Source organism: Phocoena phocoena, chromosome 8, assembly GCF_963924675.1.
Source record: "Phocoena phocoena chromosome 8, mPhoPho1.1, whole genome shotgun sequence".
Taxonomy (NCBI): Eukaryota; Metazoa; Chordata; class Mammalia; order Artiodactyla; family Phocoenidae; genus Phocoena; species Phocoena phocoena.
Window position 1 is genome coordinate 84,576,995 of NC_089226.1, and position 141,043 is coordinate 84,718,037.

The 141,043-nt window shown below is 38.6% G+C and overlaps 2 protein-coding genes and 2 pseudogenes across 5 annotated transcripts; 2 read left to right on the forward strand and 2 right to left on the reverse strand.

Moving 5' to 3' along the window:
* Nucleotides 1-257: 257 nt before the first annotated feature.
* Nucleotides 258-500, reverse strand: LOC136127556 (copper transport protein ATOX1 pseudogene; annotated as a pseudogene).
* Nucleotides 501-4,618: 4,118 nt separating this feature from the next.
* Nucleotides 4,619-83,718, forward strand: QSER1 (glutamine and serine rich 1). Of its 4 annotated transcripts, XM_065881996.1 has the most exons (13): nt 4,619-4,806; nt 39,870-39,982; nt 40,379-40,540; nt 43,957-47,655; nt 64,683-65,005; nt 65,945-66,061; nt 66,657-66,790; nt 68,159-68,376; nt 73,500-73,637; nt 76,121-76,218; nt 79,824-79,976; nt 81,221-81,316; nt 82,555-83,718. In XM_065881996.1, exons 1-13 carry the CDS (start codon nt 4,619-4,621, stop codon nt 82,693-82,695), a joined length of 5,580 nt encoding a protein of 1,859 aa, XP_065738068.1. In that variant the 3' UTR covers nt 82,696-83,718. The 4 variants fall into 4 exon arrangements, with proteins under 4 accessions (XP_065738068.1, XP_065738070.1, XP_065738069.1 ...); XM_065881998.1 differs by lacking the exon at nt 79,824-79,976 and having other exon boundaries at nt 82,555-82,695; XM_065881997.1 differs by lacking the exon at nt 73,500-73,637 and having other exon boundaries at nt 82,555-82,695.
* LOC136127326 (large ribosomal subunit protein eL20 pseudogene) lies at nt 25,819-26,335 on the reverse strand (annotated as a pseudogene).
* Nucleotides 83,719-121,619: 37,901 nt separating the features above from the next.
* DEPDC7 (DEP domain containing 7) lies at nt 121,620-137,774 on the forward strand. Its single transcript, XM_065882328.1, has 9 exons — nt 121,620-121,735; nt 129,173-129,563; nt 131,163-131,290; nt 132,103-132,292; nt 135,196-135,407; nt 136,484-136,626; nt 136,804-136,929; nt 137,037-137,115; nt 137,436-137,774. Exons 1-9 carry the CDS (start codon nt 121,663-121,665, stop codon nt 137,627-137,629), a joined length of 1,536 nt encoding a protein of 511 aa, XP_065738400.1. The 5' UTR covers nt 121,620-121,662; the 3' UTR covers nt 137,630-137,774.
* Nucleotides 137,775-141,043: the final 3,269 nt, after the last annotated feature.

Consider the following 141,043-nt stretch of genomic DNA (forward strand, 5'->3'; position numbering starts at 1 on the left):
ATAAACCATGCAAAGCACAGGACCTAGCACATATGTATTTGATACATACTGGTTATTCTTGCCCACCCACCTCCCCCAGCAAAAGCAGCTGGACTTTATTGCAGGGAAGCTACAGAGGAGCAGGGCAAGTGAAGGTCTCTGCAGGAACTCCCATCACTGAGCAGGATTGCCAGGTCTTAGATCTGTCTGGAAGGCAGGAGAGGATCAGAGTTGTGTCTATGTTGGTCCATCCTGCAGGCTGGAGGCCCAGGCCCTCACTACTTGGAGCCAGGGTAGGAAACGGCCTTACCTGTTTTCCCCAGGGTCTACAGCAGAGTGTCTACGCTGTGCTCAGAGTTGATGCAGACCTTCTTGTTGGGCAGGTCAATGTCAAACTGAACTCCTCCCAGCTCATTGACAACCTGAGTGACTGCATTAGAGCAGCCTTCACAGGTCATGTCCACAGAGAACTCGTGCTTTGGCATGACTGAGGAAGTGATGGCAGTGGCGTTGGTGATGCCTCCCCCGCTCTACATATTGGTTATTCTGATGAGAAGAGCTATCATCCACAGAGACAGGTGTAAATTTCCTGTAATCTACTCGGGGAGATAAAAGATATCACTCAATGACAGACTTCATCATCAGGCCACACCCCTGTCTTTCCAGCTCATACTTAAACTGTGCTTTATCCCCAGATCTCTTGGTCTCTAGTCATTCAACCTGGCTTCTTCCAGACCCCTATCAGCTAAGCCAGTCACCAGAGTTCAAGAGGTCATCCATATCTGTAGTTAGACCCTTCCTCTACATACAAAATTGATGATCAAGTAAGTTTCTTGAAGTTCTCCTCACTGGGAGGAATGTGGCTCATCACTGTCCTTTCAGTGACACCTGTGGTTTCCAAAGAATCAGGCTTAAATGCAGCTCTTCTGACTCCATTGCTGTCACCCTGGAGGGTATGGTAGGCAAGAGAGAGAGCAGCCAAAGATGACTGGTATGGTCAAGCCTCAGAGAAAATGATAGTGGGACTTACTTCATTTCTGATGTTTTAATTTAATTTCTGATGTTGACCTAAGAGACTGAAATGAGTTCTCTCCTGGCAAAGACAGGGTTTATAGTTCCCCCTCCCAATGCCAGAGGAGAAAGGAAAAATGGAAAATTAAGGCCCCCTCCCTTAACCAACCTACTTCCCACAAAACTTGACCTTCTTGTATCTTTCTAATTAATGGTTGGTCTATTTGTAACATTGGAATATATAGAGTTACTGACTACATTTCTAATCAGTTAACCCTAAACTGCATTTCCCCACAAGCTAATAAACAAGGCTCCTCAGTGGAGATAGAGTTCCATTACTCCCTCCCCCAAGTGATTGCCTCTATCACCTTAAAACAAGCTGAACCCTGGGCTTCAGTTTCATCAACAACAGAATGAGGGTGATGAACTACTCCAAGTTTCCTACCAGTTGAAATACTCAGTGATTTTTTAATGGGATGGAAGGAAGGTTGGGAAATGCGGGGAGAGTGTTCATGGACATTTTCTAAGGCATCACTAACTTCTAGTCAATAAACTCAGAAGGAAGTGAAGATGGGAGTGGGGGAGGAGGAAAGGCTCTTTTAAGTGGAGGGTCTCAATTCATCTTGCAACCAAATTGTCTTTGTTTGTTTGTTTGTTTCTAGAAAGGAGTATGTAAATGATTAAATGGAATTTCTGAATGGGTATTTTAAAAATACTTTTTGTATTTATTCATTCAATAAATATGTATTTAGAGCCTAATATAATGTCAGGAGTAGTGGTAAGTACTGAGGATACAAGGATGAATTAAACACAACTCCTGCCTTTAAGGAACTCATGATCTGTGAGGGAAAGGGGCAAATACACAACGAATTGCAATGCAACAAGATGGTGTTAAATATAATAAATATAATAAGCACCATAGAGTAATTGAAAAGGAAGCAATTGGTTTTGCCTTGGAAAGTTGGGGAAATGTCATGGAAGACATAACAGTTGACCTGGATAAGTTCCGTAGGCAAAGACTGGAATGAACATTTTTACTTAAAACAAGAACAACAAGGCTCATTGTAGACTTTTGAGGCAATCTAGATCAGACTTAAACAGCGTGGTAGGGGATTATATGAAAGAGAACATGAAAAGTTTGCAGTGTTGGGAGTATATTTTCAGTAGGGAAGAAGACATTCTTCAGATAATGCCATCAATTTTACCGAAAAGATTTTATGATGTTATTTTGTAGACATGTTGTAACATTGGAAATATACTTGCATTGACTTAGGATAAACTAGGGAAATTTCACTTAATGGGCAAAGGAACATCATATATGGTGACAGAGTAATATTATTTTTAAAATACTCACTACTTCGCTGTATAGTAGAAACTAACTCAACATTGTAAAACTATAACCCAATAAAAAATAAAAATAAATAAAATTTACTGTTAAATAAATAAAATACTAAAATTTCCCCTTAATATCTTTTCTCTGATTTATGTGACATAAACAAACTACATAATGGTGTGAGGGACTATATAGGTTTTATTGCCACTTGTTTGGTATTGCCTGCATAACTCATTCTCAGTACCAGTTGTGGGTATCAAACTAAGTGCCATAAAACATATCATGCCACTCCACTTCCTACACCTTCCATACAGCCAAAACTTTAGTGCTCACAAAAATACTTATAAATGAATAGTTAGTAGTGAAAAAAATTTTTTTTTGTTTTATTTAGATTACAGATCCCCAGTCTGCAATAAGAAAAGTAAATGTTGTAAGGAAGATTTATGTTACTTCTCTGCAGGATCTCATATTATCTGGCAAATTCCTTCCCCAAAGAAAACCACTTTTCAAAGATATCCTCAGTAAATGCATACTTGGATTAACATAAAATTGGCAAAGTCACTTGTGTCCACACATTTGAATTCATTTGTAAATAACGACTACTCACTTCCTTGCTTCCCCACCCCGGACCAGACTCCAAGCATCACAGGTGCCGAAAGACTTACAAAAAGGAATGAATAGGAACAAAAGGATGTAGGCGCCAGAAGGAAAACAGAATCTCCCAGAACAAAATTAATCTCAGAAGGAATAGCAGATCCAATACCAGGTATTACGGAAGTTTAAACTGCTTTTTAAATGGTGAGATAATGCATCAAATTTATTACTTCTACTATGCCTGTCTGATTTGCTTAACCTTTAAGTCAGGCTTATCTTGAGGGATAGATTTCTCTGCTAAGCACATAAATAGGTGTTAAACCTGTATTGATTTTTTAAGGGTGGTGGTCAATAAACTTTACGGTTTTTTTAAACTTTTACTTTATGCCTTAAGGACCAAATGATGATTTCTATGATCCCGAAGTTTCACTACTCGTGAGTTACTGAAGAAACACAGCTCTGACATACACTAGAAGAACCGCAAATAATCTTTAATTTACCCCCCACAAAACAGCTTGGAGGTCTGACCGGAAATGTCTGGGTAGAGTCCTGCTGAAGTTCCAAGTCTCAAACAAAAAGTCCAACACAACGTGTGCACAGTGAGTTTAAATTTATGGTAATTAAAGTCATCCAGATGGTAGCTGCATTAATCAATGAAGAGGCAGTATTTATCTTGGGACAGACGATTCTGAAACCCAGAATGAGAAAAATCGCCAAGGAGGGGGTGGGGACAGTTAATAAGAGCCCCTGGGAAAAGTCCTTCAACTAGGATTGGAAAATAATACGTTTGAATTGGAATCTTTTTGAATGTAAATCTCCCCTAACAGCAGGAAAAGGGTCCTCTAGCCCACCAAGCTTTGGGCAGGAAGGGAGTAAACGGAACTGTAAAACAGCCCGCTCAGCTGTTTCTGGTTTGGGACGAGGAGCAGAGAAAGGAATCGCGATGTGGGAACTGAGTATTTGTGTCGCTCAAAATAACTCGAAGGGTCAAATAACGAACTCCAGGCAAAGCGCTGACAAGCCTCCCCCTCTGTAGCACCCTGCGCTGGGTTTCCGTTCAACTTCCCCTCCCTCGCGAGGACTAACGGCAGGCGCGGCCCCTTCCCACGCGGGGCGCGGCGAGCGCGGACAGCTCCCCTTGGAGCAGACGAGGGCGGGAAGTCCGCGGCCCGTTGGGCTAGGGCTGGCGGGTGCCCCTCCACGTTCCCGGAGCCGGCTGGGCCGGACAGGCCTCAAGCCTTCTCCGCCCCGGCTGGCCTTCCAGAGGCGGCGGTGGCGGCGGAGGCCTCACGGGCCGCCCGCCTGGCCCGCGAGCCGCGGGCGCGGGGCGCCGAAGGGAGGCGGGGCGAGGCCGCGGGGCGGAGGGGGGCGGGAGGTGCATCCTGGGAAATCCACCAACATGGGGCGCAGCGACCGCCGCCGCTGCCGTGAGTCCCGGCTGCGGATGCCGCCGCTTCTCTGACGCCCAGCTGGGGCCTCGCCGCGCACCGCGGCTCGGGTTTCCCCGACACAAACCGGCCAGCGCGCCCTTCACCCGTCCGCCCGCCGGGGCCATGTGAGGGGGCCAGCTCCCTCCGCCGCCGCCGCCGCCTCCTCCTCCTCCTCTTCCTCCCCCCGCCCCCTCCCTCCCCTCCCGCCCCCCTCTCGCTGCGCCCTAGAGGAGCCCCCGCTGCTGCCCGCCCTCCCTACGCAACCCCCACGATGGACAGGAACTACGCGACCTCCGGCTTCGCCGACCCCCCGCCGCCGCCCGCACCCCCCGCCGCCCCCGCCAACGCCACCGCACAACCCCCCGCCCCCGCCTGGGCCTACGAACCCCGAGCCGCGGCGGCCGCCGCCGCCTCCAGCAGCAGCTGCAGCAGCGGCAGCAGCCCCAGCCTCAAGGCCAGGTAGGGAGGGTGGGCGGCGGGGTCGTGGTGAGCCAGGAAAGGCCAGGGATGCGTTTGGGGCCTTCGCCCCTGTGCAGCCCCGCCCAGGGGTCCGGGCCGGCTGGGAGCCCTCCGCTCGTCTCTTCGCCCTAGCCCTGGCCGGGAGAGACGGCTGAGGACTCCTGTGGGGTGGTCTCGGGGTGGGTGCGGGCGCCCAGTGCGGGACTCGCAGCCAGGGCTGGTCGGGGACCGTGGGTAAAACGGAGGGTTGGGCGGGAGTCGTGGGTCCCCGTCACCTCCGGGGTCCGGGCTCTCACATGGTGAAGTTTGGGTTCGTGGCTGAACTCGGCGATCAGGGAGACTCGGGACTGGTTCTGGGGGTACGAGGGGGGCGCTGAGGGGTTCGGGGCAGTGACATTCCATTGTATTGGAACCGACAATGTGGTCTTGGGGGCCCCGGCGGTGAGTGTGAGGGCGGGGGAGGCGGGAGAGGAAGAGGCGCGGAGCTGCGTCCCTGACATTGGGGGACCCGGGAGGGCTGTGCTGCGGGAGAATCCCGGGGGCGTGGGCCCTAGGAGGGGGCCCGTTGGGGCGCGAACGCTGCGCCGTGGCTGGGTGACATATGTTTGCAGTGGTGGCCAAGATGAAGCTATTTCTCGTATACAGGTTCAAAGTTACTCTTGGGTGTCCTCCTCTTTTAACAACAGCAGGAAGTATGGAATCTCTCTTTGCCTTGGGGTGACTAAAGTTGGGAAGAAATTGGAGGTGAGGGGCGGTCGGTGAAGGCCATAAAGGTTGAAGAACAGAAGCATGCTTCTCCATCTCGGTTTCTGAAGCCCCGGTTCATTATGTAGCGTGGGGTTCAAGAGTTCATCTTTGCTCCAGCATGACCAAGGGAATCTAAAATGTTGACTCTTACTAGATATTTAAGCTCGCGGGAAATGTGTAGTAGTGCCACACTGTGAAACGTGAAACGGTCCATTTGAATGATAACTGGAAGGCGTGGTTTGGTTTGGACCATTCGGGAGCGGGGTGTTTTAAAGACACCTCTGCCGAACAATGAAGAATCTGGTAGGTGCAGCTTCTGATTACAAGGACCAGGGAATCCTGGGTTGCTAATGACTTCATCCTCAGCTACCAACAGGAAGCTTCGTGGTTTTATGATCTCATCAGATTTCTTTATTATTGTCACAACAGAAGTGAACTTTTTTTTTTACTTTATATATTACAGTATTCTAGGTTATCTTCTTTGTTTTTATAAAAGTTCCACGTTCATGATTTGGAAAATATGTGCGAAGAGTAGCTGGTCTTTGTCTTAGATAGTACCTTGGGGTGATTGTGAGAGAATGAGAAAAAATTTGTTCAAGAAAAGGGAAGTATGCTTTCTTAGAAGATTTTAGGTCCTTTGTTTAAAAGAGATGGGGTTAAAAAAATAATGTGATGTGCCAATTTGGAGCTAAATACGTAAATGCTGAGACTTTTCAGAAATAGTCATAACTTTGTATTATGTACAGTTAAGACATTTTAAGGAGTTTTATGAAAAATGTATGGCACTTTTCCCTTTTTTTGTTTTTTTGGTGGTAATTTGACTATCATTTTTTAAGTAGGTTTTGCATCAAATACCATAATTTACAAATTAAAATTACTTTCTCTTCAGGGAACAGCAGTGATAGGTATTTGTGCAGCATATTTTATGTTTTAAATGACAACTGTTTTATTAGGTACATGAAACAAATGCTATCTAGTTATTTCTGTTATTTCTTTTAGCAGAATACTTCTGAGTCAAGAAACTAAAATCTACTTGTCATATTTTCCAAATGTTATTTATCAAAGTAACAAAGAATGACTTCCCAAACACATTTGAAAACAGTAAGTAGATTTATTTGGAACACATAATCTAAAAGGGATTTATTTTCTGTTTATTGGAAATTACTGATTCTTAACTGCTAAGCCCCTCCCCTCTTAAAATATATTTTGGGGGTGGAGTTAGCTAAATTATAGCATAGAAAATGCAGGCTTTCCCCCTCCCCCATCAACTTGCTTTGTTAACATCTTGTGTTAGGATCAGGCCATCTGTACAGGGCTACACACACTTCTTAATTGTACCTCATTTTATTCCTCAAACTGTGATGTCCTCGCTCATTTCAGTTCTATAAAAAATACTGAATCTGAAATATGCCCTTTAAGTATTCTGTGCTTTCAGGAGCCTACTCATATTTTTGTAACATTTAAAAAAGCTGTTTCATAATTTGTGTATCAGTTGAATATTTTTGTTCCCCCTTTTGGCAGTTTTTCTTGAAGGTGGAAATGAATACTAGTTTTGATGACGTAGTATGGATACTTAACCATAAGGAGTTAGCCTCTCACCTTGTTTCCAGTAACCTATTCAGAAGCTAACAGATGGTAATGACATTCAGTTGTTACAGACGTGGGATCTTACATCCTACCTTATGTCTTTACTTGGTCCTGAAATGAAACATTTTCATCAGTTGGTAGGAAACAGCATAGTAAACAATTTTTTGGTATAACAGCTCCATAAGGTATTAGGTATTTCCATTGTTTTAACAATTGAAAAATAAAGCGCTAATGGGAAAACTCAAGCATTTTATTGATACCTTAAATAGAGTGTATAGAGAGATTTCTGAATGTTTCTAAAATAGTGCTTAGTACGTATATGGAAGTTCAGAGATGGGACCTGGTCATATATTGATATATCTCCATTTATTTGGGATCTTCTCAGTTTCAGGGACCAAATGAGCATATCTTTGCCTATCACCATGTGGTTGGAAATACTCTTTATGGGGCTAGTTTAAATACTATAAATACCTCTCCATGCTTTTGGAAATAAGATGATCATCAGAAAGCTACAGACCTGCACCTTTTCTCTCCCTGACATTTGTATCTTGTACAGAACAGGAAGAGACAGACTGTTTCATCATGGTGATGATACATGTTGTGCTTAGTCACACCAGAAAGTGACTAAATGGAAATGTTGTTTTAAAATAGAATTATATTTGTTTTTTGCCTTTTTGACTTGAAACAGCCTTTTTTTTTTTGCCACCATTTTTTAAAATTTCCTAATACATAAGTTCTTTCTGATTATAGTATGAATGCAGTGAGTGTGAGAGGTACCCTTCTGTAAAAGAAAACAATGATTACCTTCTCTAAAAATGGTCAGCTACTATATTGAGGACTTTTTGAGTAAGTTTTAAATCTAACGTTTCCCTCAAGGCTTTTGTAATGAGACCTGTAAGATCACAATTTATAAGGAGTAGAGACAATCCCAAATTTGTGAAAGATTATCAACTTCTGTTGTTCAGAAAGGATTTTCCCATAAAAACAATGTTGTAATAGTAGCTATCATTTACTGACAACTAATTTGTGCTAGCTACTGTTTTAAGTGATAAACACCCACACTAGTTTATTTAATCCTCACAGTAGTCTTTTGAGGTAGGTATTATTTTTACCTTCTCCTTTAAGAATTGGAAACTGAGGCATTGTGACATTAATAAACTTAGACCCACATAGCAAGTAAGTAGTGGAGCTGGGATTTAAACCTGGGCATTGTGGATCTAAAGCCTGCATGTTTCATTACTGTACTGCACTACATCATGGTAAGATAGTCTAATGCTGTAATCTACCTATGTAATGGGCTAATGACCTTTTGTAACTGGCCTGGAAACCTAACCGTCATTAATATCCTTATTTCAGTGTTCTTTATCACCACTGTCCGTTTGTTTTCCTGATTGAAACATGCTTCCTTTCACTTCCATAGCACTGTCTATTGTGGTTTTCCTCCTTCCTGGCCCACTGCTTTTTCCTCTTCTTCACTAGTTCTTACTCTTCTATCTCCACATGTTGTTTCCTTGGGGCTTGGGATTGATAGGATTTCTTGTCCATTCTGTGCTTTCTCCTGAGGATATCACATCCATGCCCGTTACTTTAAATACCATCTCTGGAGATGCCCATATATGTGTCTAAAGCCCAGACCTCTTCTGAGCACCTAATCGCGTATCCATCTACCTCTTTGAGCTTTTACTTGGGTGTATAGCGAGAATCATTAGTGGTGAACTCATACTTTCCCCATCCACCCGACCTCTGCTTGTCTAGTGAGTCCTTTCTCAGTAAGTCGCGCCTCTGTCCACCTAGCTTCTCAGGCCACAACCTGAGAGTTGGGTGTGCTCAGTCACCAAGCCTTGCTATTTTTTTTTATCTCTTAAATATATCTTGAAATTGTCTACTGTCTGTTTCTACTGCTCCACCCTGATCCAAGCCATTATTTTTCACTTGGATAACTAAGTAATCTTAAACCTTTTCTTTCCTTCCTTCAATTCATTGTTTTATTTTTTTATTCTTTATTTTTTTATTGACGTCGAGTTGATTTACAAAGTTGTAGCAATCTCTGCTGTACAGCAAGGTGACTCAGTTCTACACATATATATATATTGGTTTTTAAAATATGAATTGGATATAGTTCCTTGTGCTTTACAGTAGGACCTTATTGTTTATCCATTCTAAATGTAATATTTTTCATCTACCAACCCCAAATTCCCAGTCCCTCCCTCTTCCTCCCCCCCCTTCAATTCACTCTCTTCATAGCATTCAGAGTGAGTTTTAAAAACACAGATCTACCAGTTTGATCGTGTTGCTCCTTTGCTTGAAACCTTTCCATTGCTACTCCTACACCTTAAGGTCAAGTTTTTAAAAATCTGGAATGTGTTGTGTATGGCCCTGCATTTACTGGCCAATGTAAAATTCCTTGGATCATCCTAAATTCCTTTCTACCTTAAAACCCTGATACGTGCTGTTACCTCCACCTAACTAATTCTCACCCCTTCCCTACCTCCCAACCTGACTTCTTAAGGTATTTCCTGTTAGAAACCTCCTGCCTTTCACCCTCGGCCCCCTGTTACTTTGAGCAATGGTATATGTTTACTGTGCTTCCACAAAATTCTTAGAAATATAACTACATACTTATATGCTATTTATGTAATAGATACCTTCCTCTTTAGAATGGAAGTTCTTTGAAGGACACTATCTGTTTTGCCTGCTGCTGTATACCTGATACTTTAGTGTCTGGCACATAATAGGTGCTTAATACATATTTATGACATGAAAGCCAGAACTCTGCTTTAGTGTGGGAATTGAAAGCCCTTCTTTTCCTTGCTGCAGTCTCTAGTACCATTCCCCATCTTCCCCCGCTACCCTGTAGGAGGGACCAGGATGTAGGGTTTAGGGCATTTGTGATTGTCCTTGGTTGGAAGTATGGAGATGTAGGCTGCTGCTTGCTTGCTGCCTTTCCTTGCCATGCTCTCTGGGACAATTTGAGTACTAAAATGTGTATAGCAAAACACAGTCCAGGATTTTTCTTTCATTCATTAAACAAATATTTGAGTGTCCACTATATACAAGGCACTGTTGCCTTTATCAAGTATTATATTTCTTCAGTGAAAGCTTGAGAAATCAAATGGCAAACATTCATTCACTCATTAGAATGTACTGAGCATCTCTGAGTTTCTGTTACTAAGCTAAGTTCTACAGGGTACCATAAAGATGAAAGAGACACTGTCCTGCCTCTGAAAGAACTTGTGATCCAATAGATGGAGTGTAACCTTTAAAAATTGTGAAACAGTATATTATACACCTGTAACATATAGGTGTAATACAATATTGTACATCAACTATACTTCAATTTAAAAAAAACAACAACAAAACTTGTAATCCAGAAGGGTGACAGGATGATATACTTGCTGCCTCTCTACTTGTCTTCTAAATGTTGGAGTGCCCTTCAACAAGTGACACTTGGAGCTCCATCCTTTTTCTTCTCTTTCAACTCACCCTCGGTGAAGTTGCCATATATATTAAAAGATTTTCAAATTTATATCTCTAGATTCATATCTAGGTATCTTCCTGTCATCTCCATTTGGATATTGAATAAGTATTTAAAACATAATATGTCCAAAACATGATTATCACCCTAACCCCCCAACCAAGTCCTCCTTTCATCTTCCCTACCTCAGTAAATAATACTACCGTCTACTTTGTAGCTCATGCCTGAGTTTGGAGCCATCTATGATTCATTTCTCTCCTCCCATATCCAGTCCCTCAGTAAATCCTGTTGGTTTGATCTCCATATATATAATTTCCCACATGGACAATTGCAGTTGCCTCCTTGTTTCTTGCTTTCCTTGTTTCTACTTTAGCCTTTCTAGAGTTTATTAAACGTGCATCAGCCAGAGTTAACATTTCAAAATATAAATCAAATAATGTCATTACCCTCCTAAAACCTCCTAGTGTTACTCAGAGGAAAATACAAAGTCCTTATCATGGCCTACAAGGCCTTGGCTAATTCTCCAACCTCATCATTCCGCTCCCACCACCATCCTTTAGCCACATGGGCCTTATTTCTGTTCCTGAAACATGCTGAGATATTTGTGTCTTAGGAATTTTGCAGTAGTTGTTCTTTTTATCTGAACTTCCTTTACAGGTCTTTGCTTTGCTGCTTCTTCTGGACATTTAGGTCTTCTCCTACATGTTACCTCCTCAGCAAGGCATTCTCTGGCTGCCCTATCTAGAGTAACTTCTCGTCACTGTATTACAGCACAGAGTTTTATTTTCTTCATAGCGTTATCACTCTCTGAAGTAATTTTATAGATTTATATGTATAATTTATCACTACCCTTTCCCCATTACCACTAACCACTACTAATAGAATGCATATTCCATGAGAACAGGAAGCTGTCTTGTTCACATCTGTAGAAGGCAGTTTAGAGAAATGGTTGATGGCATAAGCTCTGAAGTCAGAATTTGGGGGGATTATATTTTGACTCCAACACTTGCAGTATGATCTTAAACAAGTTTCTTAATTTCCCTGTGCCTGAAGTTCCCTGTGTGAAAGGAGGAAGCTTTTTTGAAGATTAAATGAGAACACAGAAAAGTGTTCAGAATGGTGTCTAGCATATAGAATAGCGTATAGACTATTAGCAATATTGGGACTTCCCTGGTGGCGCAGTGGTTAAGAATCCACCTGCCAGTGCAGGGGACATGGGTTTGAGCTCTGGTCCTGGAAGATCCACATGCCGTGGAGCAGCTGAGCCCTCGTGCCACAACTACTGAGCCTGCACTCTAGAGCCCACGAGCCACAACTGCTGAGCCTGCGTGCCACAACTACTGAAGCCTGTGCACCTAGCGCCCGTGCTCCGCAACAAGAGAAGCCACTGCAGTGAGAAGCCCACGCACCGCAACGAAGAGTAGCCCTTGCTCGTTGCAACTAGAGAAAGCCGGCGTGCAGCAATGAAGACCCAATGCAGCCAAAAATTTAAATTAATTAATTAAAAAATAGAATATTAGCGATATTGTCAGCACGTAGAACAATGTCTGGCACGTTGTAAGTGCCTGTTAAGCATTCAGTGAATAAATGAAATAACTATAGTACTAGGCAGAAGATTTGTTTCTTTTTAAGAAGTATGAAAATGTTTGGGGGCTTCGAAGGAAAAATTATAATCGAGTTCAAGGGGATCAAGGAAGCATTTTTCAGGTGTATTGCATACAAACTGATCTGAATTATTGTTAACGTTGAGTAAATGGAATAAAGTATTAGCAGAAAGAGGGAGCTTCCAAGAGCAGGTGTTCCAAAGAGAGAGGAAGTGGAATCTGCTGGACTGGTTAGGGCTGGTTCTTGAACTGGCACAGCATCACTTCTGGCGCAGTCTGCTGGTCAAAGCAGTCCTGGGCCTGGTGAAGAGTTATGGGAGGGAGACTACACAAAGGTGTGTTTCATTGGGGAGGTCACCAGAGTAATACTCTTGAACAGGGTATCAGTACTAGATTTTGGAGGACTTTTGATGACAGGCCATGGAGTTCAGTCTCTACAGCTCAGTAGGGAGCTTTGAAATTCACGTTTTTGAGAAGAATGGTGGTGATGATGACGATGATGATATTAGCAAGAAAAGTGTTTTAATAAGATTAATTTGGCAGTCAAGTACAGAATGGATTAAAATTGGCAGAGGTAGAAAACAGGACACCAAATGAGAGGCAGTTCATCAGACCAGACAGGAGGGAGGTGGTGTGAGGGTTCTCCAGAGAAGCACAGCCAATAGGGGATATATAATATAAATGTGTCTGCTCTCTGCAGCCTTGAAACCAGGGAAGCCTGTGGTGTAATTCAGTCTGAGTTGTAAAGACTTGAGAACCAGGGGAGCTCATGATGTAAATCCTAGTCCAGGGGCAGGAGAAAATGAGATGAGGTGTCGCAGCTCAAACTGTGAGACAGGCAAAAGAGGACAGATTCCTCCAGCCTCTCCATGGATTGGATGATGCTGGCCCACACTGGGGAGGGCAGTCTGTTTTACTGACTTCACTGATTCAAATGCTAACTCATCCAGAAACGCTCTCACAGGCTCTCACAGGCACACCCGGAAACAGTGGTTAATCTGGGCTTCCCATGGCCAATCAAGGTGACACGTAAAATAATCATCACAGAGGGGATAGGAGACTGGTGGTGATACTGGTATAGAAAGGAAGGAATGGATGTGAGAGACATTAAAGATCAAATTGCCTGAGATTGTTGACAAGGGTACAAGTTAAAAAGTAAGAACAAGGGAAATATTGTTGACCTTTTTCTGGTGACTGGAGAATGATGCAGTGAAGAAAAATACCTAAAATGTGCACTCATTTTGGTCAACAGATATTCCATGTACCTCCTCTAGGCATTGGGGATTCGATGGTAATTAAGATAGACAACATCTGTTGTTGTGGAGTTTACTTTCTTGCGGGGAGTGGGAGTCAGAAAGTAGACAAACGAGAAAATTTCCTGCTTGAAGAAGTAGCATTTCCCTGAAATGTGAGGAAAGAGCGCGTGCAGATGTCCTAAGGCTAAAACAAGTCTGGTAATTCCCTTCTCTGACACAATCTAACCCTAGATCAGTGGTTGTCAAATTTAAGAGTCCTTCAGAATCACCCAGAAGGCTTGTTGAAACACAGGTTGCTGGGTCTAACTCCAGAGTTTCTGAATTAGTAGGTCTGAGGCAGAGCCCAATAATTTGCATTTCTAACTAGTTCTTAGGTGATGCTAATGCTGTTTGTCATCTTATCACCCTCTTTTTGCCCTTTTTATGTCTGCTTAAAAATCATCTTTTCATAAAGGTCTTCCCTTACTGCCAAATCTAAGTAGCCCCACCAAGTTTTCTTTTATAACACTTGTATATTCTTTAAAGTATTTGTCCTCAGCTGACAAGACCAGAAAGGCGAATTTAGGGAGTCTGAATAGACATTTGTATAGAGACAACGGTGGAATCTCAGAGGTTAAGGTTTCTGGGAAGGAAGGGTAGAGGGCTGAGACCTGAGCCTTAGCTGTTAGTGATAACTAGCAGATCCTGAATGCCTACCATGTGCCATGCACTGGTCTAATATTACATGCATTATCTCATTTAATTCTCACAACTCTGTGAGATGGGTAGTGTTAGCCAGTTCACAGACAAGTAAACTGAAACCGAGAGCTGTTACATGTTCAAGGTCACTGCTAGTCAGTGGCAGAGGCAGGATTTGAACCCATGAAGTGTGACTTCAGAGACAGTCAGTGTCCTGGCTCTCGGGGAAAACTTTTGGCTGTGGGGATTTAGAATGAAGTAGAATTGGCAGATGAAAAAAGTCAAAGGCATTCGTGATGGGAGACTCCCCCCCCCTCCACCCCCCGGTACGCGGGCCTCTCACCGCTGTGGCCTCTCCTGTCACGGAGCACAGGCTCCAGACGCGCAGGCCCAGTGGCCACGGCCCACAGGCCCAGCCACTTCGTGGCATACGAGATCCTCCCAGACCGGGGCACAAACCCGCGTCCCCCGCATCGGCAGGCGGACTCCCAACCACTGCACCACCAGGGAAGCCCCGTGATGGGAGACTTTTAAGAAGGGTGTTGGGGGGAAAAAAGATGTTGGGTCTCTTGGGTGTTTGTGCTGGAAGGTTGTACTTTCTCAATTTAAAAATTAGAATTATTTTCCCAGAGCATACTTTGACTAAAAGTTTTTGGAGAAAACTGGGGAACATGGGCTTACACCAGTTTGAATGGTTGCCATAAGGTATGGGAGTTTTAGAGATGTTTCCTGAGCACCTCTCATATATTAAACAGTGCTTTGGGAGCTTGGAATACATCAGCGAACAAAACCAAGATCCCTGCCCTGGTGGAATTTAAACTGGGTATGTGGAGTGAGACAGATGATAAATAATAAACATAACTTTGTGAATTATCTAGTATGTTGGTAGGTGACATGAGAAAACACAGGCTTACGAAGAATGGAAGGTGGATGGGGGAGGCGTTGTTGATTTAAATAGCAGGCTAATTGAAATAGTGATATTTGAACAAAGATTTGATGGTGGTAATCTTCAATAAGAGAATTTTTTTTTCCAGTGATTCAAATGAGACTGCAGGTTTTGTTTAGAAACATATTGCCTGCTCTTTTGCTAAACTTGCTTACAAAAAATCTTACTTCTTTGTTAACTGTTTATGCTTTGTTGCTGCTACTGCAGTTTTAAATTTTAGGAACATGCTAGATAACTTGTTACCAGGCTGCTACCAACACACAGTTTCTGAATTTTCACTAGGCGTTTTCCAGCCTGGGCCTTTTTGCAATCAGTTTTTCTTTTTCTTTTTGATCAGTAGTAAGTATTTGTTAATCATCGTGCCAGCTGTGTTAGAAAATGTGTGAAGATATTATGTGAAGAGGTAAATGGGAGGACATGGATCTGGTTTTAGCATATCCACTCATTTTTCTTTCATTTTTTTCTAGAATCATGACCACAGATTCTCCCTTGCCCTCTGTCTCTTTTATCTCTGAGTGAAACAGGCCATTTTCCCATTGTTTCTTGAACAGCAGCGGGAATGCTCTTATCTCCAGGTCTTTGAGCGATTTCCTCTACTAGGACCACTCTTCCCTCTGATTATCTACATGGCTTTCTCGCTCACTGCGTTCAGTTCAAAGTGCCACATTGTTAGAGAGGCCTCTCCTTAGTACCCCTGCCCCCATCAATACCCTGCTTTATCATTGTGTTGCCTAGTACCCTGCTTTAAGTTTCTTCATAGCACTTATCAGTCCTTGATATTAAAAATTTCTTTACTCTTTTTTATTGTTGGTCCCTGTCCATTAACCCTTGGGTGTTTCTTAACAATCCAACTTGAGCTGCTTAGTCCTCCCCTCCCACCTTCCCCCTCCCCAATATATCTGTCACATAATAGTCTTCAATAGATACTGATTTTAATAAAGAATATATTTAATACTAGAGTATATTATGCTTTGACTTAGTATCTAATATTTCAGAGTTTAAATTTGCCCTCCATAAGTTTAAGGTTCTTTAGGGATCCTGACCATGTAGCCTAACCTTTGATGGTAAGCCTGTAGGCATTTATGGGATATAACAACATAAAATAAGGAAATTTTCATATGATTTAATGCCATCATTCTCATTACTGTGTGATCACTGATCTTATTTAAATAACTTGAGACCAGATTTGTCTGACCCAATGAAGCTTGGCAAACGCAAAAATGTGGATAAGCTAAAGTACTTTTGCTTGGATCTGCTTAAATTAGATGGCTTAACATTTTAAAACATATCTCATATTGAGCAGACTGTAAAAATGAATATTGATCTGGTAAAAACAGCTGACACTATCCCCACTTAAACAGACAGTAAACTATTGAAGTCAGAGTTTGATTTGGCTAGAGCCAGAAAAGGTCTAGTGGTATAGTGCCAAAATAAAAGTGAACCATTTGGAAGGATGGGATTAAAGTAGAACTGTGGCTGTACAAAAAACAACTAGAGATGGTCTTTTGCTATTAGTTAATATCTTTGTATTACTTTTTTCATTTTTAACAAGAGCAAGTTTGGGCTGAATATGATCCTCTTTAACTTCCCGGATTTTAATATGGCATAGAAGATGATGGTTCCAAACTTGCTATTAACAGCTAACGTAGTATCAGCTAATTAACATTTATGTATTGTGCACCTTTTTATGGACATTTTAGCATCCTCCTCCTAAAGTATACTTTGGAATGAGTATGTCTGTTATTCACGCTTAACGGACATGTTTATTAAGAAATTTTAAGGTACTTCAGCTTGTAAATTATGGCACTTGAATAACATTTTATGAAATCTTTAACTGTTGTTTCAGAATATATACCTTTTCTCTAATGTTCATTATAATTTCTTCCTCTGCATTAACCTTTGTTGTGGACCAACAACAAATCTAGAACACAAATTAGCCACTTAGAAGTTGATTTTCTCTACTACAAACAACAGCAACATTTTTATTATGGAAAATTTCAAAGCAAACACATTTTAGAGAGACTGGTGTAATGAATCCCTATGTATCCATTAGCCAGCTTTGACAGTTTCAGCACATGGTCAGTCTTGTTTCATATATGTTCCTACCAGCTTTGTCTCCCTATTTTATATTTGCTCTGTTTTATTTCAAAGCAAATTTCATGCCATGTATGTGCCTCTTTCAACCATAGTATGTCTCTGAAAGATAAAGGCTTTAAAATTTTTTTTTGCGGTACGCGGGCCTCTCACTGTTGTGGCCTCTCCCGTTGCAGAGTACAGGCTCCGGACGCGCAGGCTCAGTGGCCATGGCTCACGGGCCTAGCCGCTCTGCAGCATGTGGGATCTTCCCGGAACGGGGCACGAATCCGTGTCCCCTGCATCAGCAGGGGGACTCTCAACCACTGTGCCACCAGGGAAGCCCCAACATGTAGGATATTTTAAGGCAATCTATAAATATTCTACCTGCTTTGGTATCTGAAGTCAATCTTTTTTTAAAATATATATATATAATTTTTAAAAATAAATTTCTTTCTTTATTTTTTGCCTGTGTTGGGTTTTTGTTGCTGGGCGCGGGCTTTCTCTAGTTGGGGCGAGCGGGAGCTGCTCTTTACAGTGTACAGGCTTCTCATTGCAGTGGCTTCTCTTGTTGCAGAGCACCGGCTCTAGAGCACAGGCTCAGTAGTTGTGGCGCACGGGCTTAGTTGCTCAGCGGCATGTGGGATCTTCCTGGACCAGGGTTCAAACCTGTGTTCCCTGCGTTGGCAGGCGGATTCTTAACCACTGTGCCACCAGGGAAGTCCCTGAAGTCAATCTTAAAATAGTATAAATAATACAATTACAATTGTATAAAATACTAGTGGTTTTATTATAAGTCTTTGGTTAATGGGCTTATGGATTTCTGGAAATTTCCTTAGGAAAGCCTTTTGAGCATCTGGAAAATTTCTGATTAATTTTTATTAAAATTTATAGGGAACACCTGAAACTAACAGCATTGTAAATCAACTATACTCCAACAAAAAAAATTTTTTTAAAGTTTATAGGGGATATATAATGGAATATTACTCAGCCATAAAAAGGAATGAAATTAGGTCATTTGTAGAGACGTGGTTGGACCTAGAGAATGTCATACAGAGTGAAGTAAGTCAGAAAGAGAAAAGCAAATATCATATACTAACGCATATTATGTGGAATCTAGAAAAATGGTATAGATGATCTTAGTTGCAAAGCAGAAATAGAGACACAGATGTAGAGAACAAATGTATGGATACCAAGGAGGAAAAGGGTGGGGTGGGAGGAATTGGGAGACTGGAATTGACACATACACATTATTGATACTATGTATAAAATGGACAACTGATGGGGAACATGCTGTATAGCACAGGGAACTCACCTAGTACACTGTGGTAACATAAAAGGGAGGGGATATCTATATGTGTATGGCTGATTCATTTTGTTGTGCAGTGGAGGCTAATACAACATTGTAAATCTAACACAACATTGTAAAGCAACCATACTCCAATAAAAATTAATTTAAAAAAATTTATAGGGAAAGAAGAAAAAGTACAATGAGTATCAAAATGAATATTAAGCTTTGGATTTTGATTCTCCTGAAAATCTTTTTCCTTCCTCTAAAATGTTATTTATTAAGTTCTTATATTAAACCAAAGATGTATAAATGTTTGTCTACAAAACTATTCACAAGTGTGAATTATTGTGATAAGTGTATATCTTTAGAAAGACTTCCTTACTTAATGCCAGAAATCCTAGGCCATGTTAATATTAGTGAAGAAAATTGTGATGACTAAAAATTCAGCTCTACTAGTTTCTCAAACAAGGAAGAAATTTAATTCGGTAAGGGAAAGACTAAGCCACAACAAGATGCATTGAAGAAACTAAACTAAAATATTTCATAGCACCTATACATTTGAATCATGGAAATATGGACTCTATTGTGTATTATAAGAAGTAACCAGCTATGTATTAATTCATTTTCGATAATCCCTTCATAGCCTGAAATGAGAGAGAATTATCCAGGGCCCACGTGACCATTTTTGTCTACCTCTTAAATGAATGTTAATGTCTGGACATTACAGATAGTTAATACATTACTGCAGCAGTTCAAATCACAAAATAATTTGACAGACGTATTTCTTTTAAAAGAAAAGTGTTCTAGAAAAATATTGGAGTTGGGAAAAATTGGACCTGAAATGTTTTCTTTGTTCAATGGAAAGGTCAGTAATACAGGTGATGGCAGAAATAAAAAAGGAAGATGAGATGGAACTTTGGAATTGTGTCCAATCCAGGTCTTGGAGACTCTTGTTATCATGCATATAGCCAAGCATATGCCACATCACCAACACATTTCATTTATTTTCCGACAGAACAACAGACGGAAACTCTGAGTAGCCTTGACTTTGGCATTGTCTTTCTTGGGCATCTGTTACAAATGCCAAAATCTCTCTCTCTTTGTTGTGGATAATGTTTGGAACTGGTAGATTGGTTTTTGAATATGTTCTACTGCTCCACTAGGCAGGAAATACCATACTACTCATTTCACCTTGTTAGTGAAAACAAAAACACCTTCTTTTTAATAAACTTAAATGTATTGTTTACACAAAATGAAGTAGGATTTTTTAATAAAGATCATTAATGATGTATATAAAATTAAAATACATTTACTTATCTCAAGAAATCATACTTGATTTAACAGTAACTTGTTGGTACAAAATACCAGTTGTACCTCCTTTATACGATTATCAGTTGGGGGCCTGCGTGAAACGTAATTTCTCTTAGATGATTCATTTGCAGTTACTTTGGTGAAGGGCTCAGTATTACGGTTGGGAACAGAGTTAAGGGAACCAAAAAGGTATATTGAGACACTGAGTGAGTAGCAGCAGTGTGAAGCCACTTCTGGGCCTGTGAAGGGCCACTTCTGGGCACCAGTTATTGGAGCCCAGAAGGAACTGTAGTTGTGTAGAGATGCAGCATGGCTGGAACCGTGGTTGTGACAGGGAGGGAATGGACAGATAATACTCAGGCTCCTCTCTTCTGCCTTCTGATCTCCTGCAGAACCTACCCCTAATGGCCCCTGAAGCGCCAAGGTGATGCAGTATATAGAAGTTACCTGTGCTGTGAGGTAGTCTTTAACAAAAGAAAAATGAAGGCCCAAAGAAGCTGTAAGTTGCTGAGGTCCCATTAGAGATAGTGATTCCAGGCCATTTGACTCCTCCAGCACTTTTTAAAAATTAACAGCTTTATTGAGATTTAATTTACATACCATAAAATTCTCCTGTATTAAGTGTACAATTCAATAATTTTTAGTATGTTTATGTCACCACAGTGTCACCACAGTCTAATCTTCAAACATTTTCATTCCCCCCGAAAGAAACCTCACTCCCCATTCTCCCTAGGCAACCATTAATCCATTTTCTGTCTCTATAGATTTGCCTTTCCTGGACATTTAATAGAAATGGAATCAAAAAATGTGTTTGACTTCTTTGCCTAAGCATAACGTTTTTGAGGTTTATCCATGTTGTAGCATGTATCAGTACTTATAAATTCTTATAATGGAATAATATTCCATTGTTTAGATATAGCTCATTTGTTTTTCTGTTCACTGGTTGATGGACATTTGGGTTGTTTTCACTGTTTGGCTCTTGTGAATAATGCTGCTGTGAACATTTTCATAAAAGTATTTAAATGAAAACATGTTTCACTTTTCTTGCACACGTACCTAAGAGTAGAATTGTTGGGTCATATGATAATGGTGTTTAACATTTTGAGGAACTGCCAGACTTTTCTAAAGTGACAGTATCATTTTATTTTACATTCCCACCCGCAGTGTATGAGGATTCTAGTTTCTCCACATCCTTGTCAACACTTGTGATTATAGCCTTTTTTTTTTTTTTTTTTTTTTTTTTTTTACTGTAGCCATTAATCTCCTGAAAGGTTCACTATTTTTAACACAGAGTTGTCTCTTCTCACATGATATTCTGCAGTCAGGTTCAAGAGAAGGGAGGTATCTTTTACCATGGACAACTTTATTATTTTCACTGTTTTTTAAACTACAGGACATCACGGTGGAATTACTCAGCAGTTGGTAGCCAAGTTCATTAAGCTCTATATCCCTTAACACTTGCTTTTAAAGCAATTTTTAGTAAAACTTGGAGACTTACATAGTAATACTTGTATGAAAGGGCTCTTATGACAATGAAAGGCTTATTTGAGTTTAAGATTCCCTTTGCTTTTAATTTTAGTTTGGGAACTGAGGGTAAGTTTTGTAGCACATAGCAGCTAGAGTCACCTTTTAAAAATGTATTTAGTCACTCCCTTGGTTAAAAATCCTTCAGTTGTTTTCCATTGCGCATGGAATAGAATCCAGACTCCTTACTGTACCCCCATAGGTTTTTCATGTTTGCCCCTTGCCTACTACTTTACAGGTGAATGGGTCTCTTGCCACTCTCCCCTTCCCTCAGTACACTTGAAGCATGCTAGTCTTCTTTCAGCTGCTCTATATAGCAAGCTTTCCAACCTCAGGCCATGCATAACTCTTTCCTATCCTCTTCCTGTGGTTTGGCACAGGGTTGGCTTAATATCCCCATTCCGTGGAGACTTTCGCTGATTGCTGTGTCTTCCAAAAATCATGTCTCAATCGCTTCTGCCCTCAGCCCCATTTCTCAGGGAGGACACTCTTGGCAATTTCATCCATTTCATGACTTCACAAATAACCCAACTGGTAATGATACCCAATTTTTAATTTCCAGCTCTAAGTGGTAATGTTCACTAGCCCTCCTTTGAGTATTTCCCACTTTATCTCTTATGAACACATTTTAAGAGTTCTCAAATGTCTATAACTATTGCCACTGTTTGGTCCTTATAATTTTTTACCTGGATTTCTGCAGTAGGATCTTGGCCTTCCAACTTTTAGGCTTGCTCTTCTTCACAGTGCTTATCAGATTATCCTTCTAAGAGTCATTCTCTCCTCTTGGTATATGGCAGAATTGCTTTAAGAGCTTTTTCAAAGTGACTTACAGGGTCCCATCTTAGAATTAACTAATAAAGAACTTCTGAAAATGAGAACTGGGAGTGTATAGTTTGAAAAAACCCGCCAGATGATGCTGATGAGCACCTCTGGTTAAAAACCATTCTTTTAAAATACAAATTTAATCATTTAACACTGATTAAAATTCTTTAGAGGCTTTTGATTCCCTTGAAGATAAATGTGATTTTGTCATATAATTTTCTATAATCTGGGTCCTGTCTGACTCATAGCCCCATCCCTAGTACACCCATGCAGAATTACTGAAAGGTCTACTAATGTACCATCTTATTTACATTTCTAGGTCTTTACATATGGTATTATCTTTTCGTGAAATAATCTTCTTTTTCTTCCCTTGAATACTTTCTCCTCTTTCTTTCAGTACTCAGCTGCATTTCCTAGAGGTAAGCCTCTTATACTATGTAATGTTTGTTCATTTACTTATGCCTTTTTACTTCTGTGCCTTCTAGTGCCTAGCATAATGCTTGGCAGTCAGTTGTATAAATTCAGACCTCACCTTTAGGTGCAGTAATAATAGCATTGATTGAACATTATGTGCCAAACATATAGTACTGCGCTAAATGCTACATATATATATATATGCCTTATTGTTTACTCTCACAACTTTATGAATGTGCATGTTACTATTCACCATATTTTACAGTTGAGGAAACTGAGACATAGAGAGACTATGTGGTTAGCCTCAAGTTGCAGAATTTGTAAAGTACAGAGCTGGGTTTGAATCCTGTGGTTTATTTGCAAAGCTTGTGTGTGTGTGTTTTTTTTTTTTCTTACAGCTGTTACATAGTTGTTTCATGGTTCATTAGTTTATTTTTTCAAACTCACAATAAGTAATTCCTTAATAAGGGCTGATTCTTCTTATGCTTCAGGGTTTTTTTTTGTTTTTAATCCTCAGACTACAATACACGCAAAGTTACATACATGCAAAGTTAATTCAGTGAACTTGGTGTTATCAGTGTACTCATTTTGAAGACATTTTATACTGAAGAATACTGTGTGATAGATGAAGTAAAAATACTTAGCTTAACTCAGAATATTAGAAATATGCAGAACATGAGGCTTCATAAAGAGAAGAACTGGGACTCCCTGTGCTTTGCTGAAAGTCTTGAAGTACATAATTTGCAGAATCAGGACTGGAATCTGGGCCTCCTAACTTCCAATCCAGGGTTATCTTTCTCAACTCTGAAAGTTTGATAATACCCTAAGACTAAAACATTATTTTCCAAATTTAAAGAAAATTCTGTTTTTATTATATTAGAATATATATATTTTCAGTGACCAAGTTCTTTAACAGAAGAAAATAATAGGACTACTTAAGGCAAAATCATTCAGTCTTGGGTAACTTATTACTTGTGTGCAAGTACTGGCTTGTTTACCTGGGATTTAACATATTTCATGGAATTTTTGCTGATTGATTTTAAAACTTGGAATGTGTTTTATTTCTTAAGTATTACAGACATAAGAGTATGCTACCCAAGGAGAAGATCTATACATGTTATTAATATCTGGATATAAACCGTAAGACAGCTTATTAGTAATACACTCAAAGCATTTTTTCTTATGATCATATGCCATCTTCACTGCACAAATTTGCCATTTTAGATAAGATTTTTGTCACAGCTTTCTCATCTGCCTTAAAACTTAATTTTCTTTGTTAAATTAGATTAAAATTAGGAAAGAGGCTTACAGAAAGTATGTCATACTTATAGTAAACAAAGTAGAGAGTGGTAAAGAATAATCTCTTTTGGTTTTTTTTTTTTTAAATATTTATTTATTTATCTATTTATGGCTGTGTTGGCTCTTATTCTGTGCGAGGGCTTTCTCTAGTTGCGGCAAGTGGGGGCCTCTCCTCATCGTGGTGCGCGGGGCTCTCACTATCGCGGCCTCTCTTGTTGCAGAGCACAGGCTCCAGATGCGCAGGCTCAGTAATTGTGGCTCACGGGGCTAGTTGCTCCGCGGCATGTGGGAATCTTCCCAGACCAGGGCTCGAACCCATGTCCCCTGCATTGGCAGGCAGATTCTCAACCACTGCGCCACCAGGGAAGCCCCTGGTTTGTTTTAATTTTGAGGAAAACGTCAGTTTTTAAATTTGGAATTTAAGTAACAGGAACTGAAGGAAAATGTTACTTCCCCCTGCAAAATTCTGACTGTTCTTATCCTCAAGATTAAGTCTGTACCCGACTTTGAAAGTATGGGGAGGGGATGGAAGATGGAAGTTTTGTGCTTGGTTGGGAATCTGAAGATTGACACAACTGTCACTGTTAGCCCTTGGTTCCTTCCTCTTCCCTAGACCTTAGCTCCTGTAGTGCTTGGAGTATGTAGGGGTAGTAAAAGTCCTCTTTCCCACCCTACCACCCATCTAGGCCTTGGGGGCTAGAAAGGGCTATACTACGGTAGGTACTATTATATTAAATAAATGTACATTTATTCAAAGGAGCTTATATTTAGGTATAGGAATTAGAAACAAAGACCATGTTTTGAGGCTTTTTTTTTTTCCAGCATAAATTTTTATTTTCTTAGGCTGGCTTTTGTTTGAAAAAAATAAACAACTTCAGCAAGCCAGTGACCATCAGATTATTTTGAAACTTATTTTAAAACCATAAAAAATATATATATATTTGAAACGTGTTTTAAAACCTTAAAAATATTACGTACAGATTAACAAAAAAAATCCTTATTATATGGTATATGGAGATGGGCCAACCACAGGAGGGAGATTGAATACATGCATGACAGCAAGCCTATCTATAACCACCTTCTTGTTTGTTGATGTTTCACACTTCATGAAAAATTACCCATAATCACTAAGTTTGGATGATCGTAACTTTAATTGAGCTATAGTTCACAAATCATATAATTCACTATTTTATTTTATTTTTATTTTTTTAAATTATGTTGTTTGCTAATAAAGACTGTTTTGTTTTTGGCTGTGCCGCATGGCTTATGGAACTTTAGTTCCCCAACCAGGGATCGAACCTGGGCCCTCGGCAGTGAGAACACGGAGTCCTAACCATTGGACCACCAGGGAATTCCCATAATTCACTATTTTGAAATGTACAGTTCAGTAGTAGTTACATGAGGCTGTGTAACCATCACCACTATCTAGTTCTAGAACATTTTCTATCACCCCTGAAGGGAACACATGCTCATAAGCAGTCTCTTCCTATTCTCCCCTCTCCCTAAACCCTGGCAACCACAGTATCTACTTTGTGTCTCCAGGGATTTGATCATTTAGTACATTTCATAGAAATGGAATCATACTATATGTGGACTTTTGTATTTGGCTTCTTTCACTTAGCATAGTGTTTTCAAGGTTCATCCATGTTGTAGCATGTATTAGTATTTCATTTCTTTTTATGGCTGAGTAATATTCCATTGTATGGCTGTATCACATTTTACTTATCCATTTATTGTTGGACATTTGGATTGTTTCTGCCTTTTCACTGTCATGAATAATGCAGCTGTGAACATTTATATACGAGTTTTTGTGTGAACATATGTATTTCCAGTTCTTTTGAGTATATATACCTAGAAATGGGACTGCTAGGGCATATGGTGACTATGTTTAATTTTTTGAGGGAAGCATGGAACTTTTTTTTTCTTCTTCTGGTCTTCCCAGTGAGTTTTATTTGGGCAGACATGGGGATGGGGAGGGCCTGTATTTAAAAGAAGGCGTTGGGCCTCTTGGTGGTGAAGTGTGGCTTGTGCTGGTGACAGAGGACCCGGTGGGGCAGTGGGAACTTGCTCTTGGAGTCGTGGAACTGCTTGGTGGCTGCTCGGCGGCACTTGATGGCTGCGATCTCCTCTACCTCCATGATCTGGATCCAGTGGGCCCGGGCAAGGCGCCGTGTGCCCATGTCTCGGTAGCACTGGGTGATGGTGCCGGCTGCAGTCAGGTCCCGGTACTGCCGGTACATGTTGTGGGGGCCTCTGCGGGAGTCATAGTGCAGCCAGATGCAGAAGTTCTTCAGCCTTGGGAGATTTCTTGAACACCTGTCCACAGCAGACAGTTTCCCTGAAGACTTCTTCATCTTCTTAAGCTGAGACACAAAGTACCAGAAGCGGGACTTGCAGCATGATTAGGTGCAAAGATTTGCATGCGACAGAGGGGCAGTGTGGGCCGTTTGGCGGGCAGCGCCCCACCACTTTGTACTCTTGATGTGTGCCCAAGGCCTCCATGGCGCTCTTGCCGCCACCCTTGAAAAGGCGGGAAGCATGGAATTTTAACTGGTTTTTAAAAATTCATTGAACTACTGTTTCACTCAAAGCTAATTTTTATATCACGTTTAATCTTTATCCCATTGTGCTTTGTATATGTTGTTTTTTAAAAAGAATCCAGTTTATTTTTATATAATTATTGAGAGGTTAAAATTATCTGTATTGCTCCCTCTATGACGTATGGTGTAGAACGTTCTTAATTTGGGCTTCAGTAATTAAATCCATTGAATAGTGGCCCAGTTAGATCTCTGCTTTATATTGAAAACTCTCATACAATGCTTAAAATTGATAGAAGTCTCCAGGTATTCAGTTTTCTAGAAAGGGCTGACCTACTAGCTTGATCCTTCATTTTTTTTTTTTTTTTTGGTGGTACGTGGGCCTCTCACCGTTGTGGCCTCTCCCATTGCAGAGCACAGGCTCAGCAGCCATGGCTCGCGGGCCCAGCCGCTCCGTGGCATGTGGGATCTTCCCGGACCGGGGCACGAACCCGTGTCCCCTGCATCGGCAGGTGGACTCTCAACCACTGCACCACCAGGGAAGCCCAATCCTTCATTTTTTTATTTCCCAATTCTTATCAGGATGTCTGGCAATCAGGTTAGGTACTCAGTACGTATTTGCTTGAGAGGTGATTGAGTTGTAACTTAAAGGTGATTTCTCTTCTGAAACTGAACATAGATTGTAATTATTTATGAGTATCTACAATGTGCCAGATACTATTGGGTTGCCCAAAAAGTTCGTTCGGTGTTCTCCGTTAGACGGCTCTAGTAGCGCTTAGTTGTCTTCAACTTCATTTGAAACAATTTTGTTCGATTGTATTTTGACAGCTGTCATGTCAGCGTGCATTTAAAGAAAAAGCTTATAAAAACTGGTGAATTTTTGTGTAGCCATTTTAATATTGAAGATGGAATAAAAAAGGCAACATTTTCAGCACATTATGCTTTATTATTTCAAGAAAGGTAAAAACGCAACTGAAACGCAAAAAAAGATTTGTGCAGTGTATGGAGAAGGTGCTGTGACTGATTGAATGTGTCAAAAGTGGTTTGTGATGTTTCATGCTGGAGATTTCTCACTGGACAATGCTTCACGGTCAGGTAGACCAGTTGAAGTTGATAGCCATCAAATAGGGACATTAATTGAGAACAATCAACGTTATACCACGAGGGAGGTAGCCGACATACTCAAAATATCCAAATCAGGCATTGAAAATCATTTGCACCAGCTTGGTTATGTTAATCACTTTGATGTTTGGGTTCCACACAAGTTAAGCGAAAAAAACCTTCTTGACCGTATTTCCACGTGGATTCTCTACTTAAATGTAATGAAAACATTCTGCTTTTAAAACAAATTGTGATGGGCAATGAAAAGTGGATACTGTACAATAAAGTGGAACAGAAGAGATCGTGGGGCAAGCGAAATACACCACCAACAACCACACCAAAGGCCGGTCTTCATTCAAAGAAGGTGATGTTGTGTACATGGTGGGATTGGAAGGAAGTCCTCTGTTATGAGCTCCTTCCAGGAAACAAAACGATTAATTCCAACAAGAACTTCTTCCAGTTGACCAACTGAAAGCAACACTGGAGGAAAAGCGTCTGGGATTAGTCAACAGAAAACGCATAATCTTCCATGACGATAACACAAGACTGCATGTTTCGTTGATGACCAGGCAAAAACTGTTACAGCTTGGCTGGGAAGTTCTGATTCATCAGCCATATTCACCAGACATGGCACCTTTGGATTTCCATTTATTTCGGTCTTTACAAAATTCTCTTAATGGAAAAAATTTCAATTCTCTGCAAGACTGTAAAAGGCACTTGGAACAGTTCTTGCTCAAAAATATAAAAAGTTTTGAGAAGATGGAATTAATGAAGTTGCCTGAAAAATGGCAGAAGGTAGTGGAACAAAACAGTGAATACGTTATTCAATAAAGTTCTTGGTGAAAATGGAAAATGTGCCTCTTTTTTTTAAACTTAAAAACCGAAGGAACTTTTTTGCCAACCCAATATTTTGGGTGTTGGGGTTATAGCAGTGATGAAAGCAAAGACCCTGTCCTAATGGAGTTTTCATTTCAGTCGCTAATAGGCAAACTAGTAAATAATGTTGAATGTTTATTAGTGCTATGGAGAAGAATAAAGCAAGAAAAGAGGGTTAGCGGGTTAGGCAATGTGTAGAGAGAATAGAGGAAGGATGTTATTTTATATCAGGTGGTCAGGGAAGTCTTCAGTGAGATAAAGTTTGAGCAGAGACCTGAGGGGAAATGAGGTGAACCAACTTAGTATGTTTGAGGAAAGAGCCAGGAGACCTGTGTGGCTGGAGTGGAAAATAGATAAAATTGGAGGTTTAAGGGGGCAGCAGTTAGGTTACTTAGTACATTGAGGATTATTGTAAGAACTTTGGCTTTTACTAGGGTGAGATGGGAAGCCATTGGAAGGATTTGAGCAGAAGAGTTTCATGATTTGGCTTTACTTTTTTTTTTTTTTTAAACATAATTGACCTTACAACACTATGTTAGTTACAGGTGCACAACATAGTGATTCAGTATTTCTGTACATTATGAAATAGTTACCATCTGTCACCATACAAAATTATTACAACATTATTGATTATATTCCTCATGCTGTACATTTCATCCCTATGACTCATTTATTTTGTAACTGGGAGTCTGTACTTCTTTATCTCCCTTACCTATTGTGCTCATCCCCCCCACCGCGGCGAGCCGCTTCTGACCAGCAGAATGACGAATCACCACACGCTAGATTCTTCTCGCATCACACTTTATTGGAGTACAGCTTGGTTTCGGGCGGATGGAAGGAAGACCCCGTACGCTCGAGCTTGTCTGCTTATATAAGGGCTTAAGGACTCGTGTAAGTCCCTGATTCGTCCGTATGGTTATCGCATTTCGCAAGCCGGACTTTGGATAGGCCACTGCTTCAAAACCTGATTAGCATATTAGGTGCATACGCCCTAGCGGCATACTTAGTGCATGCGCAATGGCTATCCAGCCGCGCCCTACATCTCCCCCTTTTTTCTTTTCGACCATTGCAGCGGACATTGACCTGTACCAGTGCTCATACCGGGGTATGTACACGGTGTACCAGTAGTTTCCGCTTGCATTCGCAGACACCCTCCTGCGTGCAATGCTCGCAATCGAACTGCAGGGTGCAAGGGCTGTCTTCACGTGGCATGGGCTCCTCATGGAGGTGCAATGGTAACGAGACCTCTCCGTGCAGAGGCAGCCCCTAGGGCCGATCCCCTATAGAGGTGCAATGGCGGCAAGGCCCCTCTGTGCAAGGGCGATCATATGTTTTTTAGGGTGGAGAGCCAGGCTGCGGGGGACTCGCCTTCACTGATGGCCACAAGCGCCTGAGTGAGCATTATCCTATCTCGCCGGGTTCGAATGCGAATACGACAGACCAACCAGAGACACAACACTATCCCAAACAAACAGCAGGCTGCGAACAGTCCCACACCCACCCATTCCTTAAAAAAGGAAAATGCTCTAGCTAGCCATGCGGTAAATTCTCCAAGAGTCACTGGATCCACTCTGGTTGCATTCAGCTGCAGGATATTCAACTTCTGCTTAAATATCATCTTCTCCGCCTCGCGGGACCAATTTCCCTTTAGGAATTCTCCAATCTGCTTGCTCTTATTCAGAGCATCCAATCTGTGCTTAGTGGCCTAGCACAAGCCGTATTCATCTCACAGCTAGTGGAATACAATACTGGGAGAACGGTACTTTGAGAATGAACGGGGATGGGGACTGGCCAGGTTCGGCTAATTCCCCAAAACGTCTTGATCTCCGCCTTGAGCAGGGGGAAGCTCATCAACAGTATCCAGCCCAGTGTCACTCCTTGAGCGCTCCACATCGTTCTTGGGATTATCTTCCACGACTCTTGTTAACCTTGTCGGGACCCAAATCGGATCTTGATCCTGAGACCAGACTTCTCTGGGTATGAATGTACACTTTGGCGGTTCCCGAATCGCAGCGCCAGGGGGGGCGCTAGCAATAAAAGCGGAGGTCTGAGTACATGTTAAAGCTTTTGATTTAGCAGAAGCACAAAATGGCGGACGAGCACCCGCAGAGGCACAAAATGGCGGACGAGCACATGGGGAACTGCCATATCGTCCTCTTTCATATTCGGCAGCTGCTTCTTCCAGATCCGCCTCCTCCTTGGGATTCAACTCATCCTGAGACAAATAAAGCGCTTTAAATTCATCTAAAAGTGGATACAATCCTGGCGTTGCATCCGATTTTTCTATTTGTTTTTCTCTCTTTTTCCTAGGATTCTTAGGCCTATCTACCGTAGTCCCTATATTTTCACTTTCTGACGCACTATCTTGATGTATGCTAAGAGCTTTACGGCCCATCTGTACAATATCTTCGCATTTCCCTTCTCTTAAGCACGAACGTATCATTCTCCATAACGGAAACGTGCCTCGAGAGAGCTCCCCCATTTTGTGACGATCAGCCAAGTCCTTCCCCAGTTTTTCCCAAGATGGAACAGTCAGGCTTCCAGACACCGCAAACCATGGGGCGGCACCATCAATATCCTGCAACAGTTTACTAATAGTTTTTTTTTTTTTTTTTTTTTTTTTTTTTTTTTTACTAATAGTTTTATGTGCAATCTTAAGTCCTCGATCGTTCAGAAGGGCTTGGATGGGCTCATGGAATCCAACGGTTGGTTCCGCGGATGAACTATTCCCCATAGTTCACTCTCATATATGAGCAACTTGCTAAAGCGGGAAGATCTCTGACCTATCTAATGGCCAGGGGAGACACACTCGGTCGGGCTGATGGCACCGTAGCCACACGCAGACAAAAAGTGCGACAGCTACGAAGAGAACGAAAGCGAAAATAAAAATCTCGGGCTCTATTGCAGCAAAAAACATACCTAAACTGGACTACTTAACGGCGGTTCACTCCGTGTGTCAAGTTCTGAATCGGTCCTCCATGCGGGGCGCGCAGATTCCCGGGTTCCGGCACCACTCGCGGCGAGCCGCTTCTGACCAGCAGAATGACGAATCACCACACGCTAGATTCTTCTCGCATCACACTTTATTGGAGTACAGCTTGGTTTTGGGCGGATGGAAGGAAGACCCCGTACGCTCGAGCCTGTCTGCTTATATAAGGGCTTAAGGACTCGTGTAAGTCCCTGATTCGTCCGTATGGTTATCGCATTTCGCAAGCCGGACTTTGGATAGGCCACTGCTTCAAAACCTGATTAGCATATTAGGTGCATACGCCCTAGCGGCATACTTAGTGCATGCGCAATGGCTATCCAGCCGCGCCCTACACCCCACCTACCACCTGTTTATTCTCTGTATCTGTGAGTCTGTTTTTGTTTTGTTATGTTTGTTCATTTATTTGGTCTTTTAGATTCCACATATTTGTCTCTCTGACTTATTTCACTTAGCATAGTACCCTCTAGGTCTGTCCATGTTGCCTCAAATGGCAAGATTTCATATTTTTTATGGCTGAGTAATATTCCATTTTATTTATATATTTGTATGTGATACACACATTATATGTGTAATATATACACACACCCCACATCTTTATCAATTCATCTGTCAGTGGACATTCAGGTTGCTTCCGTATCTTGGCTACTGTAAATAATGCTGCAGTGAACATGGGGGGGGGGGTGTGCATAGATCTTTTCGAATTAGTGTTTTGAATTTTCAGAAAAATACCCAGAAGTGGAATTGCCAGTTAGTATGGTAGTTCAATTTTTTTAATTTAATTTTTAATTTTAATTCTATTGATAAGGGGTTAAAATCCAAAATATACAAAGAACTCATATAGCTCAATGTTTTTTAAAAAATCAACCGGTTTTTTAAAAATGTACAGAGGACCTGAATACACATTTTTCCAAAGAAGACATACAGATGGCCAACAGACACATGAAAAGATGTTCAGTAACACTCATCAATGAAATGCAAATCAAAAGCACAATAAGATATCACCTCACACCTGTCAGAATGGCCATTATCAAAAAGACAACAAATAACAAGTGTTGAAGAGGGTATGGAGGAAAGGGAGCCCTTGTACCCTGTTGGTGGGAGTGTAAATTGGTGCAGCTACTATGGAAAACAGTATGGAGATTCCTGAAAATACTAAAAATTGAACTATCATATGACTTCATTTTTTAAGGGAGTGACTCAGGCTGAGAACAGGGGGTAGGAGGGGTTAGGGCAGAAGCAGAGAGACCAACTAGGAGGTTATAATTATTCCTTGCCTGTTAAAGAAGGAGAGTTAGCATGGATTTCTAAGAAGCAAGACAAGACAAAAAACCACCCCTAGAACCTCCTGATATTTACAGTTTATCTTGATCATTATTCTTACTCTTAAAGAGGTTTCAAGATTTGACATGGCTTACAAATTTTTCTTAGTGTAGATTGTATTTTTGAGAGCCTCTTCTGTTTTTTGTGGGGTTTTGGAGTTTTTTTTGACCATGCCACGTGGCTTGTGGGATCTTAGTTCCCCAGCCAGGGATTGAACCCCAGCCCTCAGCAGCAAAAGCATGGAGTCTTAACCACTGGACTACCAGGGAATTCCCTGAGAGCTGTTTTAGATTTACAGATAGTTACAGGGTTCCCATATACACCCTCACCCACTTTCCCCTATTATTAACTTCTTATATTCTTATGGTACATTTGTTACTAGTAATTAACTGATACATTGTAGTCAACTGAAATCCATAGTTTATTCAAATTTCCTTAGTTTTTACCTAATGTCTTTTTTTGGTCTCTCCAGGGATACCCCTTTACATTTGTTTATCTTGTCTCAGTAGATTCCTCTTTGCCATCACAATTTCTCAGACTTTTCTTGTTTCTGATGACCTTTATATTTTTGAGCAGCGCTGGTCAAGTATTTTGTAGAATGTCCTTCTCTTGGAATTTGCCTGATGTTTTTTTTCTCATAATCAGACTGGAGTTATGGGTTCTCTAGAGGGAGATCATAGAGGTAAAGTGTTACTTTCGTTACATCATATTAAGGGTATATCTTATCAATGTGATTTATCACTGTTGATGTTGATTTTTACCACCTGGCTGAGATAGTGTTTGTCAGGTTTCTGCACTGTAAAGTTATTTTTTTTTGTTTTTTTCCTCCTTTCAATACTATCCTCTTTGGAAGAAAGTTGCTATGTGCAGCCCATTAAGGAGTGGGGATTATGGCCCACCTGCTTCAATGTAGAGTTGCTACGTAAATTATTTAGAATTCTTCAAGGGAGATTTGTGTTTCCTCCTCCACTTATTTATTAATCATTTAAATTTATCAGCATGGACTCACAGATATATACTACTAAATTTTTTTTGCTCAGAATGTTCCAGTTTTGGTCATTGGGAGCTCTTTCAATTTGCCTCTTTGTCCCTTTGACATATCCCCATAAGTGTAAGGTTTTTTCCCCTCTCTCTTTCTGTTTGTTTGGTCAGGAAGAAAATGCAAAGATGCTCAACATCATTAGGTAAATGAAAATCAAAACCACAATGAGATACCACTTCACACCTACTAGGATGGGTATTATGATAAAAGTAAAGACACAGGCAATAACAAGTATTGGCAAAGATGTTGAGAAATTGTAACCCATTAAACGTTGTTGCTGGGAATGTAAAATGGTACAGCCAGTTTAGTTGGCCATTCCTCAAAATGTGAAACATGGAGTTATCATAAGACCCAGCAATTCCACTCCTAGGTATATACCCAAGAGTATTAAAAATATACATCCACACATAAACTTGTATATGCATGTTCATCACAACATAATTCATGATAGCCAAAAAGTGGAAACAACCCAATGTCCATCAGGTGATGAATGGCTAAACAAAATGTGGTATATCTATACAATGGAATGTTATTCAGCCGTGAAATGAAGTACTGATATATCCATGTTTGTAACATGGATGACCCTTGAAAACATTATGCTAAGTGAAAGAAGCCAGTCACAAAAGCCTGCATATAATATAATATGATTCCATTTATATGAAATGTTGCAAGTGGGCAAATGCATAGAGACAGAAAAATTAGTGATTGCCAGGGACTGGGTAGAGGAGGATATATAGGGTGTGATGCTAATGGGTACAGGTTTATTTTTGAGGCAGTGAAGTGTTCTAAAATTAGATTATGGTGATGGTTGCACAACCCTGAGTATTCTAAAAGAGCTCTGATTTGTACACTTTAAAAGGGTGACCTTTATGGTATGTGAATTATATATCAATAAAGCTGTCATTTAAAAAAATTTAGAACAAAAGAAAAATGAGATATCTAGGGATTTATACTTGTAAGAATCATACACTAAACACTACAAAAGATTGCTGACAGGAATTAAAGACCCAAATAAATAGATATACTCATGGATTAGAAGACCCAATACTCTTAAGATGGTAGTTTGCCCTGGTTGATGTATAGCGTCATTGCAGTGTTTTTGTAGAAATTGACCGGCTGACTCTAAAATTTATATGGGAATACCTGGCATAGACAAAGTCATTTTGAAAAAGAACAAAATTAGAAAATCTGTACAACCTGAATCATTTATCAGACTGTGTGTTATTGGCCTAAGAACAGACATGGATCAATGTAACACAGTAGTTAAGAACAGAACCACAAATATATGGCTAGTTGACTTTTTTGGACATAGGTTCAGATAGGTTCAATAGGTAAAGATTCAGTAGATAAATAATCTTTGTGATAAGTAGTACTGGGATAATTGCATATCCAAATTAAAAAAAAATGAATCCCAAGCTTTACATCACAACATGTACAAAAAATGAATTCCAAATGAATCATAGACCTAAGTGGAAATATTAATACTATAAAACTTCTAGAAGAAAACATGAGAAGAAATCTCTGAGATGTTGGATTAGGCAAAGATTTCTTAGCTACAACATCAAAAGTACAATTCATAAAATAAAAAATTATTTTGCTCTTCTAAATACATTGTTAGGAGAATGAAAGCCACAGATTGGGAGAAAATGTTTACAAAATATGTATCTGTCCAAGGATTTGGTTCCAGAGTATGTAGGCAACTCCTAAAACTCATTAATAAGAAAACAAACAACCCAGTAAAATATGGGAAAAGATTTGAGTGGATACTTTACCAAAGAATATTTCTGCATGGTAGATAAACAAATGATGCCCAACATTGTTAGTTATTAAGGAAATGCTAACTAAAACCACAGTGAGATACCACTGCACACCAATTAGAATAGCTCAAATTTTTTTAAAGAAAAGGAAAAGAAACAACTTACAAACTTAAAATACTTGGTGCCAGTGAGGATGCAGAGTAACTAGACCAGACGTACATTATTGATGGGAATGCAAAGAGGTATAGCTACTTTGGAAAACAAGTAGTGTCTCTAAAGTTAACATATTACCGTATAACTCAGCCATCCCCCTCCTAAGTTATTTTTTTTTTTTTTTCCTCCTAAGTTATTTACTCAAGTGAAATGAAAACTTATGTTCAGACTAAACTTTAGGCATGTGTTTATAGCAGCTTTATTCATAATTGCCAAAACAGGAAAAAACCCAAAGTTCCTTTGACTGATGAACGGATTTAAAACAACCATCAACCTTTGGTACATCTATATAATGGAGTGCTACTCCACAATAAAAAATAATGAATTACTGGAAGTGGGCACACTCCATGCCTTGAGGGCACTGGTCTTTTCCCACCTGCCTTGCGCCACTGTGGGAGATTCTGAGAGTCAAGAAGAAGTCATCTGGGACATCGCCAGGCAGCTCATCCAAGTAGCAGACAGGATGGAGTGCGGCATCCGGCCAGGGCTGGTGGGCAACCTGGCCGCGCAGTTTACAAATGGGAGCCTGTCAGAGGAGGACAGGCGTATCTATTTGTTCAACAGGTACAAAGGTTTGGTTAATGCAAGATGAGTAAGCTCTTCATCGTTCATGAACAGATCTGCGGTACAACATGGTGCACATAGTTAACAATACTGTATTATATACTTTAAGTGGGTGGATCTCATGTTAAGTGCTCTTACCACAATTAAATTAATTGGTTAGAACTTCAGCCTGGAAGAAAACATTCACAATACATGTATCTGACCCAAAAAAATGTGGATCCAGACTGTATTTATTTATTTTAAAAACATTTGATTATTTTTTTAAAAATTTTAATTTATTTTTTGGCTGCATTGGGTCTTCGTTACTGTGCACGGGCTTTAGTTGCGGCGAGCGGGGGCTACTCTTTGTTGTGGTGTGAGGGCCTCTTACTGTGGTGGCTTCTCGTTGCAGAGCACGGGCTCTAGGTGCGCGGGCTTCAGTAGTTGTGGCGCATGGGCTCTAGAGCACAGGCTTAGTAGTCGTGGCGCATGGCCTTAGTTGCTCCGCGGCATGTGGGATATTCCCAGACCAGGGATTGAACCCATATCCCCATTAGCAGGAGGATTCTTAACCAGTGCCCCACCAGGGAAGTCCCAGACTGTATTTTAAAAACTTTTTACAACCCAGTAAGATGGCTAACAACCCAATTTTTTTTAAAGGGCAAAATCTTTGAACAAACTTCACAAAAGAAGTTACAAGAATAGTCTATAAGCATATACGAAGATGCTCCTCATCATTTGTTATTAGGGAAATGCAAATTAAACCACAGTGAGATACCACTTAACCTACCTAGAATAGCTAAAATTAAGAAGACTGAAAAGATCGTGTGGTGACAAGGATGTAAAGGAAAAACGGAATGTTGATTAATTACTGATGCTGATGTAAAATGGTACGTGCACCTACCTTATCACCTAGTAATTCATTCCTAGATATTTAACTTAGAGAAATGAAAGTATATGTCCACAGAAGACTCGTATACAAAATGTTCATAGTACATTTATTCATACTAACTAAAAACAATCCAAATGTTCATCAGTAAGTGAATGGATAAACATAATTGTGATAAATTCATATAATTCAATGAAAAGGAATGACCTACTTATGTATGCAACAGTATGGTTGTATCTCAGAAACATTATGCTGAAACGAAAAATAGCCAGACACAAAAGAGTACAGACTGTATGATTCCATTTATATTCTAGGACAAGCAAGCCTAAATTTTCATAACATTAGGTTTCTCAGTGGTTGTCTGGGGCCAGAGGTGATATGAAAAAGATATTGACTGCAAAGGGGCATGAGAAGCCTTCTGTTGTGATGGAAATGTTCTGCAAGTTGGTTGGGATTATGGTTATACTGGTGTGTACATTTATCGAAAAATGTGTACACATTGAACTGTACACTTAAAATGGGTGCACTTTACTGTATGTAACTTACACCTTAATAAGTTGATTTATAAAGTTTAAAATAGATTTAAAATTAATCCTAAAATTGAATCTTCAAACTAAAACAATCATTTACTTAACTTTCGAATCAGTATTCTAACTGTATATACTTAATGGGACATGATCTTGAGACAGAAAGTACTGTGAAGAAATACTTAACTTTACTTGGTGGTTTTGTTTTTGAAAGAGGTTGTGTTACAGTATTTTCGGATAGAACTAATAAGTAAATATGTTGATGTATCAATAGTTGTGAACTGGGATTCTGACGGTAGGAAAAGGGAAATAAATGTGAAATGGAGGAAGGTGAGGAATACTACATTAGATTTGAGTTAGAGTTGTCATTATGAACTCATGTTTTTAAAAAGACATGTATTTCCTAGCTTTGTCCACTTAAAGGGCCTAGAAGCAGTGACACCTCAGGCATTGAATACACCTGACACCCAGATCTTGGTTTCAAAATGCCACTGCCCACTAAAAAACCCCTAGTGGAAATGGTTGATTTCAGGTGTGGTACAGGGTTAAAAAAAACAAGGTGAACCTGAAGCATCTTGTTCTAGGAGGTAAAAATGTGTCTGAGCACCAAGGAGGATATGTCAAAAGGAAACAAGATTGAAGGGACACTATAAATTAAATATGAAGAGTCTACGATGATATTTTTTTAAGCATAACGTATATACATTAAAAAACGTTAGTATATATTTTATATATTATATTTAAGTACGTATGTAGATAAGAGAGAGAAAAGGGGGGAAAAGCTAATTTTTATTTTATAGAAGAATGCTAACTTTTAAATATGGAAGGTAGTGTAATTAGAACACTACTGTTTCTAATCTTCAGTGCAATAATTGAAATGAAGATCATGAATGCAGGGTGTTTGAAACCATTGGCTGTTGGGACAAGATACTGACACTGTCTTAAGTAACACCTCACAATTGCATACTTATTTCAAAGAGAAGAAATAACTACATTGAGAGATCTGACAGTACCTTAACCACTTCAAGTTTAGCATCACCAGTGAGACAGACTGACATTATGTGTGTCCTCATGAGTGCAATAAGAATTACGAAGCATCATTATGTATTTCTCATGAAGTAGCAATCAGACAAATCCAGAATTTGGGACAGCGTACATTCAACTGACTTCAACTGACATTCAACTGACTCCTCAAAATAAAAAGTCCATGTCCATGGAGTCAGCAAAAGGGGTTTGGCATTAGAGGCAGAGTGGAGGCAGTGTTCTAAATGTAAAGAGACATAACCAAATGTAATTGTTGAATTTTGATTGAATCCTACAGAAAGCTTTAAAATATCAAACATTTTGACAATTGAGGAAAATTGGAATGTGACCTCTGTATTACATGTTATAATGACAGTGTTGAATTTCTTCAAGTCTAATAATGATACTTGGTTATACAGCTGAATGTCCTATTCCTAGGAGATGCAACTGAATTATTTAAGGATACAGTTTCATGATGTCCACAAGTTATTTTCAAGTAGATTAAAAGAAAGGAGTATATATGTCTGTGTATAAAGATAAAACAAATATAACAAAATGTTAACAGTTGTTAAAACTTAAGTGATGGGTATACAGGTTATTCATTGTACTGTTTCAGTTTTTCTGTGGGTTTAAAATATTCAGAATAAAAATCAAGGGGAGAAAAATATCTTGTTCTGAATTACTCTCAAGATGTATAAGCTTGAAATTTTCTAGAAGAGTTATTGGGAAATAGTGTTAATTTTCAATTCATTTGAACTGTCTACTATATTCCAGAGACTGTTAGAATTAGAGGGACTTTAGAGATTATCCTATCTGGGTCCCTTATTCATACAGGTGAGGAAATAAGTCCAACAGTAATAGAGTCACTTACTGAAATCACATGGTAAGCCAGTAGTAGCACTTGGACAGTGAATTCAGCTCTCCTATTTTCCAGGATATTGCTCTTCCCAATGTACCATGCTACCTCTTCCAGTAAAAGGACTTTGTTGTAGGTAAAGTTGAACTAAGAAAAATACTGTGTATTATTTTTCTTCCCAGTGTGTCTTCAGTATGTTCCCCCGCATTTTGACAGTATTGTCAGACTGTGTTTGATCTCTTGATCTGTAGGTCAGGAATTTAGTCAAAGACTTATGCTACTTTTGATAATTGCTCTCCTAGAAATTTTTTGATCATCTGGTTTGAGCTCTGTTTTTTGTCATTTATTTTTATCATCCTCTAGTTTAAGCTATGAAGAAGGACATCCTTCTCACTCTGAAGCAGATCTCCTTCAGAGACAGACTTTTGCAGCCTCTCATCAGCTTCCTGGATATGCTGCCACACCTCAGCCAACCGGTAAAAATTCTCTTATGAAATATACCACAAATCTGGGTACATTTAGTGAATAAGAAGAAAAATCAATCTTCACATGTTGGGTTATGAAAGTATACGGAACATAACAGTCTCATGGGAAATGTTAAAATGAAAATGAGATTAAAAGCTTTGTCTTTTACTGCTAGGGAATATCTGTATAATTAGTAGGGAGATCTCTTTTTCATGCATCTCTGTAGATTTTAAATTATAATTATGCTTGAGCAAATTAATATTTGTTGCTATTCATAATAAAACAGTTTAGGGTTGTAGAACTTCTGGCCTCAAATGTCAGAGATTCCTTTTTAAAATAGGATCCGGAATATCATTTTATATTAACATATATTTTTACTTTGGGATACATTTTATCTTCAAATGTAGGTCTTTCTGGAATATTTGATACTAGTGTGAACAATGCCAGCACTAACACTAAAGAATCTTCAGTGATGAATTTTCTCTCTGCTGTTGAATCCCGAACTGCTCAGGCTGCTTCTTCAGGAACTACTCTTTTACCACAATTCAGGGCCCCATCCTGGCAGACAGGTGATTCTTTGTTCTCAGAATTTTTAAGTCCTTTAAAAATATGGATAAAATTTCACTTTTGATAATCTTGTCATTATAGTAGTGTGGCTGAGAGTGATGTTAATTATTGATTTTCCAGTGAACTTTAAAACCTGGAATTTTTCACTATTTTAAGGTGGACAAAATTCAAGAAATTGTTACTAGCAGAAATTCGGTTTTAGCACTCTGATGAAAACTAGCAAGTTGAAGAAGGTAGGTAATTGTTAAAGATAAATCCTAGATATCAAGTTTTTATCTAGCAATTTAAGTAGTTACTTGTTTACTTGAGAGGAGGAAAGATTAAATTTTTTTTTCCTATTTCACCTTTATAGAGGTGTAATTGACATATAAAACTGTAAGATATTTAAGGTGTACATTGTGGTGATTTGATATACATTTACATTTTGAAAGAATCCCCACATCTGGTTAATTAACACAGCTATCACTTCACATATTTATCTTTTGTGGGGGGCAGTTGGTGAAAGATTAAATTTCATTTCTTTTAGTGACTTTGGGCTGGATAGGTGTGGTATAGTAAAAAAAAACAATCTTGGAACTGATTTCATCATTAGAGTTATGTAAAGTTATCCTTAACTGAACAGAGTAAGTCAATCTTTAATAAAAGCCATTCCAAGTTGATATATTATGTACTTTTCTTTTTAAAATTTATTTATTTACTTTTATTTTTGGCTCCGTTGGGTCTTCGTTACTGTGCATGGGCTTTTTCTCTAGTTGGGGTGAGCAGGGGCTACTCTTTGTTGCAGTGCGCGGGCTTCTCATTGTGGTGGCTTCTCTTGTTGCGGAGCATGGGCTCCAGGTGTGTGGGCTTCAGTAGTTGCGGCACACAGGCTTAGTTGCTCTGCGGCATGTGGGATCTTCCCCAGACCAGGGCTCGAACCTATGTCCCTTACACTGGCAGGCAGATTCTCAACCACTGCACCACCAGGGAAGTCCTATTATGTAGTTTTCTGTTTTATTTTTCTTATTTCATTTTTCAACTGTTCCCCCACCCCAAAAGTGTTTGTATATACTTTTATTTTTTGCCGGATGACAGAAAGGTTAGTTTTTTTTTTAAGGTTTCATTTTAAAGAATATATTTTTAAGTAATAGCTATAGGAAATAATATTTTACATTCTGATATAAACTCCATTAATAGAGCTTCTCAGTATGTCTTAGAAACATTTTTTCTGCTTCCAAAGAAATAATGTTTTACTGTGAAATAAAACAGTATTAAAAAACACAGTAGGGGACTTCCCTGGTGGTCCAGTGGTTAAGAATCCACCTTCCAACACAGGGGATGCAGGTTCAATCCCTGGTTGGGCAACTAAGCCCACACGCCGCAACTAGAGATCCCACGGGCCACAACTAGAGAGAAGCCCATGCGCCACAATAAAAGATACCATGTGCTGGGCTTCCCTGGTGGCGCAGTGGTTGAGAGTCCGCCTGCCGATGCAGGGGACACGGGTTCGTGCCCCGGTCTGGGAGGATCCCACATGCCGCGGAGCGGCTGGGCCCGTGAGCCATGGCTGCTGAGCCTGCGCGTCCGGAGCCTGTGCTCCGCAACGGGAGAGGCCACAACAGTGAGAGGCCTGCGTACCGCAAAAAAAAAAAAAAAAAAAAAAGATACCGTGTGCTGCAACTAAGACCCAATGCAGCCAAATAAATAAATAAATATTAAAAAAATAAAACTACGCAATAGCTTCATTTTTTGCTTCCTGGAATAATTTTACATTACATGTATTGAGTTAGACTTTCTATCTCAGTTTCTATAATTACATTATTTTAAACATTAATTCTAATGTTTAGAATTAAAGTTTTTCTAATGTTTTTTCCTTCAAGAGTAGCTAGATATTTTCTGTCCTTGTAATGGTAATCCTTTTTCTGTCTGCATTGCGAGGCTTGTGGGATCTCAGTTTCCTGACCAGGGATTGAACCTGGGCCCCAGCAGTGAAAGTGCCGAGTCCTAACCACTGGACCGCCGGGGAATTCCCACTTTTTTGACATTTAATGGAAAGAGTTGAAAGAAGAATATTTTTGAAAAGGGCCAGAGAATCTTTTTTCCCAATTTTTCCAAAATGAAAAAGAATTTTTTTTAAAGGAAATTCACTAAAACATATGTAAACAGACTTAGAGAACGAACTTATGGTTACCAGGGAGGAAGAGTAGAGGGGAGGGATAGACTTGGAGTTCGGGATTGACATGTACACACTGGTATATTTAAAATAGATAACCAACAAGGACCTACTGTACAGCAAAGGGAACGCTGCTCAGTGTTCTGTAATAACCTAAATAGGAATAGAATTTGAAAAAGAATAGCTACATGTATATGTATAACTGAATCATTTTGTTGTACACCTGAAACTAACACAACATTGTTAATCAGTGGTGCTCCAATATAAGATAAAATTTTTTAAATGTAAACAATAAAAAGGTGTATAGAATGGAAAGTGATAGTTCCTAATTACAGTCCCCCTTTTTAGAGAAGAGTTAACAGTTTGGTATTTACTCTTCTTTAATATCTTTGTACATCAAAACTTTTTTTGTATATCCACCTAAGCAATGTTTATAGCATCAGTATTATTAGGATATGCCATAATTATTTTACCAGTCTCCTCTTGATGGATATTTAGGTTGTTTCTACCTGTTATTCACAATAACTATAATGAATGTCTTGTTTGAATCTTTGTGTCCACTTATTTCCATAGGGTAAATTTCTAGAAATGGAACTTTTGGATCGCATGGGTATAACAAGTTTTTACTTTTGCCATATGTGGCAAGAATGCTGTCCTGAAGTGGTAATACTCTCTTCTTGACAGTGCTTTTATTAATTTCTGATCAGCTTCTTTTGATAAGCATGCATCTATTGTTATGAGAAGTTGTTCATAGGAAGTCAAAACTTGAAATGCAAGGAATTTAAAAAATGCATTTATTTTGATAAAAGAAGCTGCACTATTAATCTCACTATTATTTTCAGATTTATTATGTTAAATGTAGGCAGTTCAGTTTCAATTTTAATGTTATGAACACTTTAGTTTGTCCGTTGGTATTTTGCATTGGGATTTCAAGGGAAATTAATCATTAGAGATTATGTACATTTTCACTGTTTTCTTAATTATCAAATGACCTTATCTGACTATATATATGTATAATCTCATATTTGTAACAGTCATACATATGAATTGCTGATACCTTTGTAATTTTGTTCCTGCCTTATGAAAGCTAGCTATTTTGAAATGTATTTTTGAAAATTTATGTGCAGAACTAATTTGTCAGGCTTTTCAGTTTTAAAGAGATTTTGATGGATTGAAGGTTATGTAAGTTTTATAAGTCTGTATTATGAAAGCAGATACAAGTGTTTGTGCTGTAACTGCATGAGCATATTTGTTTTCTTTTCATAGGTATGCATTCCTCAGCAGCAACTGAGCTGTTTGTTACTGGACCTTTGCCAACCACTGGAGCACTTCCACCCTCTGCCCTCCCTGCTTATCAGCATCCCACCACCTTCAGCAATAGAAACTTTGCCACCACCTCACCTTTGGTGCTTCAGGATTCAACTTTTAACACTACATCCAATGGAATTTTAAATCCTCATGATCCTTTGCTGCAAATCAAGACTTCCCAGGGAACTGTTCCAACCGCTTTGGCATTTGAGCGCCTGGGCAGTTCTGCGATAAGTAACAGCATACCACCTCAGTCTTCAACATACCGCTCAGCTCAAGAGTCTGCACCCCATCTTTTACAACCTCAATTTAGTTTGTTGCCTTCAGCACTTGGAGGAGCCCAGCAAACTCCTCAAGCCTACGGTTCAACTCTCTTTACTAGTTCTACTGCTTCCATTGAAAGAGCTCTTCTTCGAGAATGTAGTGTTATTAAACACCATCAGCGGCCTTCAGGTACTCAGTCTATTCAGGCACAACTGACTGGTTCACAGCATTCCTTACACAGTTATCTATCAAATGCAAGTGTGGTTAATTTTCAGGAAACAAGCAGGCAGTCATCTTTATCCTGTAACCCAATTGGAGATTCTACTCAGGTGAGCAATGGAGGATTGCAACAGAAGACATCCCAGGTCTCAGTGGGACTTGCTCAGTCCTATTCATCTGCAATTCCATCATCAGGGTATCCTCCTTCTACTACAAAAGTAAAAAGCTGTTCTACAAAACAACCACTAACATCAGCCAAGTCCCCCAAACCTCAAAGTATAATTCCTCCTGTGCAAACACTAAGCTATTCCAAACCTTTACATAACCAGAGTTCTGTCATATCAGGCCAAGCACAAATTTATTCTACAGCGCAGCTACCAAGCCTTTTATCAGTTAGTCAGTCTCAAAATTATGGTTTAGTACAGCCACATAATGTGCCATCTATTGTTCATTCACATGTTTATAGGTCCAGCAAAGTTGAGAAGTTGCCATCTTTATATAAAACATTGACTTTTTCTGGGTCATCTCAGACTATAACTTCTGAAAATCCAACACTTAATTATTCTTCTGATCAGCAAGAGGTATTATCGTCAGTTACAAATGAGAATTACCCTGCTCAAACAAGAGATCTGTCTTCAGTTAGCCAGTCTCAGAGCTACTCATCTGGTCACTCTCAGGGTTTATCACCAGTTAGTCAGACACAGGTTAGCTACTCATCTCAGTCACAAGTTTTGTCAGTTGTTAGTCCTTCAGAAAGCTATGCTTCAGGGCAGTCCCTAACATTAACAGCCCCTTCTCTTTCTTATTCTTCTGCCTCTCGGGCTCAGAATATGCCAGATTCTAGCCCAACTCAGAATTATATTTCTATGCATTCTTCCCAAAATGCTCAGACTCAAGGGTCATCATCTCCCCAGTCCCAAAAGTTTTTGCCTGTTGTCCAGTCATCATCTTTTGCGTCTTCTACACATTGTCAGACATTACAGAATAACATACCTTCCCCTGATCCAAAGTCTTACGCTGAAAGAAAACTTGACTCAAATGTGTATACATCTTCAAAGCAAGGGGATGATTTTCCAATGCAAGAGTTACAGGTATTACAGCCGCAAGTATCTCTTGAGTCATCAACCCAAAGGCTATCTGATGGGGAAATTAATGTTCCAGAGTCAGCTTATAAGGTGTCAAAGACAGATGACAGATATTCCCAGAGCATAATCAGAAGTAATTCCCATCTTGAAGATCAAGTTGTTGGGATTGTTCTACAGGAGTCAAAAAAAGAAGAAAACATAGTTGGTTCAGTGGCACAGCTTAACCAACAAGTTGGCCAAGTCAATAATGCAGCAACCCTTGATATAAAGAAGACAACTAATTTAATGCAAACTCCACAAATAAGGTTGAATACTAAAGACCTAAACCAGCAGCATTCTCTTATACAGAAGGTACATGAAGCCAAGGTCCAGGAGCAGCATGATCAAATAATTAATGCCTCATCTCAGATTCAAATTCCAAATAATGCTTTAGGGCATGGCCATCAGGCATCTCTTCCTAATACACAGGTCCTTTTAGATTCTGCCTGTGATTTACAAATTCTTCAGCAGTCAATACTACAGGCCAGTTTAGGACAAGTAAAGGCATCTCTACAAGTACAGCGTGTTCAAAGTCCTCAACAAATAGTACATCCTTTCCTTCAAATGGATGGTCATATTATTCAGAGCAATGGCGATCATTCTCAGCAGCAACTCCATCCTCAAAATTCTGAAATTATGAAAATGGACCTCTCTGAGTCTTCAAAACCATTACAACAACATCTAACAACAAAGGGCCATTTTAGTGAAACAAATCAACATGATTCAAAGAATCATTTTGTTTCTCTTGGATCAATATGTTTCCCAGAGGCAATGCTCCTCAGTGATGAAAGAAATATTTTATCAAATGTAGATGATATCTTAGCAGCTACAGCAGCAGCTTGTGGGGTCACACCTTCTGATTTTTCCAAGTCAACTTCAAATGAAACCATTCCTGCTGTTGAAGATGGTGATTCTAAATCTCATTTTCAGCAATCATTAGATGTCGGGCATGTGACGTCAGATTTTAACTCCATAGCAGCTACAGTAGGAAAGCCACCGAATATAAATGATATTTCCTTAAATGGAAATCAAGTTACTGTAAACCTTTCACCAGTACCTACTCTTCAGTCAAAGATGACTCTTGATCAACAGCACATTGAAACACCTGGTCAAACTAAAGCTTCTAAAGTAACTTCACCAGTGGTTGGGCCGGGTCATGAAGTCCAGGAGCAAAGTTCTGGCCCATTCAAGAAACAGTCTGCTACCAATCATGAACCTGAAGAAGATAGCGAAGTACCTGTTGATAGTACATTAAATAATAACAGAAATCAAGAGTTTGTTTCTAGTAGTAGAAGTATAAGTGGAGAGAGTGCTACATCGGAGAGTGAATTCACTTTAGGGGGTGATGACAGTGGTGTGTCAATGAACCCGACTAGGAGTACACTTGCACTGTTGGCCATGGCCCAACCTGGGGAGCCAATCAGCGTCAAGATTGAAGAGGAAAACCAAGATTTAATGCATTTTAACCTTCAGAAGAAGAAAACTAAAGGAAAAGGGCAAACTAAAGAGGAAGACAACAGTAATCAAAAACAGCTGAAAAGACCCGCCCAAGGCAAACGCCAGAATCCAAGGGGAACAGATATATATTTGCCGTATACTCCCCCTTCCTCAGAAAGCTGCCATGATGGTTATCAGCATCAAGAAAAAATGAGACAGAAGATCAAAGAAGTAGAGGAAAAACAGCCAGAAGTCAAAACCGGATTCATTGCCTCTTTCTTAGATTTTCTGAAATCTGGGCCCAAGCAGCAGTTTTCCACTCTTGCTGTACGAATGCCTAACAGGACTAGACGACCAGGAACCCAGACCGTTCGTACATTTTGTCCCCCACCACTTCCAAAGACTGCATGTGCAACACCCACACCTTTAGTGTCTGAAACTGGGGGTAACAGTCCGTCAGAAAAAGCTGATAACGAACTTAAAAACTCGGAACATTTATCTTCACTTTCTTCTGATGAAGATGATCCTGGAGTATGCAGTCGTGATATTTATAAAAGCACCTCCACTACCTTAAATACTTCGGATGCCACTTCTGATAAAAAGAAGAAAACAGGTAAAGTTTTAAAATTTAGATTCATAATTATGGCTTTCCACTTTAATTTTTCTGGCTCTATACCAAGTTTTATGCTTTCTTAGCTTGAAGCAGGTCTGCATTTTTCAGGACAAAATGCATAGGTAGGTATCTCCTTATTAAATAAGGAGACTTATTTTTTTAAATGTTCCTTGCCTATAGGAAAGTTCTGGGTTTTAGGCTGAGTAGTTCTGGTTTTTCTCAGCTTTTTACCACATGCAGCATCATTTACATAGTGCACTATCCAGACTTTTCTAACCTGAGACATCTTGAAGTGGCTTATGGATATGAGGCATTGTATTGAGGGCCATGTTGTTATATAAACTGGCATATTTTCTTGGTATGCTAATTTTGCCTAAAGATTAACATTTTACTATTAAGTATGGTTATTTTGTGTGCAGCATGCAGATTAATATAATTAAGTTAAAACTTTAAAAATTTTGTGCTGGGGCTTCCCTGGTGGCACAGTGGTTGAGAGTCCGCCTGCCGATGCAGGGGACACGGGTTCGTGCCCCGGTCCAGGAAGATCCCACATGCCGCGGAGCGGCTGGGCCCGTGAGCCGTGGCTGCTGAGCCTAGGCGTCCGGAGCCTGTGCTCCGCAACAGGAGAGGCCACAACAGTGAGAGGCCCGTGTACCACAAAAAAAAAAAAAAAAATTTTTGCTGGTTCCAAAATATATGCCCAAATCCTTGGGTGTGTGTTTCACTTTATTCTGTAGTTAAGGGAACATTTCGAGGAACTGTTTTGAGAAGCACTGCCTTATGTAAATGATTGACAAGTAGTATAAAAGTTACTATTTTAAAGAGCATACTCAGCTTCCCTGGTGGTGCAGTGGTTAGGAATCCGCCTACCAATGCAGGAGACAAGAGTTCGAGCCCTGGTCCGGGAGGACCCCACATGCCGCAGAGTAACTGGGCTCGTGTGCTACAACTACTGAGCCTGCGCTCTAGAGTCCACGAGCCACAACTACTGAGCCTGCGAGCAACAACTACTGAAGCCCGCGCACCTAGAGCCCGTGCTTCACAACAAGAGAAGCCACCACAATGAAAAGCCTGCACACTGCAACACAGAGTAGCCCCCAGTCGCCACAACTAGAGAAAACCCGCGCACAGCAACAAAGGCCCAACAGCCAAAAATAAATAAAAATAAAATAAATAAATTTGGGAAAAAAAAGCTTTAAAAAAGAATCATGCTAAGGAAAAACATACTTATAACAATAAAATAGCTACCACCTCTGTGCCAGGAACTATTAGCAATGCTGTAAGATGTGCTTTGTTATCTCCAATATACAGATGATAGAACAGACTAAATGAATTTTCCAGGTCCATACAGTCAGTAAATGGAAGAGCTGAAATCCAAACTCAGGTTTATCTGGTTCTAGAATCTGTATTCCTACCTTCCTCCTTTTTTTTTTTTTTTTTTTTTTAATAATTAATTGTTTGGCTGCGTTGGGTCTTTGTTGCTGCATGCGGGCTTTTCTCTAGTTGCAGTGAGCGGGGGCTACCCTTCGTTGCGCTGCACGGGCTTCTCATTGCAGTGGCTTGTCTTTGTTGCGGAGCACACCTGTGCAGGCTTCAGTAGTTGTGGCACGTGGCCTCAGTAGTTGTGGCTTGCAGGCTCAGTAGTTCTGGTGCACGGGCTTAGTCGCTCCATGGCATGTGGGATCTTCCTAGACCAGGACTTGAACCCGTGTTCCCTGCATTGGCAGGAGGATTCTTAACCACTGCACCACCAGGGAAGCCCCTGCCTACCTCTTTTGTATGAATAGAGTGGTGCTTTATGAGTAAAACCTTGTTTTGTGATGTACTTTTCAGCTTCTCTCCAGATTTGAGACTACCTTTTTAACTACTAGAGTAATATGAAACAGCTGGTATCCCAAATACTCTATCAGCATAAATTTCTGCTAAAACATTTGCAAAGAATTCTCATTTCGTTATACAAGGAAATTAGCATAATGGAAAATCATTGTTAGAGTCAAAACATTAGAGATGTGGCTAATCCTAGTAAGGTTTTACACTCTATTCCCCCAATTCAGAGTTCTTTGCAATTACTGTTATATTCCCTCCTATGTTCCTAGAGCAAACATTTTATAATCTCTGTTATAAAACATGAATCTAGAACTAGTTTCTTCCAGACAACAGTTATTATCTCATTTTTAGTTAAAAATCACCACCATCAACCCGATCCTTACAAATAGGTCTTTGAAGTTCTCCCTTTACCATCCCCATTGCCTCCTCATCTGTGAGAACTCATCATCTCTTGCTTGGACTATTGCAACGGACTTCTCATTAGAATCCTTCCCATCAGTCTCTACACCAGTCCGTCCTCCGCATTGTCATCATACTTTATAAAAAAGGAAAACCAATTGTTACTTCTCTGCTTTGAAATGCTTCTTGTTGCTCCATGGGAAAAAATTATAATGTGTAAAAATTCTCCCTTTCCATGTTTCACTCTTGCTCCACCCTTTCCACTTTCCCTCTTCTGTGACAACTGAATTTCTCATTGTTCCTTGGACCTGTGAGCCCCTGTCACAATTGTGCTCCTTTTGGGCAGGTTTTTTTCTACCTAGGCCTTCCTCTTGATTTTTTAGCCCAGCAGACACTTAGTTATCTTTGAAGACCATCTTCAAAGTCACTTTGTGGAAGTTACTCCTGGCAGAATTAGTGCTCATATCCTCTAAATTCCCACAGCCCTTAAATATTTCTGAAGGGCAGAAGTTTTAAATTGCAGCAAGGTCTAGTTTATCCAATTTTCCTTTTATGATTTGCACTTTTTGTATCCTAAGAAATCTTCGCCTAGCCCATAGTCACAAAAATTTTCTCCTGTTTTCTTCTAGGAATTTTAGAATTTTGCATTTTACATTTAAGTCTAGGGTCCCTTTTGATTTTTTTTTTTTTTTTTTTTTGGTATAAGATATGTGGTATGGGTTGAAGTTAATTTTTTTGCACATAGAAGTCCAGCTTTTCCAACACATTTGTTGAAAAGACAGTCCTTTCTCCACTGAGTGCTTTTTGCACCTTTGTCAAAAATTAATTGTGTGAGTTCATATTTGTGTGAATCTATTTCTGGACTCTCAATTCTGTCACATTGATCTATGTGTTTATGCTTTCACCAGTACCACACTGTCTTAATTGCTATAGCTTTACAGTAAATCTTGAATGAAATAAGGCAGTGTGAGTCTTCCAAATTTGTTCTTTTTCAAAATTGTTTTGCCTATTCTAGTTCCTTTCCATTTGCATTTAAATGTTCAAGTCAGCTGTTGGTATCTACAAAAAAATCCTTCTGGGATTTTGATTTCCTTGAATCTGTGGCAATTTGAGGAACACTAAACTGTTAACAATTGAGCCTTAATTCATGCACACATTTGATTTCTCTCACTAGTCTTGTGTAGTTTTTGGCATATAGATCCTGCTTTGTTAGATTTATTCCTAAGTTTTTTGGGGTGCTATTTATTGTAAGTGACACTTTCTAAAATTTTCAGATTCCAATTATGCATTAGTAGATTATAAAAATAGTTATTTTTTATACGTTGATCTTAAATCCGCACATTTATTTATTTATAATAAATCCGCACATTTATTATAAAATAAAATCTGATTTATTTTAAGACTTTTTTAATGGGAATTCCCTGGTGGTCTAGTGGTTGGGACTCCACAATTCCACTGCAGGGGGCACAGTTTTGATCCCTGGTTGGGAAACTAGGATCCCGTAAGCCATGTGGCACGGCCAAAAAAAAAATGGTTTTTAAAAATTAGATTCCATAGGATTTTCTATGTAGAAAATGATGTCATCTGCAAATAAGGATAGTTTTATTTCTTCTTTTCCAGTCTAATGCTTTTTCATACCTGTCTTAATATACAGGACTTCCTATACAATGTTTAATAAGAGTGCTGAGTGTGGACATCCTGAACATGTTCTTGATCTTTGGGAGAAAGAAATCAGTCTTTCACCATTAACTATGATGTTCACTGTAGGTTTTTGTAGATGCCTTTTTTTATTGCATTAAAGAAGTTCCTTATATTTTATAGTTTGCCAACAGTTTTTATAATGAACGGAGGTTGAATTTTGTCAAATGCTTTTTCTTCATCTATTTAAATGATCATGTAGTTTTCTTCTGTAGTCTGTCAGTATGGTGAATTACATTGATTGATTGTTAAATATATCTGTGGCCTTGCATTCTCAGGATAAACTCCACTGACTGATATATTATCTCATTTATACATTGATGGATTCAGTTTTCTAATTTTTTTGTATCTGTGTTCACAATGAATATTAGTCTGTAGTATTCTTTTTGCAATGCCTTTGTCTGGTTTTGGTATCTGGTTATTGCTGACCTCATAAGTGAGTTGGGGAGTATTCCCTTCTTCTCTATTTTCTGCAAGAGATTGGGTAGTATTGTTTCTTCCCCAAATGTTTGGTTGAATTTGCTAGTGAAACCATCTGGACCTGGAGTTTTCTATGAATTAAATTTCTCTGACAGAACTATTCAACTAGTCTGTTTCTTCTTGACTGTGTTTTGTATCTTTGAAGGAATTGGTCCGTTTCATTAAGTTGTCAAATTTATGAATATAGAGTTGTTAGTAGCATTTCCTCATTATCTTTTTAATTTCTGTAGGTCTTGTAGTGATTCCCGCTCTTACAGTCTTTTTTTAAAAAATAAAATATGGCCTATTTTTTAAAAAAAATTATTTATTTTTGGCTGCACTGGGTCTTTGTTGGTGCACATGGGCTTTCTCTAGTTGCAGCAAGTTGGGGGCTACTCTTCACTGCGGTGCGTGGGCTTCTCATTGCAGTGGCTTCTTGTGCTATGGAGCACAGGCTCTAGGTATGCAGGCTTCGGTAGTTGTGGCACGCAGGCTCAGTAGTTGTAGCACATGGGTCCCACTCTTACAGTCTTGATGTTGGTCATTTGTGTCTTCTCTCTTCATCTTCGTTAGTCTGGATAGAAGTTTTATTAATTTTATTGATCTCTTCAGAAGACCAGCTTTTAGTTTCATCGATTTTTCTCCTTTGTTGACAATTTCACTGATTTCTGCTATTTTCATTAATTCCTTTTTCTGTTTGATTTTGGTTTATTATGTGCTAGTATTTTTTTTTCTAGTTTCATATGGTAGAAGCCTAAATTGCTGATTTCAGACCTCTATTCTTTTCTGCTTTAAGCATTTAATGTTACAAACTTCTCTCTATGCCCTGCTTTAGCTATATCCCACAGATTTTATTTTTTATTTTTATTTATTTTTTTTTTTGCGGTACGCGGGCCTCTCACTGCTGTGGCCTCTCCCGCTGCGGAGCACAGGCTCCGGACGCGCAGGCCCAGCGGCATGGCTCACGGGCCCAGCTGCTCCGCGGCATGTGGGATCTCCCCGGACCGGGGCACGAACCCGTGTCCCCTGCATCGGCAGGCGGACTCTCAACCACTGCGCCACCAGGGAAGCCCCACAGATTTTATTTTTATTATTTGTTTTTATTTTCTTTTCTTCTAAAAGTTTTAAAAATTCCATTTGGTGCTTTCTTTTTGATCTATGAGTTATTTAGAATCATATTTTAAGATATTCAAATATTTGGGAATTTTCCAGACATCTGTCCTTTATTGATTTCTACTTTGTGTAATTTCAATTCTTTTAAATTTTTAAGGTTAGCTTTATAGCCCAGAATATGGTTGATCTTGATAAATGTTCCAGTGCACTTTAAAAGAATGTGTATTCTGCTGTTGTGTGGATTGTTGTATAAATGTCAATTAGATCAAGTTGGTTGTTAGTGCTGTTCAGATTCTTCTCCTTGCTGGTTATCTGTTTACTTGTTCTGTCAATTACTGCGAGAGGATTTCCAAAGCTTCCAAGTATGCTTGTAGATTTGTCTGTTTTGCTTTTTATTTCTATCTGTTATTGCTTTGTGTGTTTTGACCTCTGTTTTTAGATATGTACACAGTTAGGATTGTTAAGTCTTAGCGAATTGACCCTTTTATCAGTATATAATATCCTTTTTCCTTGGTAATAATCTTTATTCTGAAGTCTACTTTGTCTGTTATCAATGTAGCCACTCCAGGTTTCTTTTGATGAATTGCATGTATATCTTTTTCCATCCTTTACCTTTAACCTATCTGTGACGTTATATTTAATGTGGGTATTTTGTAGACAGTATATAGTTCAGTTTTGTCTTTTTTAAAAAAACTCTAATCTCATAATCTCTCTTTCAGCTAGAATGTTTAGACCATTTACATTTAATGTAATTATTGATATAGTTCAATCTTCCATTTTATCGTTTTCTGTTTCCCCCCTTTTTTGTTCCTGTCTCCTCTTTCCTATCTTTAAAAAAAAAATTATTTGAACTTTTTTACTATTTTATTTTTAAATTTATCTCTTTTTTTTTGGCTGTATCCTTTTGTATTATGTTTTTAGTTGACATAGTGATTACAATCCACTTAGTTAATATTTTTGCTACTTAAAATGTAAAAACCTGAATACCATAGAGATCTCTTTACCCTTTGCCTTTATGTTATATATATTTGTCCTATATATTACCTCTACATATATTGAAAACCCTGATAGAGAAGTAATTTTTGCTTTCAACAGTCATATATATTCTAAATAACTTAACAGGAGCAGAATAGTCTATTGTATTTACCCAGATATTTATAATTGCTGTTGCACTTCCTTTATTCCTGATGTTCCAGGTTTCCCTCTGGTATCATTTCCTTTCAACACAAAGAAGTTTTCCATTTTTAAGACTTTTTCTTTGATTTTCAGGATTGTAATTATTTGTCTGGATAAGGTTTATCCTGTTTGGAGTTCATTGAGCTTTTTGAATCTATAAAATGTATCTCTTTTTCCAAATTAGAGAAGTTTGGGGACGTTACTTTTTTCTGCACCAATCTCTCTCCTATGGGACTCCAATGACATAAATGTAAAATATTTTTATATTGTTACTCAGGTTCCTGAGGTTCTGTTTCTTTCTTTTTCAATCTTTTTTCCCCCTCTGTTCTTCAGATTGTATAATTTCTATTGGTCTGTCTTCAAGTTCATTGACTTTTTTGCCTTCTCAATTCTGCTACTGAGCCTATCCAGTGAATTTTTTATTTCAGATATTTTTTTCAATTCTAAAATTTACATTTGGTTCTTTTTTCTAGTTCCAATGTCTCTGCTGAGAACTTACATATTTCCATTCATTTCAAAAGTATGTTCACCTTACCCCAGGGAGCCATGATTATGATAGCTGCCTTCAAGTCTTTGATAATTTTAACATCTGAGTCACCTTAGAGTGGCATCTGCCACTTATCTTTTCTCTTTGAAGATTGGTCACATTTTCCTCATTCTTAATATATTGAGCAGTCTTGGATTATATCCTGGACATTTTGAGTACAATACTGTAAGACTCTGGGTTCTATTAAAATCCTCTGCAGAATGTTGATTTGTTTTGTTTTAGCAGGCAGTCAGACCATAAGTTCTGTCTCATCTTGGAGTGATGGTCTGAAGTTAGTTCAGTTTTCAAAGCCTTTGCTCTGGTGCTTTGGATCTGTCAGAGCAGTTAGTCTGGAACTTGGGTGGATGGTAGACTGTTATAGTTTAGATCTCAAAGACTTTGCTATACTTCTTTGGGTGTATTCTGCATATGTGCAGTTTAGGCATGAAACTAAGATTTGTGTAGGTTCTTGCACAGAATTAGAGAATACCACTCTCCAGTTCTCTCTTCCCTGGGAATTTCCCTACATGCCCAGCTCTCAGGGTTCCCTTTCCCAGACATTTGGCTAGAAAGCTGGAATTTTCCTTGGATTTTTTTTTAGCTGCTTATGCTTTAACACAATTCTGTACAACTAGGACTGCCCTTGGGGCAGCACACTGAGAGAAGAGAAGAAAGGACAGGGAATCCTCCTACATGTTTTTCCCCAACTTTATTGAGATATAATTGACATACAACATTTTCTACTCTCTTCATGCCATAGGAGCCCATGCCCCATCCAGGTGCCTGTGGTACGCCAAAAAGACAGGTCTTCTGTTCGGGTTTAAGATGTCAGGTTTACTCCCTTTGCGTTGCAGCTCTGTGACTTGGGTTGCCCTTGGGGCAGGGCTGGGAGAGAGAGAGAGAAGAAAAAAGAAATGACAGTGGCCCCCCACATTCTTACTTTGCGTGGGGCTCCTTTCCCCACTCCTCTGTCCAGAAAGACAGATTTTCTTGGAGTTTTTGTTGTCTGTGTCCTGTGTAGTTCTGCATAAGGGCCACCCTCTAGTTAATGCTAAGTGATAAGAGGGGAAGGAAAGTGAGGAAACATCTCTATATAAAGATTATTTCAGTTTGGGCTTCCCTCCCCAGTCTGCCTGCAGTTACTAACTTTGCAGAGTCTTCAGGTAGTTGCATTTTATGTTTTGTACAGAGTTTTTATTTGTAATAAGTAGGTCTAGTGGACTTAACTTCATCTTGGTTGGCACCAGAAGCTTTTCATGAATTTTTAAAAATTTGTCTTACAGGTTACAGTAGTTATTTCTGATGCTCAAACTGTCCTGTAATGGGCCGGTAGGAGCCCCTTCAATGTTTTGAGATTTTGATTGTGATTACATTGAATTCATAAATTAATTTTAAGGGAGAATTGTTATCTTTACAATATTGTCTTCTCATCCACTTATGGAATGTAGTGTTTTTCTACTTATTCAGATCTTATTTTATGTCTTTTAATATCTTATCAATTTTTTCCACATAGATATTCTATATTATAGTATCTAAAAAATACTAGTTTTACTAGTATTTTAAATACAATTTTCCCCATAGTGTTCTCTCATTGGTTACTGATAATATACGGCAATGATTGATTTCTGTGTCTCCATCATGTGTTTGGCATTTTTGTTGAATTTCTATTTTAACAGTTTTTCCACCTGATGCTTTTGTACTCTTAAGTAGATGATTATATATTCTAAAAATAATGGTAATTTATCTGTTTCTTTTTTTTTTTTTTTTTGGTAACTTATCTTATTGGCTCAGGCCTCTGTTGTTTAATAGTAGCAATGATAGCAAGCATCCTGGCCTCCTTCTTGATATTTAGTAAAATATGTAGTGTTTGACTATGAAATATATTTGTCAGTTTCTAGTATACCATACTCTTTAAGAAGATATCCTTATGTTTTGAAGTTCTGAAGATTATTTTAAAATTAACAAAGAGCATTGAATTTTGTCAGATGCCTTTTTGAGCTGGTTCTGGTAAATCTGCTTTCTTTTACCCCCACATTCATCTATTACTTGATTTCTTAAAGCTAAACCTCTTTTTAATTTTTATTTTATTTTATTTTATTTTTTTTTATTTTTTTTTGTGGTACGTGGGCCTCTCACTGTTGTGGCCTCTCCTGTTGCGGAGCACAGGCTCCGGACACACAGGCTCCGGACACACAGGCTCAGCGGCCATGGCTCATGGGCCCAGCCGCTCTGCGGCATGTGGGATCTTCCCGGACCGGGGCACGAACCCGTGTCCCCTGCATTGGCAGGCGGCTCTCAACCACTGCGCCACCAGGGAAGCCCTAAACCTCTTTTTAAAAATTTCTACCATGAACTCTGCTTGGTCATGATGAATTGCTTTAGTCCACTGTAAGATTTAAGTTGCTAGTATTTTATTTGGGATTTTTACACCTAGATTCATAAATGAAGTGAATGTATCGTATTTTTTGTCTTAATCTTGTTCATTTTTGTATTCAGGAATATGCTGACCTTACAAATTGAATTAGGAAAGTTTTTATATTTGTTTAAATTTTTAAAAGCTTATTATATATAATTGAGATTTCTAAGAATATATCTGGAACTCTCTAGTTTTTTCCTGATAGTTTGATCTATCTGGGCCAATTCAAGAATGGCATATTTTCTAGTAAAATCATCTCTTTCATTTAGATTTTAAAATTTGTTGTTATAAAGTTGTACATACTATTACCTTATAAGTTTGTAGTCTCCTCTGTTTCTGTAGGTATGTTCTTTCTTGTTCCAGCTGATTATTTGAATCTTTTTCCTTATCAATCTATGGAAGACTTGCCTATTTAATTGTTCTTTTCAAAGAACCAATGTACTTTTTTTTTTTATCATCATTTTTTACTCACTTTTTCTTAATTTCTGCTTTTATCAGTTCTTTTTCCCTATCTTCCCTGGGTTGAATATTCTCTTTCTGGCTAGTTTGTTATTTCTTTGCTGTCTAATGAATGGCATTAAAGTTGTATGTTTCCTTTTTTTTTTTCACTACACTCTGGCTCTATTCCTCTGGTTTCAATTTTTAATGCTCTCACTGTCCTTTCTAAATGGTTTGTCGTTTCATTTGATTTCCTTTTAACCCAAGAGTTATTAAGAATAGTGGGGTCTTGCCTGTTTCCCAGTAGATTTTTGGTTTTTTGGTTGTTTTTGGTATTCCTTTAATCCTAACTTATGGCCCTGTTGTATTGTGGTCAAAGGAATATGAATTAAGTAATGTCTACATTTTGAAATTTGTGGAAATTTTGTTACTAGCTTGGTAAATGGCCAATTTTTATAAATATCCCATGAGTACCAAGTGCTAATAGGTTTTATTTGTAATATTGTTCAAGTCCTTTATATCTTTTTATTCTTTGTGTAATGTAATAAATGATATTAGGTTATTTAAAAAAATGTATATGTACATGTTGCAAGTAAATGATAGGTCTGGAATTTGCCTTAAACTATCCCAGCAAATATAAAAGAGGTGACAGAAAGATAAATTTATCAAAATGTTTGTGGTTGTTACAGTTGGGTTATGGTATGTGAGGGTTTGTATAGTCTTACATATGTTTTAAATCTTTAATAAAAAGGTTTTTTAAAATCCTCCCTATCCTTATTTGTTTCTAGATTGCTTCATCTGTTGATTACTGAAAAGGGTGTGTTGAAGTATCCAACTATGTTTTATTGTTTTTCTAATACTGTGTAGTTGTTTTGAACCCATGTAATTGGGTGTTTGAAATTTTACTACAGTTAAATTTCCTTTTATCATAATAAAATCTCTTTTTCACATTTAATTTCCCATTTTGGTTTTTAATATTGCCATACTAATCTTATTGTTAGCATTTTTAGTATATTTTCCATATCTCTTCTTTCAGAATTTTTTTTTCTTGTGAGATATAACTCAGATATAGAAATATGATACACATAAGAAAAACACACAGAAAATTCCCATAAATCTGAAAATGCAAATATTAGTTAAGACATATTCCCTGACCACAATGCAGTAATTTCATAAAAAAATAGCAGAAAGGAAAAAAGAGACAAATAAAAGTAAGTTTTTCTTTGTAAAACTTCTAAATAACTTCTGCTAACTTCTAAATAACTCATGGCTTTAAAAGGAAACCAAAGCTGAAATGACAACTCACTTAGGACAGTGGAGCATCATATTTTGGAACCAAGGGGATGTGCCAGGAATGTGTGGGGCAAAGAAGAAAATTTATGGTGTTAAATGCTACTCATTAGAAAGCAAGAAAGTTCAAAAGTAAATTGAGTGTTAAAGTAAATCCAGCTCATAATCTGTAGAACTAACCACTGTCTGAGTTGGATGGTAATCACCTCCTTGCTTTTCTTTTGTAAATTTTACCACCTGTGTATGTATCCCTGTACTTTTGTTTGGCCCATTTTAAAACTTCTTATAAAGAGCATCATACAGTATTGATAAGTTTTTCCTTCCGCTAATTTGGAAGCTATTCTTTTTATAAAATATTTCCTTAACTTTTTATTATGGAAATTTCAAACATAAAGTTACAAAGGTTGGTATAATTAAACCGATCTATGAATCACTCAGTTTCAGTAATCATCAATACATGGTCAGTCTTATTTCATTCTTATCTTTACCTACCCTCTCACCCCCTCCCCCCCCGATGATTTTGATGAAATATTTCTGTTCTTTACCTGGAGATAATAGGGATTACAATATGCATTTTCACTTTCTCAAAATCCATTAGTATCTTACTCTCCCGAATAACGTAAAGACTCTGAGCACTAAAACTCCATTTTACCCCCTCCTAACTTTAATGTTACCATGTATTTTAATATTTGCGTTTTTTTCTTTCTGGCCACGCCACGTGGCTTGTGGGATCTTAGTTCCCCAACCAGGAATCAAACCCTGTCTCCCGGCAGTAGAGGTGCGGAGTCCTAACCACTGGACCACCAGGGAATTCCCCCACGTATTTTAATTCTATCCTATTTTCTAATACTCAACAAGAAATAGTGTATTAAATAGTCAGTGTTTGCTTAGGTTTATTTATATATTTACCATATTGCCCTCCATTCTTTCTTGCACCTCACATCTCCTTGGGATGACAAGCTTATGACTAAAGCACGTCCCTTGCAGTTTCTTTTTCTGAGGGTCTGCTGGTGGCCGTACCTCTGTTTTTGTTCATAGATAGCTATGTGATTTGTTTTGCCATGTAACTTAGAGTGCATTTTCAAAATTCAGTGACATTGCTATAATAAAATCCCTTTTATTTCTTCATTCATCCATTATTTATAAGAACAATGTTTCCCAGTTCCTTTATCAATAAAAATGAAGGACAGAAATAAAATTGGTTGTAAAACCTATCTCAATAAGTAATATTCACCCATGAGTCCATAAACGAGTAAGTTTTAAATGCCACATCCACTCAAAAGAAGCATTCGTTTTACATTTACATTTGTTTTACATTAAGTTTGAAAAAATATTAATTTAGATCTACGGTATTATGTGTTATAAGTATTATAATGTTAGAAGTGTTTAATATATAGAGCATTCTGGTCACAAGACATAAAAAATTGATTTCCATTTATATACATTTTTGAGGCAGAAAGTATGATGTATAGTTATAGTAGCATAAAAATATATTACATTAGGATAATGTAATATACATTAGGATACAATTAATACAATAATATTACATTAGGATAATAATCTAATCTTGAATGATTAGATTATTTTCCCATTGTTATTGAGATATGATTGATGTACAAACTGTGTAAGTTCAAGATATACCGCACAGTGACTTGATAATTAGATTATTCATTTGTATTTCCTCAACAGGCCTCCCTTTGATTGGGAGGAGTCATATAAATGTATGAGGATAGTTTTAATCTGGGATACAGATCAGGTAGGCTGGCTGGTGACAGCTATTAGACCACCCCCCTCAGCCCCTCCTCCCCCCTAATTAGCTAGAATAAGGGAGAGATGTACTCTAGTTGCCAAGCACTGTAGTTCACTCATTTCCCTTGCCTATCTGCTTTTCCATTTTCTTTTGTGTTTCATAGGTCTGGATTTGTGTTGGGCTCTGCTTTGATTCCCTCTCAACCCCTCCTGTAGGCAGATAGAGTTCACTTTCTTCAGGGAACAGTTTTTACATTTTGACCTGTGATCAAGCCACCCCTGCTGCCTACAGCTCAACATAAGCAAGGGGATCACTGCCCTTCCTGTTTTATTTACTTATTATTGTATATGTTATTATTTTAGTTCATCAGCACTACTCAAAATTACTGCTGCAGTGCTGCATGTTCTTTATATTTGTTTCTCAGCCTGGAGCTTCTCTATCAGCTCTAGGCTTCAAAGTCCTTTTTTAACAGCTTTGTTAAATTATAATTCACATATCATAACATCCACCCATTTAAAGTGTACAATTCACTGGGTTTGTAGAGTTGTATAACCGTGACCACAATCTAATTTTAGAATATTTTCATTATCCAAAAAGAAACCCATTATTAGTCAGTCTCCACACCCACGCTCACACCCAATGATAGGCAACCACTAATCTATCTTCACTATAGATTTGCCCTTTTTTGGACATTTCATGTAAAAGAAATCATATAATATTTGACCTTTTGTGACTAGCTTCTTTCATTTAATGTAATGTTTTCAGTGTTTATTCATGGTGTATCATATATCAGTACTTCATTCCTTTTTATTCCCTAATAATGTGGATATACCACATTTTGTGTATCCATTCATCAGCTGATGGACATTTGGGTTTTTTCCACTTTTTGGCCATTAGGAATAATGCTGCTGTCAACATTCATATACAGGTATTTGTGTAGATTTATTTATTTAGAAAGTGGAATTTAGAAGTGGAATTCCTTGGTTATATGCTTAACATTTTGAGGAATGGCCGAACTATTTTCCATAGTGGCTGTACCATTTTACATTCTCTCCAGCAAGGTACAAGGGTTCTAGTTTCTCCTCACGCCTGCTAGCATGTTATTGCCTGTATTTTTTGTAGCCATCCTAATAGCTGTGAGATTGCAATTATCTACTGAAGTTGCATTGAGCTAATGACTTATAGTGTTGAATGGCCTTTCATGTGCTTATTGACAATTTTTATGTCTTCTTTGGACAAATAGGTCCTTGCTCACTTTTTTTTTTTTTAATAAATTTTATTTATTTATTTAGGCTGTGTTGGGTCTTCGTTGCTGCATGCAGGCTATCTCTAGTTGCGGTGAGTGGGGGCTACTCTTCGTTGCGGTGCATGGCTTCTCATTGTGGAGCACGGGCTCTAGGCCCACGGGCTTCAGTAGCTGTGGCACGTGGGCTCAGTAGTTTTGGCACGTGGGCCCTAGAGCACAGGCTCAGTAGCTGTGGCGCACGGGCTTAGTTGCTCCGCAGCATGTGGGATCTTCCCGGACCAGGGTTCAAACTCGTGTCCCCTGCATTGGCAGGTGGGTTCTTAACCACTGCGCCACCAGGGAAGCCCTTGCTCACTTTTTAAATTGGGTTATTTGTCTTTTTATCATTGAGGTGTAAGAGTTCTTTATATATCCTGGATACAAATCTCTAGCAAGTACATGATTTGTAAACAGTGTTTCCCATTCTGTAGGTTATCTTTCCACTTTTGTGATGGCATCAATTGCAGCACAAGTTTTAAATTTTGATGAAGTCCAGCTTATTTTTTTCTTTTGTTACATGTAGGGTCATGAAAATTTATACCTGTTTTGCTTCTAAGAGTTTCATGATTTTAACTTTCACATTTATGTCTATAATCCACTTTCAGTTAATTTTTGTATATGGTGTGAGGTAGACATCCAACTTTATTCTTCATTCCTATCTAGTTGTCCCAGCACCATTTGTTAAAAAGCTTTTTCATTTTTCCCCCATTGAATGGTTTTGGCACCCTTGTTGAAAATCATTTCACCATAAATACAGAGTTTATTTCTGGACTTTAATTCTACTCTTTTGATCTATATGTCAATCCTTACGCCACCATCACACTGTCTTAATTACTAAAGCTTTGTGGTAAAGTTTTGAAATTTCTGAAATGTGAGTCTTCCAACTTTATTTGCAGGATTTCTTTTGGCTATTCTGGCTCTCTTGCATTTCCATATGAATTTTAGGAATAGTTTGTCAGCTTCTGCCAAAAATGCAGCTAGGATTTTTATAGGGATTATGCCGATTCTTTTTTTTTTTTTTTTTTTTGGCTGCACCACACAGCGTATAGAATCTTAGTTCCCTGGCCAGGGATCAAACCCACACCCCCTACAGTGGGGGTGGAAGCGTGGAGTCTTAACCACTGGACCGACAGGGTAGTCCTTGATTCTTTTAATCAGTTTGGGAGTTTGCCATCTTTACAATGTTGACATTTCCTATCCGTGAGCACAGGATGTTTCTCCACTTATTTAGACCTTTAATTCTTTCAACAATGTTTATAGGTCTCAGAATATAAACTTTGTACTTCTTTCATTAAATTTATTCCTAAATAGTTTCTTTTTGATGATATTATAAATGGAATTTTGTTCTAAATTTGTTTTTGGATGGCTCATTGAAAGCATTTCGAAATACAATTGATTTTTATATATTTATCTTATGCCCTGCAAACTTGCTAAATTTATTTATTCTAATAGTTTTTTAGTGGATTCCTTAGGATTTTCTGTATACAAGATCATTTCATCTGCAGATACAGTTTTATTTCTTCAGACATCCTTCTTAGGGGGAAGCATCTCATTTTTTACCGTTAAGTATGATGTTAACTGTGGGTTTTTTGTAGATGGCCTTTATCAGGTTGAAGAAGTTCCCTTCTATTTTTAGGTTCTTGAGTGTTTTTATCATGAAAGTGTTTAAATTCATGATACTGAATTTTGCCAAATGCTTTTTCTGTACCTATTCTGATGATCCTGTGGTTTTGTCCTTTATTATATTAATATGGTGATTGATTGATTTTCAGCTGTTAAAACCAAGCATGCATTCCTAGGATAAAAGCCACTTGGTTATGATGTATAATTCTTTTCAGTGTTGGTATATTTGCTCATATTTTGCTGAAGGTTTTTGTGTTTGTATTCATAAGGGATACTGGTCTGTAGTTTTTTCATGATATTTTTGTCTGGTTTAGGTATTGGAATAATACTGGCCTTGAATGAGTTGGGAAGTGTTTCCTCTTATTTCTTAGAGTTTATAATGGATTGGTATTAATTCTTACTTAACTGTTGATAGAACCCGTGTGTACCCATTTGGGTCTGTGCTTATCTTTGTGGGATGTTCTTAATTTCTTTTATTCCCTTGTTATTGGTCTCTTCAGATGTTCTCTTTCTCCTTGAATTCTTTTGGTAGTTTGTGTCTTTCTAGGAATTTGTCCATTTCATCTAAGTTATTTGTTAGCATACAGTTTTTCATAACATTACTTTATAATCCTTTTTATTTCGGTAGCTTCTACTGGTATTTCAAAGTATTTGGGAGGTGCTGTTTTTGTTTTCCACGTCCAATCAGCTTTTCTTCTAGGAATTCACAGTTTCAGTTGGCTGACCCTTCCTTGTCTTGCATCACTTTTTTGTCTCTATTCTTTTAAAAATATTTTTGTGCTAAATACTTAAGTGGAAGTAGGGGTGAGTTTAGGTCGATGGAGGTTCTGTCTAATTGTCATCCAGATGTAATTCTCACCACTTTGGTTCTTGGAAGTTAATAACCATTCTTTAATTTCATTGTTTCAAATAATTTGATGGCAAAAATAATAAGGTCTTTCTTTGTAAACTGTTCAGATTTTACTCAAAGCAAGTAAATGTTTAATAATTTGTATTACTAATGTGCATTTGCTTGATCTAGTTTCAGAAGCCCTACAGGTGGCAACTACTAGTCCAACTGCCAATACTGCTGGTACTGCTACTACTTCCTCCACCACTGTGGGCGCAGTTAAGCAAGAACCTCTCTACTCTACTTCATCTGCAGTAAATATCCTGGAAAATATAAACTCTGCAGAACCCCCAAAGTCCATCGAACATGATGGTCTTCCTTCAGACCAGTTTGCAAAAGGACAGGACACTGTTGCCATAGAAGGTTTTACAGATGAGGAGAACACAGAAAGTGGAGGAGAAGGCCAATACAGAGAGCGTGATGAATTTGTGGTAAAGATAGAAGACATAGAGACTTTTAAGGTGATGTGAATGTTCACAGGTATAAAGGTCATAGCTTAATGGGCGTGCCCTATGGTAGCCTTCATGATGACTTTTAATACCATGCATCTAGCCTGAATTGTGAAAAGTTATATTTTTATAATTCTGTTGTCATAATTGTTAAATAATGAAATCAAACTAGAGATGTCAGGTATTTTGAAAAGGAAAATAGCTTAAAATAATTTTAACTCATCTCTGAGTTTTGTGTATTTCTGACTGGTCAGTATATTGCATTTAGCTACTAGTAATTAGAGCAGTTTTGAAATGTTAATTTTTTTAAAAGCTTCCAAGTCATTTGTATTATTAGAAGTTTGGAGAAAATGGTTATTTATGTAACTTAAAAGTTTAAAGAAAATAACAGGAATACAATGTAAAAGTAGAATTAGACTTTTTTCAAATTGCAGAATGTTATAATTTCATATAAGAAATTTTTAGCAGTGTTTAAGAAAACTCATTTTGGGGTTTTTGTTTGCTTGCTTTTGATTTTATTTTTTAATTGGGGTGGAGAGAAATGGTATTAAAAATACAATGAAGAACATAATATTTAAATTATCCATATTCCTTCCATTCACAATTAACTATTGTTAATATTTTAGCATATTTGTTTCTGGTCTTTTTGAATACATACATACTGTTATAAAATTGCATAAATAATGTATGACAATATCATTAGTGGAAAACTTTCCAATAGCTATACAAAAGGGTAATGGGTTACAACTGCATGTTTTTGCTCCCTGCTTCTGGAAGAATTTAAGCAGAGATTGAATAGCCCACTTAAAAGGATTACTGCAAAAGTTCAGCTAGGTAAAAGATAAAAGGTTGAGCTAGGTAGGTCTTTAAGATTCCTTTCAGCTCTGAGATTCTATAAATCTAGAATATGTTGCTAGTTTCTATAAATGTTGTTAATATTTCTTATTACAGGAGGCTTTAAAAGCAGGAAAAGAACCCCCAGCTATTTGGAAAGTACAAAAAGCTTTATTACAGAAGTTTGTTCCTGAAATTCGAGATGGGCAAAGAGAATTTGCTGCTACAAATAGTGTAAGTAAAATGCTTGTTTACATTAACCTTCCTATTTTTTGACAGTGATCCTGGGTAAAATACAGAATGATGTAAATTTAAATGTATTGTTTAATGTATGTATATTGAGCATTTCTGAGATAAAATATTAAAATTGAACTACAGAGTATATGATACTGATTTTAAAATAAAATTAATGTCTAAATACCAGCTACTTAAATTGCTTAACTTTTTATTTTTTAAATAAAGGAAAGGAATTAGTGTTAGTCTGTGAAGAATTCAGATGGACTCAGAGACTCTTATATTGATTGTTCTGCCAGAGTCAGATATCCTGATTTACCAAGAAGACTTACAGAATTATTTTCTACCTAAGTAGTTGTTTCCTAGCACTGAGTAAGTGAGCATCTGATGATCAGCCAAATAAGATTGCATCTATATATGGACTTGCAGTTAAGAGTGAGGCTGGAATCAGTTTTACTGAGGGTACAATTAGCCTGACCAGAGCTGCATTTTGAAAAACTTGAAGGATGGCTCTGTGACAGTCTATCAAGACAACAAAGTAATATTTTATGTACAGAATGTACAATTATGTAATTCAAAGTGTTTCTTTCCTTAGTACCTCGGATATTTTGGAGATGCAAAGAGTAAATACAAAAGGATATATGTGAAGTTCATTGAAAACACTAACAAAAAGGAGTATGTCAGAGTGTGTTCCAAAAAGCCACGAAATAAGCCTTCACAAACTATCAGGTATTTATTATTTTATGTAATATGTTTGTAGTAATTATTGGAAGGCTTATTATTGGCAATGTCTTGTACAAAGAATTACATAAATTAAAGAGGCTGATTTTTTTTTTTCCATTATGTACAAGTCTGAAAATTCAGTGCCTGATGTAATAAGTGATTCTTTTTGAAGTAATGAGACAGGAACTGTAAAGCCCATGGCTATCATGGTGGGATGGGTACCCTTTTCTTCTGAGTCCTTTTGGTGTCACCCTAGTATAGTGAAAAAAATTGGATTTACAGTCTAAAGGTTTGAATCCATCTTTTTGTGACCTAGATTTAGATAACCTTTCTAGGGACTTCCCTGGTGGTCCAATGGTTAAGACTCCATGCTTCCACTGCAGAGGGCCCAGGTTCGATCCCTGGTTGGGGAACTAAGATCCCACGTGCAGTGTGGCCAAAAACAAAGAAGAAAGAAAAAAAAGATAACCTTTCTAAGCCCTCTTTTTTATCCATAAATAAAGTGAAAATAATAACAGAATGTCAAATTTAAAATGAAAAAAATTGAGCCTGTACATTACAAGTACAGTAGAATTGTCATCATGTATCAGTGTGACTCTGGGTTGTCTGGAGCGTGAATTTGGAAAACAGATGACCTAGCCACATTCCCTTTGATCTCTGTGGGAAAGGGGGTGTGAACCTTGATATTCTCAATCTAGTGCTAGGAAGATCTAGTTTAATGAAGATTCCAACGTATTGGACACAGCCCACCTTATTTTTATGATGTAATTTTATCCACTCCCTCAAATCTCCAGAACTAGTGTATAGCAAATCTTAATGAGGGGCTCTAGAACAGGTGCAGTTGGGATTCCACATCAAAACCTGGCACCACCAGAGCCTCTGAGAGTTTCTGACATGACTATAAGTCCATTGATCATCTGCCGTGTACAGCCTCATAGTCAGGAAAATGAATTTACAAAGGGAAAGGAAGAGTAGAGGGAGAGAGAGAAATAGAGATGGAATTAATACAGTCCCTTATTAACTGAATATTGAATGTCAGTGGTTAAAGAGTATATTACAAGGGACTTTTGGAGGAATCACCATTGGAGATGTGTAGGACTTAGACTTTATTTTGGAGATACTGGTGAGGTAAATAAACTTTTCTTCACCAGTGTTTCTCGGGTTTTTGTCTAATTTATTTTATTTTATTTATTTTTGGCTGCATCACACGGCATGTGGGATCTTAGTTCTCTGACCAGGGATCGAACCCACACCCCCACCTACAGTGGAACCGCAGAGTCTTAACCACTGGACCGCCGGGGAAGTCCCTCGTCTAATTTATTTTAATTTGACAAGATGTCAGTGCATTAATGAAGTCTGTCTGTAACATTGCAGAACTGTTCAGGCTAAGCCAAGTAGTAGCAGTAAAACTTCTGATGCTCCAACACCAAAAACTACAACGACAAAAGCCCCTTCCATGAAACCCAAAGTTAAACAGCTAAAAGTAAAGGCTGAGCCACCACCAAAGAAAAGGAAGAAATGGAAAGAAGAATTTTCATCATCCCAATCTGACTCATCTCCCGAGATCCACTCTAGTAGTAGTGATGATGAGGGTGAGTTCTCCATGAAATGAATACCTTGATAACTTTAGATTATGTACATTAATGGGGAGGAGCAGTGCTGCTGACAATTCAAAATGTATTTACTTTTACTTAATTAGGGAATTTAGCTACCTAATTAAGTTCTGCTTAGGCATATATTTGCCCATGACTGAGCTAGATAACTGTGCCTTAGTTTCTCTTTTATAAAGTGAAAAGGTTGAAATAGATAGCAGTTATCATACTTTTTGACCTTAGAACCCTTCTACGCTGTTAAAAACTGTTGAAGACACCAAAGAGCATTTATGTAGGCTATATATATTGAAATTTACTTCATTACAACTTAAACCTGAGATAGCTGTAAAACACAGAATATACCAGGAAACATTCCATCAGCCATCAAATTTGTTGTGTAATATATGCAAGAAATTTCTAGCAGTTCAGTAGTCTAGAGCAGAAGTAGGCAAACTACTGCTAGTGGGCCAAATCTGATCTGCAGCCTATTCTTGTAAATAAAGTTGTATTGGAACACTGGGATTCATTTACATATTTTCATACAGTTACTTTCCCATTACAGTGACAGATGTGAGTAGTTACTACAGAGAGTATATGACCATTAAAGCCCCAAATATTTACCATCTGGCCCTTTACAGAAAACGTTTGCTGACCTTTCTTCTTCTAGAGCATACAGTTGAAGGTAGTCAGGAAAAGACGAAAGGATGATGGAAGGCTGCATATGCCATGCTAAAGCTAAAAAGCCTGGGATCCTGTAAGCAAAGGGGAGTCCTTGGAGGGATTTAAGTAAGGAAGCAACATGGTAAAATCTGAATTTGAATTACGTGACATCACAGTTCAGGTATAAACTGAAAGTCTGAACCTAAGTTTTGGCAGCAGGGATGGAGGAGAGAGGACACATTTGAGAAATTCCGGATGTAATCTTGGCAGAACTTGAATGATGAATCGGGTGTTGGGGGAACTGTTGAGGTTGATGTCCAGGATGGTTTCTGACATTTTAAGTATCACTGCTAGGGAGCTGATCTTAGAGATTACTTGGATAGAAACAGAATTATAATAAAAACTCTTCAGTACAGAAGTTTACTTTAAATGTATTGTTTTTAAAAGCTACTTTTAAACTGTTGTTTAGAAGTAGGCACGTTGGAATTTATAAAGAAATTTAGTGCTTTGAGTATGTGTGGAAGGGATTATACGTAATTTCGCAGTTAGCATTTCTGCCTACTGTTTAGAGAAGTTTGGGTTCTGAATTTGCACTCAGTTATTTATACAGCTTCCTCAAATGACAATTAAGGTGAAAATTTTCTTTCATTGGTAACTTGAGTTACCACTAGGTGTCACTAACAGGCAAGCATTTTTAGTGCTTCTTAAAAAGAAGGCAAATATTGATAATAAACATAGATTTATAGGCTGGTGGTTTTCAAGCTATTTGTTTCAAGACTTCTTTATAATCTTCAAATTTACTGAGGATTCCAAAACACTTTTTGTGTGTGTGTGTGGCCTGTATCTATGTATATCGCCAAGTATCAGTTAAAACAGATAATTTTAAGATATTTTAAATAAAAATTACATATTCACATAAGTTTTTTTAGACAATTGTATTTAGTTAGAAGAATAGCATTTTCATATCTGCTTCTGTATTCAGTTTGTATATATATTATTTTGGTTGAAGTATATGAAGAATACCCAGCCTCACATTAGCTATGTAGTTGGGAAAGAGAGGAGTATTTTGATTACCTTTTCAGATAATTATGTATATTTTTCTTTGATACTCAAAGGATTTTATTTGATAAACTTGACAAGTGGTAGCTTCTTCAACTTTTCATGCTTGTTACATTAAAATCTATTGGTTTGTTTTACCCTTTGAGGTATCTTTCATCCATGAATGATTTTATAACATTTTTTTGTAATGTGAAAATATCTGTTAGCTCATTGATGTACATAGTCTATTTCATGTTTTTTCCACATTTTAAAATGTGGTAAAATATATATAACATAAAACTTGCCACTTTTAACCATTTTTAAGTGAACGATTCAGCAGCATTAATTATATTCACACTGTTGCTCAACTGTCACAGCTATTTCCAAAACTTCCTGATCATCCCAAACAGAAACTTTGTAACCATTAGGCAATAACTCCTCATTCTCCCTTTCCCCCAGCTGCTGGGAATCTCTACTCTATTTTGTCTCCATGAATTTGCCTACTCTACATATCTCATATAAGCGTGGCTTATTTCACATAGCGTAATGTTTTTAAGGTTCATCCATGTTACATAGCATATATTAGAACTTACTAGTTTTTATGACTGAATACAATTCCATTGTAAGTTTATCCATTGTATGTTCTTGTTTATCTTTTTATCTATTGATGGACACTTGGGTTGCTTCCACATTTTGGCTGTTGTAAATAATGCTGCAGTGAACATTGGCATATAAATATCTGTTTGTGTCCTTGTTTTCAATTATTTATATACCTAAGAGTGGAATTGCTGAGTCATATAATTATATGTTTAGCTTTTTGAGGAACTGCCAAACTTTTCCCACAGAGGTTGCACCATTTTACATTCCCACTAGCAATGCATAGGGTTCCAATTTCTTCACATCCTCACCAATACTTGTTATATTTTTTTGATTATAGCTATTCTAGTAGGTGTGAAGTGGTATCTCATTGTGGTTTTGATTTGTATTTCCCTAATGACTAATGATGTTGAACATCTTTTCAGTTGCTTACTAGCTATTTGCTTATCTTCTTTGGAGAAATGTCTATTCAAATCCTTTGCCCAGTTCATGTCTCCTTTTGTTCTTGAGTTGTAGGAGTTCTTTATATATTATAGATATTAAACCCTTATTAGACATATGATTTGAAAACATTTTCTCCCATTCTGTAGATATTTCAGTTTTTTTGTTTGTTTGTTTGTTTTGCGGTACGCGGGCCTCTCACCGTTGTGGCCTCTCCCGTTGTGGAGCACAGGCTCCGAACGTGCAGGCTCAGCGGCCATGGCTCACGGGTCCAGCCGCTCTGCGGCATGTGGGATCTTCCCGGACTGGGGCACAAACCCGCATCCCCTGCATTGGCAGGCAGACTCTCAACCACTGCGCCACCAGGGAAGCCCTTTTTTTTTTTTTTTTTTTTTTTTTAAAGTATATGTGCTGCTGAAGTGAGCACAGTGTTTCATTTTCTTGATAATGTTCTTTGATGCACAAAAGTCTGAAATTCTGATGAAGCCAAATTTATCTGTTTTTTTTTCATTGCTCATGTTTTTGGTATCATACTTAGAATCCATTGCAAATCCAAGGTCATGAAGATTTATCCTTGTATTTTCTTCTAAGAGTCTTATGGTTTTAGTTCTTACATTTACATCATACATTTTTGCAGTATCAAAGAAATGACATTTTTAATATCAACACTGATTTCATCAATGAAGTCCTTAAGTATTGGAATGTTGTCAGGCTCACAGTGGTGGAAACAAGTTTTCCGGAATTCTTTTTTTTTTTTTAAATTAATTTATTAATTTATTTTTGGCTGTGTTGGGTCTTTGCCGCTGTGCGCGGTCTCTCTCCAGTTGTGGAAAGCGGTGGCCACTCTTTGTTGCGGTGCGCGGGCCTTTCACTGCGGTGGCCTCTCCCGTTGCGGAGCATGGGCTCTAGGCGCCTGGGCTTCAGTAGCTGTATCACGTGGGCTTCAGTAGCTGTGGCTCACGGGCTCCAGAGCGCAGGCTCAGTAGCTGTGGCGCACAGGCCCAGCTGCTCCGCAGCATATGGGATCCTCCCGAACCAGGGCCCGAACCCGCGTCCCCCGCACTGGCAGGCGGACTCCCAACCACTGCGCCACCAGGGAAGTCCCCCGGAATTCTGATTTTCACTTGAAACCTCAAATTTTATCATTGGCAACAAATACTGTCAGTTGTTTTCCTTGCAGTGACAGGTTCACTTCGTTAAGAAAATGTCTGCCAAATACCCAAGTCTGAATAGGCATAGTGTATCTGTCAGTCATTTTTTTCAGATAGAATTGGTATCCCAATGGGGGAAAAGGTGGCTGGTTCATCTTGTAATTCAAACAATTACATGGATGCTTTTCCTGGAGAAAACTGTCATACTTCATAGCAGAAATGCTTTATATGTACCTCTCATTTCATCCCACAGAATTTTAAGACATTTACTCAAGAGTAGAGATTTAATACAATTAATAATTATTACTGCTTCATCAAGGATTATTCTTAAGGGAAATTGTTTTTTTTTTTTCCTTCAAATTCATGGCAGTTAGATGACAGTCATGGCAAAGTATATGGCTGCTAGTACAGTTTGGTGTCACTGCCTCAATTCAGGCTAGGTAGTTTTACCCAACAGTTTTACCCAACATTCCTTTTACAAATGTCAACAGAGTGAAAAAGGTATATAACATCTTAGTATTATTAGGAAAACAATTTGACATCAGAGACCCCTGAAATGGTTATGAGGGGAGACCCCGAGGGGTCTGTGGACCAAAGTCTAAGAACCCCTGTTAAAGGCTGTGATAATAGTTCTGTACTTGAATGAAAAGAGTCAAAATTCAGACACACCTTTAATCTTGCAGTTCTTGCCATTGAATTTGAGTGAAATTTTCTTTAGGCACAGGCTATGTTTACATTAAAAAATTTTTTTTAATATGTGTTGACTCTAGACCAGAATTTTATAGAAATTTTATAGAAACCATCAGTTTTGAAGTAGCACGACCTGGCAGCAGATGTCTGGTAGGGCCAGGGGAGGAGAAACAGGTTCCTATGGGGCAGATGTTTCCAAATACTGGGCTGGTGTTGGGCTTCAGAGGCACCTGGGAACTTTTTAAAAAGTATAACATTTAAGCTTCATCACCACTACCACCATTACCACCCCAGATTCTGTTTTAATAAGTCCAGCAATCTGTTTTTTTTGTTTTGTTTTAAAAGCTCTCCAGTGATTGTGATGTGCAAAACCACCTTTGAGAATCTCTCACCCACGGTGTTTTTAAAGGCAGAGTGGGAGAACCTTGAATTTGAAGAAATTTTATCTACAACCTTTTATCTGCTTATAGACACTTGCTATAGAGCAGAGTGTTTTTAAAGTTGTCAGGAAGGAGTATTTAATATTTCATCTTTTCTCCCTCCCAGAATTTAATCCTCCAGCTCCCTTTGTCACTCGTTTTTTGAACACAAGAGCAATGAAGGAAACCTTTAAGAGTTACATGGAATTGCTTGTTAGCATTGCTTTGGATCCTGACACAATGCAAGCCTTAGAGAAGAGCAACGGTACAGTCTGCTAAGTAGTACTTTCTTGGTAGTACTTTCTGGATCTTTTTTATTCTTCTCTGTTAGTTACATATTTAATATATGGTTTTTGTATATGTTGTCAGTTAACAAACTTGACATATTGATTCTATAAAATGGGGTCATAGCTTTTCATGAATTGTGTGAATATATGAACAATTTTATATTGAATATATTTTTATTGATTTCTACTCATGAGAATATTATGTAACTACCCACTAGTTTCTTTCAATTCTAGAATCTTTATCATCCTCATAACATTTCACCAATTGTCTGAGTTGCATGGAAGGTCCAGATGTCAATATATTCTGTTTTCTAATAATTGGAAAGATAATAATGGTGTAAAGATTAAAATTGTATATTCGTGTCCAGTAAAAGATACATCACAGAGTAATTATTTTCTAATCAATTAGTAGTAAAACAATAAACGCCATGGGTTATATTTATTAATATTATTCCTTTTTTACTCTTCCTTTAGTAACTTTTTCTTATGGTAGAGTAGGGATGAAGTTGACATAAGAAATAAACTGGTAATTTATATATCTAATGTTGCTCACTAACGTTTACCCTTCAGCTACTATAGCATTCACCAGGGACAACTAGAAGAGAGAATAAAAGGATTAACGAGTCAGTTTCCATTATCCTTCTATCAAAATGAGTTGAACAAGTGTAAGATCAAAAAGATAGTAACAATGAATAATCAGTAACAATATACTTCAACAGCAATGCCTAATAATGTATATTGTTTTATTATTTCCACATACTTTGACATACATTATTCTATATTAATCCCAGAACAACTTAGACAGCCATTTTTTTGGGTGAAGACAATGATGCTGAGCCTTTTTTGAAAAAGGTTAAGTGACTTGCTTAAGAGCTCACAACTTGCAAGTAGCAGAGAAAGGATTAAATCCAAGGTCTTCTAATTTCTAGTCTTGCTTTTTTGACTATATAAGCAGAGGCAGTAATTCATACATCAACTATTGTAGAGCTGGAAGAGACGTTAGAGAAGATATTAAATGTGTTTCCTAAAGTTACAGAACAAGTTAGTGGTAGAAGAGCCACAATCAAAACCCAAAATTAATTCCCTACGTCAGCATTTTGCCAATAAACATTTTCTCTCTCAATCAAAACTCCTTGCATTATAAAATATGCATTTCTTAGTAGTGATCATTTCTGGGTGGTTGTATTTTAAATGATTTTTTTTCTATTATCATTTTTTAAAATTTTCTCCATTTAAAATGAGGGATGAAAAATTTAATGGTTATATTTAAAAATAATCCACAAATGTTTAAAACTTATTTGTGTGAAATGTAAATTTTTATAACTTGAATAGATTTAATCACTGCTAGAAAGATAAAAAGAAAGCTATCAGGTGTGTTGTGGTGATCTTAGAAAGCATTCCTTATTGAGGACTTTTTCTTCAATTTGAGGAAAGTGTTCTTTTTCTGGTCTCTGTGCTTGTGTTTATTCTCCAATTTTAAAGAGTCATTTTGTTTAGCTATGAAATTAGTAACCAGATTCTGAGGGTTATATATACATTTTCAGAAGGGTCATTAAAGCTAATTAGTATTATAAAATGTTGTTATGCTGATAAATTAAGAAATAGTTTAGTAACCGAAAACATTTAATACAGCACTAAAAGTAATTAACTTACACTCTGAAAGTGTTTCTCTTAAAAGAGCTTAAAGTTTCAGAAGGGTAAAAAAGAAATCACAATCTTTGGGTCAGAAACCTTCATCATACTTTTACTCTCCCCTTTTCTCAAATAACTATTTGGACTCTTCCCTTGTGTATTTGAAACTGGATTTTGACTATTTTTCTTGCCCTACTTTTTCTTTGCCCCAAACTATAGTGAATTAAGAATATCATACTCAGGGGCTTCCCTGGTGGCGCAGTAGTTGAGAGTCCGCCTGCTGATGCAGCGGACATGGGTTCATGCCCCGGTCCGGGAAGATCCCACATGCCACGGAGCAGCTGGGCCCGTGAGCCATGGCCGCTGAGCCTGCGCGTCTGGAGCCTGTGCTCCGCAACGGGAGCGGCCACAACAGTGAGAGGCCCGCGTACCACAAAAAAAAAAGAATATCATACTCAGTATTTCATAAAAAATTTTAATGTTAAATTTATGTTTTGGAATACTGTTATCATTCACATGGTAAATGAGGTCTGAAGAGATTAGGCAGTTTGCCCACTGGTTGATCAATTCCGGTGGCATAGATGGGGTTAAAACCCAGGACTTTTGATTCTGTCATCACACTATGCTACTTCTTTCTCACTTAGCTATTGTAAACCTATTTTTTCAAGGTAACTTTTGTTCAAAAAGCTTCATGTGCAATATTTTTAAATCAATACTTAATCAGTGAATTTAATATCAGTCTATTAATGTTTTAAAGAAAAGCTGTATTTCTAACAAGTTCTTTTGTTGATAGTTTATCCTGTCACAATAAATTTTTATCTTGTTTTAGATGAGCTACTTTTGCCTCATATGAAAAAAATAGATAGCATGCTGAATGATAACCGAAAGAGACTCCTTTTGAATCTTCATTTGGATCAGTCATTCAAGGTATTTCCGTCAGGTGGTTTATTAGCAAACTCAGTGGCAACCATAGTCTTAGATATAATAGGAAAGAAAATTTGGGGAAGTCATTCTCAGTTTTATAAGATTTTCCCACCCAACAAAGATTTGATTTTTATTCATTACGAGTCTTGTCTGAGCTTGTCTTTTTATTTTATTAAATATATTCTTAGTGTTAATCATTTGCTTTTCTCTGCTTAAATTCATTTTTTATATTCATCTCGTATTCCTTATATATAATAATTTCCAAATGTTTTCAAAAATACTTCCTTTTGGGCTTCCCTGGTGGCGCAGTGGTTGAGAGTCCGCCTGCCGATGCAGGGGACGCGGGTTCGTGCCCCGGTCCGGGAAGATCCCACATGCCGCGAAGCGGCTAGGCCCGTGAGCCATGGCCGCTGAGCCTGCGCGTCCGGAGCCTGTGCTCCGCAACGGGAGAGGCCACAGCAGTGAGAGGCCCGCGTACCTCAAAAAAAAGAGGCCCGCGTACTGCAAAAAAAAAAAAAAAAAAAAAAAAAAAACTTCCTTTAAACTACTGTATTCCAATCTTGTTTTTCTTTTAAACCTCTTTAAAAATTTCACATTTCATATATACTTAAAATTGGCCTTAGCACAGTTATCAAAATTCCCTTTACTTGCCTGCCTTACTCAGTATCTGAGGAAAAACTGATCCTCACCTAATGGTAGGAGGTATATACGTCTGTTAACGTATCTTGGCACTATACATTGGTTTTTGGTGTTACCAGAAATAGAGAACAAGAAGCTAATCTAAACTCAGAAAATATATCATAGAAGCTAGTTAGTAGTCAAAACTTTCCCGCCTTTTCTTATTCAAAGTATAACATATGGGCTTCCCTGGTGGCGCAGTGGTTGAGAGTCCGCCTGCCGATGCAGGGGGCACGGGTTCGTGCCCTGGTCCGGGAAGATCCCGCATGCCGTGGAGCGGCTGGGCCCGTGAGCCATGGCCGCTGAGCCTGCGCGTCTGGAGCCTGTGCTCCACAACGGGAGAGGCCACAACAGTGAGAGGTCCGCGTACCGCAAAAAAAAAAAAAAAAAAAAAAAAAAAGTATAACATGTAACACCTGGAATCACTTGATTATATCTCTCTCAAGAGAAGTTTTTAGCTTTTTAAAAAACAGACTATATTTTGGAGCAGTTTTAGGTTTACAGCCAAATTGAGCAGGAAGTACAGAGTTTCCATGTGCCCCCTGCCGCCACACCTGAATAACCTCCCATTACCAGCGTCTCCCACCAGAATGTCACGCTGATGAACCTGCACTGACACATCATTACAACCCAAAGTCCATAGTTTACGTGACAGTTCACTCTTGTACATTCCATCGATTTGGACAGACATAACCACTATCATAGTATCGTACAGAGTAGTTTCACTGCCCTCCAAATCCTCTGTGCTCTGTCAGTTCATCCCTTTCTCTCCCCCAGCCTCTGATCTTTTTACTTTTACTCCATAATTTTACCTTTTCCAGAATGTCATATAGTTGAAACCATACACTATGAAGCTTTGGGTACAGATTGGCTTCTTTCACTTACTAATATGCATTTAAGGTTCTGCCGTATCTTTTCATGGCAATAGTGAAATAGTTTCTTTCTTTTTAGCCTGCATAATAATCCACTGTCTGAATGTACCACAGTTTATCCAGTCACCTACTGAAGGACTGGTTGCTTCCTAGTCCTGGCAACTACTGCTAGACAAGTCTGTATGAACTTATGTGTGGACATAAGTTGTCAACTCCTTTGGGCAATTTGTATAGCTTTTTCACATCCCTATTTTATCTGAACTCCACATAAAAGTGAAAATCGACTTCATTTTAGCTAGGTGAAAATTAAGGCTCTGAGATTGATTTAGAGTTTATGTGACACCAAACTCTGACTAGTAGTCCTGTATTCTTCACTGACATGTATTGATACTTGCAGAGGGGAAAGAAAAAGGTCAGAAGCTAGTAAGACACCCCGTGCTAAGAATTTGTTCTGCTCACCCCTGGTCCAGTATTTTCTGTTTAACTGCTGTCTTCAAATGAAATATTTTGGGGAGAAATACCATGTTTTCTACAGACAATGGAATGTTGTTATCTGAATATTTACTAAATCTTAAAAATGACCGGTTTTGGTTAACCATTTTAGAGATGTCAAACCAGTTCTCTAACAACTTGTATTAAAATAAAACCACCGGGACTTCCCCGATGGTCCAGTGGTAGAGAATCCACCTTAGAATGCAGGGGAGCTGGGTTCAATCCCTGGTCAGGGAACTAAGATCCCACGTGCTGCGGGGCAACTGAGCCCATGCACCACAACTGCTAAGCTCACGCACCTCAACTAGAGAGCCTGTGTGCCGCAAACTGCAGAGTCCACGCCCTGGAGCCTGCATGCCACAACTAGAGAGAGAAGCCTGCACACCTCAGCGGAGATCCCACGTGCCGCAACTAAGACCCGACATAGCCAAAAATAAATAAATTAAATAAATAAATAATAAATAAATCTTTAGAAAAAAGAAAAATAAAGCCACCACTTGGAATTTAATAGACTCAGTAGAATTTTTTTTTTTTTTTTTTTTTTTTTTTGCGGTACGCGGGCCTCTCACTGTTGGTGGCCTCTCCCATTGCGGAGCACAGGCTCCAGACGTGCAGGCTCAGCAGCCATGGCTCACGGGCCCAGCCGCTCTGCAGCATGTGGGATCTTCGCGGACCGGGGCACGAACCCGTGTCCCCTGCATCGGCAGGCAGACTCTCAGCCACTGCGCCACCAGGGAAGCCCTCAGTAGATATTTAAATCTTATGCAATAGTTTATGGTGAACAACTGAAATATTCATTTTCATATTCTTATTTTCACAGGAAAAAACACAAAATTTCTACTTTTGAAATTATAGTTATTTAATATAACTATAAATGATAATAGTGATGTCTGTGATAGTTTTCATTTATAGCAATTTGCATTTCAAAGCCAAAATATGCATACAGTATTAAAAGTTAGAATGAAGCTAGAAACAAATAGCTCACTATGGTAGGAAATGCCAAAAATTCTATTATTTCTATTAATGAAACAGTTCACTCCTACACTTTTATTTAGAAAATTAAGTTGTTTTAAAATGCACTGTTTGAGGGGTCACAATACCAGGTGCTTGGGAATCTATATAGAGTTTGGGAAAGTGACCTTGAAGGTTGAAACTGTTTATAAACAGTTGAAGCTTACAAATGTCCTTCTTTCCACTGCCTTGAAGCCAGAGAGGCATTACTAGTCTTACTCATTCGGGAGTCCCCATAGTGTCACATGCTGTTGCTTAAATCAGGTCATAAGTTTGGCCCAGATCCAGGGGATGGGGAAGTAGGTTCCACATCTTGATGGGAGGAGCTACAGAGAATTTGTGGCCATGTTTAACACCCCACATATGTTTGTGTATGTATGTATAGATTGTATATATTTACTGCACCCCATCAGTAACCCCCCCACATATATTTTTTGAGTATATGTACATGTATGAATATATTTCTATATTTTTAAAAAATAAGTTTTGAATAGCTGGAAGTAGTTGAGATCACTTTTCTGATGTCAGTTATTTTTGCTTTATTTTATTGTAAAGAATGCCTTGGAAAGTTTTCCTGAACTAACAATAATTACTCGAGACTCTAAAACAAAAAGTGGGGGATCTGCTATTTCTAAAATCAAAATGAATGGCAAAGCTTATAATAAAAAAACTCTAAGAACTTCTAAAACAACTACTAAATCTGCACAAGTAAGTATATATTGATTGATGTAATTATACCTTCTAGTTGTCAATATAAATCCTACTTCAAACATTGAAACAAGCAAATATTTTACTCTGTTGTTAAATGTGAAATGGTTTCAGGTAGGAATGAGCAGCTCTGGCCTACAGAATAGGGACTCGTTCTTACTCTTTGTTTTTCTCCGTTGCCTAGCACGGTATCTGGTATATGGTGAGTGCTCACAAACTTTCTAAATAAGACTAATAATCATCCCATGCTTATAATTATATTTTTAATATTTTTGTGTGTCACTGGGTACAAATGCATACCGATAAGTGGATGTGCACACATTCCATAAGATTCAATATTCCATATCTGTAAAATTATTAAAATTGGAATTCATTTATTTTCAAACATAGTCTAAATTATTGCCTTTTCAGAAAGCAGTTTAGCAACATATCAGTTCCCCATCAAAAATGTGTTTTGTAGAATCATTCACAAATGCATAAAACCGTATGCCTTTGCTCATTGTAGAATTAGTTGTAAGAACAATTCCAGTTATATATCACCAGTGTGAGACTAAATAAATAAAGAGCCACCCAGATAATGTAATATTATGTACTTTTTAAAAAGAAGAGATAGATTCATTCATTCTTTCAATTAAAAAATTTGGTACCTATAGTATACCAAATATAGTTTTGAGTACTAGGAATACAACAGCGAAAAATGGTCCAAAATCCTGCCCTCATATAATTTCTCTTGGGAGGGTGGTGCTTAATAAATAGAAAGATATCCAAGTTTTACTTTGGTTAAAGAAAAAGAATTCTAAAAAATAAAATTGCAAAACAATATATATAGTATGATTCCCTTCCCATTACAAAATTAGTGTTATTGATATATGTTATACATATGGAAGCATGCATATGGAAGAATATGTGACATACTGTTAACCTTGTTTACCTCTGAAGCAAGAATTATAGAATTCTTTACCTTGTAAGTCATCTTCTATGTTTACTGTTTAAATTTTTTGTAATGTTTAACTTTTTTGAAATAGTGTATATTTATATTCAGGAAAAAATAAAGATTTTAAAATACAATTTAAAATCTTATTTTGAATAAGTCTCTTGTCCATATTAATACATATTAATATCTAGCCATGTAAGTCATTTTTAAGATTTCCATTGAGACTTTTGGTCTAGTATTTTCATAAAAGTATTCTTAGTTCAGATGCTCCATGAAATAAATGTGTCTATAAACTCTTTTCTTTTTATAGGAGTTTGCCGTTGATCCAGAGAAAATACAGTTGTATTCTTTGTATCATTCACTCCATCATTATAAATATCATGTTTATCTCATATGTAAAGATGAGGTAATTACTTTTTCGTTTACTTAGAAATGTTTTTCTGAACTTTAAGAATACTGTAGCTGTAGCATTTATATATATAATTTTTAAAGATTACACTGCAGTTACAGTTATTACAAAATATTGGCTATATTCCCTGTGTTGTACAATATATCCCTGTAGCCTGTCTTACACCCAACAGTTTGTACCATTCACTCCCCAGCTCCTATATTGCCCCTCCCGCCTCCCACTGGTAACCACTAGTTTGTTCTCTATATCTGTGAGTCTGCTTCTTTTTTGTTATATGCACTAGTTAGCTACAGTATTTTATAATGTTTTAAAGAGAATTGTTAAAAATTGTTTTAAAAAATGTGTCTATACTCTAAGCTTTGTGCTCAGATTAATCTGAGGCTCACCATCGCATAGGAGCTGTAAGTGGTAATGTTTTTAAGCTGTTATACTCGCTTTACGTTGCCATAATAAATGGCACTTTATTGCATTTTCTTCTCTCATAGGTATAATGATCCTACTTTAATTAATTCTCGTTAGTCACTGCTTTGAATATCTTGCTGTCCTCCTTATCTGTAGAATGGCCTTATCCCAGTTAATTGCAGAGAAAATGGGAGTTTTGTCCGTTGGCATGAAGAAATGATAGTCAAAATTTAATTGTAACTTTAAAGTATCAATTTAAGTTGCTCAGAAATTATGTATGACCATAATAACACTTGGTGGATAGGATGTAAGGATTAATCTCAGAGGTTAAATGGTTGTAGACAGTAAGCTTTTTTGACAAGCATTATCAGTTTTTTAATTAAAAAGGGTTAAGTTGGCTCAAGGCTGTACAATCATGTGTTTGATAATGGTCTGGTGTGGAAAGACGTTCATAAATCTAACCTCTGTCTAGCAAAGGAGAAAGTAAAGATGGTCATGTAAAGTATGTTGGCTATTTTTACAATGCCCTGAAACGCAGAACTTACCCCCAAATTTGTCATTCGGCTTTTAACACAAATGGAAGTAATTGAGAAAGTTTGAACCACTTTTCCTAGCCTTCCTCCCTGCCCCCATGTAGTCAAAAATGATAGGATCAGACCACCCAAATTTATATGAAATAGTCATTCTCCGTGGATGGAATTTTTTTTAAAAATCTGTACTTGTAGGTAAATTTATAAATCCTCTTTTCATTCAGGATATAGAAACAGTAAGCCCTCATAAAGAGCTTATAAAGTGATAAGTATAAACCAATTTGGTATTTCTTTTTATTTTAGATTTCTTCTGTGCAGAAAAAAAATGAAGATTTAGGACAGGAAGAAATTGTCCAACTTTGTATGAAAAATGTAAAATGGGTGGAAGACCTATTTGAAAAATTTGGAGAACTTCTAAATCATGTACAGCAGAAATGTTCCTAACATTTTCACAAAAATTCCATCTATTTTCTAGCACTAATAAGACGGCAGAGGCGGGTGGTCAAAGGGGGTCTAGGGGCCTCAGATAATTGAATGTCAAGCAGTGGTCTCCTGCAAGCATGCCTGCTTTGATCATGAACTTGCATCCTGGTCTCTGCTAAAGGACAGTGGTGCTGCCAAGGAAGTCAGTCCTTTGGAAATGGACCTAAAATCCCACCACGTTTTTATCCTAATGAACGATTTTTCTACTTTGTAAACCATTGGGTAACTGAGTTTTATTTTCAGAAATGTTTTTTGACAAATGATGAAGCATGCACTAAATATAATTTTTCTTTATTGCTAGAGAGATAACACTTAAGTAACATGATTATTTTTTCCTGACTCCGACTAAACACCAGAATGAAAGAGAGGTGGCAGAAAACATGTTAATATTCATGTCTGACCACAAAATGGAAAGTATTGTACATTATGTAAACATATCTGGTGTGATGTGACATTCTGTATGAGAACATCATCAGTTTAAAATGTAAAATTCAGAAACTGCATTCTGGTTTATGAACTCCTTTTACTCTTAACATGTTCAGGAAACTGGATGTGGAATTGGTGCAATTCTATGACTGCTTTTTGTGTCAAATTATATGGTGATGAAAAACAATGACATACTATTTTCCCTATCTCAAAGAAAAGTATTTTCCTTTATACTGTTTTTCCTTTGGAAAAATTTTCAATTGTACATTTTATTTCACTAATAGTTGTATTTTTCACAAGGAAAGTGTTGTGGTTATAATTATGTTTGATGTATCTGTACTACACTTCATTATTTTCAGTAAATCTTATTTAGTTATATATTGAATTTCTATTGTGAATTCTATCTTGAGGTAACCAGTTTTGTTTATACAGATTTGCTTCAGTGTTATCCAAAATATGCATTCAGTACTAGAATTAGTTTAGCTTTATAAATGGGGTTGTGTTAGACACTGCAGGAATTTTCTAATTCATGAAAATAAATTTCTTAGTAAACTAGCACTTGGTTAACTGACCTGTCGAAGTAAAAATTAACCACATTATACATTTTGAAGAAAAAAATTTATAATTAGACTACATGCAGTGTTAAACACAGCTTACCCAACTCTTAGAACTGGAAGTGGTAGATCCCTCCTTTAGGTGCCTTTCCAACCTTTATATATGCTATGGTAGCTCTCTTTAGTTTGATAGCTAGTGTTTCTTCAAGTAGTTTAGCTGAGACCATGAATGTATTAGGTTCAACATGACCTTGTGTTTTATTTGTGTTTGCCAACAGGATGCCTTATTTGTTTGAGAAAAAGATTTACTAGTGTCCTTCTAAATGATCTCCTTTTTTACGATTCTAAAGAAGTTGTTAATCATCATGCTTTTGTTTATTTTACCACCATTTAGTGCCTTAAGTAAGTCCTATCAAGAAAGCAGTGTTACTGCTCAATGCCCAAATAAGACGTGCTTATGTGGATATTGCTATTGTCTTGATTTTGAGTTAACAGGCCAACTTCTTACACTTAAAACCTTGGTAAACTGGCAAAGAATTAAAAGTAATACGTGACTTGATTTGAGAATAAACATTGTAGCATTGGGTGAAAAATGAGTATTTGAATTAAGCTTACATATTTATTTCTGATGATTATCTTATTGAAAGCAATAATCCTTAATCCAACAATCCTCGTACCTGCCATTAGACAAGATAATCATGGAAATTTCTCTCAAGGATTAAATGTTCCATTTCTGAAAGTCTTTTGAAAACCTGTTTAGGCAGCTTATTTTGAAAACAAAAGTAACCTATTAGATTCATTTTGCCTAACTAACTCAAATGAGAGAATATCAGCAGTGAGAGCATCATAAAATTAATTTTGCTAAGTGGAGAAGAGTAGGAAGCAGCCATATTTCTTTCTGATATTGACTCTGGACAGAATTGGTTTCTTTCATTTCCAAAGTGCAGAAGTAGATAACTACATCTCCTAACGTAGTGTTGTAAGTATACACCTTTACGTTATTTCCCCCAGCTTACTTCCCTGAAGCATTGATGGTTTAAACAGTTTTAAAAGCCATCCTGCACTTAGGTAACGCTTGATGTACACGTTTGAAATCACTAGCCACATTTCCTTCATGATAAGACCCATGGAAAACAGAGACCTTTCCTTGTTTCCTGTAGAAAATAACCCATTTCCTTTTCAACTGCAGTTGCCCTTCCAGCTGTTTGCAGTTGTATTCATATTTGTCAAATCAGAGGCCAAGTGTGTGATACTGCCTGGAGGAGAGCCAGTTGCTTTGCACCATCTTCTGTCATTTGATCCATATAGCATAGGTGAAGACATCAAACTCAGGCCTTAGTGAAGTGGGACTATTAGTATGACATCCATACATGAGTCCTTTCTTTGTATGAAGTTGAATAAATACCTAGCTGGTTAGCATTCACATTCCTTGCCAGGGAGTTTGAAATGTATAATATAGGAATAACCTTAGGTTGTAGATGGAGTTCAAGAGATAAAGCACATGTTGCTACAACCCAGGAAAACCTGTTTAAGAAAGATTGGATTTTCCTACCTACAGAAACCTAGAAATGATTTACTCCTTAAAAAAATCACTTAGTATTGGTATTTACTTCTAGTTCAGATTAGTGGTTAGAGAAAAGGGGCCTCCTTATTCCCATTTCATGATGACCCAGTTTCTACTTAATTGATCTTCTAATGAAGTCATAAATTTATAATGATTTATGAATTATAGTAAACAGTAGAAACTGCCCATTTTTCTATTATACTATCAGATAGAAAACATTGATGAGATGGAAAAATCTAAACTTAAAATGGCCTAGAAAATATTCAGATTACCATTAAATTTCTAAATTTCTTTTAATTTCTAAAATAGTGAAAATTATTGATGGCTCACATCATTACTATTTTCAAAGTCTCACTTTCCTTTTAATATACATATTATTTTTGTTAAAGCAGCTATTTTCCAACCTGTGATTTTGGAGATATACCCATAAAGCTAATATGGCAGCAGGGTTATTGAATCAGCTTTGGGTCCCAGAAGTTGCTTCAGATGTGCACGTTGTGAATTTTATTGTATCTATAGAATACAATTTTGTTTTAAACTGTAGTTCCATCTGTTTCTCAGAAATACTTTTCAAACAGTGAAATATCCCAGGATAACTGCTTCTGTGTCAATTACACTTGACACATAACTGCACAAATGAACAATGTACACTATTGGTTGTACATTAACTTACACGTACGACTTTTGGCACCTGTGTTCACAAATGCATGTTTTGGCAAATCACTGTTATTTATAAGTGACAATAATTGAAGTTAAGGATACAAAGAAACCTGCATTTGTAGTCCAGAGTTTTAAGTGGTCCATAATACAATGTATGGGAATGTGAAAGACAATTTTGTATATTTGTTTGTTACTAACTCAGATCATTAAAATGAAAACAATTTTTTAAACAACAAGATCAGAATGTTTTGGGGTTTGGTTTTTTTATTTTTAAGAATTGAAAACTGAGGTATTATCCATGCATCATCATGTTACAGATTCAACGTACATTATAGAGTCCTAAGTAAAGTTATTAGGTACAAATGGTAAAGGGCCCACCCATCATTTTCTCAAATGATTAAGTCAATATTTGATGAATTATTCAGCTTCAGCTGACAATATCAGAAAGTAGTTAGGAGTTTCTGTGTTAAGATACAACTCTTTTAGCCCTTTTCCTCCTATAAAGAAGTATAAGTTCTATAATTTCTAATTTTTATTTGAAAATAATGCATAGCTAGAAGTAATTGCTGATATCCAGATACTTTTTATTATCTATATAAACTGTTGAATAAGTAAAAAGGATTTTGTCTTGACTGATCCTTTAATTTTCAGAATAAGATTCTGCCTTTACTTTCATGTAATATTTTAAAATACTAAGTATTTCAAGTAAAAATATTGTCAGCATATTTGCTAGGTTTTAGTTTTGATTATAAAAGCACTTTTCACTCCTTGATTTTCTTTTACATAGTACAAAAATAAGTCTTTAATCAATGACCTCTATCAAAAATTTTTAAAATTCTGTAACATCTCTGTTTTATTCTCCACTGGCTGCTGAAATTGCTGTTCATTTTAGAAAATGGTCATCGTTCATATATTTTAGAAAAGTCATTATTCAAATTATACATATGGCAAACCTAAATAATAGTACTTATACTACACTGCTTTGTTAATTACACTTGACACATAACTGCACGTAACTGTCTTGTTACTATATGGTTCTTTTTATTAGCATTTTAAAAAATATATACTTTGTATCTCAGAGAAGCTCTCTAAACTCAATTATTTAACGTGACCTTCTCAAGGAAGATGTGAAAGAGGATACTTCTGCTCTTTGCTGTCCATGTGGAATGTTTTTATTACCAGAAAAATAATAAAGCTACTCATTCCTGTACAAAAAAAGTCAAAAAATATATTTTAAAAAGATATAAATCACTCTCTACTAAGTCTTGACATCAGCCTAGAACAAACATACTGTTAGTTCCCAGTATGGGATGGGTCACAAGATTTAAGCCTGTATGGATTGGCCCATTTCTGTGGTATGGCTTTAAGTAAAGTCCTAAATTTCAGAGACACCCATGTTCAAATGAAAATTGAAAAGCACATTCCTAAGTGAAATAGAAATTATCTGGATCATTGATCATTTCAGGTTACGTATGTATCTGTTCTTCAGTTAGCATGAATAATTTAGAACTGACTGGTTTCAAATAAAAGGAAGATACAATTACCTATTAGTCTATTGTTAAGCCTTATCTATTTTGTGATGTTAATCAGGAGTCAAGAAATTGCTTTATAAGAATAGCTTATGTTTTATGTAATTTACTTATGATGTATATAGTTTATTGTTTTCTCTCAAATCAAATACAGATTTTCTTTTAATTTAGCTCCTTACAGTATTTAGAATAAGGCAACAATGAAAATCATTGAAGACATAGAGTTAAAAAATGGACATGGTAGAAATTTTTCTTAAATTGCAGCCAAAATTATCTTTCTCCTGTCCTTCCCCTCTTCACAACCTTTCCATGGCTTTTCATTGCCTTTAGCCCAGACTCTGTCACAGTGTACAAAGTCCTTTAAGGAATGGTTCTTCTTTCCCCATTGTGGCCCAGCCTGAAGGAATGTGTATGTTTTTTCTTGCCTTCAGGTTCCCTCTGCTGAACTATTCTTCATCTTTTAATCTTCAGATTTCACATTAACATCACTTCTGTTTAATCAGACTAGGTGTTTTTTTTTTTTGAAGTATAATTGATTTACACTGTTGTTAATTTCTGCTGTACAGTAAAGTGCCTCAGTTATAGATACATATACATTCTTTTTTTTTTTTTTTTTTTTTTTTTGCGGTATGCGGGCCTCTCACTGTTGTGGCCTCTCGCGTTGCGGAGCACAGGCCCCGGACGCACAGGCTCAGCGGCCATGGCTCACGGGCCCAGCCGCTCCGCGGCATGTGGGATCTTCCCGGACCAGGGCACGAACCCGTGTCCCCCGCATCGGCAGGCGGACTCTCAACCACTGCGCCACCAGGGAAGTCCATATACATTCTTTTTTATATTCTTTTCCATTATGGTTTATCCCAGGACATTGACTATAGTTCCCTGTGCTATACAGTAGGACCTTGTCCATCCATTCAGCATGTAATAGTTTGTATCTCCTAACCCCAAACTCCTAGTCTGCCCCTCCCCCACTTCCCTCCCCCTTGGCAACCACAAGTCTGTTCTCTATGTCTGTGAGTCTGTTTCTGCTTTGTAGATAGGTTCATTTGTGTCGTACTCTAGATTCCACATATAAGTGATATCATATGGTATTTGTCTGACTTACTTAGTGTGATAATCTCTAGTTGCATCCATGTTGATGCAAGTGGCATTATTTCATTCTTTTTTATGGCTGAGTGTAGTGTTCTATTGTACATATGTACCACATCTTCTTTATCCATTCATCTGCTGATGGACATTTAGGTTGCTTTCATGTCCTGGCTATTGTGAACATTGGGGTGCATGTATCTTTTTGAATTATGGTTTTCTCCGGATACCTGCCCAGGAGTGGGATTGCTGGATCATAAGGTAGCTCTATTTTTAGTTTTTTAAGGAACCTCCATACTGTTCTCCATAGTGGCTGTACCAATTTACATTCCGACTAACTAAGGAGGGTTCCCTTTTCTCCACACCCTCTCCACAGCATTTATTGTTTGTAGATTTTTTGATGATGGCCATTCTGACAGGTGTGAGGTGATACCTCATTGTAGTTTTATTTGCATTTCTCTAATAACAAGAGAGGTTGAGCGTCTTTTCATGTGCCTTTTGGCCATCTGTCTTCTTTAGAGAAAAGTAATCAGACTAGGTTCTAACCCTCTGGACCAGATCATATGCCCTGTGATTCCTCTAATGTAGGATTTACCACACTGTTGTGGCTGCTTGGTCCTGTCGTCTGATGATAGGACCATGTGTGTTTTCCTCACCATTGTATTCCCAGCATCTAGTGCAGTATCTGTTCTCATTAAATATTTGATGAATAAATGGATATATGAAAGGAAACTTACAGGGAACATTAAAAAGGTAAAAACAGAAAAGTATACAATGAATTTTGCGATAAAGGTGTTCATGATCTTAGTGAGCAACAGTAATTGTGACATCAGAAAAAAATGACAATATCAAGAGTTGGTATAATAGGAAAGTTGCTGGTATTTTATGAAAAAGTGAATGTAGTGGCCATGATTTTCTCCATTTTGCCCTCATGCAGAGAGAGCCCAGGGACGAGGACTTCACATTCCTCTGTCTTTGGGGCTTGAGACTCTCTAGACAGAATAACTAGGGAACAAAGTCCTGGTAAAAATAAATGAATGTTTCTGTTAGAGGTACTCACTGTGAGCAAAATACTCTTGGGAGGAGGGTTCATTTCATGGGGAGGGTCAGGGAAGGCTTCATGGAAGCAGTAATGATCAAGTGGAGCCTCAGAGTTTGGGAGGACTTCTAAACAGGGCTGGATGAAGAAGGCATAATACTTAGTCTGTATTCAGGAGAATGGTTTTGTCTCAGTTCTGTCACTAAACTAGCTCTATCCTCAGGCATGTCATGTGAAGCCTAATCTGGATGTTTTCTCATCCAGAAAGTAAGGTAAGAAAGTCTTCTAAAGCTGTTAATCTTCTCTGAATCTGGATAGAGAGGCTAGAATGTTGGGAGAAATGCAAGTCGGTTCAGTTTGGCAGCACCAAAAGAGAGGGACAGCAGAATGGTAAGAATGGCTTTACTCCATTATTTACAGTCTTTTAGTAACTTGCAAGACTGTATCAGAGTCATTAAGTAGGTATCTTATACACGCACACACCCTAGCAGCGCTTAGTTCATCTGTGACACTAGCATAAGATTAAGTAGAATCATGTCTGATGTCACCAGTCAGTAGTGAAGTACTTAAGGTCAGTATCCACATAGTCTTCATCTTGATATCTCCAATAGCACGGAGACTTTTACACAACGGGTACTTAATAGGTAGGTATGTGTTGAGTAGATGGGTGAATGGATAAATGGGGGTTTTTTTGGAATCAGTTCAAAGTGTTTTCAGGTTGACCTCTAAGTAATTCAAAATATAATAGTCAGTGGCCCATTCCCTGCTTTCTCTATTTTTAGAGGAGAACATCTCTTATAGAACGCATCCTTTGCATGTCACTGTGAGTTCTCACTCTGTGCTTACTTCTCAACAGACCAGAGTCCATTCTCTTAATTCTTATATTTAACTTCCGTTTAGTCAATGGAAGTGAATGGGCTATCATCAGACAGCAGCTGTCTTTAAGCAGTGAAGCAGAGAAATTCAAAACGCTATCAACAAGCCTAACAGAAAGAACCTGGCTTCAGAATGAATTTTTTAAATTATCCTTGTTTACATAAACTATTTATCAATGACTTAAAAACTGTTAATGGGCAAATGAGCAGAAGGTCTTTCCAATGCCAGTCCTTCATTGAGTTTATTATAAGATAATGTTATTTGACTAAAGTAGAAGTCAGGAAGTTAAGGTTTTTCACTGCCAACACTAATGCAAATACATTAACATTACCACAGGAGTCTGCAAACAATTCACTATCAAAAGGATTATGTATTAAAGCACCATTCACGAAGCACTGCAAAGCAAAAATTTGCCTTTTTGGGCTTCCCTGGCGGCCTGGCGGCGCAGTGGTAGAGAGTCCGCCTGCCGATGCAGGGGACATGGGTTCGTGCCCCAGTCCGGGAAGATCCCACATGCCACGGAGCGGCTGGGCCCGTGAGCCATGGCCGCTGAGCCTGCGCGTCCGGAGCCTGTGCTCTGCAACAGGAGAGGCCCGCGTACCGCAAAAAAAAAAAAAAAAAAAAAAAAAAAAATTTGCCTTTTTAAGGTATACCTGTACTGCTCATTAACAAACATGGCCATCCAAATGAGAACGATGAGAAGTCGTCACTGACTGGAGTCTGATCACCACTGCATTAGTCTACTCAGGCTGCTATCACAAAATACCATAGACTATGTGGCTTAAACCACGGAAACTTATTTTCTCCCAGTTCTGGAGGCTAGAACTCCCAGACCAAGGTCCAGCAGAGTCAGTTGCTAGTGAGGGCTCTCTTCCCTGGCTTACAAATGGCTGCCTTCTCGCTGTGTCCTCAAATGGCAGTGAGAGCAGGCTTTGTGGTGTCTTTTATATAGGCACTGATCCCTGCATGAGTGCCCCTCACTTCATGACCTCACTTAACTCTAATTACCTCTCAAAGGCTCCATCTCCAAATCCTACCCCACTGAGGGTTAGGGCTTCAACATATGAATTTGGAGGGACAAATAACATTCAGTCCATAACAACCACTAACTTATCAACTATGGCATAGAAAAGGTGAAAATCATCACTGATTTTCTTGAAATTATCTCCGGTCTACCAGGAAGCAAGAACACAGTTTATATACACCGCTCTCATCTGCTATAAGATTTTCAGAGGTTCACAGTGAGACTCCCTCATCACAGAGATCAAAGACTTTCATCACTGGACTTCCCTGGTGGCGCAGTGGTTGAGAGTCTGCCTGCCGATGCAGGGGACACGGGTTCGTGCCCCGGTCCGGGAAGATCCCACATGCCACGGAGCGGCTAGGTCCGTGAGCCATGGCCGCTGAGCCTGCGCATCCGGAGCCTGTGCTCCACAACGGGAGGGGCCACAGCAGTGAGAGGCCCGCGTACCGCAAAAAAAAAAAAAAAAGACTTTCATCACTGAGACATATTCTTTGAAATTCACACAGGCAATAACATCCTGTCAGTTCCTAATTAAACCTCACCCTTCCCCAGTTCTCTTCTTCCACTGTCATTTTACTGGTCCTAACCACCATCAACTGTAGTAATGGCCTACTATAGTAATCTATGAATTGCTGTTTCCCCCACTTCCCATCTTGCTTTCCTTCCATCCATTCTCTACAGAGCAGTCGGTGATTTTAAACACCACTGGAAACCCTTCAATGCCGTCTGTTGCTCTTAGGATAAAGGCCAAAACTTTACTGGCAACCTCCACTTTCAGCCATGATGGAGTAACAGGGATCAGATGTAACTCTGCCTTATAAAGGAGGCCAAAATTATGAAAATGGTTTTCAAACATTTAAACAATAGGCAGCACAGGATAGTAATCTGAGAGAAGGGAAACAAATGACTTGAGCCCTCCAGCTGTCACAGCTTACTCTCTGGAAAGTTTCTAGGACACAGCACAGGAACAGTGAACCCAGGGCATGTAGGTCTTGCTAAATTGAGACAAACTTCAGGTTTTGGGGAGGCCTAGGCACCTAGAATTTGAAGCACAGAGTACCAGAGAGGAGAAAGCTGCACAAAAACTGAGCTCTGCAGATGTGCAGAGGGTTCCCCTCAAGAATCCAACTAAGTACTGACTGACCAGCTTACATGTGGCAGGAAACTACCAAGGTCAAGTAAAGGACCGCCGGAAAGAGTCAGAACAATCTCCCGAGCTCACACAGGAACTAGCAGCGTTCATGTTCCCACTAGGCAGACTGAAAAGACTTCCTAACACTGGGCATTAGTAGAATCCTCAGGAGATTTTTGTCTCACTAGCGCAACAAAATTGGGCCTGGAATCAAGGCTGTTCTGGACCTATCTAACAGAGCTTAACAGCAATCCTGAAAAAAATTCAATTGCTTTTAAGTCACTTAATTGCATCCCAGAACAAAGCCCAAAAATATATAAAGAAATACAGGGACTTCCCTGGTGGCCCAGTGGTTGAGAATCTGCCTTCCAATGCAGGGGACGTGGGTTTGATCCCTGGTCAGGGAACTAAGATCCCACATGCCAACTAAGCCCATGCACCACAACTAGAGAGAACCCTGTGAATGGCAATGAAGAGCCTATAGGCTGCAATGAAAGATCTCGTGTGCTGCAACTAAGACCTGATGCAGCCAAAAATAAATAAATAAATTAATTAAAAAAAAAAAAATACAAAAAAATTTCCAATACCCAACAATGTAAAATTAACTTTGTCATCAAATCAAAAATTACCAGGAATGCAAAGAACAAGAAAATACATCTCATTTGAGAAGAAAAATCAATCCATAGAAACAGAAGCAGAAAAGATCCAAATGATAAAATTAGTCAACAAGGATAATAAAACAGCTATTCTAAATATATATGCTCAAGAAGGTAGAGACAGGGGACTTCTCTCGTGGTGCAGTTGTTAAGAATCCGCCTGCCAATGCAGGGGGCACAGGTTCTATCCCTGGCCCAGGAAGATCCCACATGCTGCAGAGCAACTAAGCCTGTGCACCACAACTACTGAAGCCCGCGTGCTGCAACTACTGAAGCCTGTGCACTCCAGGGCCCGCGTGCCACAAATACTGAGGCTGAGCACTGCAACTACTGAAGCTGCGTGCCTAGAGCTCGTGCTCCACAGCAAGAGAAACCACCGCAATGAGAAGCCCGTGCACCACAACAAAGAGTAGCCCCCGCTCACCGCAACTAGAGAAAGCCCACGTGCAGCAATGAAGACCCAACGCAGCCAAAAATAAAAAAGAAATGAAGGAAACAATAACAAAGATCAATCAAACTAAAAGCTGGTTCTTTGAAAAGATAAACAAAATTGATAAACCTTTAGCCAGCCTCATCAAGAAAAAAAGGAGAGGACTCAAATCCATAAAATTAGAAATGAAAAAGGAGAAGTTACAACTGACACCACAGAAATACAAAGGATCATAAGAGACTACTATAAGCAACTATATGCCAATAAAATGGACAACCTGGAAGAAATGGACAAATTCTTAGACAAGTACAACCTTCCAAGACTGAACCAGGAAGAAATAGAAAACATGAACAGACCAGTCACAAGCACTGAACTTGAAACTGTGATTTTAAAAATCCCAACAAACAAAAGTCCAGGACCTGGTGGCTTCACAGGCGAATTCTACCAAACATTTAGAGAAGAGCTAACACCTATCCTTCTGAAACTTCCAAACAATTGCAGAGGAAGGAACACTCGCAAACTTATTCCATGAGACTACCATCACCCTGATACCAAAACCAGACAAAGATACCACAAAAAAAAATTACAGGCCACTAACACTGATGAACATTGATGCAAAAATTGTCAACAAAATACTAGCAATCCAAATCCAGCAATACATTAAAAGGATCATACACCATGATCAAGTGGGATTTATCCCAGGGATACAAGGATTTTTCAATATCCACAAATCAATCAGTGTGATACACCACATCAACATATTGAAGAATAAAAACCACATGGTCATCTCAATAGATGCAGAAAAAGCTTTTGACAAAATTCAACATCCATTTAAGATTAAAAACTCTCCAGAAAGTGGGCGTAGAGGGAACCTACCTAAACATAATAAAGGCTATATATGACAAACCCACAGCTAACATCATACTCAATGGTCAAAAGCTAAAAGCATTTCCTCTAAGATCAGTAACAAGACAAGGATGTTCACTCTTGCCACTTTTATTCAACATAGTTTTGGAAGTACTAGCCACAGCAATCAAAGAAGAAAAAGAAAAGAATCCAAATTGGAAAAGAAGAAGTAAAACTGTCACTATTTGCAGATGACATGATACTACACATAAAAAGTCCTAAAGACGGTACCAGAAAACTACTAGAGCTCATCAGTGAATTTGGTAAAGTTCAGGTTACAAAATGAATACACAGAAATCTGTTGCATTTCTATACACTGACAACAAGAGATCAGAAAGAGAAATTCAAGAAACAATCCCAGGACTTCTCTGGTGGTCCAGTGGTTAAGACTCTGTGTTCCCAAAGCAGGGGGGGTCCAGGTTTGACCCTGGTCAGGGAACTAGATCCCACATACCATAACTAAGAGCCCGCATGCCACAACTAAAGGTCCCACATGCCACAACTGAAGGTCCCGCATGCTGCAACTAAAGATCCTGCATGCCACAACGAAGATCCCACACGTGGCAATGAAGATCCTGTGTGCCGCAACTAAGACCCAGAGGAGCCAAATAAATTAATTAATTAAAAAATAAGAAACAATTCCACTTGCCATCGCATCAAAAAGGATAAAATACCTAGGAGAAAACCTACCTAAGGAGACAAATGAACTATACTCTGAAAACTATAAGAGCACTGATGAAAGAAATTGAAGATGACACAAACAGATGGAAAGACATACCATGTTCTTGGATTGGAATTATCAATATTGTCAAAATGACTCTACTACCCAAGGCAATCTACAGATTCAATTCAATCCCTATCAAATTACCAATGGCATTTTTTCACAAAACTAGAACAAAAAATCTTAAAATCTGTATGGAGACACAAAAGACCCCGAATAGCCAAAGCAATCTTGGGGAAAAAAAACGGAGCTGGAGGAATCAGGTTCCCTGACTTCAGATTATACTACAAAGCTATAGTCATAAAAACAGTATGGTACTGGCACAAGAACAGAAATATAGATCAATGGAACAGGATAGAAAGCCCAGAAATAAACCCACACACTTATGGTCAATTAATCTACGACAAAAGAGCCAAGATTATACAATGGTGGAATGACAGTCTCTTCAACCAATGTTGCTGGGAAAACTGGACAGCTACATGTAAAACAATGAAATTAGATGCAGCACATGGGCTCCTGAGTTGTGGCACATGAGCTTAGTTGTGGTATGCAAAGTCTTAGTCGCAGCATGCATGTGGGGTCTAGTCCCCTGACCAGGGATCAAACCCAGGCCCCCTGCATTGGGAGTGTGGAGTCTTATCCACTGTGCAACCAAGGAAGTCCCACCCCCACATATTTTAATTCTATTCTGTTTTCTAATACTCAACAAGCAATAGTGTTTTAAATAGTCAGTGTTTGCTTAGGTTTATTTATATATTTACCATATTGCCCTCCATTCTTTCTTGCACCTTACATCTTCTCTTTGGGATGACAAGCTTATGACTAAACCATGTCCCTTACAGTTTTCTTTTCTGAGGGTCTGCTGGAGGCCGTATCTCTGTTTTTGTTCATAGATAGCTATGTGATTTGTTTTGCCATGTAACTTAGAAAGAGTGTATTTTCAAAATTCAGTGACATTGCATAAAAAGGAATAAAATACCTTTTATTCCTTTATTCATCCATTATTTATAAGAACAATGTTTCCTAGTTCTTATGTCAGAAAAAATGAAGGACAGAAATAAAATTGGTTGTAAAACCTATCTCAATAAGTAATACTGCGGGACTTTCCTGGTGGTCCAGTGGTAAATAATCTGCCTTCCAGTGCAGGGGAAATAGGTTCGATCCCTGGTTGGGGAATTAAGATCCCACATGGTGTGGGGCAACTAAGCCCGCACACCACAACTGCTGAGCTTGCACGCCTCAACAAGAGAGCCCACATGCCATATACTATGGAGCCCACGTGCTCTGCACCGCACACGCCACAACTACAGAGCCTGCGCACCCTGGAACCCATGTGCCACAACTAGAGAGAGAAAACTCGCACACCACAACTAGAGAGAAGTTCAGTGCCACAATGAAGAGCCCACGCACTGCAATGAAAAATCCCACACGCCTCAACGAAGACCCCACATGCCTCAACGAAGACCCCGTGTGCTGCAACTAAGACCCAACACGGCCAAAAAAACCCAAAAAACAAAATAAATAAATATTAAAAAGAAAAATAATACTGGGACTTTCCTGGTGGCACAGTAGTTAAGACTTCGTGCTCCCAATGGCAGGGGGCCTGGGTTTGATCCCTGGTCAGGAAACTAGATCCCACATGTGTGCTGTACCTAAGAGTTTGCATGCCACTACTAAGGAGCCCGCAAGCTGCAACCAAGGAGCCCATTTGCTGCAACTAAGACCTGGTGCAACCAAATAAATAAATATTTTTTAAAAATGAAATAAGAACATTTTTTAACCCCAAACACAAAAATAAGCTCAAAATAGATTAAAGATCTAAATGTGAGACCAGACACTCTAAAACTCTTAGAGGAAAACATAGGCAGAACACTCTCTGACAAATCACAGCAGTATTTTTTTCCATCCATCTCCCAGAGTAATGGAAATAAAAACAAAAATAAACAAATGGGACCTAATTAAACTCAAAAGCTTTTGCACAGCAAAAGAAACCATAGACAAGATGAAAAGACAACCCACTGATTCAGAGAAAATTATTTTCAAATTATCTGACTAACAAGGGATTAGTCTCCAAAATTTACAAACAGCTCATGGAGCTTAATATCATCAAAGCAAACAACCCAATAAAAAAATGGGCAGAAGACCTAAATAGACATTTCTCCAAAGAAGACATACAGATGGCCAATAGGCACATGAAAAGATGTTCAACATCACTAATTATTATAGAAATGCAAATCAAAACTACAATGAGGTATCACCTCGCACCAGTCAAAATTGGTGTCATCAAAAAATCCACAAACAATAAATGCTGGAGAGGGTGTGGAGAGAAGGGAACCCTTCTACACTGTTGATGGGAATGTAAATTGGTACAGCCACTGGGGAGAGCAGTATGGGAGGTTTCTTTAAAAACTAAAAATAGAGCTACCATATGATCTTGCAATCCCACTCCTGGGCATATATCCAGAGAAAAACATGGTCCAAAAGGAAACATGCACCCCATTGTTCATTGCAGCACTATTTACACTAGCAAAGACATGGAAGCAACGTAAATGTCCATTGACAGGAATGGAAGATGTGGCACATATATACAATGGACTATTACTCAGCCATTAAAAAGAATGAAATAATGCCATTTGCAGCAACATGGGTGGACCTAGAGATTGTCATACTGAGGGAAGTAAGTCAGGCAGAGAAAGGGAGATATATGATATCCTTTATATGCAGAATCTAAAAAGAAACGATACAGATGAACTTATTTACAAAACAGAAACAGATTCACAGACTCAGAGAATGAACTTATGGTTACTGGGGGGAAGGTTGGGTGGAAAGGATAGTTAGGGAGTTTGGGATTGACATGTACACACTGCTATATTTAAAATGGACAACCAACAAGGACCTACTGTATAGCACAGGAATTATGCTCAATATTATGTAACAACCTAAATGGGAAAAGAATTTGAAAAAGAATAAATACATATATAAAAAATAAGAAAGGCAAAAAAGAAACAAAAAAAAATTTGACAAGTTAGATAAAGTGGACAAATTCCTTGAATAGAAACTATCAGAGCTCATTGAAGAAAAAAATAGATAACTTGAATTTTTGTTTTTTTGTATATTGGGTTTTTACCCTGTAACCTTGGTGAACATTCTAATCATTTTTTAATGGGTTCCTTGAGATCTTCTATATAAAAGATCATATCATTCACAAATAGGGAAAGTTTCACTTCTTCCTTTACAGTGTTGCTCCAGTTAGGACACCTAATACAATGCTGAAAAGCAGACTTCTTGTCTTCTTTCTGACTTTAGGAGGAAGCATCCAGTCTTTCACCTTTTAGTATTCCGTCAGCTGTGGGGCTGCCCCTCAGCGAAGTGGTATGCCCACAGTCACGCCGAGATGACAGTGGTTTTGGTAGAGTTGTCTTCCTGTCTTTCCTTGAACACACCTGGGGTTAAACTTCACTAATTTCCAGCCGATTGCTCTCGTTTTTAATTTATGCCTGGGCATAAATTTCTGTTCAGATTACTCCAATCAAGCCTCACTTGAAGGGATAGTTTCAGAGGTCAGTGTTCGATATTTGTTCTGACTCCAGGGGGGTTTCTCCTGCTGCCTTATTTCTGGTTCTCTTCGGAAAATTAACCAGCCTACAGTTTAGCATGTATCTTGAATCTCCTTCCAAATGTTTTTCACCAAAACATGCACTGTCCTTGTGAATGCTCTTAGGCTTGGTCTTCTCCATGCTCTGCTGCAAATGAAGTCAGTTCCTTCTGAAAGAGATTAGTAGTTATCTTTTTGTCCGGCTCAGCGGCCATGGCTCACGGGCCCAGCCGCTCCGCGGCACGTGGGATCCTCCCGGACAGGGGCACGAACCCGTGTCCCCTGCATCGGCAGGTGGACTCTCAACCACTGCGCCACCAGGGAAGCCCAGTAGTTATCTTTTTTTATGACCTGCTTCTGCTGCCAGAGATAATCTCTGAGACGGGCCTCTGAAGCTGGGTGGGGCATGATGGCAAGCTTCTCTCCAAATAACACCTCCATTCTAGGAGCCGGGTGCTCGTGGGGGTGTGGGGGGCAGTTGCGTGGGGTCCTCTTGGCTTGCCTCTCCTGGCACGGAACCACTGCTTTATGAACGAGGGCAAGGATGATCAGGATCCCAGAGTTCTCAGCATGTCACACCCAAGGTAGAGCCTACATTCCATGAGCAGGAACTGGGCAGAAGGGAGTCCCCACCTTTCAACCATACTCAAGGACATAGCCTCAGAAGAGGTAGTTGGGGGCAGGGTGAGAAATGCTGATGTTTTGCTCCACCCAGAAAGTCCTCCCACTGGGAGCTGGGGGAATAGGGAGCCCTGCAGCTATCTGGAGTGCAGTCTCTGCCTTGCTGAGTTGGGAAGAAGGAGAGAGTGGTCTTGGTTCAGTATCATAGACTCGCCTTTCTTACTCAATTTTCATACGTTTTCTTGAATAGATGTTTCTTCATTTGTTGTTTGTGCTTAGCATCATTCCTAGAGGCTTTAACTCGTTGGGTTTTTAAAAATAATTTTCACCAATTTCATTGGTGAGTGGGTCAGTGAAGCTCCTCACACTAACATGGAATCTCCAGCTGTTTAAATTTTTAAATGTAAGTTTTTGTGCAAAAATGCAACGGTCCATATTTAATATAAGCATAAGAGTCTTTGTACCATGTTTGCATTTGATAAAAATAATAATTAAATGGGAATTCCCTGGCGGTCCAGTGGTTAGAATTCTGCGCTCTCACTGCTGCGGGCCCAGGTTCAATCCCTGGTTGGGAAGCTAAGATCCTGCAAGCCACGCAACGAGGCCAAAAAAGAAAAAAAAAAAAGAAAAGTATAAAAAATTTTAAAATATACATTATATATAATATGTATAATAAAAAAATTTTTCTAATTTAGATTAGGGTTTTTGAAGGTATTATATGCATGAAATAGTAAGAAATATATTTTTCTTTTATCTTTTGTTGTCCCTTAGTCCTTTGTGTTCCACTTTTTCTGATTACATGTGTTTACAAATATTAATCTTTTTTTTTTTTTTTTTTTGCTGTACGCGGGCCTCTCACCATTGTGGCCTCTCCCGTTACGAGCACAGGCTGCAGACACGCAGGCTCAGTGGCCATGGCTCACGAGCCCAGCCGCTCTGCAGCATGTGGGATCTTCCCGGAGCGGGGCACGAACCCGTGTCCCCTGCATCGGCAGGCAGACTCTCAACCACTGTGCCACCAGGGAAGCCCACAAATATTAATCTTAATAGAAAAAGGGTTTGTATTTTTTTTAAATCGGAGAACATCAAAACCTTCCTTCAACTGGGATTAAGCATTACTCCAAATACACATGTTGGTATGATTAGTTTTTTATTACATATTAAGACTACAGGAAAGTGACTTACTAACTACATTGCAACCAGTTCTTTAAACAAAAGAAACTGGATTGGATTTAGAACTGCTTCTTCTGAACTTTGAAGTCACAACCTAACTGTCATCGCACTCATTGTTTATCTAGCTATATATGCTATTAAGGTGCATGCCCTAAGTGCTTTGTGTACATGTGTTTTATTAAAGTAGATGATTAACTTAGTGGGCATACCCAAATCCCATTCTTTATAAACAATTTTTTTTTGGCTAACTGGCAAACAATATTTATAATTCATCACCTAGTTTATTAAGCACCCACTTTGTGTTAGGTGCTCTGCTTTTGAGATTTACACAGCAATAAAAATTAAGATGAAGATATGTGAAGATTCCACAAGTAGTAGAAGTACAAATTATTTATTCTGGATGCTTGGGCCATTCATCCTTGGCTTTTCAAAACAGTAGGGCACATGGGGCTTCCCTGGTGGTGCAGTAGGTTGAGAGTCCGCCTGCCGATGCAGGGGACGCGGGTTCGTGCCCCAGTCCGGGAAGATCCCACATGCTGTGGAGCGGCTAGGCCCGTGAGCCATGGATGCTGAGCCTGCGCATCTGGAGCCTGTGCTCCGCAACAGGAGAGGCCACAACAGTGAGGCCTGCGTACCGGAAAAAAAAAAAAAAAAAAACTAGGGCACATAATACAACAGGAATAAGAATGATTTATTAAATACATACTATATGCTAAACAATTAGTTTATTTTCTAAATTAATTTTTATTGGTGTATAGTTGCTTTACAATGTTGTGTTAGTTTCTACTGTACAGCAAAATGAATCAGCTATACGTATACATATATCCCCTCTTTTTTGGATTTCCTTCCCATTTAGGTCATCACAGAGCATTGAGTAGAGTTCCCTGTGCTATACAGTAGGTTCTCATTAGTTATCTATTTTATACATAGTATCAATAGTGTATATATGTCAATCCCAATCTCCCAATTCATCCCAGCCCCATAAACAATTAGTTTAATTAACATACACTTTAATAATGCTTAACTATCTAATATCTCAATCTTTATAACAGAGCTATGAGGCAATTACTGTTATCCTATTTTGCAGGCAAGGAAACTAGAGAAATTAAGTAAATAACCCAAAGCTGTGTGGTGGAGCTAGTATTTAAATGTAAGTCTTGTGACTCCAAAGCTCATTGTCTTAACTGTAAAATCAAGGTCCTAATTCAATAGTACACACAATCGGACAAACACTTGAACAACTCTCAAATAATAAGTACCTAACATTGAGTGAATTTGATAATCTACGACAGGAAATGTTGTCGACAATAATACAGACATATCCTTGGAAATACATGTTACACTAGTAATGATCAAACTCTTTGTATTAGAAATCTTATGTAACAAAATAAAGGTGATCAAAATATGGCAATAAATATGTCCTGAAGTCATCTATCACATATATCACTTATATCGAGCACATGTATTTCAAAGTTTTCACTACACAATGATGTGCTTTTAAGATAAGAGTCTTGTGGGACTTCCCTGGTGGTCCAGTGGTTAAGGATCTGCCTTCCAATGTAGGGGATACGGGTTTGATCCCTGGTCAGGGAACTAAGATCCCACATGCTGTGGGGCAAATAAGCCTGAGTGCCACAACTAGGGAGAAGCCCACGCACCGCAACAAAGATTCCACGTGCCGCAACTCAGCCAAAAAAAAAAAGCATAAGCAAATCTACATTACACTTTTTTTTTACACTTTTTTTTTTTTTTTTTTTTTTTTGCAGTACACGGGCCTCTCACCGTCGTGGCCCCCCCCGTTGCGGAGCACAGGCTCCAGACGCGCAGGCCCAGCGGCCATGGCTCACAGGCCCAGCCGCTCCGCGGCACGTGGGATCCTCCCGGACCGGGGCACGAACCCGCGTCCCCTGCATCGGCAGGCAGACTCCCAACCACTGCGCCACCAGGGAAGCCCTACACTTTTTAAAAAAAGTCTTGTAAAGCAACTATACTCCAATAAAAATTTTAAGAATAAATAAATAAAAATGTATTAAAAAAAGATAAAAGTCTTACAGGGAATTCCCTGTTGGTCCAGTGGTTAGGGAAAAAAAAAATAGGAGTCTTGCAAAGCTTTTTTTTTCAGCCACGCCTTGTGGCTTGTGGGATCTTAGTTCCCCAACCAGGATCGAACCCGGAGCCCTAGCAGTGAGAGTGCTGAGTTTTAACCACTGGACCACCAGGGAATTCCCAGTATTCTTTTTTTTATTAAGATATAATACACATATGAAAAAGTTTACCCTTAAAGCACACAATTCAACAGTTCTTAGTATATTCACCATGTTGTGCAACCATCACCACCTGTGTAATTTCAGAACATTTTCATCACTCTCAAAAGAAATCTCATACCAGTTCCCCTCTCCTCCCCTCCCCTGGATAATCTACTTTCTATCTCTATGGATTAGCCTATTCCAAACATTTCATATAAATGGAATTGAAACAGGAGGGAAGGGGGCAGGGCACAACTTTTAAAAGAATGACATAGCCCAAGGACATGACATAAACAGATTAGAACCAAACGGGTCCAAGATGGCAGACATCGACTTCCACTAGAGCTTGAGCCTCAGTATATGTTCATTGTAACACATCAGCAAGCTAAATGACACACCCACAGGTACCATGACAGTTCCAAGGCCGACCATAATGGTCAAAAAGTGGGCAGTGGCCCAATTTCTGGAAATCTCCACCCCTTCCCCAAAATAACTGGAATACTCCTTTCACTCATTAGCCTATGAAATTACCCACACCTATAAAAACTGACAACACCATACCCTGGGGCCACTCTCACCTTCTGAGATGGCCCACACTTTGACTGTGCAGTGTGTTTCTCTCTAAATAAATCCACTTCTTACCTATCACTTTGTCTCTCACTGAATTCTTTCTATGATGAGACATCAAGAACCTGAACTTCATTAAGTCCTGAGACAGGTGTGTGATCTCAGTGAGTTCAAGTCCCAACCTGGGTTTTGGCTGGGTAAGAGTCCCAGCATGTGGGCTCAAGTCCCAATCTGAGTTACATGGTTTCAGAATCATATGATACATGGGATCTTTTGCATCTGGTTTCTTTTAGTTAGCATAATGTTTTCAAAATTCTTCCATGTTGCAGCATGTATCAGTACTTTGTTCCTTTCTTTGGCTAAATATTTCATTGTATCAATATATCACATTTTGTTTATCCATTCATCAGTTCATGAATATTTGAGTTGATTTCCCATTTTTAGCTATTATAAATAATGCTTCTATGAACATTTGTATACAAATTTCTGGTGGATACTTGCTCTCAATTTTCCTTGGTAAATTTTTGGACTAGAATTGCTGAGTCATATAGTAACTCTTTTTTTTTAAGGTTTCTTTTTACGAATTTTTGAATTTTATTTTTTTTTTATACAGCAGGTTATTATTATTATTTTTTTTTAGCAGGTTATTATTAGTTATCTATTTTACACATATTAGTGTATACATGTCAATCCCAATCTCCCAATTCATCCCACCACCACCACCACCACACCCCCTCTTTCCCCCCTTGGTGTCCATATGTTTGTTCTCTACATCTGTGTCACTATTTTTGCCTTGCAAACTGGTTCATCTGTACCATTTTTCTAGGTTCCACATATATGCGTTAATATACGATATTAGTTTTTCTCTTTCTGAGTTACTTCACTCTGTATGACAGTCTCTAGATCCATCCACGTCTCTACAAATGACCCAATTTCGTTCCTTTTTATGGCTGAGTAATATTCCATTATATATATGTACCACTTCTTCTTTATCCATTCATCTGTTGATGGGCATTTAGGTTGCTTCCATGACCTGGCTATTGTAAATAGTGCTGCAATGAAATTGGGGTGCATGTGTCTTTTTCAATGATGGTTTTCTCTGGGTATATGCCCAGTACTGGGATTGCTGGGTCATATGGTAGCTCTATTTTTAGTTTTTTAAGGAACCTCCATACTGTTGTCCATAGTGGCTGTATCAATTTACATTCCCACCAACAGTGCAAGAACGTTCCATTTTCTCCACACCTTCTCCAGCATTTGTTGTTTGTAGATTTTCTGATGATGCCCATTCTAACTGCTGTGATGTGATACCTCATTGTAGTTTTGATTTGCATTTCTCTAATAATTAGTGATGTTGAGCAGCTTTTAATGTGCTTCTTGGCCATTTGTATGTCTTCTTCGGAGAAATGTCTATTTAGGTCTTCTGCCCATTTTTGGATTGGGTTGTTTGTTTTTTTAATATTGAGCTTCATGAGCTGTTTATATATTTGGGAGATTAATCCTTTGTCCATTGATTTGTTTGCAAATATTTTCTCCCATTCTGAGGGTTGTCTTTTCGTCTTGTTTGTAGTTCCCTTTGCTTTGCCTTTAAGATTCATTAGGTCCCATTTGTTTATTTTTGTTTTTATTTCCATTACTCTAGGAGGTGGATCGAAAAGATCTTACTGCGATTTACGTCAAAGAGTGTTCTTCCTATGTTTTCCTCTAAGAGTCTTAAAGTGTCTGGTCTTACACTTAGGTCTCTAATCCATTTTGAGTTTGTTATTGTGTAGGGTGTTAGGGAGTGTTCTAATTTCATTCTTTTACATGTAGCTGTCCAGTTTTCCCAGCACCACTTACTGAAGAAACTGTCTTTTCTCCATTGTATATCCTTGCCTCCTTTGTCATAGATTAGTTGACCATAGGTGTGTGGGTTTATCTCTGGGCTTTCTATCCTGTTCCATTGATCTATATTTCTGTTTTTGTGCCAGTACCATATTGTCTTGATTACTGTAGCTTTGTAGTATAGTCTGAAGTCAGGGAGTCTAATTCCTCCAGCTCCGTTTTTTTCCCTCAAGGTTGCTTTGGCTATTCTGGGTCTTTTATGTCTCCATACAAATTTTAAGATTTTTTTGTTCTAGTTCACTGGTGATTTGACAGGGATTGTATTGAATCTGTAGATTGCTTTGGGTAGTATAGTCATTTTCATAATATTGATTCTTTCAATCCAACAGCATGGTATATCTCTCCATCTGTTTTTGTCATCTTTGACTTCTTTCATCAGTGTCTTATAGTTTTCTGAGTACAGGTCCTTTACCTCCTTAGGTAGGTTTATTCCTAGGTATTTTATTCTTTTCGTTGCAATGGTGAATGGGATTGTTTCCTTAATTTTTCTTTCTGATCTTTTGTTGTTAGTGTATAAGAATGCAAGAGATTTCTGTGCATTAATTTTGTATCCTCCAACTTTACCAAATTCATTGATCAGTTCTAGTAGTTTTCTGGTGGCATCTTTAGGATTCTCTCTATATAGTATCATGTCATCAGCAAAGTGACAGTTTTACTACCTCTTTTCCAATTTGTATTCCTTTTATTTCTTTTTCTTCTCTGATTGCTGTGGCTAGGACTTCCAAAACTATGTTGAATAATAGTGGCGAGAGTGGACGTCCTTGTCTTGTTCCTGATCTTACAGGAAATGCTCTCAGATTTTCACCATTGAGAATGATGTTTGCTGTGGGTTTGGCCTAATATGGCCTTTATTATGTTGAGGTAGGTTCCCTCTATGCCCACTTTCTGGAGAGTTTTTATCATAAATAGGTGTTGAATTTTGTCAAAAGCCTTTTCTGCATCTATTGAGATGATCATATGGTTTTTATTCTTCAATTTGTTAATATGGTGTATCACATTGATTGATTTGCATATACTGAAGAATCCTTGCATCCCTGGGATAAATCCCACTTCATCATAGTGTATGATCCTTTTAATGTGTTGTTGGATTCTGTTTGCTAGTATTTTTTTAAATAAATTTATTTTTGGCTGCGTTGGGTCTTCGTTGCTGCGTGCGGGCTTTCTCTAGTTGTGCCAAGCGGGGGCTACAGTTCATTGAGGTGCGCAGGCTTCTCATTGTGGTGGCTTCTCTTGTTGCAGAGCACAGGCTCTAGGCCCATGGGCTCAGTAGTTGTGGCTCCCGGGCTCTAGAGTGCAGGCTCAGTAGTTGTGGCACACGGGCTTAGTTGCTCCGCGGCATGTGGGATCTTCCCGGACCAGGGCTTGAACCCGTGTCCCCTGCATTGACAGGCAGATTCTTAACCACTGTGCCACCAGGGAAGCCCTGTTTGCTAGTATTTTTGCATCTATATTCATTAGTGATATTGGTCTGTAATTTTCTTTTTTTGTGGTATCTTTATCTGGTTTTGGTATCAGGGTGATGGTGGTCTCATAGAATGCATTTGGGAGTGTTCCTTCCTCTGCAATTTTTAGGAAGAGTTTGAGAAGGATGGGTGTTAGGTCTTCTCTAAACGTTTGACAGAATTCACCTGTGAAGCCATCTGATCCTGGACTTTTGTTTGTTGGAAGATTTTTAATCACAGTTTCAATTTCATTACTTGTGATTGGTCTGTTCATATTTTCTATTTATTCCTGGTTCAGTCTTGGAAGGTTATACCTTTCTAAGAATTTGGCCATTTCTTCCAGGTTGTCCATTTTATTGGCTTGTAGTAGTCTCTTATGATGCTTTGTATTTCTGCAGTGTCCATTGTAACTTCTCCTTTTTCATTTCTAATTTTATTGATTTGAGTCCTCTCCCTCTTTTTTTTTTTTTTTTTTTTTTTTTTGCGGTACACGGGCCTCTCACTGTTGTGGCTTCTCCCCTTGCGGAGCACAGGCTCCAGACGCGCAGGCTCAGCGGCCATGGCTCACGGGCACAGCCGCTCCGCGGCATGTGGGGTCTTCCCGGACCGGGGCACGAACCCATGTCCCCTACATTGGCAGGCGGACTCTCAACCACTGCGCCACCAGGGAAGCCCTCCCTCTTTTTCTTGATGAGACTGGCTATGGTTTATCAATTTTGTTTAACTCCTCAAAGAACCAGCTTTTAGTTTGATTGATCATTGCTATTGTTTTCTTTGTTTCTATTTCATTTATATCTGCTCTGATCTTTATGATCTCTTTCTTTCTACTAACTTTGGGTTTTGTTTGTTCTTCTTTTTCTAGTTCCTTTAGGTGTAAGGTTTGATTGTTTATTTGAGATTTTTCTTGTTTCTTGAGGTAAGCTTGCATTGCTCTAAACTTCCCTCTTAGAATTGCTTTTGCTGCATCCCATAGGCTTTGGATCCTAATGTTTTTGTTGTAATTTGTCTCTAGGTTTTGATTTTTTAATTTCCTCTTTGATTTCTTCAGTGATCTCTTGGTTATTTAGTAACATATTGTTTAGCCTCCATGTGTTTGTGTTTTTTACGTTTTTTCCCCTGTAATTCATTTCTAATCTCATAGTATTGTGGTCGGAAAAGGTGCTTGATATGATTTCAATTTTCTTAAATTTACCAAGGCTTGATTTGTGACCCAAGATGTGATCTATCCTGGAGAATGTTCCGTGTGCACTTGAGAAGAAAGTGTAATCTGCTGTTTTTGGATGGAATGTCCTCTAAATATCAGTTAAATCTATCTGGTCTATTGTGTCATTTAAAGCTTGTGTTTCTTTATTAACTTTCTGTCTGGATGATCTGTCCATTGGTGTAAGTGAGGTGTTAAAGTCCCCCACTATTATTGTGTTACTGTCAATTTCCTTTTTTATAGCTGTTAGCAGTTGCCTTATGTATTGAGGTGCTCCTATGTTGGGTGCATATATATTTATAATTGTTATATCTTCTTCTTGGATTGATCCCTTGATCATTATGTAGTGTCCTTCCTTGTCTCTTGTAACATTCTTTAATGTCTATTGTATCTGATATGAGTATTGCTACTCCAGCTTTCTTTTGATTTCCATTTGCATGGAATATCTTTTTTCATCCCCTCACTTTCAGTCTGTATGTGTCCCTAGGTCTGATGTGGGTCTCTTGTAGTCAGCATATGGGTGGGTTTTGTTTTTGTATCCATTCAGCCAGTCTGTGTCTTTTGGCTGGAGCATTTAATCCATTCACGTTTAAGGTAATTATTAATAGGTATGTTCCTATTACCATTTTCTTAATTGTTATGGGTTTGTTTTTGTAGGTCCTTTTCTTCTCTTGTGCTTCCCACTTAGAGAAGTTCCTTTAGCATTTGTTGTAGAGCTGGTTTGGTGGAGCTGAATTCTCTTAGTTTTTGCTTGTCTGTAAAGCTTTTGATTTCTCTGTCGAATCTGAATGAGATCCTTGCTGGTAGAGTAATCTTGGTTGTAGGTTCTTCCCTTTCATCACTTTAAGTATATCATGCCACTCCCTTCTGGCTTGTAGAGTTTCTGCTGAGAAATCAGCTGTTAACCTTTCCTTGCAAGTTCCCTTGCATGTTATTTGTCTTTTTTCCCTTGCTGCTTTCAATAATTTTTCTTTGTCTTTAATTTTTGTCAATTTGATTACTATGTGTCTCAGCATGTTTCTCCTTGGGTTTATCCTGCCTGGGACTCTCTGCGTTTCCTGGACTTGGGTCCATGTTAGGGAAGTATTTTACTATAATCTCTTCAAATATTTTCTTGGGTCCTTTCTCTCTTTCTTCTCCTTCTGGGACCCCTATAATGCAAATGTTGTTGCATTTAATGTTGTCCCAGAGGCCTCTTAGGCTGTCTTCATTTCTTTTCATTCTTTTTTCTTTATTCTGTTCCATGGCAGTGAATTCCACCATTCTGTCTTCCAGGTCACTTATCCGTTCTTCTGCCTCAGTTATTCTGCTATTGATTCCTTCTAGCGTAGTTTTCATTTCAGTTATTGTATTGTTCATCTCTGTTTGTTTGTTCTTTAATTCTTCTTGGTCCTTGTTAAACATTTCTTGCATCTTCTCAATCTTTGCCTCCATTGTTTTTCTGAGGTCCTGGATCATCTTCACTATCATTATTCTGAATTCTTTTTCTTGAAGGTTGCCTATCTCCACTTCATTTAGTTGCTCCTCCATCTGGTACAAAGTCCTCTGCCTTTTCATTTTGTCTGTCTTTCTGTGAATGTGGTTTTCCTTCCACAGGCTGCAGAATTGTAGTTCTTCTTGCTTCTGCTGTCTGCCCCTTCCATAAAGTAACTCTTATGTTTAACTTTTTGAGGAACTGCCAAATTGTTTTCTAAAGTGATTGCACTCTTTTACATTCCCACCAGCAACATATGAGGGTAAATTTCTCCACATCCTCAAACAAGTATTGTTTTAAATATTATTTTAAATTAGCATACTTTTCTTAACATAGGGAGAAACATTAGTCCAATACTCTGTCAATGACAATAGTACCCCTGATGGATTTGTATTAAATCCTCTGCTAAATACCAGAAATAATGACCCTATCAAAACAACAGTCTGTTCAAAACATATTACAGTGCTACAGTAATCAGAGAGTGTGGTATTGGCATAAAAACAGATACATAGGGCTTCCCTGGTGGCGCAGTGGTTGAGAGTCCGCCTGCCGATGCAGGGGACACGGGTTCGTGCCCCGGTCCGGGAAGATCCCACATGCTGCGGAGCGGCTGGGCCAGTGAGCCATGGCCTCTAAGCCTGCGCATCCAGAGCCTGTGTTCCACAACAGGAGAGGCCACAACAGTGAGAGCCCTGCATACCACACACACACACAAAACCATCACCACCACAACAAAAACAGATACACAGACAAATGGAATAGAATAGACAGCCCAGAATTAAACTCTGTGTATATGGTCAAATGATCTTTGCAAGGGTGCCAAGAGCATACAGTGGGGAAGGATTTACCTTCAATAAATGATGCTGGGAAAACTGTATATCCACATGTGAAATAATGAAAATGGACCCTTACCTTACACTATATACAAAAAGTAACTCAAATGAGTTAAAGACCTAAACATAAGACCTAAAACTATAAAATTCCTAGAAGAAAACATACAGGAAGTGTTTCATGACATCAAATGTGACAATGACATCTTGACTATAATACTAAAAGTGCAGGCAAGAAAAGTAGACAAATGGGAATCTATCAAACTTAAATTTTTTTCTGCAAATAAAAGGAAACAATCAACAAAGTGAAAAGGAAACCTGTAGAATGGGGAAAATAATTGCAAATTATATATCTAATAAGGGGTTAATATCCAGAATGTATAAAGAACTCCTACAACTCAACAACAACAAGCAACCCAATTAAAAAATGGTCAAAGGACTTGAATAGTCATTTCTTCCTATATAAATGGCCAAGAAGCACCCGAAAAAATGCTCAACATCATTGATCAACTGGGAAATGCAAATCAAAGTTACAAGGTTTCATCTCATACTCAGTAGGATGGCCAAAATTAAAAAAAAAAAAAGCAAATAACACATGTTGATGAGGATATGGAGAAACTGGAACACTTGCATACTGTTGGTGGAAATGTAAGATGGTGTAGCCATTATGAAAAACAGTATGGAAGTTCCTCAAAAACTTAGAATTACCATATGATCCAGTAATCCCACTTCTTGGTTTATAGCCAAAGAGTTGAAAGCAGGATTTCAAAGAGGTCATTGCAGTATATTTACAATAGCCAAGAAGTGGAAGTAGCCCAAATGTCCATTGACAGATGAATGGATGTTGAAAATATACATACAATGTAATATTATTCAGCCTTAAAAAAGGAGGAAATCCTGTTACATGCTTCAACATGGAAGAACCCTGAGAACATTTTGCTGAGTGAAATAAGCCAGTTGTAAAAGAAAAAATACTGTATAATTCCACTTATATGAGCTATCTAAAACAGTCAAATTTCTGGAAATAGAAAGTAGAATGGTGGTTGCCAGGGGCTGCAAGTAAAGGGAAATGAGGAGCAGTTGTTTGATGGGTACAGGGTTTTAATTTTGCAAGATTAAAACATTCTACAGATCTGTTATACAACAGTATGAATATAGTTAACACTATGATACTGCACACTTAGAAATGGTTGAGGGTAAATTAATACTGTGTGTTTTTTGCCAGAATTTTAAAATTTTTTAAATATTTGGAAAACAAAACTTCCATCTGTTCCCACCACCCTTAGCTTATCGCTTTGGTCATCAATTACAAAAGGTCTTGACTTTGACATATTGATACATAAGTTGAATTCTTGGAAGATTCCCTCTAATTCTTTGACCTTGATTTTGAAAGTGTGGATACCCTCACTGTCCATAATTGCCCAAGCTAGAAATACTAGGAATCATCTTTGACTCTTCCCTTTTCTTCTCTGACCATGTGTAATCGTCCACCTAGCTCTGTATATTCACTGAGCACTATACATGTCCATTAGTGGGTGCTCAAGAAATACATGTAGAAGGAAGGAAGGGATCTGTTAAATCTTCCCTTTTTTTCCTTCTATTTCTCCTTCAGTAAAAATTAAGTACTATTTTCATTCTCATATCTGTATCTTTCATGGCTTCACTGGTCTCCTTACTTCTAGATTCTTAACCCTTCAATCTTATCTCTACACACTCAGCGGAAACTGGCTTCCTGATCACCTAAGACCCCTCATGATGTAGCCTACCTTATATTTCTCATGTAATCTCCCTTCAGCTCTCCCATCTTTACTCTTATGGACCCTACTCTGTAGCCCTACAGAGCTTTTTATTGCTGAGTACACCATTTTAAGCATGTTATCATGCTTTTACTTATGATATTTCTTCTGCCCGACTGGAAGTCCTCTAATTCCTCCTCTATCAGGTAAACATCTTTAAATGCTCAACTTTAACACAGACCCACAGGGAAGCCTTCTATTTTCCTTCAGACAGAGTCTGATCTTTCTTCTTCTGTGGTCACAGAGAACTCTGCAAATGCTTCTATTATAACACTACTCACACGGCCATGGAATTATTTCTAAACATCTTAGTTGTTCCCACTGGATGGAACTTAAAAATAGGAACAGTGTGCTATTTCCCTTTGTATGTAACAATCCTAGCACACTACTAGCAATGTATTATTTTCTTGATAAATATTTATGTACTTTCAACTTATTTGTATCTTTGAACCTAAAGTGTATTGCTTGGGGGAGGAGGGAAATAAAGTGTATTGTTTGCAGACAGCATACAGTTGGATCATGTTTTTTTGTTTGTTTGTTTGTTTTGGCCATACCATGTGGCTTAGGGGATCTTAGTTCCCCTACCAGGGATTGAACCTGGGCCCTCGGCAGTGAAAGCAGAGTCCTAACCACTGGACCCAGGGAATTCCCTTGATTGGACTTTTTAATCCATTCATGCTTATTGTCTTTACTGATAAAGTAGGATTTCCTTCTGTCATTTTTCCATTTGTTTTCTAAATGTTTTATGTCTTTTTTGTTCCTCTACTCCTTCATTATTGCCTTCTTTTGTGTTAAAATAGGTACTTTATAGTGTGCCATGTTAATTCCCTTTGTTGTTTTACTATATATTTTTTGAGTTATTTTCTTAGTGGTGCTCTGGAGATTATAACTGACATCTTAATGTAAAATAATCTAATTCACATTAATACCAACTTAATTTAAATAATAAAATATTTGCTCCAGTTTAGCTGTGTTCCCTCCCCCTCCCTTGTGTTATTACTGTCATATAAATTCCATCTTTTTATATTAAAAACCCATCAGTACCGTTTTATAACTATTACTTTATGCATTTGACTTTTTCTTTTTTGGTCACACTGCATGGCTTGCAGGATATCAGTTCCCCAACCAGGGATTGAACCGAGGCCACAGCAATGAAAGTACAGAATCCTAAGCACTAGACCACCAGGGAACTCCCACAGTTGTTTTAAATTGGGAGAATAAAAGAGTGACAAACAAAAATATATTTATATTTTTTTATACTTACCTATGTATTTAACCTTACCTGTGCTCTTCATTAATTTATGTGGACTTGAGTTCCTGTCTTGTGTCATTTCATCTCAGCCTGATGAAGTATTTCTTTTTTTTAAATTTTATTTATTTATTTATTTATTGGCTGCGTTGGGTCTTCGTTGTTGTGTGCAGGCTTTTCTCTAGTTGCGGCAAGTGGGGGCTACTCTTCGTTGCAGTGAATGGGCTTCTCATTGCGGTGGCTTCTCTTGTTGTGGAGCACGGGCTCTAGGCGCACCGGCTTCAGTAGTTGTGGCACACGGGCTCAGCAGTTGTGGCTCGCGGGCTGTAGAGCGCAAGCTCAGTAATTGTGGCACACGGGCTTAGTTGCTCGTGGCATGTGGGATCTTCCCAGACCAGGGCTCGAACCCGTGTCTGCTGCACTGGCAGGTGGATTCTTAACGACTGTGCCACCAGGGAAGTCCCTGATGAAGTATTTCTTGTAAGACAGTTCTGCTAGTGACAATTCTCTCAGTTTTTGTTTATCTGAGAATGTCTTAATTTCTCTTTCATTTGAAGTATAGTTTTACCAGATATAAAACTTTTGGGTGATAGTCTCTTTCTTTCAGCACTTTGAAATATGCTGTCCCTCTGCACTTCATGATTTCTGTTGAGAAGTCATCTGTTAACCAAATTGAGTATCCCTTACTGTTTTTAAGAGTCTCTTTGTTTTTAACTTTTGACAGTTTGATGATGATTGCCTAGGTTTGGATTTCTTTGACTTTACCTTCTAGGAGTTTGCTGAGCTTTTTGAATGTGTTGATTTAGATTTTTCATCAAATTAAGAAAGTTGTTTGGTCATTAGTTCTTCAAATATTCTTTCTGCCATTTCAGTAAACAAAGGATGTTGCAGCCATAAAGTTATCAGCCACTGCAGCTGCCCCTGATGGTACACCTTGATGGGAATTCAGGATGGAAAAAAACAGGTTGCTGCCACCAAGCCATCAGCCACTGTAGCTGCCCACCCCACATTCCCATGGTGTGCCCTGAGGGTAATTCAGGATGGAGAAAAGCAGGGTACTGGCCCTAGGTAGCTAAGATGCATGTCACGGGTATAATTTCAATGAGCAGAGACTCTTGTATCTTCCCATACATAGAAAAGCACTAAAATCATTAACTTGAGATGTCTGTTTTTTTGTGATTAGCAATAATCTTTTTGTTTTAATGTATTTATTTATTTTTGGCTGCATTGGGTCTTCGTTGCTGCACACGGGCTTTCTCTAGTTGCAGTGAGCGGAGGCTACTCTTTGTTGTGGTGCACGGCCTTCTCATTGTAGTGGCTTCTCTTGTTGTGGAGCATGGGCTCTAGGCACGCAGGCTTCAGTAGTTGTGGTGCACAGGCTCAGTAGTTGTGGCACGCAGGCTCAGTAGTCATGACTCATGGGCTTAGTTGCTCCGCGGCATGTGGGATCTTCCCAGACCAGGGCTCAAACCTGTGTCCCCTGCATTGGCAGGCAGGTTCTTAACCACTGTGCCACCAGGGAAGCCCAGCAATAATCTTTTGATGTTCAACTAAATTTTTTTTTTCCCAGCAAAAACTCCTATATATCCTGGCAACTCTCTTACCTCTTTGGAACAGTTCCTCAGAGTTATCTGAGAGGCTACTGTCCTGGGTTATAGACCTCAGTAAGTAGGCCAAATAAAACATAATTCTCAACTTTTAGGTTGTGCAGGTTTTTTTCTGTCAACAGGTGTTTCAGGGACTTCCCCGGCAGTCCAGTGGTTAAGACTCCGTGCTCCCACTGTAGAGGGCACTAGAGGGCACTGATTTGATCCCTGGTCAGGAAACTAAGATCCCACATGCCGTGTTGTGGGCCAAAAATAAATAAATAAATAAATAAATAAATAAATAAATAAATAATCCCCATGCATACAAAGATATGTACACATTTATATAATCCCATGTGCTACTTCCAGATCCTTACCTGGCACTGCAGAACTAACTGCTGCTGACTCTTCAAGATTGTTTTTGGGACTTCCCTGGTGGCCCAGTGGTAAAGAATCTGCCTTCCAATGAAGGAGATGCGGGTTCAATCCCTGGTGGGGGAACTAAGATCCCACAGGCCACGGGGCAACTAAGCCTGCATGCCACAACTACAGAACCCATGCACTACTGAGCCTGTGTGCCTCAACTAGAGAGAAGCCTGAGCACCGCAACTAACATCTGACACAGCCATATAAGAAAAATATATATAAATAAATAAATTTAATTTTTAAAAAGATTGCTTTCACTTGTACTTTCCTTTGAAAATAAAATCCTCTAAAAAACAAAACAAAACAAAAACAGTTGTTTCAAATTAGACTTTTTGCCTTGTAATTTCCCAGTGTTTCAAGGGGAACCATTCTTTCTAGGATTCACTGTCTAGTGCCATAATTTCCCTGGATCTTAATTATGGGATTTCATCATTTATCCATTCAAAAAACACCAGAATGGCAGGTAACAGTCTTTGTTTACTGAAATGGCAGGCAACATTCTTTGTCCACACACATCTGAAGCAGTGATGATAATTTGATGTCTGCAGTATCTTGCTATTTGGGGTAATGCCTTTTGGTTTTGAAAACAAAAAGGAACTCCCAGAAGAAAAAGCAGCTAAGTGGTGACAAATTGAGGGTACTGCTTAAAGCTCTCAGGTACATTTGTAGTCAGCACAAAGTTTTTCAATCCTAAATGTAAGCCTCACTGATGATCTATCCTAGCAGTCCCCAAATCTAGCTACAACCTGAAATCATTTAGGGAGCTTATTTCCAAGTGCAAAAGAGATTGAACACTTTTGTACACATCTTACAGGTAATTATTGAATTATATACTCTTGGACTTCCAGGCACCAGTTTATAACAGGCTGCTGCCAAACTACAACTGAAAAGGCCAAAGGAACTAAAAAACAAGGAAAAAATCTGCATCAATAAGTAGATAGGATCCAAATGCTCCAAACCTAAAAAAAAAAATTCTGGGTGTTGAACAAGACCAGACTGAAGAAAAATATGCCAGAGATGACATTCAACTTCTCTTCCAAAAAAAAGAAAACAAAAACAAAAAACAGAATGGTGGTATGGTTAAGTAAATAAAGGAGATCTTGGTAGAATCCAACTATCAACCTCTAATTCGGTGGAATAAAGAGTGGCAGAAAGGGAGTTCCCTGGAGGTCCAGTATTTAGGACTTGGCACTTTCACTGCCATGGCCCTGGGTTCAATCCCTGGTCGGTGAACTGGGATCCTGCAAGCCACGTGATGTAGCCAAAGCAGGGGTGGGTGGCAGAAAGAATAAGGTCACAAGACTTTAGGGGAGCAGTCCAACTGAAGGCCACACTTAAAAGGCCTTTGAAAGCCACAGCAGTTGGAAATCCTCAGGGTAAGCACGCCCACACCAAACATAAGCCCGCAGGTGATGTGGTATTTCCCCACCTAGGAGGAAATTGCAATAGGAAAGACACGGAATACAATCTATGTGGAATGGGAGCTGGACCAAATAAAAAGTTAGGAAGCTGACCCTCGTACAGATATTTCACCAAACACAAAAAAGAAACTCTCAGGATGTTGGATTATGGACCTAGTCATGCATATTTACAACAGGAGCTCTCCCACTTAAAGACTGGAGAGGACATCCTCAACCACACGACAGTGTGTAATGTGGCGATCCAAGGAGGCTCTCCTTCCTTTGTTTTTAATCAAATGTTAGACTTAAATAGACCTCTTTTCTTTCAAGAATGAAAAAATACTGAAAAAACTCAAAATGGAACCTATGGGACAATTCTGCAATGTAAATAAGAGAACTTAATAGCAAGGTGGAGTCTATTTTTTATTCTTTAATTCACCAAGTATTCATTGAATGTCTATTGTGTGCCAAGCACTGTTCTAGGTACTTGGGATATGTTGATGAATCTTAACCACATGGAGATTACACTGGGGGAGAGGGAAGAAACAGACACTAAACATAGATTTTTAGAAGTTAGTACATGTATTAGAAAAGGATAAGAAATTTGGAAAAGAGAAAAAGACCAAGATAAGGAGGGTCTGGATTGCTGAGGGATAAGTATGAGAGATGAGGTCATGACAGCAGTATTTAAATAGGATTGTTAAACCAAAACTTGAATACAGGAGAGTTAGCTGTGGGTTTATTTGGGAAAAGAGCATTGCAGGCAGAGTGAACAACTGTACAGAGACCCCCTAAGGTAGGAATGTGACTGATGTGTTAATAGAACAGGTAGAAACTAGTGTGGCTGGAATGGAATGATGGGTAGCCTTTGCAGCGGTTTAATCTGTGGCATAATCTTACTTATGGTTTAAGGACTATTCTAGCCGCTCTGTTAAAAGAGACTGAAAAGGGTGGGGCAAAGAGAAAAGCAAGAAGACCAATTAGGAAGCTACTATAGTAACCCAGGTAAGAGGTGGTAGCGATTCAGGCCAGAGTGGTAGGAATGGAGGTATTGGGACATGGTCATATTCTGGACATATTTTGAAAATAGAGCCAACAGATTTCCTCATGAATTGGGTGGGTGTATAGTGAGAGAAAAGGAGTTAAGGATGACTCCAAGATATTTGGCCTGAGCTACTATAGAGCTGGAGCTGCTATTAACTTAGCTGGAGAAATTTGTGTGGAAGAGATTTTGAGGGGAAAGATCAGGAGTTTGGTTTTGGACGTGTTAAGTTTGGGATGCCTACCGGACATCCAAGTGGAGATGTAGAGCTGGCAGTCAGATAAATGAGGCTGCAGTTTTAATGAAATGTTTACAGTAGAGATATGATTTGGGGAGCCTTCAAATGGTTTTTTAAAACACGAGGCTGGCTAAAGGAGTGAATGATAGAGAAGAGGACAAAGCCTGAACTCTGGGACACCTGACCATTATTAGTAGCAGGGAGAAGAGGAAGAATCAGAGGAAGGGAGATGGAGGAATAACAACCAGCGAGACAGGGGAAATATTCAGTGTCATGGACTGGAAACCAAGTAGTCAGCTTTATAAATTGTGTATCAGATCTTTTCTAGAAAACAGGTTTCAATTCCTTTCTGTTTTCAGTGGCTTCCTCCTCATTTCCCCAACCATTTGGCCACCGAAAACGGGAGTGAATATGAGATGGATACCGTTCCTAAAACACAAATAGTCCACTACAACAATTTTGGGGAGGGGGAGCCTTGGTTAAGATATGAGCCTGAAGTTTGATTTAGCCAAAATTTGAGGTGAAAATTTAAAAATTACACTTTCCATGTTTTAATAGTGAAAAAATGGCACTAAATTGCTACCTTAATAACAAAGTTTTTTCAAAAACTCCAAAAGATTTTTATTCATTATTTTTTTACATTTCTAGATTTACATTTCTAGTTTCTACTGCTAGAGAAAATGGTAGTGCTGGTTGTTTGTTTGGGGGTGATTGTGTGTGTGTGTGTGTGTGTGTGTGTGTGTATATGCAGGATTGCACCAGAACAGTTGTTTCCTGCCTCTAAACTGGCTTAGACAAATTAGAACAAGCGAAGTTTTCCCATACGCTAAACATAATATTGACCTGACACACTTGTTTAATAATCAATAAAAATGATTTTAAAGCAGTCTGTTAAGAAAAGAAAACTGCAAAAATTACCTAGTTGCATGCTGCTTTATAGTAGTTTTATAGAACAGAAAGAAAGAGGCTGCAGGCTGTGGCAGTGCACTAGGTTCATCCAGAAAGGGATGGACGAAATTTCCTTTCATGTCATAAACTGATGGTGACACTTCTAGATATGAAAGAGATTTTTAAGGTTTTTTTAACTAGAGGCTCCTAAACATTAAATTTGGGGAATTCCCTGCTGGTCTGGTGGTTAGGACTCCACGCTTTCACTGCTGAGGGCGTGGGTTCAAAACCTGGTCGGGGAACTAAGATCCTGCAAGCCCCATGGCGTGGCCAGAACAAAAACAAACAAACAACAACAACAAAATTAAAGTTTTAAAAGCATGAAGCTGATATTTTTAAAAGCTCTGTATTTTAATGAGGATAATCATTACTATATAAAACATCTACTATGTGCCCAACACGACAGATACTGAAAGAAATCTGAGAGGTTAAGATATTCTCCCTGCCCTGAACAGTTTTCCAACTTTGCTAGGCAATCAAGAGGTGTGTGCTGAAATAATTAGGTAGTATCAGTACGATGGGGCCATAAAACAGTAATGTATTTGATAAATGTCATGGGTCTGTAGGGAAGGAATCTATCAGTGTAATCTGGAAAAATCTGTCCAGCAAAGAAGGTGGGATTTGAATTAGGCCTCCAAGATACATAGAATGCGGACAAGTAAAAGAGAGCATTTCACCAGGTAAGATAGACAAAGACAGCACAAGCTGGTAAAAATTCTTTTAAATGTTATATAAATCATCAAAATAGTCACTGAGGTCACCTGCCTTTTTCAAAAGACCCAATATTAGTGTTTGTCAAGATTTGCTTTCAGAAATAAGATCTTTTTTTTCCCCAAGTAGTGAGGATGGACTTGTGTGTTCATTCAGTTACACAGCATGAGGTAGACTAAAGTTAATTGGCCTACTGAGTACCTGAAACCCGTCCTAAATTGTATCTTATCTCTGAGATACAGTAGTCAACTGAGTAGTCAACTGAGAAATGACAAAGGAAAATTCCTTGAATAGAGGTGCGGTTGGGTTTTACTACCACCAGGGGGAGAGAGCGCATTAAAAAAAAGGACAACCCTGGCAACCGTTTCTAAATCTTAGGAGCAGCAATGGCCCACGTCTGACCCACTAAACTGGGGGCCCTAGGGTCGCAATTTCTTGGTATGTGCTCTTTGAAATAACCACGTTTGTATTCTTCTTAGCATTTTGAAGCAACTACGTGTAGGAGCTTCCTCCAATAAGCTAAGTAATGAACTCCCATTTAAAAACCATTCTGAGGCTTCCCTGGTGGCACAGTGGTTAAGAATCCGCCTGCCAATACAGCGGACACGGGTTCGAGCCCTGGTCCAGGATGATCCCACATGCCACGGAGCAACTAAGCTCATGCGCCACAGCTACTGAGCCTGCGCTCTAGAGCCTGTGTGCCACAAACCCTGAGCCCTTGTGCCACAACTATAGAAGCCCACACGCCTAGAGCCCGTGCTCCACAACAAGAGAAGCCACCGCAATGAGAAGCCTGCACACCGTAACAAAGAGTAACCCCCGCTCACCACAACTAGAGGAAGCCCACACGCAGCAATGAAGACCCAATGCAGCCAAAAGTAAAATAAATTTTTTAAAAAAACCATTCTGGTTTATAACCTGATCACGCAGGCATCCTCCTTCTAAGAAGACATTTATTATATGTACCAAAGGTTTAACATGATTGCAAAATCCCCAAATTTGAAAAAAAAAAAAGCGGGGGGTGGTTACGTATCTGACAATTGAATTATCGGTCTCTTGCGCCACTCATCTTTTCAGAGGTACCCCAGCGCTGGATCCCTGGATTCCCTGTTTTCAAATTCCCCTTAACAGCCCCCTTCCCTTCTTTCCTAACTCTGTCCCTACCCACCTGACCCAGAGTTACTTTGGAGGCGGCACCGATTTCCTTGGCAGCCAGCCCCAAGGCCAGCTAGCTGCCCTCCTGACTGTGCCCTCTAGACATTGCTCTCCTGAAACAGATAAAGATTTGTTCTTTACAGGTGGGGATGCGTGAAAAACTCGAGGCACTTATCACCGTGACATAGTTTTAAGCACTTACGTTCCAGACCCAACAACTAAAATACATGAATTGGTTCGTGTAATCTTCATTTAAAAAATTCCGCGAAGCGGATACTAATACTGCCCTCGCGTCACAGGTGAGGACACAGAAGCCCAAGACAGTTAAACAGCTGGCCGAGCCCCAGACCTAATCCACGGCGGGACGCGCTTTGCATCCAGCCGGTCTGAGCCTGCTGCGCGCATACCTCTGCCTGCGCGTGGGCTGTGCCGACGGCGGGGGTGGGATGCGGACAGCGTGCGGCCGGCGCGGACTCGCAGGGCGCAGCACCCCGAAATACTTCCCACCTGGCTGTCTCGAAGGCGGGGTCCGCACCTTTTCCTCGCCCGCGGAGCCTCAGGTTACAGTCGGCCCCGGCCTGCACGTGACCGGCGGCGTGCGGCGCGCAGCGGCTGATCACGGGGCGGGGACTGGGCCTGGCGGGAGCCCCGCCCCATCCCGGGCCAGTTAACTGGCGGCCGCTGCGCTGGCGCCCACTTCGCTGTGCGGCGGTCTGGGGCGGCGGTGTCCGCGCGGCTGCGGCCATGGCCACGGTGCGGGAGAAGGCGGCGGCTCTCAACCTGACGGCTTTCCAAAGTCCCGCGCAGAGGCCTCCCAGTAGGTGTCGAGGACCCGGTCTGGGAACGCTGGGGGTCACGGGGCGGGCGGGGGGCGCAGGCTGAGGTTCTCGCGCGGGCGGGGGATCTCGCCAGGTACAGCCAGGTCCGCGGCCGCCTCCGAGAGCTCCGCACAGCTGTGGCCGTTCGGGCCGGCGCCCCCGCCGGTGAGCTGCTGTGCCGGACCCTGGTGCCCTCGCAGCCAGCTTTCTCCTAAGTTACCCGGACTTTAACTTCACCGCGCGCTAGTCTGTGCGCCAGCTGCGTGCCGGGCGCTTGCAGTAGGTCTCCAGACGTGCTCCACATCATTACTGGTTACTGTCTCAGCCACAAACCTTGACTCCACAATATGGCAAGGGGCCCAGTGCCTCTGTTGCCCAGTTTGTTGCCCAGACTCTTCCTGGGAGTGGTGAGAGGTTTCTGTTATATTAAGTTCTACCGGCAGGAACTTGGCATAAAAGGTATTTATTAGTTACACTTTCTGGATAAGCAGTATTTCAATGAGTAGAAGTTTTTGATTTTCCTTTTCAATGGTTGCATGAGATAAGGAGAAACACTGGTGAATTTTGCCAGCTTAATCATGTAACCTGGGAGGCAGGTTACTTAGGATGTTAGTATGCTAACATCTTGGTTTCTTTAAATGTCCAAACAATTGAACGGAATCGGATGATCGGTTCTAAAATTCCGATTTTAGCATACCCTACGTCTCAGTTAATAGAGTTAAGGGGTACAGATAATACTTGGCCTTTTTGTTTTCCTTTTAGAGAAGTTACAACTTTCCCCCCTTTCTGTAGCTACAATGTGGGTTGCTGTAGGAATTAGTTCCCTTATTATTAAGCCTTTCATTTGTAAAAGCAAACCAGTGAAACTGTGACTCCTTCCTCAAGGTGACAGTGGTCAGTGGATTGACGTGGGACAAATTGGGTGCATCTCAGTGCTCCCAGTTTTCTGTTTAACTCACAATTAATGATGCTCCTTTTAATCTTCAAAATGCTAATGATAAATTGTGATAGAGAACCACTTTTCATTTGTACTTTTCTAAAAAACGATCTTAACATTAATCTTACTCTCCAATTAAAAGGATTCAAATAAGCGCATGATGGCTACATTCAGAATTTCTCCAGTGTTTACAGTGTGAAGAGAAGGGAAATATTTCATCGTTTAGGAATATAAAATCAAATAATATTGGAAACAGTCTTGAGAATTCTTTAGGCTTACTTTCTGGGTGAAAGAAAGTGCCAAATTTTATGTGATTAAAAGTCCTGTCTTCTCTAACAGCTGAAATTCCTGTTCTGAGCTTTGGTCATTAGTGACCAAGTTCTTCGTATAAGGGAATATGTATTCAAAATTAAGTAGATGACTCTCAGAGGGAAGAGTTGAAGTGCTGGTCATTGAATTTGAACCCAAGGAAAGGACCACTGTCTTCTGCACACCAGGTGCAGTGGGCAGAGAAGGGCCCACTATGTTTTCTCATCTGTTTTGGTTGCTACAGTTGGAACCCTACCTGTTATCCTATGTTCATCCCCCTTCCCACTCTTTAGTTGCCTTGTCACAGTCCTAGCGAGCATGGTAATGGGAGCCTGTGTTCTTGGTTCCCTGCCATTCTCTTTCTGTGTCCTCTGGCAAGCAGCTTTGTATTTTTGTTTCTCTATTAGTAATCCTTCCATAGTTTAAAGGGGCTGTAACAACCAGGGACCTGATTTATGTAGAAGAAATAAAGTCTGTATGCTAACCTTTAGTAAGTAATTTGAAGAAATTTGTTTTTTAATATAGACAAGCAAGAAAGTGGTATGTTATCCTGTTATCCCTTTATACTGTAACCTAATTCTTTGAATTCACCTGGTATCACTTTTCCAGGGAGCTCAAAGTACTTCCCATATGCTATCTCATTAATCTGTATGAATTAAAGCAGGGGCCAGTGCCTACTTTTGTTAATAGTTCTCTAAACATATTCTAAAATTGTTCTTTATTTATTTTACATAGTTTACCTGCAGCCTTCTTTTCAGAGGCAATGTCAGTCTTCAGCATGACATCTCTAATGTTGTGTAAGAGGAAAACAAATTCTGGATTACCAAAACCAATATGCAGTAAAAGTGTTGCAGTATTGATACTGGCGTATAGGAAGTTTTCCCTACTCCGTCACATCTGCCTAGTTTTAACACTCAAAGCACAGCTCTCTACATTTATCTATTTTCATGAAATTTTGGTTAATGTCCAATAAATGTAGTTCTTTTCCTTTGTCTTAACAATTCTGTGAGTAATGTTTTAAAACCTCTTTTGAAAAAAAATAATTCTTAAGAAAAATTCTCTCAAATCCTAAATGATTTAGGATTTTATATACTTGTTATCTTCTGATGAGGAGTTAAATCTTCTGGTATGTGTCACATTTGTCATCTCACCTGCTAGTGGTCTTTATTTGACTGACTACTGTTCAGCGCTTGACCTCATCATCCAAGTGGTATGAATAGGTAGAGGGTAAACTCTTTGAGGGTGGGGACTGTGTCTTCTTAGTTCAAAGAAAGGAAGAGGAAGAAAGAGACCTTCCTCTTTTTAACTTTTTAAATAAACTTAAACATTTTTAGAATAGATTTAGATTTACAAAAAGTCACTAAGTTAGCATTTAGAGTTCCCATATGCCCTTCACTCAGTTTCCCTTATGATTTAACATCTTACATTTAGTGTAATACATTTGTCACAATTAGTGAACCGATATTGATAGTCCATACTTTTACTCAGGTTTCCTTAGTTTTTGCCTAATATCCTTTTTCTGTTCAGGGTCCCATCCAGGATATTACATTACAGTGAATCCACATGTCCTTCGGCTCTTCTAGATTGAGACAATTTCCCCTTTCGTTTTTATACGTCTGTTAATTGCTGGTTATGTGCCAGCCACTTTACATATATATCTTAGATGACCTTCACAGTAACTGAGAGCAGTGGAATTAACTCTGTTTTGCACCAGAAAAGTTAGGCAGTTTGCCCAAGATGGCATTATTAGTAATGATGGAGCCAAGAATAGAGAACCAAGTTCTCTGGGACTCCAGAACCCACACTCTCGTCTTTTTCTATTCACAGAACCTAGCACTGTGCCTGCTGCATTAACACAAGTTTCCATGTCTAAACAGTATTCAATTAACCTAGGGTTTCTGAACCTCGGCGCTGCTGACATTTTCTTTGTTGTTGCGGAGCTGGCCTGTCACTGTAGAATGTTAAGCAGTGTCCCTGGCCCCTCTACCCACTAAACATCCGTAGCATTTCTCCCTCAGCTTATAACAACCAAAAATGGCTCCAGACATTGCCAAATGTCCGGGGGGAGTAAAATCACCCACTAAGAACCACTGTGTTAACCCTTCTTTAAAATATTTTAATAGTTGGCAGTAATCTACAACTAACAAGTATTGCATAATTTGAACCTCTGTGAAGTATAAGGAAATTTGAATGAAATAAGGTACTAGCTCACTGTTTCTTTAAGTTTTGTGCAAAACTGCCTAACATGAGCTCTCTGAATTCTTTTCTTTTGTGTGTGTTGGGGGTGGGGGCAGTGTAATGTCCAAAATTGAAAATACGATTGTTACATATTCATTTAGAAGTAGCATGTTTTAGTAACTCTTGTGTGTATGTTTACCTTACAGTGGGATCCAGTTTTATAATGTGTCTATTGATCTTCTAAGGAGTTAATATAATCTCACTGATTGAAATGATTATAGAATTGTTTTCACCCTTAAATTGGTTTTCACAGCAGGGCCATAGTTGATGCTGATTATCCCCTTGTGACTTAATGAGTAAATGTAATTTCTTGACCTGTCTGCCTTATGACTTGATTTTTAAGGAATTATTATTATAATAACTTGATTATTTAGTGTACCTTTTTAGAAATAAAAATGATTTTTTTTTTTTGCGATACGCAGGCCTCTCACTGTTGTGGCCTCTCCCATTGCGGAGCACAGGCTCCGGATGCGCAGGCCCAGCGGCCATGGCTCACGGGCCCAGCCGCTCCGCAGCATGTGGGATCTTCCTGGACCGGGGCATGAACCCGTGTCCCCTGCGTCGGCAGGCAGACTCTCAACCACTGCGCCACCAGGGAAGCCCAGTAAAGATGATTATTAGTAGTGTTACAAATACACATAAGTCCAGTATTAGAAGTTTAACTTTTTTATGGCTGGTAAACTTTTTTGGGTAGATTTCAAACACATGCAAAGGATGGGTCTTTGCTTTTGAAAAATAGCTATTGTTTTCACACAGATAAAGAAGAGCCTGCTTGAAAACTGAATGTTAACTAGCCTAGACTTATACAGTGCTCAAGAGCATGTGTAGTATGTTATAGATCTAGTTTAAAACAGTTTCTGAGCCTCTTGATAGCTTCTCAAAGCTTTTTATTCGACAGGTCAAATTTGTTACTATGCTTCATTTCTTACATATTTTGTTTGGTGTTCAATGACCATGTCTAAATGGAGAGAGATATAATTTTAGTCTCCAAAGTCCTGCAAATCAGCAGTTTAGACCTGAAACATACCTTAAACATAGTGTTTAATTCTTGTATCAGTAAATGAAGAAAACAAATTATAAAAGTTAAGTCTGTTTTTCAGGGTTATCGCAGCTGGTCTCTAGACTTTGATCATTAGGTCATGATGCTTTCAGAACATGCTTAACCAAGTGTAAACAAAGAAGCATCAAGATGTAGACAGTGATGAATTTTCAAGAATTGTCAAGCTCATATGCAAGTGAAGTTTGAGGACAAGCTGAAGCTTAAATTCTGATTGCTAGACTTACAAAACATTCATTGTATACTTTGGGTCTCTCGAATCCTGTTTAGAAGTCACAATAATTCATCTTACTGGGCCATGGTCAGCGATACCAATGTTCATTTCAGCTCTTAGATGATGATAAATAAGAAGTTTCAAACCAGCATGTGGGGGATCTATGTTCAACTGGTGAAGTCAGCATTAAAAAAACAGGTTATCCTGGTGTGGGTTTTGGCATATTTACTCATCAAGTCCAGGGTAGATTATGTATTAAAATACCTGTACGAACATGAGTTAGTTTGGGTCTGCGGGTGGTGATGCTTAAGGGGAAATATCCCAGGATATTTGCAACCAGGATGCAATGGTTGGGAATTAATGGTCAGTGAGAACAGAGGGGACCTGAAAGGGCTGAATTATATTATGCCTGGAGAACTCTGGAAACATTGTGTGGCTCACAGGTGCCTACTATCCTGCTCTAACCTGTTCTTTAATCTTTTATACTTTGTTATCCAACCTGTAAGACTTCCTGATTTCCCATATTTAAACAGCAAGTTAATATGGGGAAATATATTCTTTATTTCTTAATTCCTCTGTGAAGATTAGCCTTTTTCACATCATTGAGGCTCTCACCCCCATCAGTTGTCTTATTGATCTCAAATTAATAAGTGAGTCAGCCTTATCTTTTAGGGTTTTTATGCTAACTTACTTGTAGCTCAACTGTTATGATTTATGTGTTTCATCTTTAGTATTATTACTAGCCCAGAAGTCTGTTTTGTTGGTACTTAATAGGCAATCTGAGCTCTACAAGTTTGAACCTTGCTTATTTTCCTTTCCTGTGTACTATGGATAGTATATATCATAGAATTATGATAACTGTCTTATTTTAGGAGTAATGACTACTAAGTGTTTTTAAATAGCTTGGTTAAGGATTCAAAAATCTTAAAGTTGTTTTTTTGTTTGTTTCTTTAATCTCATTGGCTCACTTAAAGCTCTTTCAGTTAATCCAAGTCTTCAATGAAAGGTTAATGCTAAAACTATCTGCTTTTTTTTCAAAGCTTTTTTTAGAAAAATTATTTAATTTATTTATTTTTGGCTGCACTGTGTGTTCGTGGCTTCGCGTGGGCTTTTTCTAGTTGCGGCGAGCGGGGGCTACTCTTCGTTGCAGTGCGCGGGCTTCTCATTGCGGTGGCTTCTCTTGTTGTGGAGTATGGGCTCTAGGCACAAGGGCCTCAGTAGTTGTGGTGCATGGGGTTAGTTGCTCTGCGGCATGTGGGATCTTCCCGGACCGGGGCACGAACCCGTATCCCCTGCATCGGCAGGCAGACTCTCAACCACTGTGCCACCAGGGAAGCCCTGACTTACTTTTAATATATTTATATTTAAGTACTAAGAAAAGCTAGTATATATTTACTACCTGTAAAACTGAGGGGGAAAAAAAATACTGAGGGTAAGTTTGTTTAATTCACTGAGCCTCAATTTCTTCAAAATACGATTATTAATAACTATTTTAGAGAAGTTTATCAGTTTATTAAATGAGAGAAGGCAAAGTCATATTGTAAGTCCTCAAATGTTAGCTACTATTAATAATATAATGAAGATTTGAAAAAAGACTGAAGAACAGACATTAAGTTCATTTAAATCTCAGCTATAATCTCTGGTATGTTAGGAAGTTAAGAATATTAAATGCTAATCCTCCTTTTATTTAGTTATAGTGGCTGGAAACAGTACAGCTACTCCTAGTTCTGGATACCAGGGGAATGACCTGGACATATTTTGAGATTCCATCCAGTGCATGATTCTGGCTCTACTCAGTAGAGACTAAATACAGTACCAGTAGTAAGTCTGGTTTCAGCTTGATTTATCTAGTTGAGTCTCCATAATTCAGTTCTTAAAACTGCTCACATATTTGGAAAACTAGCATCAATTACTTCCTTCTTTGTTTAGTAATGAATTCTGAAGTATCTGGAATTTTTTTTTTTTTTTTTTTGCGGTACGCGGGCCTCTCACTGTTGTGGCCTCTCCTGCTGCGGAGCACAGGCTCCGGACGCGCAGGCTCAGCAGCCATGGCTCACGGGCCCAGCCGCTCCGCGGCATGTGGGATCTTCCCGGACCGGGGCACGAACCCGTGTCCCCTGCATCAGCAGGCGGACTCTTAACCACTGCGCCACCAGGGAAGCCCTGGAATTTTAAAATATAATTTTGATAATTAAAAACAATCTTGCTGGGACTTCCCTGGAGATCCCATGAGATCACCATGTCAAAGATGTCTTTTCTGACCTCCCATCTAAAACAGCATTCTCTTTCTTACCTGGCTTTATTTTTCTTCTTGGCACTTATCTAACATATACATAATGTCTGTATCTTCCCACAAAGAATAAGTCTGTAAGAACAGGGACTTTATTTTGCCCACTCTTGTATCCTAGCACATAGAACAGTGTTTAGCATATAGTAGGCACTACATTTTTTTTTTTTTGCGGTACGCGGGCCTCTCACTGTTGTGGCCTCTCCCGTCGCGGAGCACAGGCTCCGGACACGCAGGCTCAGCACTACATTTTTTAATGAGTTGCTACTAATAATTTCATATTTCAATAATAAGCTGCCCTCATAATTGTTTCTTATAACTTTGGAGATTTGCTTAAGGATTGCTTAGACCTTATTACAAATGAGTGAGGTAACTGTGGTTTTTCCCATTCCAGGTTTCAGTGTAGCCCAGAAGCCATTTGGAGCCACATATGTATGGAGCAGCATTATAAACACTCTTCAAACACAAGTGGAGGTGAAAAAACGAAGGCATCATTTAAAAAGACACAATGACTGTTTTGTTGGTTCGGAAGCTGTGGATGTCATTTTTTCTCACCTAATTCAGAATAAATACTTTGGTGATGTAGATATTCCTCGGGCCAAAGTGGTGAGAGTGTGTCAAGCACTTATGGACTACAAAGTATTTGAAGCCGTTCCGACCAGAGTCTTTGGAAAAGACAAAAAGCCTACATTTGAAGATAGTAGTTGCAGCCTTTATAGATTCACAACGATACCTAACCAAGGCAGTCAATTAGGCAAAGAGAACAAACTGTTTTCACCTTCCAGGTTAGTCTATGTTCGATTTTCATTTACTATTGGCAGGGGGAGGTGCCTCTTTAGTGCAGTAGGTAGCGTGTCTCATAATATTGGCAGGGGGGATATTGGCAGGATTTTGTCTACTTTTTAATGAGATGCTGACTGACTGTTATTTTTGGAACAGTAAATTAGGCTAAAATCTGGGTCTGTGGGTAAATTTGATAAAGTAGAGCAAACTTTTGTTTATTTGGTATCTCCTAGAATTCTCGTTTGTTCATATATTTAGCAGAAACCATCAACAAACTTTGATTTTTCTGCTTCAGGTTACAATTACAGTATAAAAAATGTTAGAGAGTTTATACACAAAGTGGTATGAGAATAGGAGAGGTGAAGACAAGCAGGTGGGTTGTCGCTAGAATCCAGAAAATAGCAGATGTGAAATATGAAAGGAGCCAGTATGCAGAAAGTTTCATAGGACGTTTTAAGGAGTTTGCACGTGATCACACAGATGTTGGGGAGGCCACAGAAAGATGTTAAGCATGATGAGATTGTATTTTAAGCAGCTATATGGACAGCCTAACGGGGAGAGGAATCTTGCAATATTGTGGTCTACAGATGAGGGGGAAGTAGGCAGCAGTGGTGGAGAAGCAGGAATCATTTAAAGGGAGCCTGGGGGACAGAATTGTAGAACCCAGTGATTGAAATGGATATAGGTGATAAGTGCATAGCTAACGCAGTTATTTGTCATGAGGTAAAACTTTTCCCTTTTATTCCCCTCAGCTAAGCTTTGAAAAGGTGACCATGTAATTGAAGCTCTTACAATTCAGATCTGACCCAAAGTCAGAGTTTTAGTGTATTGACTTTCAAATGTGTTTTTTTTTAACTCTAAAACATGATAAAATTTACCTCTCTATATATAAGAAGGAAGTAGGAGGATAAGGTAGGGCACAGTCAGTACTTTCCAAATGTAGGTCCACGTGCTTTATCTGAAACCTTTGGGAACAAATGCGTTTAGGAATTTGGAACTTTGGAGATTTTAGAGAGGTCATTATGTACATATATCATTTACTAGATCACACTCTGAGAGGGATCTGGGATAGCATCTGGTAATCAAACACACTAGTATTTCTGCAATGAATATATTCACACTAACTGGGATAGATAAAGGCTGTGATAGTCTCAGAACAGGTTTTGTCACTATATGAATTCTGAATAAACTTTAAGTTTTTCAAAGCTTTTTGGGTTTCAGAATTATGAATAAGAGATTATAGTTCTGTATTTGAGTGCTATCTACCAGAGAATGCCCCAGAAAGAGAGCTAACTAATAAAAACAGTAAGCATAATGAAGTTTGACTGTGTTTGATTATGTTTTAAAATTGGCGACTAACATTTTAGTCATTGAATTACTTAAATCTAAATGCTCAAAGGAGAATTTATGTAGAGTGTGTATATTCAGGCTTGAGAAAGAAGGTGGGATGTTTTTGTATTTCATTCTACTCTTAGAATTTGTATTTGTTATGTTTTTGCTCTGAAATACATAAACTTTCTAGAAACTCTTAGCTCTCAGATTCAAAAATATTTCTGTAGGCTTACTAGTAAACAGGAATTTATGAAATAATTTCATTTTAGGTATGCAGATGCATTATTTAAGTCCTCTGATATCAAATCTGCAAGTTTAGAGGATCTGTGGGAAAATCTGAGTTTAAAGCCTGCCGAATCCCCTCACGTAAATATCTCTGCAAACTTGTCTCCACAAGGTAAGCTAAAGATGATACAGGAGGAAGTAGAAGACTAACTTCAAATAAAGTTATTTAAATTTTTTCAATCTTAACCTTTATTAGAATTTAGATATTCAGAGCATAAAGAAAGAGCACACTGTGTATTAAAGCTGTTTATATTAAGTTTTAACAGAGGTCTATTATCTTTAACAAATAGATCAGTGTTGCAATTCTGGAACACTGACTTTTGTCCTATCAGCTGGCAGAGATTCAAATCTGAAATGTTTTACATGCAGATTTTAAAAAATTTATTTGAAATCTGCTCTCAGATACATCTTTCCCTAAAATTCTATTAGGTTAAATAAAAATTTGAGAAATATATTAAAACATTAACAGGGTTCTATGTTCTTCCTTGTCTGTGGCAATGGAATGTGGTTTTAATGACTGATTTCCACCTTCCCTCCCCCATCCCATTTGTGGAAACCCTGAGCGGAATAATCTGCAGCCAATGGTTTCAAACCAGTTTTCAGATTGAATGAATCATTCTTTCTTCCAAGGTCCTTATTAACATGTTATATGACTTGATCTCTTATCAAGCCGTATTGCTTTTTACAGTACAAAAATGAAAAGAATTCCTGTTGTCCAAAGTCTGTTCTCCTACACTTTAAACAAATCTTGAATTGTTTTACTTTGTTATAAGAAACTACTTCATAAAATTGACTCTCTCTCTTCTTCTTTTTTTTTTTCTTTTGCCACAAGTTTATTAGCTTAGACCTGCCTAGGCAGATATTGTGGTGAGCGTGTAGTAACTATTAATCGTTACTTTTCCCCTTGTTATTTTCCCTGTGCAGTTGTTAATGAAGTATGGCAAGAAGAAACAGTTGGGCGTCTGCTACAACTTATAGACCTTCCACTCCTTGACTCCCTCCTCAAACGGCAAGAGGTGGTACCTAAAGTTACTCAACCTAAGAGGCAGCCTGACTTGGTCAGCAACAGGAACTATCTGGATCGAGGGATTCTCAAGGCTTACAGTGAATCTCAGTATGTGGAAATACATATAATAATTTGAGTGTGTTTATAGGAAGATATTAGTAAGATAATCTTTTGACTTCTTCTGTCCATACAATCAGATATGCTTTGTCAATTGATATTATCAGTATTGGGAAAAATGAACAAAATTACCTTGGTCAAAATTACCGAGATTTAAATGTCATTATTTTTCATATTCATTTTTGTTTCACATATATCTCACTTGCACATCAAGTGAAGAAAATTATTATGTTCCATCTTCTTTGTTAAAATGTAGGGCTGTCTGCTCTCTTAAAGCTGTCTGGTCTTCAAACGGACCTGGAACAAAATGAACAGATTTGTCAAATTCTTAGACTCCTTTGACTATATATGCTTTTATAGTCTTCTAGAATGTGTATTAAATATGTGTTTTTCGAAATTGAGTTATTTGTAGTGAGGTGGATGGACCTAGAGACTGTCATACAGAGTGAAGTAAGTCAGAAAGAGAAAAACAAACACCATATGCTAACACATATATATGGAATCTAAAAAGAAAAAAAAATGGTTCTGATGAACCTAGGGGCAGGACAGGAATAAAGACGCAGATGTAGAGAATGGACTTGAGGACACAGGGAGGGGGAAGGGTAAGCTGGGACAATGTGAGAGACTGGCATGGACATATATATAGTACCAAATGTAAAATAGCTAGCTAGTGGGAAGCAGCCGCATAGCACAGGGAGATCAGCTCAGTGCTTTGTGACCACCTAGAGGCGTGGGATAAGGAGGGTGGAAGGGAGATGCAAGAGGGAGGGGATATGGGGATGTATGTATACATATAGCTGATTGACTTTGTTATACTGCAGAAACTAACACATTATAAAGCAATTATACTCCAATAAAGATGTTAAAAAAAAAGAATATATACTTATCCCATATGTATTATTATAAGTTAAGCATATATATATATTTATTTTATTGCATCACCAACACCCTGGTTGTTGTGATAAAAATCTATTATATTGAGTTTACTATACTTTTCATACATGAGTCCTCTTTTAAGAATTAGTTCTGCCGTTATATTTAGTTTTACAACCATATTAAAAATAACAATTAAAAACAACTAAGTATGTTTTTAAATTAACTAGTTTTATTAAAGAAACATCATGAAATAACTCTTGCTCTCACCTTTGACTACACTCTCCTGATTAAAAATTTGAAGGCTTAACTCCAGGTGCTAAGGGAATTATGATTTCATTTTTCCTTAAGGAGTTCTATATTCCTTATAACCTTGAAACTCTTCCCCTAAGTAAAATTATTAAATGTTAAAATCTTGTATTTTCTAGTTTATTTAATTTTTAGTGATTTTTGCCTTAGCAGATAGTGTTCCAGTAGTTAGGAAGATGCAAATGTTTGAAAGGAATACAACTTATATTTTTAGTATACTTTACCATTTCTGCATTCTAATGAATTATTAATAACAGTTGAATGTCAAAAGGTACCTTAAACCCTTATGTGAAAAAATTAATCCCAACATACTACTTATTGAACTCTATATAAAGAGGAAGCTTATTATTCTACAAGAATTTAAATTACATTTCTACAATCTAAAGTAACATGTGAAAAAAATTTATGATTACCTTAAATTTTAAGTACAGAGTCAGAAATTGACCTTAAAGTTCATCTATCTACATCTTATGATGAAGCTGATGACTAGAGGAAATGACATGACCTGGGTGGTGGCAGAATTAATTGTCCTGAGTCCACAACAGTGGAGGACATGATTTTTTTTAAACTATATATATTAACAAATTGAATATTAAAAGTTAGTCATTCTGCAGATAAATGGATAAAGAAGATGTGGCACATATATGCAATGGAATATTACTCAGCCATGAAAAGAAACAAAATTGAGTTATTTGTAGCGAGGTGAATGGACCTAGAGACTGTCATACAGAGTGAAGTAAGTCAGAAATTGAAAAACAAATACTGTATACTAACACATATATATGGAATCTAAAAAAAAAAAAAAAGGTTCTGAAGAACCTAAGGGCAAGACAGGAATAAAGATGCAGACATAGAGAATGGACTTGAGGACACAGGGAGGGGGAAGGGTAAGCTGGGACGAAGTAAGAGAGTGGCATGGACATATATACACTACCAAATGTAAAATAGATATAGCTAGTGGGAAGCAGCCGCATAGCACAGGGAGATTAGCTCGGTGCTTTGTGACCACCTAGAGAGATGGGATAGGGAGGGTGGGAGCGAGACGCAAGAAGAAGGAGATACGGGGATATATGTATACGTATAGCTGATTCACTTTGTTATACAGCAGAAACTAACACACCATTGTAAAGCAATTATACTCCAATAAAGATATTAAAAAAAAAACCTAGTCATTCTGTTCCTTGAAATGTAGCAATTTTCTTAAGTTACCCAACTGGCATTTTATTAGAAATGGTAATTAATAGTTAATTATTTTAAACCGTACCTTATCTTCCTGTATTCTCTTCTAGCCAAAGTCAGAGATGATAGATCATACACAGAGCTTTGAAGTAAGCAATACTATATTAGAAAAATGCTGGTCTAAGAGTCAGATCTGGGATCTAGTCCTACCTGGGACCCTGAGCAAGCAACTTAGAGTTTCTGGACCTCCATAGTAAATTTAAGGAGCAGAGTTTGCATTTTGGTGTCTTTCTCAGGCCTATATTGTAGTGGATGGATTCTGTTTTCACTTAAAAAAAAAAAAAGACATATTAAACCCAACTTTTTATCTGTGATTCATGATCTAACTATATATTAAAAAGAATTACACATCTCTTTATCTAGGTGTTTAGAGATTTATTCTGGTAGGAAACTTGAAATAGCTAGTAAATTAGGTACTGAGTGTATGTTGGTTATCCTTTGCTTTTTAAAATAATAATTATTTTCTCCCATAGGGAAGATGAGTGGCTTTCTTCAGCAATTGACTGCTTGGAATACCTTCCAGACCAGATGGTTGTAGACATAAGCAGAAACTTTCCTGAGCAACCAGATAGAACAGACTTAGTGAAAGAACTTCTGTTTGATGCCATTAGCAAATATTACAGTAGTAGGGAACCTCTGTTAAATCACCTATCTGATGTTCATAATGGAATTGCAGAACTCCTAGGTAAGTAAGATGTTACTGGATACAAGAATTTCTCTTTTGGAGGGAACAGGAAAACGTTACTTGTCCTCAAAATTAACCAAAATGGTACTACTTCAAGCTGAGAGTGGATCTGGATTAATTCATGGAAAGTGTGTTTTTTCCAAAACTTCTAGCCCTCATTTAGAAAGAGGCTTTAATAAGCTCTGAAATTATTCAGGGACTTCTGGTTGCTACAGGAGAATGCTGCTCTCATTCACTGGAAGCTTAATAAGCATAGAGTAGCAGTTCTCTTTTTCAGAAAGTGTTATCAGCACTATCACCATTCCCCCTTCATTCTCTTCACAATGGCAGACACTCTGCTTTATCTCTGTACCAGTGAGCCAGACTGTTCCATATGGCTTGTTGAAAACAAGTTGCAGGTTTCAGAGAATCCTTTATTTTTCTCAGGTAGAGTTGGATACATCAGTACTGTATACAAAGTGTACCCTCGAAATGTAGTGAAGTATTGGAAAACATAGACTGAGAATTTATTTACAAACCAAGTTAGATTTAACATCTTAAGATTTGTGTATGACAAGGACTTAGGACTGGCCAATTTGAGTATAGGCTTTTTTTTTTTAATTATTTATTTTTGGCTGTGTTGGGTCTTCGTTGCTGCGTGCGGGCTTTCTCTAGTTGCGGCAAGCGGGGGCTACTCTTCCTTGAGGTGCATGGGCTTCACGTTGCGGTGGCTTCTCGTTGCAGAGTGTGGGCTCTAGGCACGCGGGCTTCAGTAGTTGTGGCATGTGGGCTCAGCAGTTGTGGCGCACAGGTTTAGTTGCTCTGTGGCATGCGAGATCTTCCCGGACCAGGGATCGAACCTGTGTCCGCTGCATTGGCAGGTGGATTCTTAACCACTGTGCCACCAGGGAAGTCCCAAGTATAGGCTTTCTTGATGGTATTGGTCATTCATTGTAATTCCTAGTCTTTTTGTTTTGCTTTTGAACATCATTTTGGATAAGTTTACTGATTAGCATAAGCTCTAACTTGAATTTTGTTCCCTTTGATATAGTCGTGTCTGGTCAAAATTAAAAGCATTTTTTTTCTTTTGGCTGAAGTGAATGGGAAGACTGAAATAGCATTAGAAGCTACTCAGCTCTTTCTAAAGCTTTTGGATTCCCAAAATAGAGAAGAATTTAGAAGACTACTGTATTTCATGGCTGTTGCAGCACATCCTTCTGAATTGAAATTACAGAAAGAAGTAAGTCTTTTGTCTAAATGTTAATTGTATTCAGTATCTGTAATATTTATAGGACATATCCGTCATCAGCATCAACTATGCTGAAATGGATTGTAGCTATTAATATTTAACATTCCCTTTTATATTACAATTCTTAAAAATATATACCGTTGGGTGTGTGTTGTTTTATTTTTATAGAGTGACAACCGAATGGTTGTGAAAAGGATATTCTCAAAAGCTATTGTTGACAATAAAAATTTATCCAAAGGCAAAACTGATCTTCTGGTACTCTTTTTAATGGATCATCAAAAAGATGTTTTTAAGGTAAAACTCTGAAAGTAGTTAAGTTGATCTTATGTAATAGATCACTAGATTAAAATGCATTTGAATAATGTTCCATGTTCCTTCTTTTTTTTTTTTTTTTTTTAAAGATTCCTGGAACTCTACATAAAATTGTCAGTGTTAAGCTCATGGACATTCAGAAGGGGAGAGATCCAAACAGAGACACAGGTAATCTGAGAAATACTACTTCCATGTCTCACAAGGATAAATTCCTGGTGTTTATTTGAAAGTGTTTTGCTGTAAGTAGTTGCACTTTAATTTCAACTAGACTCTAATCAATCTCCTCAGAGCCATCCAGCCTTAGCTGAGAGCCTCCTTATGTCAAAAAGCAACTTGACAGGGTTCGAAAGTCAGCAGTGCTTAGCATCTTTACATGCATTTTACAAAATGGGGAAAAATATATATAAGTATAAAAGTGTTGCTTGATTTTTCTAGTTAAGTCTGAGGAATAGATTCATTAACTGAACTTTTTACTTTTAAACTTTAAGGATATATTTATTGCCAGAAAATTGATCAAAGTGATTATTCTGACCATACAAGGAAGACAACCAAGGATGAGCTAATGAATTTACTAAAAAATATTGATGAGGATTCAACACTTTCTGCCAAAGAGAAGAAAAAATTGCTAGGTCAGTTCCATAAGTGTCACCCAGACATCTTTATTGAGTATTTTGGGGACTGAGTGTTCCAGTGTCTGTATATAACTTGTGTATTTTAAGAATAAATTATGTATCCTAAAGATCCAATCACATTGTAATATTGGATGTTCTTCTAGATATGAAACTGTACTTAATAAAACTTTTTTGTATAACTTTTTGTGTCTGAAACTGAGTATTAGATGGTGTATTGCTGTTAAGTATTGACCTCTTTTAGGTGGGTTGATTTATAATTATTGTGCATGACACTTAATAGAACATCCTAGGAATTTAAATGATATGACATTGCAGTGTTTATGTAAGAAAGTATTAAACAGTAAGGAAGTCTGTAATTACAAGTTAATAGGAGTATGATTTGTACCTTGAAAGGTATACTTCTTAAAGATACAAGATAGAAACTTAGGCTATGCTACAGTGAATTTGTCAATTACCATAAACTGTAGACAAGTAAAAATTGAGCTGTCCTAATGCTTTTGAAAACTTCAACATCTTTTAAAGCTTATTGTGGAAAATTTCAAACATATACAAATATGGGGAGAACAGAATAATGAACTCTCATGTACTCATCATCCAGTTTCAACAGTTGTCAACCCATGGCCAATCTTGTTTATTCTGTGCTCCCACCTCAGCAAATTTCATATATCCTATCACTTCATCTATAAAGTTTCAGTATGTATAGCTAAAAGATAAGGACATTAAAAACATAACCACAGGGACTTCCCTGGTGGCTCAGTGGTTAAGAGTCCGCCTGCCAGTGCAGGGGACACGGGTTCGAGCCCTGGTCTGGGAAGATCCCACATGCTGCGGAGCAAAGAAGCCCGTGCTCCACAACTACTGAGCCTGCGCTCTAGAGCCCGTGAGCCACAACTACTGAGTCCGTGTGCCACAGCTACTGAAGACCGCACGCCTAGAGCCCATGCTCCACAACAAGAGAAGCCACTACAATGAGAAGCTTGTGCACCGCAACAAAGAGTAGCCCCCGCTCGCTGCAACTGGAGAAAGCCCACGTGCAGCAATGAAGACCCAACACAGCCAAAAATAAACTTAAAAAAATATGTAGGAATTATGACCAAAGAAAAAATAATAAAATGAGGCTGAACTTTAAATTTAGACTTTTAATGAGAGGTAGGGAAAACTAAAATGATGTACCAATATGCTAGCATGTCAATCTTTTGTAAGATATAACTGATACTGACTAGTCTTTAAATGGGATAAAGTTGAGGACATATCTATAGTATAAAATACCAATTCTCCTAATAAAGCAGGGAATAACTATGTCAGGTGGGTTTTTTGTGGTGTGTATTTTGCTTTGTTGCATAGGCAAGAAAGGAAGCCAGCTCTCTACAATGAAGTGAAAGAGAAGATACTTCATAATTCAGGGGTGAGGAAGTTTTTAGAAACAAACTACTGAAAGTGTGGTGAGACCATAGTTGACAAAAACTGTGTACTACGTGATTTGCAACCTTTATTTTGCACTTCATGGAATAACATGATTATTTGGCAACAAAACTAACACTTTTCCTTCAGGGGAAGGCAGAACTGCCTAGTTATATTCATGGTCCTAGAAGAAGTGGCCTTCTAATAGAATGTTAATTTCATGGAAAATCTAGTAAAACCACAGTTTACCTCAAACTTCATCAGCACAAAGTTTTATGAAAAATTGATCATGTTTATGGCAAGCATCGTCAAAGTTTTAAACTACAGGTCTGGTGCTACCCTGAATGCCTTGGACAACCCTCTTGTATCACTAGAACTGTCAATCGTCATTTGCTGCTTGCCCTCATTCACTAATCCATGATGTCCTCTTGGAAAGCCATCCCCACTTAAACACCTGATGCCTAGGTGACTAAGAGCTTCCCCACCACTCTAGTTGAGTAGCCCAGGGCTAAGCACTGATCCAAGGACAGCCTACCTGGAGACTAATGAGACTGCACAAAAATCAGCTTGGCCAATCAAATTCTGTATAGAAAGATCTAAATTTTGAAGGAGGAACGACTGAAAAATAAAGAAGCTAGTCTGTAGTGTAGAGAGGAGTGAAGCCAACTGCAGCAAGGAGTAGAGATGTGATGAAAGAGATCCTGTATGTCCTGGGGAGATGATAGAGTAGTAATAATCTAGAGCAGCAGCCAGCTTGCTTCTTCCAAACCCTAGGTAGCCCGTCAGTGAAATCCCTTTACCTTGAGGTAATTTGAATTTCCAGTTCTTGTAGCCAAAAAGCAAACTGGAACATGTGTCAATGTTTTTAAGATTTAAAGGAAACAATTCAAAATATATCAAAAGATTACAAGGGAGCCATCCAAGTCGAATCAGTGGTTTTGGTGGTGTTGCAGCATCTTCTCCACATGTGAAAATTGTTTATACTCATCCTTCAAGGAAGGTATGGGGACTCTCACTGGGGGCGTGGAGGTAGGGGTAGATCTCTCTAGGAGGGTGGTTTTAGCCTGGCTGCCTCTTAGAGTCACCTGGGAAGCTTAAAAAGTCTTGCCTGGCATCACCACTCACCCCACCCCCCTGAGCTTCTGATGATAGCTTTAGAACCACTGCTCCCCAGGAGATTCTGAGGTGAAGTCAGGGTTGAGAACCACTCATCTAGAGACTATGGTATATTCGTCTGGACTCAGAAGTGGGAACTGAATGTTTTCTGCCTAAATCTTAGTTCCAGTTAACTGAGTGTCCCCCCTCTAAAGTGAATCCTCATCTGAGAACTGTGTGTGTTTAAGAGAAAAATTCTTACTTCAATGTGCTAGTTAGTGAATGGTTTGAGGTTGCTGTATTGCCATCAGTCTTCAATACTTTAGGAGTGACTTTCCACGTGTGATTAATTTAGATGTAGCGTTTTTAAAAAATAAATTTATTATTGGCTGCGTTCGGTCTTTGTTTCTTCACCCCTTGGAGGGAGGGGGGCTGGGGGACTACTTTACCTTGCGGTTGCGCGGGCTTCTCGTTGCAGTGGCTTCTTTTGCTTTGGAGCACGGGCTCTAGGCGCGCGAGCATTCAGAAGTTGTGGCTCCCGGGCTCTAGAGCGTAGGGTCAGTAGTTGTGGCACGCAGGTTTAGTTGCTCCCCCGCATGTGAGATCTTCCCCGACCAAGGCTTGAACCCGTGTCCCCTACACTGGCAGGTGGATTCTTAACCACTGCGCCGCCAGGGAAGCCTGAGGTGTAGTGTTTGAAAGCACTAATTCGACTCCATCTTGTTTGTTCTAGTTACTTAAATTTAGCAGGTTTTATAGGCTGCAGGTAGGAGACTTGTTACATTCATTTTAAGGCATATATGTTTGATGCTCAGTCTTAAAGCATTTTACTAACGAACAGTTGAGTCATGTAGCTTTTACTTTTTAAGATTAGGCCCCAAAACTATTTCTATTCGTTTAGCTTACTATCTTACTACTACAGGCTGAGTAAAGCATGGTTTTCTAGTTATCCAGCGCCGCGATAGCCA

Coding starts and splice junctions, on each gene's coding strand:
- QSER1 (XM_065881996.1), top strand. CDS start 4,619: ATGGACAGGAACTACGCGACCTCCGGCTTCGCCGACCCCCCGCCGCCG. Junction 65,006..65,944: donor AAGACATAGAGACTTTTAAG/GTGATGTGAATG, acceptor TTCTTATTACAG/GAGGCTTTAAAAGCAGGAAA. Junction 66,062..66,656: donor AATTTGCTGCTACAAATAGT/GTAAGTAAAATG, acceptor TTCTTTCCTTAG/TACCTCGGATATTTTGGAGA.
- DEPDC7 (XM_065882328.1), top strand. CDS start 121,663: ATGGCCACGGTGCGGGAGAAGGCGGCGGCTCTCAACCTGACGGCTTTC. Junction 121,736..129,172: donor TCCCGCGCAGAGGCCTCCCA/GTAGGTGTCGAG, acceptor TTCCCATTCCAG/GTTTCAGTGTAGCCCAGAAG. Junction 137,116..137,435: donor AGATCCAAACAGAGACACAG/GTAATCTGAGAA, acceptor TTAAACTTTAAG/GATATATTTATTGCCAGAAA.